Raw genomic sequence first — 125,554 nt, 5'->3', positions numbered from 1 at the left:
GTTTGAAGGGCAGGCAAACTGGCCTCGCTGCGTAAGACAGCACCAGGAAAACATGAAGGAATAAAACCCACAGGTGTCAGCTCACCCCTTATCTCCTAATACTCAGGGTCCACCCTTGTTATTTCAGTACTTGCGAAGCCCAGGTCCTGAGTGGTCTTGTAACAGTAGTTTAGGAAAATACTTCTGCTACAGAAGTAACTGCAGGGCTGTCAGTCTGATCACATCCCCAGAAGACCAGCTACCCAGCTTGGTTTCTAATCCCAGCCTCAGAAAAGTGCCATCCTAACAGCCAGCCAAAGAGTTATCCAAGGAATGCTCCAGGGGCAGGTCTGAGAGAGGAAAACTACAACGTAAATGCTACTTGGAAAGAGCTTTTCTAAAAAATAAATTATGGATATTGTTTGCTAGCATGATAAAGAATGCATCATCTCAGCCACCATCATGTCTCTTTTCAAGACGTTCCAGGATTTTGTCCAGAGGTGCTTCTCTTTTTAGAAGCTTGTGTTATGAATATTCCATCTCCATTTGGACAAAGACAAACCTAAAATGATTTTATTCAAATCTTTTTTTTTGTCTTAGATTGACAGGCTTCCTCTGTGCATTTTTTTTTCCCACAGATCCAAGCCAGTGGTGAATAATTTAGGTTCAATTTTGCAGGAAACTTCCTACGCATGGCTACACCCACAGCCCTATATGGAGCAGCATATGCAGAGATTTGGAACTGAAAATTCACTTTACACACTTCAAAATCATTTGCATGTTTTTCCTGCTGCCACAAGAGGCCAGTGATTCTATAATTTCTAGTCTCCAGTGTTTCACCAACACCGTACTGACATGGCTCCACAGGCACATATGTTAGACACCATCTGGAGGCTAAAAATCATAACTACAGACTGGTTTCCTGAACATCCTGAAACCTGTCAGATAGGAGCTGTGCACAACTTAATAGTAACTTGAGATCAAGACTCAACCATCTCTTCACTCATCGTTTGTGAATGCACCATTCACGAGGTATCTCTGGCTACAGAAGCAGGGAGGAACAGCCCACGCACCTGCAGTAATGGCAGAATGTGGAAATCTCCATCTTGCCAAAGCTGTTATATTTTCGCATTTTCAGAAATGCTCAGCATCCAGCATTTCCCACTGTCACTTACGGACAGCCTAAGAATCCCACTCCCATCCAACAGTAAACATGGAGCTGGTTTATCTGCTAGCCCTGATAAAGCTCAGGATATTAAACAAGATGTCATGTCACACTGCAAAAAGGTCAGTTTAAAAATATTTTTGCAATCTCTGTTTTCCGTATTCTCTCATCTCTAAACTATTGGACTTAAGCAAGATACAGTGACGGGTTTGCTACAGGAACCCAAAACGGTCCTAAGAGAGAGCTAATCATCCTCTGAAACCACTGCGGAGAAAGTCTGTGTGATCACAATGAGAAGCATTAAATTTTTATCAGCAGGAGTTCAGGCTGAATAAAGCAGGCTTCCCAAATGCATGGCGATAAAACATTTACACTACACCACTGTGTTTTCTTCCACAATCAGAAAAGCATTTAGAGGAGATGTGGTATTAGAATATTCAGCACTGCTACATGATGTGGAAGCTCTGTGAGAGTCTTCAACTTATTCTGACCCCTTCTTCTCTTACAGGAAAGAAATAAATACCAACACAACCAGAAGTTGGCAAAACTTTTGGGCTATGAGGAGGCATCAGATACAGGCAAAGTGAAGGAAAGGAAATGTGTCTGAATATACCCCATCTTTCTGTTGCTTCCTACTTCTCCACAAAGCACAGAGTGCTATATAAAGAGTCAGGAACACTAACCCAGCTCCCAGGATCTGCACAGCACTGACTGCCAGCACAGGAGCAGCGCTCATCAGCCGTGCTCATCACAACACCACCACCGGCATTCATCACCCACAGCAAGCTCTCCCCATGAAATGAAGAAAGATGTGGTCCTCAAGGAACCAAGAGTAGATAACTTTTTAAGGATGTTTCTAAATTATCAAGAAAATAAAAATAAAAGAACTGACATTTTGAATCCACCCTACATAAGCATGTTATCCGTCATGTTGTTGTGACCTGAGATCTCCAGCACGTTGTTTGACTCTTGAAATTCAATTAATAAAAGCTCGCTAAGGCCACATTCCAACAAAGGATTTAAGTGCATGACTGTTTCCTTTGGTTTCAAAGAGAACGTTCAGCCTTTTAGCCGTCCACATCTGTTTAATGAGCAGGAAGTCAGGCTGGAGTGCTGTTTATGTGCTCCATGGCTACATAACAATAACTATCTCAGAGACATTGAAAGTCACACAAATTGCAAACCAATTTAATATATCCGATCTTGATACAGCACAAAATCGTTGTATTTTAAGGCATCTGTCTGGAGCTTGATTGCTTGAATGATTGGGGTTTTACTGGAATTTTCTGCACACGTTTTTAATGTTGAGGTTCCAGGCACAGTAGTGGTTACGTGTTCACTAAGGTCTCCTTCACTGTTACCACACTGTTCACAGTTAAATACAACTTTGGTGGAAAAAAAAGGCAGAAAAACTTAAGATTTCATGCTCAAAACCTTTTTTACATCAGGAAAAAGATGATTTTGTTGATGAGGATAAGAAGATGAACTGGGCTCTCCCTAGACCAGAATCCTACTAACCTTACCATGGGTAACCATTTAGGTCTATGCAAAGGGAAAGTCAAAAAGCTGTAAAATATCTTCTGGATCAAAGCAGCTATGGATCACACTTTGTACAGAGGCAAATGGGGCCTGAATCCTTCGTGTCAGCAATTACCTCCCTGCACCGTTGCATGACTGAGAAAAAAAACATATTAATATTTTCTTTCTCCTTGTTTCACGGTTTCAGGAGGGTCATCACACACATATATCAGGAACTCCAAGCTGGACTGTAGTCTTAGACAAAATATATAGCACAACAGATCTGCCTTGGTACAACTTGTTCCGGGAAGCAGATGTACCTTGTGATATTAATTTATTCTAACAGTATTGGAAGGGAAGATTTGGAGAGAGATATTGGTTTGTATAGCAGGTACTGACTGATATTTAAAACCTTTGGCATTACCATATGTGCCTGGAAATAATTGCCAGTGTTATTAGTTGCTGTCATTAATGACAGCATGCAAATGACTATCTAATCTGCATATGCAATTACATAATTAGATGCCATATGTAAGAGCATATGTTATTTATAGGTGCAGAATCAGAGGCAAAATTTAAGCCCAGTCCTCATAATGTATTGTCTCATGAATCAGATCCTCTTGAAAATAGGTAGAGATCTTCATTACTGAGTGCCCCATCTTAGGTCAAAAGAAAAAAAAATCACAATTAATATTTCATATTATTGATTTTCCACTGTGATGCCCTGAATCGGTAATGTCGGCATCTAACCTGCTGACAGGAAGCTATAGCTGCTGTCCACAAAACGCCTGTCAACTTTAGAGGCTTGTTATGAACAAAACAAGCCAGGAAAAAAAATCCAGTCCTGCTGGAGACCCATCCACCCTGCTCAATGAAGGCTTGATCTATTCTTATGAACAGTTGACCTAGATTCTCTGCCTGAATGAGAGCATTTCCCAGCACTGAGGCTGCTCAGAGAGTCAGAAATTCATGTACCACTTATCATGAGAGAGGAAAAAAATAAAAAGGATATCATCTTAAGGGAAAGCAGCCGCACCAGTTAGTCATAAAAGAGCTTTATCCACATCCGCACAAAGCACTACCCAACATGCTTCTGCTCTCATTTTGGAGTCTGGAAAGGACCACAGCCTTATTTCAGCACATGCAGCAGGCTAGGCAGCCGCCAGCTCCTCAGAGAGGCTGGGATGTGCCAAAGCCATAGAGGACAGGACTGCACAGGCCAGCTTGCTGTTCCTGAGCCACCCGGCAGCTTTCCTGGGCTGGCAGCTCGAGGACTGCTGGTTCATGCTGTGCCAAGAGGAAATAACCCAGCGAGATCTGCTGAGCCCAACACTGCCAGGTCCTGATGGGATCCAGCTGCGCACGCAGCACACCTCCATCACCCCCTGGAAGCCAGGGAGGCCTTGATAAGACAAAGCTCTGTCATACCTACACAGTCCATGGGACAGGTTTCCACCTCCCAGTTCTCCAAGCAGGGAAGCAGGTCGTGTGGCACTCAGTAATGTGATAATGGTGGCATGTGGCTCAGAGGGACAGAAAGGGTGGGCAATCACAGAGTAAGGACCTTAGGAGTCCTTTTCTTCCTGCTTCTGCCCCTCCTCTCACTGAGATTGCAATAACCTTTCATAGTAACCAGTAATACCCACAAGACTGGTGTTCAGGGGACCCAAAGAGTGTCTGTTGCCACAAGAGCTGGCAGCTCGATGCCAGCCCTCAATGGCTGTGGTCACTGATGCTGAGCTGCCCACAGGGAGCAGCACCCCTGGCTAGGGTGAGAAGGAGCCAGCAGCAGACACAGTGCAGGCCTCTCGCAGCCCCACAGGGTCCAGCTCCCATCCCGGGGCCTTGCTGCCGTGCTGGCCATGGGGACAAGGGCTGCAGCATGGACCGAGTCCCCAGGCTAGGAGCTGGGCAGCCAAAGAACATCTCTGATACCAAAATGTTTCCATCTGGCTCTGCCTCATGGATGGAGATATAAAGCTATCTTCAAATACATAGTGCCCTCTGACCACAGACATGTTCTGCCTGTTCTCCAGCTGTGAACATCCTGGGCTGTGTCTGCAGAAGAGGATTTCTGCTCATATGGACCCTCAATGACTATAGCACACAGCACCCCACTGCTCTCGGAGCCAGGCACAATACCTACCTATAGCCCATGGCCAAGGAAAGCGACTGCTCTGGGCCATCCTGTCAGCAATCATCCCCCCTTCCCCTCTTTCCTAAAGCCTCCAGAGGGGCCACCAGATGAGAATATAACATCTAATTAACCACCTCTCAAATCAGATCTGGTTCAACAATTGCAAATATCACATCAGGCAATTGGGTTTTCCTCACCATCTTATCTTTTGCATGTGGTTAGCATGCAAAGTAGGTCAGTATTATTCCTACTGAAACACTCGCTATGGGTGTTATTTTTAGAAAGCCATGTGATCGTCTGACTTTTATTTATGAGAGCACAGAAAGATCCACTGTATATTTTCCTGCCTGTCTTGTTTGGGGTGGTTTGTTTTTTCAGTTCTTTGGGTTTGTTGCTGAGATCTTTGGCCTCTTTTTAAAAGACAGAGTCAGACTAAATCAAGAGACCAGGCAGTTCACATGCCTTAGTGGTCTATGAACACAGCGCACACAGCAGTGAGCAAAGCTAACCAGACAAGTGCACCGAGGGGCTATGAAAAGGCAAGGCAGTGGTGCAGGCAACAAGAGGTGAGGATATGGAGCAGAAAAGATGCCAGGGGACTTCAGGAAGTGAGGAATCAGGCAGAGTGAAAGATGACAAAAAACATCGTGCTTAGATCTTTGCAACACCTGCAAGGATAGGCTCAAGATCTCAGCAGCCTGCATAAAGTCAGCAGGAGATCCAAGCTTAACAACAGAAAACTCGTCCAGAGGTACAGATTTATTTTCCATGACATCTTCTCATCTTCTTGCTGCAAGTGAAACAATTCAAGGCAACAAAACCCTACAGCAGTTTTGCATTCAGGAGGTGAGCAGTCACAACACCAACCAATACCCACAGGACAACCACAATGATGTGGGAGGGATCAACCACGAGGGATCAGCCCTCAGAAGATCCCCATCCTGTGTTATATGGCCAGTGCCTAACAGGGACCCTCTGTGTCTGGTCTCCACCTGGTTTTCACCTGGCCTGTTGGGGAATCTAGAGCCTTCATCCAGCGTGTGAGCTAACTCACAATTCACATCCTGGGGACACGAATCATTTCACTAACCTCATGTGGCCAGTGTGAAGAAGTCTGCATCATTACTGATAATCTAGTCTGCTTTTATAGCCAGCAAAAAGGTAGAGATTAGCCTGATAGCTAACGAGACTGAGCTCCTCAAGCTCCTTGTCAAGCCATTTAGTTCTTGGGAGATCCCACTAAAATGTGCTTTCTTAATGATAGTTCATAACTTCTAACTGCATTTTGAGATAAAGTAGCCCTGTTGTATTCTATTTCAGAAATGCCATAATGATTTTAATACTTAGCATTCTTATTCTAAGTCAAATGCCCAGCAGAAAGTCTCTTGTGTCAACCTACTTACTGCTTTACCAACTGAACTTGCAGTCCCGTATTAATTGGCATTGCTTCTGTCATGCTCTCTAGCTTTATTAGTTGGCATTGGTTTTATCACACTCTAATTCTTTATTAATCAAGTGTGTATCATCTGCCTTACTATATTTGAGATCAAGCACCAAATTACCTCAGTGTCCTGTTAATGCTTTTAAAAATAATTCTCCAGCTCTGCAGAATTTTCAAGTTTCTCAAGATATTTAAAAAATCTGGCTCATCTACTGAGAAACTCAGCTAGTCTTCCGAAAATTGTTGATGTCATCTATTAGTTATTGGTAATTTAAAGCATCTGGTTTTAGCAGGTGTTATTTAGCATATCCTGAATTACTGTTAGATGGAGAGGACTTCAGTGTACTATTATGTCGTTGTGTTCTCTGGCCTTTTCCCTCATTAGGAAATAGAAACTTTTATTGAAAACTTTTTTTTTTTTTTCTCCAATATTGAAATATCCATTGACAATTTCCATCTGGTAATGGTATCCAGATTTTTTATCAGTTCTCAAAGCCTTTGCCTGTCTAATATACTTTGAACATTACCCTTGTAGCTCCTAATTCTATGGACCAAACACTTCTTTGGAGGTCATTTGGTTTTCCTTACTGACTTTCTGCAGTTATAGCAATTGGTTCTTATTCATTACTATCACCTTTTTTCCCATGTTTCGTGTGTAAGAATTTGCCTTTATTTTATTTTTTATAACTTCTCTCCACTTAGCTTGACTGGACTTAAATTAGCACAACCCTCTCTGTACTTTGTTGCTTTTTGATCGTAAACTAAAATATTCTTAGTCAGCTCTCACTTTTCATGCTTATTTATTCTTTAAGGTCTTCCTGCCACCTGAACCACCTCATGCTTATTTTCATCATTATGAAAACTGCTAATTAAAACATCAAGACTATACAGTGCTGTCCGCTGTTCTTTGTTCACATGTAGTTTGTTTATGTGTAACCATAATAAGCACCTGCATCTAAGCAACCACCCATTCTTCAGCCATCAATGCCTCCTCATCAGCTTGAAGCCTGTGTAATACGGAACATGTTATGACACATTTTCAGCTAGGAAATTCCTGTTTTAGAACTCCCCAGGCCACTTCAGCAGAAGCAGTGGAGTGCGGACACGTCACTTCAGGGGCAGATGCAGCAGGTACCAGTCACTGTGCTTCTTGCATTATATCTTAGACCATTCATCCATAAACATTCAAAACTGCTTCTTTCTTCCTTGGAAAGAAGAGTGATGCTGATTTTAACCTGTCTTTCTCAGTCCTCCTTAATATTACCTCCAGTGACTTCTGCATTCACATCAAGCAAATCTGCCCACCAGACTGCAAGAGTACAGCTAGCTCTAATGAACAACTCGAGCTCTTCCTCATCCTTTCCTGTTTGTGAACCAGACTCCCTGAATAAGCATACAGATAATGCAGTTATGTTTTCTTTCAGGGTCCTCAGTTCATTTTGTCTTCCTCTCACTGAATTTTGCTGTAAAGTTCTAATTTGTTCCTTCTTTCCATTCTTCCTTTGATTAGTAACACAAGAGGAATCAAGCACTCCTGATATTTTTCACTATAAGATTCCAGAAATCAACATGAAATGTTTGCCCACTTCCCCCCGGACAGCAGAATCAGTCCTCTCTCTGTATTGTCAAGAAGACTGGGACTTTGAAGAATTATGTTGTATTTGGAATGAAAATGAGGGGAGCCAGGTAGCTATTTCTATTACCAGGATGTTTCCAACAGTGGGTTCAAACTTAAAGCTCTGAATTTCCCCAGCTTCTCTAAGTGAGGAATCATCATGCAGCAACCAGTCTGCACACACGCCTACAAAGCAGAAATCAAATGGTGAACATAACCAACAGAGCACTGCAAGCCCCACAGTTAGACACATCCACCAACATGCTGTGTACACTTAAATTTGGAAAAACTGATTTCTTCTGTCCTTATTAATTCATCTCAAGCTCTGAAGCTTGCATCACAGCCAGCCTGCCTCCCTGAGCTAACTGCTGGTACCGTCTAGGTGTCTACCCCCAGAAGAAACAACTCCAGAAGAAACAAGGTAGGCAGAGACAAAGATGACTGGAGCAGATCTAACTCAACTTCCAAGCTACAAATAACATTTCTTTCTCAAGCAGAGACCAAGCTGTCACAGAGTGTTAGGTATGCGCTGTAGCTAAAGCTACACAATCTGCATTCTCCACGCAGGGCAGGCAACTGTAGGTTTTCCTGCAAAGACAAGTGGTTCAAATGAATGAGGAAATGTAGGCTTCTGGCTAGGCCATCCTAAACACAGCACAGCTTGGGAACTCAGCTCTGTGTTCCAGGGGTGAGAGGGAATCATATGCAGGGATGCTAAGGGGTGTTTTAAGAACGTGGGACATACCCTGCAAACTTGCTGGAATGGCCTGGGTGACACAAGCTGGCAGGATGGGCTAGTCGTGCACTGCAGAAGCAGCTCCAGACACTGCTATGCCACATGATTCTAACATTGCTCCCAGAAAAAAACAGTGTTTTGGGATAAAAATCATAAAAATGTCTTATTTTACCCCAGACTTACCATCCTTTTTCCCTACACCCTCACACAGACTTGTACATGGGTCACTTCCACTACCTATCACCTGCAACACATCATATGTGATGTGGAGCCAGCAGCGGGCTGAATTGCTGAGCAGGACAGGAATCTGCTCAGAACTGCCTTCTGCATTGGACATTTCTGAAGTCTGGGCAGTAGGTCCTGTCTCCTCTTCCTGCAGCTGATTTTGACAAAATTTGTCAGAACTTTCATACTTTAGAGATTTTAACCCATCTGTCCAACCTGCCTGATACTGGCCAAAACACTGGAGGAAACAATCAGTTGGGGAGCTCAGATCTTTTTTCTTAAAGCCTTATGTTTATCTGACTTAGCCAGAGCAACTGTGCTATCCAGGGAATAACCTTACAGGAGACAAACATGAGTTGCTTTGAATTTTCTGTAACTGTACTCTTTTGGGATCAATTCACACAAAAATAAAACATACTTTATCAGTCACTGACACATTCATTTTCCATCTTAATGTTAAAACCAGCAGATTAATCCTGCCTTGAAAAAGAACTGAAGGCAACAATAAGTCACTGCATTCATTAATCACAAAAACTGCTTTGCAGTTATTTCAGTTCCACCCTCCTGTAATTACGCAGTTAGTTATTGGTGCCAGATTCCCATTTATCACAAGAACCTTTCATAACAACAACAAACAATAGCTTCTTCTTAATCAGGTTTACCATGAAAGGAAGAACTCATGTCACAAAGGAAGGGCCACATAATTGTTCCTCACTACCTCAAGGTACGTGGGACTTTCACAAGCCCCTTAGAGATGCCAGTAATACACAATACCCAGGAAAGTTATGAACATCACAGGGAAAACTGTCTGAGCCTTGTAACAGAAGAAGTGCTAATGAGTGCAGGACAATAGGCACAGTCAGGCAAACAGAAAGCAGAAGCAGAAATGTAATGTGAGCTGTGTTATCAGCTGTCCTGTAACTAGAGAGCTGGGCCACTTCTGCTCAGCCATCCACCAGCACCACGCACTGTGTCACCGAAGTTCACGTAGGTGCCTCAGAGGCTGTAGCTACTGCAGCGGTGAGAAACACAACTCTTTTCTTCCTGCCTATCAAAAAGCATGAATCCTCTTCTAAGCCAAAGTATTGTTCCCTCACTGCTGCATTTCCTACAGGCAACATGCATGGGTCATCCCAGTGCAAAAGTACTGGGAGAGTAGATTTAGGGTCACACCAGACTAGCAAAGGACAGCCCTGAATTCCCTCATTCTTTAAGCATCCTTTCTTTGCTTTTTCACAAGCACAAAATGAAGACTTCATGTCTTTCTCAGGGACGGTAATGTTTTATTTAAGATGCCCTGCTAACACCATGAATTTTACATGACAGCAGCTCCATCCCACAACATCCTCCATCCTCTCCACGTTAGTCAGCAGGGCTCTGATCCTGCAGCCACGAGACGTGGCATCTCCCACGGGGAGCCCTGGCACGGGGCTGGGTCATGTTGTTCACCAGCACATCCCTTCTCCTCACCAACCACCTCTGAAATTCAGCCCAAACTGAAGTGTTGCATTAGAGACCTTCAAGGGAGACAGATCTGCTGCATCAGCTCCCCCTGCCAATGCTTCCCACAGAAATCCCCCTTGCAGGCTGTTCTGGGGTGCACGGGTGGGAGCAGGCCTAGCGCAGCACCCTAACCACTGTGGGGCCTCTGGTGGTCACAGACAAAGGGCAATGCTAAAGGCACAGATACCTAAGCAAACCAAGACAGACAGCAGATCAGACACACACCTTCCTACAATTTTGAATCTAGTGCAGGACTCTGATCACATCTGTGGAGATATGTCTGGTAATAAGTGCTCAGGGAGGTAAGCTTTTACGGTAAGCCAACCATATTCATGGTTGAATACATGTGAAACGTGTGAAAGAACTTCACGGTGAGGGTGACGGAGCACTGGGACAGGCTGCTCAGGGAGATTGTGGAGTCTCCTCTGGAGATATTCAAGGCCCATCTGGACGCCTACCTGGGCAGCCTGCTCCAGGGAACCTGCTTTGGCAGGGGGGTTGGACCCGATGATCTCTTGAGGTCCCTTCCAACCCCTACAATTCTGTGATTCTGTGATATTCGACTCTCAGTTAGCCATGGAAGATTAACTGGGTTTGGGATTAACTGGACACTTCCCCCCCAGATCTACCACGGCTACAGCACAGTGCCATGGCATACATGACACAAAGTACCCGAGCCTCAGGGCCACGTCCCACTGGGGGACCAGCAGCCTAAAGCTGTCCCTGCGCAGCACAGAAACCAGCAGGCTCTTTATGAGCCTTTTAAAGGTAGAAGATCAAATTCTGCTCTTTCCTCTAGAAAATATAAAGCCTATACCAACCAGGATTCGGTTTTATCCAGGCTACCCACCCCACATTGTCTTTGATGGCTGAAAGCTGCCGGTTTCTAAGTGAACCAGCCAATACCACTACGCTAAAACAAGAACATGCTGTGTAGCCTGCAAAAACCTTCCCAAGTGCCAGGCAGCTGGTGTGCTGACACCACTGCCTGTGTGCTGAGTAATGGTGTCTCGCTGTTTCTTTGTGCTCCCTTATCTCTCTCCTTCCATCTGTTGTTCCTCGTCTTCCACTCGGATTGTTTGTTGTTCAGAGCAGGGCTTTCTCCTAGCACCCACCACCTAGGAGTTAATCTGTGCCAGGGCACCACAAAACCAGTCTGATTAACTCACCTAAATAAGTAATTAGTGAATTGGAATTGATGTTCAGGAATGTGTATATGAATGGATTAAGCACGGTGCACCTGGATGAAAAGCGTGACTCAGAAGTGTTACTAACGTTATTCTTTTTCATGTCCATAAACCTGAGAAATGGGAGAAATGTGGGAGGGGGTAGAAAAAGACAAAAAGGCAAAGAGACAGCAGGCTGGCAGGCAAGCATCTCTCAGATACAAATGCACTAAATGACTGGAACACAGACCAGATGCCGAGAAGAGCTGAGCATTTTGCAACTCCTACTCATATTCTCATTTCTTCTTTTATAGCTCTTAACTTTGCATGCTTCTCCATTTTCTTTTTGCTTCATCTCTCGCACACATAGCCCAAGACTTGGATCTTATCTTCGTGTATCCAAGCGACTTACTATCATATCATGTGCACACACAGCTACACCCACAGGTCAAGGCATCTTTTTTGCTGCCTCCTGTACATGATGATAGTGCAACTACTCTGGTCACCAGGACAACAGTCACAGCCTGTCAGACTGATAAGAAGTTGGTCGGCTGGGCTCATACTCTGAAGGAAAGCATGGAGGAAATAAATGTAATACGCAGCAATGAACTGCAAATGGCATTTGGTTTTCCCCTTAGGAAGCTGGAATGAGGACAAATGTGATGGCAACAAGGAAAGAAGAGGGCCTAAAGAGAAGAGACTCATTTAACTTTTAAAGCCCCACAGTTAATGGGAAATGGGAAGTATTAAATTAAGGCACAAGATTGGAGCTAACTCTTGGGGCTTATCTCAGCCTTCCCATGCAAAGGGAGTGGCTTTGAGCCCACAGAGTCCCAAATTTCCTCAAGTGACCAAAGCTACTGTCATCCCAACGGGCTCAGAGGTTGTCTCTGCTAGACACCAAGGTAATGGGTAACAAAAGGAAATAAACACTACATTCTAGGCACTCTCTGTTGATAGAGCTGCCTCTCACTATCAGCAGCCAGGATGGCTAAAGGACTCTAGTACCTTATGCCAACACTCAGCACTCAGCTGGCTGGACCTGAATTCCCTGCAGGACCAGAAAGCTACCTTTTTCCACAAAACAGCCCCACCAAATACAGTTGAATCAAGAATCAGGGCCTGTCACCCTAGAAAACTGTTTTGCAAAGCTGACATTTGGTTGATATGGAGGTCAAGCTATGGATCCATACTTTCCAGTGCTGTCAAAATTCAGGGAAATATAGAATTGGTGTCTCTAATGTTTAGTCGTACAGCTTCAAGACTCACAGTCTGATCACTGCACCATCACAGGAACAGATACAAAAGACAGTCAGAAAAGAAAACTACTTGTAAATGGAAGCCAAATCCATTTTATCAGGCCATCTGTAGCCTATGGGGTGGGTTGAGGGGATATGTCTTAGGCAAAATACATCAAAGTGGTAAAGCCTAGTCAGAACAAGAAAGGATTGTGCAAATCCAGCTGAAGTTGGAGAACTCTGATAAGACCTTTCCTTGTAAAACTGATAAGAAGTGATGTCTTTGAGGGGTACTCATGGACACAGCAGGGCTTCTGCTGAAGCAAGGCTTGCATCAGCGATGTTCAAAATAAAGTCTGGAAATGCAGGTCACACTGGGCAAGATCTAATCTAAACGGGAAGAGGACAGCAACACAAATAGCCTCGTGCTGTATGACACGGGATCAGGCAGCCACACCAGGCAGCACTAAAGGGGCAGGTGATGGTTAAAGGTCTCCTCCCCACCTCTGCTCCCAACCCCTTCCTAGACACAGACAAAAAATTTCAGTCTCTTTATTCTGTCTCCCAGCTGTGATTCAGCAGTGAATTCTCTTTTTAGGGAGGCGCTGCAGCCTTCAGCCACCCTCTCTATCCTCTAGCCTGCACTTTAGAGCAGGGAACTGCAAAGTCAGCTGTACAACTCTCTCTGCTTGGCTGGAGCAGAGAGATACACAACAGCCTAACATATTCAAGGCCTTTCTGAGCACAACAAAGCAGTGCCAAGAAACAGAGAAAAATGTCATCAAGGCCACATCGCTGCGTTTCTTGCATTTGTCCTGCATCCCAGACAAAACAGGCAGGCACAATGCACAGAGACAAAGAGGCTTTTCTCAGCAAGCAGTGCAGCGTGCGCTCCCGGGTCACACAAGCCGGCTGTGTGTCTGCCCAGTCCCCTTTCCCCTGTTTTGACTGTAGCTGCATCCTTTCTGTGTCAAGATGTGGACACTTAATGCGTTCTCACCTTTGCCCTCAGCTCCAAGCTGTTTCTGCTTAGCTAATGCTTTTCTTGGCAGGCTCAGCTAGGCAAGTCAGAGTTCAGTTTGCACCCTGATCAGCTGAAACACAGATGACTGGCTCTGGGAAATGCTGCGGAGATAGGGCCAAAACGAACCGGAGCCGCTTACATGTAGCTGCAAATTGCTCCGTGTTGGTTCTCAGCCAGCGAGATTCTGGGCAATGACCAGGTGGCCAGGCGCAGCCAAAGGACAAACGAAAATAAACAGCAAAGGAGTTTCTTCCAGGGACATGTTACGAAGAGATTTTCAAAGCAGGATTTAACACAATCCTGTTGTTTGTCCTTAATGCCTTAGCATGGACTGTGGACGATGGCAGAGCCACTGAAAAGCTTTAGATGGTTAACATAAGTGGGAAATGGGGAGGATATGAGGCACGGGATAAGAGGTAAGACAAGTAGGGCTTTTCACAGGTCTGGCACAGCTCTCATGTACAACTGATGCATGCCAAGCTTTCCAAAGTGGTCAGAATGAGTAGTTGAAGCTTAGCTGGTCCTGAGTAAAGACTTAAGAATTTGACTTCATTTCGTCCAATATTTTTGCTTATTTCTTGACAAGCTGCCACCCGTCAGCAATCCGTTAAAGAGACTGCTGTGGGAAACCCATGACTAATAACTCTCCTTTGATTCACTCATTTTTGTTAGCGGGTTTTGGGGGAAGAATGCCCATGTATGTACAGAGAATTTCCTCCACAATCCTGTTTTCCAAAGACCTCTCAGCAGCGCTGTATAGGTTAGAATCACTGTGGCAAACACAGCACTGCAGATCCGGATCACAACGAGCAAATCTGGCACAACCTGCAGTAAGCCACAGAGCTGCCTTCTTAAGACCTTTGCTAGGAAAAGAGAGAACGTTACTGAGCAGTTTACTCTGCAGCAGGGGATAAGGAGGTTCGGGCTGACTCTCAAGCAATCGAGCTAGCAGATTGTGACTTGGCAGCCCAGCGCTGCTTTGCCCCTTTCCCTGCTGCTCCAGGAATTGAGCAAACTGTGAGCGATCTGTCTGCACACGTCATAGCATATGGCTCCCCGTGCACCAGAATTAGCACCCTGCCGGACAAGCTGCACGGGCCAAATCGTTCACCCTCTCCTGCCCACCTGAACATCTTCCAGGGGGCAGAATGCGGTGGGACTGTCTGCAGGGAAAGCCATCCGAATCTTGCATCTGCAAGGGAAGATATTTAAAGCTTCGTCTGTATGAATCAGCTGCTCACTGCAGGCCTCTGTGGGAGCAGCACTGGCACTGAGATTCAAAATGAGTTATCTATAAAGCAAGAAGTTTTATCAAATGCATACGACTAAACATGATCCAGAGTGTGCTGACTCTCACAGAGGCTTGCCCTTGCAGCAGATAGGCTGAGCTATCAATAGTCCTTGTCACAGCACTCCTCGTCTCAGTGCACCAGAAAAACAAAACAAACAAAAAAAAAGAGTGAAAAAAAAAAAACAAGCAGGAAAAATAAGGGCCTTCTTTAGCCACAGCAGGTGCTAATAGTCAAAAGAACCAGTGAACCAGTTACATAAAAGGTAAAAATAACCTTTTATAAATATACGTCTCCAGATACAGCAGTTATATCTACATGGCATAATCCAGGATAAGTGAACAAATTGACTGCCAGGAAGGACTACCCAGAAGTACAGTCTTTGAGTTAAGCGGGTCTATCATCCACTGGTATTAACTGGTGCATCTCTGTGGGCTTGAATGAGCGCACAAACATTTACATGGCCCCTTAGAGATCCCACCTGCACCCACACACCCTCCCTAACTTAATCCAGAGTGGAGAAATATTCTGAACTGGGTATTCATCCATCACCCAGTCATCCATTAATCTGCCCACTGTGCAAACAATCAGATATGAGAGGAGCTGTGTATTTATTACACATTTCTGAATAAGTCATGCCCAATATCTACGACAAACAATACATTAAGCCCTAAAGAATCCTTTGAAAGCCTTTTGCCTGCTGGAGACAACAATGAAAAAGTAACGTGATAGAAAGGGAACAGTAAATCATTCATGAGAATGATTAAAAACAAACTCTGGGTGAGGTGCAGCCAAACAACCCTGGAAACAGCTCGAGTGTTCTTCCTGAGTACCTCAGCATTTACAGAGGGCAGCATGGGTACGAGCAACCCCAACAAGTCCCACTTTGTGGCCCGTGCAGGGAAGATGTACAAGATACAAAATCCAGGGAGATCTGCACGACTGCAAGTTGCTATTAATTCACACCCCCCATGACTCCATCAGGCACCGATGCAGAATAACTACCGTGCCTGAAATTGCTAATGCAAAAAGGGCTGAACTGGCACGTCAAGGGCACTAGTGAGAGAAGAACAAATTAGACTCCCTGGGGCTGAATAATGTTACACACTGGTGATCTCTCTAATATGCACACGATCATTTTGGAATCCTTAAATCAGCCCCTGAAAGAGTTACTGCACCACAGCCTTCACAAACACTGCCTAATCTGAGCTGGTGATACTCTGCTTTCCCAGATGAGTGTGGACAGAGATACTAGTCACAAATCATGTTATTACAATTTATTTTAGATCCCTTCAAAAAGGCCTGTTTCAGGGAATGCTTTTGAAGTTTGTTTCCTACAACCATTTCAGGTAAGAAGCTCCGGAATGATCAATATGGATAAGATTTGTTTTCTAAAGAAACATAGAATAACATCCTACAGCTTCAAGACACAATTCGGCCTCCATTATGCGTTTGAACATTCATTGACCTAACTGTGTGTGTCAAGAGCTTTCAAAAACTGACTTGGAGAAACAATTCAAGGCAGTAATATTCCTGTAAGAAACTTCTGCCTTTAGCGTGTCCCCTGGGTCATTCTCAGAAAGAAACATCTACATAAGGTCAATAAAACCATTGATGTGGATTCACATTCAAGGGCATTTTCAGCCTGGTTTCTTAAATAAGGAAGATGTAAGTGACTGCGTTCTGTGCCTGTGTTAGCAGGCGTGCACACACCTGCCTGTCTCTTCAGTCCCATCCACTCATTCCTGAACCCACCGGGCACTTCCAGCCACGCTGACACCCAGGTATGTGAGGCATGGGGAGCTGGGTACAGTGAGGCATCGTCGGTGCTTCAAGTCAGCTTTAATCAGCCGTCACAGAACCCAGATGGGCCGATGCCAGCCTTAATTCACTCCACCACTCTTGGAAACCGTGTGTGTTATCAGCTATATTCATATTGTTACTGGTTTGAGTAATAGCCTTAGCACACACAACACTTGGCATGGGCAAACCATAGAACTAAGTTGCTGCTTCTGTTTTCTTCTTTCGAGTACCACTCCTTTTTTTTTTTTTTTTTCCAGTTTGGCAAATAATTTACATTAGTAATATAAATATTTGAGCTGCAAACCACCAGAGCATTCAAAGACTTTGGCACTGCATCGTAGCCATGTCTTATTTGCTTCATTACAAAAGGTAATCCCTGTATTTTTATTAAGCAGCTGCACCAGCTGTACTCAAGCTCAAGGCAAAACATATCAAACAAGCAGCAAATTCTAAATTACAGCCTACAAATTCAGCATTATCCGCCTAAAAGCCTGCAGTGCCCTGCAAAACACCTTTGATGTTGCAATACAGACAAGTCTGCAAGGGATATAAAATCAGACTTTGGAGACAAAACTTTTTCTGTTATCTCTCTAGCTGTCTGTTTCTAAATGCATGACTCTGCCCTCCTAGCCAAACAGCTCCTTTGAAGGTTTAGTTCTGGAGAACACAAAGATTCATCTTTGCCTTTAAAGCAGACCTTTCTTTGCTTTCAGCACGAGCATCAGGGATATCTTCTCCTCTACCAGATCTGCCAGGAAAAGCATGAACATAATCACTAGCTGTTCCTCAGCACTGCCTCCAAACTCCAACTCTCCCAGCAACGTGCTCGTATTATTTTAAAGCAGACGCTCCTCCGTGTCTGAATGAGCAGAACAGAACAGCAAAGAAAGATGTCATTTGTAGTGCAGACCCCTAAAAACTAGCTCTGCAGCCACATTTCTGCACATAAGGGAAAGGATTAATAGCATCTAAGATCTCTAAAGTGTCCCCAGACTGGGAAGAGTTTCTAGAGATACAGTCTCAAAATCAGAGACAAAAAACACACTCCTCTTGGGAAAAATGGAAAGCCAATAGGTAACTCTAAGCACTCGTTACTCTTTTTCTACTACTTAAGAGTCAACATCTGCTGGGAAATCAATACTGATAATCACAGCACTGGCTGCCAGACCCTCAGAGACCAAAGGAAAAGGGTGGGAGAGGATCTATATGTGGAGGTGATGGCAAAGCACACGACAGCTGAGGAGGACCCGAGCAATTTGTTTAATGAAATGGAAATAAAAGTGTAAATGACTAAAATGCTACTGGGAGAGAGATTTAACTTCACTCACAAACACACAGATTTTGTTGTCTGAGACCTGACTATGACAAGCAGCGTGGAAATGTAAATGCAGTGGCTGCTAATGAGCATAACGAACAGGCAGGCAGCTCTGACAGCAGGTTCTCAGCTGGAAGCTATATTCCTCAAGGACTCCTTATCTTCCACATCCACTGCTTTCAGCAACCATATAAATGTTGCTGGCAGATTTGTCAACCACAAGCATGCAGCTGCTGGATAATGCTAGTATTTGCCAGGTGGGCCTGTAGCCAAAGCTGCTACCTGGACAAAGCAGGGATACTTGGCTTCTCTGACTCCTATCACTGACATTTCCACCGATTGCTGAGACACAGGGATAAAAGACGGCTCTCCTGGTCAGGGCATCCCTCTTTCACAGACTCCCAAACCGTGCTGAATTCACCTCCTAATTGAACTTCTACCCCGTTTGCACTCCCCATTCATTTCTGTGAGTTTGCCTTTGTTTATTTGCCTCTTTAAACACAGCCTGGTTTTATTTGCTCAAAAGGATACCTTATTTTGTCCTGTCCTCCAAAGAACTACTCTGTAAAATTCCCAACAGACTCCTCCCCCAGACAAAGAACCAGCCAAGCGCAATGCCGAAGGTAAAGGTACACAACTGAAAAATCAGGAATGGTAAAAATAGCAAGCAAAGCAAAGCACGCATACATGTTAACAAAAAAAAAAAAAAAAAAAAAAAAAGAGGAATAACACGGTGAAAATCTATGTTATCCTAGCCAACACAGACAGCAAGACCACTCTGATAGCCATTGGGTACACATAGCCCGAAAGCTCAAACATCCACTTTTCTAATGCATTGCTGAAGGCATGCGCTGCTTAAAATCCAGAGACGCGTGCTTAACAACATGGGGGAGCTGCCAGTCCCCAGGCACCGTATTATTGCTCGTGGGTTTTGTTAGAAAATTCATACTTGCACAGAGAGCGCCAGTGAGGAGTACCCAGTGGTCAGGAGTCCACAACCACCCCGTGACAGCCCTTAGCCCTTCTCTCAGCACACACAAATGGGTATTGCCCATCTCTTCAGGAAGCTTGCTAGTTTTCCAGATGCATCAGTAGGTCTAAGAAAAGATCCATTAGGACTGTTATTTAGGAAAGGGCATTCCAGCAAACTAACATCCAGAGGGAGTCAGGATATTCTCTGCCTGATTTAGATTTAGATTGAGATTGAGATTTAGAAACACTGGGATACCAAAAAAAAAAAAAAAAAAAAAAAAAAAAAAAGTCCATTTCCCTTAACATTTACAGCTCTCAAGCACTAGTTTATATTCTGCAGAGAAAGCTGGCTGCTGAGGCGCCTCCCTTACACACACAGCTACACGCTGCAAGAGAAAGAGGGAGGGCAGGAGAGAGCTTCATGGTGTCTGCTGAAATAATAACAACAGATTTGGGGCAGAGCCTGCCTCGTGCTGCCAGCTGAACACCGAGCCCTTCTAGTGCACTCAGGCCCAAACACGAGCTGGGATATTTTAGCACTTCTGCATAGATATAGAAGCCATAAAAATAACTGCTGGAAAATAATGGCTATATGTGCATCTTGCTCTCATCTTTTTTTTTTTTTTTCTTCTCTGTTTACTAATTCCTGATCTACTAATGCGAATAGCTAATCGTAACGTTACAGAGCATGGAAAGGAAGGCATTTTATGAAGCAAGTCTGCACAAAAGAAGAAGAGCGTGCTTGCTGCAGGGCAGCAATTATTGCAGAGCTTCTGAGCAGCAAGAACAGAACAAACCTCTGCCCTTGCCACTGATCAGGGTCCAATTCTGCTCAAAAGCAGGAATGACTGCTGAACAGTAAGGTCACAGCTATTCAATGTATTTATCTTCCAAATACCGATCCTGAAGGAATTTGGACTTGTGATTCCACAGAGGTTGCATATTCAAATCTGGCATGTAAATAATTAAACATTCTCTGCACATTTCCAAGACAGGCAGAAGAAAGGGTATTGCTATTCAGGGTTCAGCACAATGTACATGATCTGGGCCTTCCATCTTCTGAAATTCCTAGAGATACAGCAGAAGCACGTCTGAGTGGCTTCCACGTATCAGCCTTTTCACTGCTAGAAACCAGCCACGTTTGAAGGCAGCCTCATCGCCCTGACGGGCTGCAATTCAGTGCCTCCCAGGGCCCTGCTGCAGGAGCACGAGGAGCCCAGAGACACGGGGCACAGCAGAACCTGCAGCAGAGGCAGCACCGTGTGCCCGGGCACCCTGCAGCAGCAAAAGCTGCAAAGATGGCACAACGAGGAATCACCTCCTCAGCTGCTAGGGGTTCCTGCCCACCCTGGAAAAAATATCGGCTCTGAACCAGCCACTGGAAGAGAACGTACACAGCTTACAGCAGAGAAAAAATATTTTTCAAGAGCAAGGTTACCAGCTGAGTATTGAAAGGGGGTAATGTTTACAGCCAACCTCATCACAATGACAAACTAGCTGAAGAACAAACTGCAGAACAATGCACGGTTGTCTGTGTGAAAATATAAACACTTGTGATTAAATGACAATTTCTGAAGATTTACATTTTAAATATAGACATATTAATTCTTGAATGTTGGTTTTGCTGCCTTATCACAGACATTAACTCTTTGGTATTTTTTAATAAAAACTAAGGCAACATAGAAAGAACTTGAATAGCCCAAGGCTGAACTGAACCATAATAAAGCATTCCTGTGATACGGAAACACACCATAAGATCCACTGCCGAAAACTTCCTGTTCTCAAACATTAGGCCACTTCCAAAACCTGACTTACTCATGCCATTTAAAATGTCTTTACAAGGGAGGATTATATATAAAAACTGCTTCGTTTACATCTGTGAAATGCAAAGCACACAGGTGGTTGTATCTTGAAGGTCACAAAAGCAATGCGAACTATGAACTTCAGGATTCAAGAAACCATGAGATTTTACAGTGGGAGGAGGATATTTTGTCCTGTCCAAGCCACCAGATACTAAAATGAACAAACCATAAATATTATGATTCAGTAAAAGTATCTGGGATTCAACATCAACTATCAATTAATTTTTCCGGTGAGAAAAACAGCAACTAGGGACTAAAGAGATGATAATCCACAAGTTTAGTCTATTTTGTATAATGTGAGAAAATACCTTCTGACTTCGTCTGTATGGGACTTGTTGTTTGAAGAAGGAAGACTATCTAAAAAGGTTACTCAATGTCAATTTATATACTATAAAATTAAAAAAAAAAAAAATCCTTCTCTATACTACTAATCATAAATCTTCAGAGTTACTCATTATGTCAAATAGCACCAAATCCAGGGGCTCGTTTCCCTTTTGCTGTTCAATAAAGTGGTGTTGGCAGTGGTATGCTTTAACACTTGTAATTTATTAACCTCAGAGGTGTTGTAGCATGAAACTAAAGCCGCAGAAAGGAGGCATTTAGCAAATTATACATGCTGCATATTTTTACAGCAAAGGAGTTCCTGCTGTGCTTTGCTTGCCTCCCACTTTTTTATGATTATTTTCTCTCCCTCATGATAACTTCCAAGCATCACATACTTTGGGGAGACACTTCCTTATTTTGTGCTTACACTCTTTCTCATGTTTAAAAAAGTGTTGCTGTGTATTTATCAATCACAGAATCAGAGAACGGTGTGGGTTGAAAGGGACCTTAAAGATCACCCAGTTCCAACCCCCTGCCATGGGCCGGGATGCCACCCACTAGATCAAGTTGCACAGGGCCTTGAAGGAGGCAAAGAGGCGTTTAAAACATCCTGTTTTTTTTTAACTTTTTCAAATGCTGATAGTGAAGCCTAAAACAGACTTAGCATAATGTTTTACAAGATGATATCCTGGCTGCAAAGACTTGTTATTCCATGGGCTGAAAGGAAACATACAACTAGGACCACGATGTAGAGTGTCTTGTTAGAAAACATTGATGGATATGCACATTTATTTCTTCCAGGTCTGTTGCTCCGCTGCTCTAGCTGAAAGGATAAGTTTTTTATTATTGTGTGTCCATAACAATAGCCCAGCTTTTCTTTTGCGATTTCTAGGAAAATCTCATTTATCAGTCACGTTACTATTTAAATGCCGTATTTTTGCATATCAGACCAAAAATGTTCAAGGCATACTTAAGGCTCTATATGAGGGGTTTCCTCTGACCATGCCAACATGTTATCAAGTCAGATGGGAAAATTATGTTTCAAAACTAACTTAGGGAGAAATTTAGAGTAAGTGACAGTATATAATGTCACTACTCATTTTTATCTTTGTTACCTCTTTCTCCCTATACACCCACGTAGCCATCAAGAGGCTTCCCAACATTGTTCACCAAGCCAGTGACAGGAACTGGAGTCTTCTTGTTCTGCCTGGCAGCACTGAAAGAGGCAAGAGCATTGATTGATCGCTTGGTAGGTAAAGTTTAAAAAAGCTCTTTGCCAACATCATTTATGTTCTGAAACACCCAAAATATGCAATCCTGTCATACTGGAGGGCTGAAGATGGAGGTCGTGGAGGGAATAGAGCACCAAAAAGGACCCATGTTCCTGATTTTAAAACATATAAATCCAAAGTTGCTTTATCTAGGGTGCCGATTACGCTAAGGAGGGCTGGCAACGTTTTATATTGAGAGCTGAAGCTAGGTGCATGCAGGATTTGAAGTATCCTTTGTAAGAGCCAAAGGTAGCCCCGGCACTCGGAGGTATGCAAAGCTGAGTCGCTGTGACAGGGACAACAAATAGGCCTTTTCCTGCACACGAAAGCAGGCCATGCAGGAAAAAAACACAACGCATTCAGCATTTTAATTGTTTAGAAGCGTTTGTAACACCAATTAGCTGCCGCGATGCCAAGCTGCACCCCCCCCAAATTGTCATTCCTCCAGCATTGCAGGTCGCGCTTCCCAACAAACCACGGCCTGCCCAGAGCACCCTGCCACGAGGGCCGGGGCCTTTTTGTGTGGAAACAGAGCCGGCAGAAGGACCAGGGCCCTTCCATGGGGGTCTGTGTGTTTTTGGGGGTGTTTTTGGGGGTGCTTGTGGGGGACACGCTGAAGGGGAAGGGGCCGCGGGAGGCGCGCAGCCCCCGCCTCAGCCCGCCGCCCCTCAGGGCAGTCTCGCGAGAGCCGCCCCGCGTAGACGCGATGTCCTTTGGGGCACTGGCGGGGGGGAGGGCGGGGGGAGGGCAGCAAAGCGAGGGGCGGTTTGATTGACGGCGAGACGAACCAGTGAGAAAAGGGCACGGCGAGCCAAGAGCCAATAGTTTCTCCCCGGAGCGAGCGGCGAGCCAATGGGAGGGCCGGGGGGGCGGGGCGCGCCGCTGGCTGATTGATCCCAGCTTTGGCGTTGTTCAGTCAGAGCGAGAACATTCTAGAGGTGAGTACGGGGCAGCCATTGCCGGGGTCCCGTCAGCCGCCCCCTCCTGCCTGAGCTGCGCGCCGCCGGCCGCCGCAGCTCCCTTCCCTCTTCTCCCCCCTCCTCCTTCTCCTCTTCCTCCTCCTCCCCCCCTCTCCTCACAGGTGCCGCCGCTAACGATGCCCCTGGTTGTGTCTTGCCCGCAGATCGCCCGGCACTGCTGCCCCTGCTGAGCACGCCCGCCTCAGGACGCCCGGACCCGGAGGCTGCGGAGTCCGCCTCCGCCTCCTCCTCCTCCGGCTGGATATAAGCGCCCCCACGGCCTCGTTCTCCTCGCACAATCGGCTTCGTCGCAGCCCGGGGCGAGCAGCGTTGGGTTTATGTCTTTATTGGACGAAAACGGTGAGCGCTGGGGGGCGAGGAGGAGCCGGGGAGGGCGGCTGGAAGGGACGGGGTCGGTGCGGGGCTGGGGGCGCCGCGGTGTTGACGGGGCGGGGGGGCGGATTTATTTAACAAAACACCCAGGATCTTCCTAAAAATGAAGATATAGATACTTTAAACAACGATTTATCACCCTTTATATTCTTTATTCGCTATTTTTTTAATTTTGGGCGCGGATTATTCCTTTGATTGTGCCCCCCCTCCGGCTCCCCGCGCCATGCGACGAGACAAAATGGCGGCGGCTGGGCCGCGCCTCCCCGTGCTGGGGGGGTTGGGGCTGGGAGGGGGGGGGGGCTCGTTTTGGGGGGGCTGTGCCGCAGTCACAGCCCCACGGAGGGGGCGGGGGGCACCCGATCGGCAAGGGTAAGCCCCGAGGAAGGGGAGGGAGGCTTTGGGGGCGGCCGGGGAGCTTCCCCCCTTGGTAGGGAGCGCATGCGTGGCTGGAGGTGACACCCACACCTCCCCCCGCGGTTTTCTCCGGGGCTGACTCAGTGCTTAATTGCTGCATTTATGAGTCATCGCAGGCCTGAGCGGGGCGGGGAAACGGGGCTTTGAAGCTGGGAGGCTGTCTGCCTTCCCGCTTCTTGGGCTCTGCACAATAAATCCGGGGGGTGTGTGCTTGGGATGAGGTGGCTTAGAGACCAGGAGAGGGAGCTTTAGTCTACAGCAGACAGACAAAAGCTGTAATATGGAAGGAGGGGAAACCACGCATTCTAAAAAGCTCATGCTCGGTCACCAAGATACCGGCTTCCTCAGTGCCGCTGCAAGCACGCGGTCGGATCACATGGTGGCTCTTTTTTAGACATCCTGGGGAAGGAAGCCTCGTGCTTCGAACAAAATCCGCGGTGCAGTTTTTGCTGAAGGGTAAAACTGCATCGGGGCTAATGTAGAATACATGGCATATGCAAAGCACGCTTCTCGTGAAAGGATTTGTAAACCTGATCAGAGGGACTCGGACTGTGTGGAATCGATAGGCACGCTCTTACACATTAAATACTGAGGAGGCTATTTTCATGTGTCAACACATCTGCCATTAACGATAACGTGATGACGTGTCAGAATAACCATGCTGTAGTCAGGGCTGCCTGTCTAGTCAACTTAACCAGTTGTGGTTTACGTAATGTTAGATCTGATTATAGGGACACGTGTTAATTTAAATATGTAAATACTGCTTAAGGCAACTTTAATAATAGGATTCATCCTCCTTCCCCTTCCTCCTCCCCCTTCCCCCAAGAAAAAAAAACAACTGGAAAAGCTGCTGCACTGCTCTGTACCTCTGCATTGCTAGGCTTTCTACAGTGAAGCAACTTATGTCAGACTTTATCAGGCTTATTATTAAGTCAAAACTCAACAGAAGCTGCTATGAGAATCCATAAGTGAGAGGGAGAATTACCTAATTTTCAACTCTTTTCTACTCCGATCCAAAAAACTGGTAAGCCACGTAAAAACTATATTGGGCTAGAGATTGCTGCTGCTTCATCTTACTGACATTTCTCAACGTTCTGACGGGCTTCAGTTTATGTAATAGGCTCATGCTATGATGTGAAATCTGAAACCGTTCCAGATTTTTCTCCCACTTCTCTCTCCCCTGCAGCCTGAAACACACCACGTGACCCTCTCAGAGCAAGAGCCATTGGTCTTCCTAAATTGAGCAGTGTTCTTTCCCTTCCTTATTGATCACGGCACTCCTTCAGGAGTTAATTGTGCAGACAGTATTCTTAAGCTGTTCAGTGGTTCGGGGGTTGTAAGGAGAGGGTGGAAGGCTGTGTGGTGTAGGTGAGACAAAGTTCCTCGGCAGTACAATTCAAGGCTATTGTCTTATGTTTCACAAGTTCATGAAAGCCACAGCATAACGAGCTCTACTTCCACTTCCCAGAAACAGAGTCCCAGATACAGCTTTATAGTAAGATTTCATTGGTGTACATAAAGATAAATTTCACTTTTTTTTTTCTGTTTATTAACACTTGCAGAGCTGTTGCGCAGCCACTGGTACCTGTATTGGGGAAACATAGCATACAAGCAAGAACCTTACAGCCTCAGTGGCGAAAATTTTTTCATGTCAGAGACCGAGAACTCTTGCAGTCGTTTATGTCATCCCGTCTTCTCCAGACAGAAGATACCAAAAAACTGCAATCAAAGATCTCTTCATCTTATTGATAAAGCTACTAATAAGGCAAAATGTCTGTCAACGTCAACCGCAGTGTTTCAGATCAGTTCTATCGCTACAAAATGCCCCGTCTGATTGCCAAGGTAACTTACTAACCATTGGTGGTGAGTAGGTAGGGTGTAGGGTTAGTTGCTCTTCATGTAGCAGAACGGAGACAATGACACCGAGCTTAGCCAATGGTAGGGAGGGGGTGACTGCATTTTTCTGTCCAGAGTAAGTGCGCATTAACTCGTCTTAAGAAGACACTTCAAAGCAGAACGTAGATGTAGTTAAATTAGAAGTATACATGGGGTTGGGCTGTTGTGGTCATTTGAACTTAAAAGACTTTTTTTTTTTTAGGTTGAGGGCAAAGGAAATGGAATAAAGACGGTTATAGTCAACATGGTTGACGTTGCAAAGGCGCTTAATCGGCCTCCAACGTGTAAGTAGTCTGCAGTGACACAGCGTTTTTTTTTTTTTTTTTCAAGGCTTTCACTTTCGTTTGAAGTGATAAATAGGTAATAAAGTACTAATATTCTTTCAAGATTTTTAAGAAAAAGTGATTACGGAAGAAGTAATGATCAGGAAGGAGCAGTGGCTCCTAGAGTAGATATACTGACAGTTCAATCAACAACAAATACCCAAGGACTCCATTGATTATTATGATTTTTTTTTTTTTGCAGATCCTACCAAATTTTTTGGTTGTGAGCTGGGAGCACAGACCCAGTTTGATGTTAAGAATGACCGTTACATTGTCAATGGATCTCATGAGGCGAATAAGCTGCAAGACATGTTGGATGGATTCATTAAAAAATTTGTTCTCTGTCCTGAGTGTGAGAATCCTGAAACTGATCTGGTGAGTGCTCTCTGTATTAACAGTACAGAAACACTGCATTGATGTTTGTGAAGGTGGTGCAATGTTAAAAGCTGATTCACATACCAATTGAGAGAAATCCAGTGACTTCTCTTTGTTAGTTTAGTTAATTTCTAATTCTAATATCTAGTGAAATTAAGAAATCTAAAACCCTCTCCAGATTTTAGATTTACGGTCCTGAGCTAAATTGCTATGTTTAAACTCAGCTTTGTTAGGGCTGATTAAAGGCATGTAAATCTCTGGATTAATGGTATGGAGATGATAAAGTAAATAGCAGGTCTAGTCTTTAATGTATATCTGTTCTCTAAGTAGTATTTTAACTGGAGCTTGTTCTCTCTTACAGCATGTCAATCCTAAGAAACAAACTATAGGTAACTCTTGCAAAGCCTGTGGCTATCGAGGCATGCTTGACACAAACCATAAACTCTGCACGTTCATTCTCAAAAACCCACCTGGTAAGTGTGTTCCTGTGTTTGTGGGGAGGGCGTGTGGTAAAGGGAACCTTTTTGGTGTCAGTGCTGTTAAGTAAAAAGAGCAAACGATTGGTGTCTAACAACTGTAAAACTGCTCTGGTGTACTGCTAGAGTACGTTTGTGGGTTGGGATGAAGTATATCAGCAGGTGCTCACTGCAGGTTTCCATTTAAGACCACACGAAGTGGAAGGCTGGTGTAGTTAATGTGAACTGTAATGGAGTTGTTTTTGCAAGCAACACTCTGTGGTAAGCATTTGGTTGCCTGCTGCAATTTAAGCTTGCTAAATTAGAAAAGTCTAACCTATTCCGGGGATCTCTGCTTCGTGAGGTCACTTGTTATATGGACTTGAACAGCCTTACACCAGGATGAGAAACAAGACTTCCACTAGAACCATGGCTTTAAGAGCTGTGTAGATTATCTTGTGAGCGCACCTGGAGACAGGCACTGTGCATCACCTGCTGTGAATAAAAGAATCTGATTCAGTTTACCTGGGAATTAGCAGAGGTGCTGTTGCAGGGTATCTATGAAATCGAGAAAGCTAATACGCTAACGTTCACTTTCAGAAAGTGGCGACACTAGTACAGGGAAGAAAGAAAAGGAGAAGAAGAATAGAAAAGGCAAGGACAAAGAGAATGGTTCTGTGTCCAGCAATGAGACACCTCCACCCCCACCACCAGAGGAGATTACTCCTCCACAGGTTGTGGTAAGTAGAAGGGAATATGGGCAGATGAGGGTGTATGGTGTCAACATCACCAAAGTGGTACTACAATAAGCCAACTGCTGCAATGGAATTATCCCTGCACATCTGTTACAGTAGCTTTACCAACTTTTCAGTATATGTGCTCCTTGCTGAGTGACAGCTGCATACTTTTTACTCCTCACAAGATTTGGATTGTATCTAAATGACAGTAGGAGAGAGTAGTGAGGCATGGCACAGTAACTACAGATGTCTACAAATGCACACCTAGTCTCCTTTTAGTCTCCTCTATCAATCCTTTCTCCGTCTCTGACTAGCTGATCACTGTGTAACATTTTCCTTCTATAGAGAAGAGTCAGAACTACTCCTAAGAATGATCTCAGAACTGTATCTAGAGAAAACTCAACTGATTAATAAGTTTGTGGTAACACTGTGAATCTGTTTTGTTTCTAGGAGGAGGAAGATGATGATGATTGGGGTGAAGACACAACAGAAGAAGCCCAGAGGCGTAGAATGGATGAAATCAGTGACCATGCAAAGAACCTCACACTTAGTGAAGACCTGGAAAGAACAGTGGAGGAGAGAGTCAACATACTGTTTGATTTTGTGAAGGTGAACATTTATTTATTTACTGTTCAGCTGTAGTTGTGTAGAATGCTAATAAGGAGATGAAAGGCAAGCTGCTTTTACACACACGCAGTGGAGTTTTAGGGCTTAAACTCGTACAAAAGTAGTGGTTCGACCATTGGTCAGGAAGCGGAGTTCATTCGAGTGGTAATGCAAGCTCCAGTGGCTTTAAAACATGTATTTGTTCTATCTTCTAGAAAAAGAAGGAAGAAGGTGTCATTGATTCTTCTGACAAAGACATTGTAGCAGAAGCAGAGAGACTGGATGTGAAGGCCATGGGCCCTCTAGTTCTCACTGAAGTCCTTTTCGACGAAAAAATTCGTGAACAGATAAGGAAATATAGACGTCACTTCCTTCGTGTAAGCAACTTCTTATTCTGCACTCAGTGTAACAACTTGCGTGTTTGGGATAACTACTGGAGTCAGTTCTGGATTGCTTTACTAGGGGAGGGATGGCTTTATTGCAGTTCTTAAACCAGTACTTCCCAGCTTGGGAAAAGTGCTGGGAGGAATAATAAGAGCTGTTGTAGATTTTGCTGCCTCATTGAGCTGTAAGCAGAAGCAGCAACTCATTCTAGAGAAGAAGGCTAACTTATCTGCTCTTGCTTTTTTCTTTTCTCTCCTCACAATTGTAGTTCTGCCACAATAACAAGAAAGCTCAGAGGTACCTCCTCCATGGCTTTGAGTGTGTGGTAGCCATGCATCAGTCTCAGCTTATTTCTAAGATACCACATATTTTGAAGGAAATGTATGATGCAGATCTTCTGGAAGAAGAAGTCATCCTTGGCTGGGCAGAAAAGGTGAGTGGTGGTACATAATGTGCCATGTATGTTTTGCACCTGCTTCTGCCATTCTGGTCAAGTCTTTTGGGCAGATGTCTTCAAACAGTCACCTACTTTAGCATGATTATCTGGGAGAAATGTCTTTTAAAAAATGGCTTGTTCAAGGTAGCGGGGTGAGGTTAGGATTGGTGCATTTCAGTATGATCTGATACAGATTGGGCTTAAATACTAAAGGGATTTGTATACTTGGTCTTTCAGGCCTCAAAGAAATATGTCTCAAAGGAGCTTGCCAAAGAAATCCGTGTCAAAGCAGAACCATTTATTAAATGGCTAAAGGAAGCTGAAGAAGAATCTTCCGGTAATGAAGAAGAGGATGAAGATGAAAACATAGAGGTAGGAAAGGCTCGCCTCCTGTAATTCTGGAATTACACTGCTCTGTGTAGTTCAGGGCACTTTGTTTTAGTACACTGCAAAATAGCTCACTTAAAGTATTGCTCTGCATGTTGGCAAGTATGAAACCTTGAGTTTTAGAAGAGCCTGGGGGGAGGTGTTAGAAAAGCTGATTAAGGAAGAAATGGCTGTTTTTCTTACAGTTTAGACCTAGGTTGAATTTGGTAGCTATATGCAGTAGCTATATGCATGCAGGCTTGTTCCTCTCTATTGCTTGCTCCTGGTTGAAACCCTGCTGCTTAAAGACATGAACATGCACCTCTAGTTGCTGAAGACAGGTGTGTTTGGGAGGACTCACTAGGAATTCCTGACAGACAAGGGCAACAAAGGATGTTAGCAACTCCTGATATTAAAGACAAAGTATTCCCTAGCACCCCCTGCCATTAAGTGCTAACAGGTAAATCTCTTGTCTTCGCAGGTGGTGTACTCTACAACTGCCAGTGTCCCTAAAGTTGAAACTGTGAAGCCTGCAAACAGTAAAGATGATGACATTGATATTGATGCCATTTAAAGTGATGCAACATAGCTTCCAGCATAATCAAACTTCTCTGCGTTTTCTGCCAGAAGTGTGACTTGTATGTGCGCAAGCTGAAATGGCGGCTTAACATCCTGCTACTCTTTGTACTCTAAAATGTATCTTTTTACTGTGACTGGTCTTGTGTAACTAAGCCTAATACCAAGGAGTCAGCACGTCGGTGAACGGCTCTAGTTTGCAAATGGCATGTTCTATTTTGTTTTTCTAACTTGTGTTGGACACATACTTGGAGCACATTTATACAGTTGTGGAAATAAAGGATTTGGTTTTGGTCAATCTTCACTCAGGGCTCCAAGCTTTGTTTCTTTTCCAAGTAAGTATACAACTTGGTGCGACTTACATCATGGAATCAACCCTGCAATGGGGCTAGGTGTGACAGCTCTGCCTTGGACTGAAAAAGTCAAGTTTGAGAGAAAGTTACTTAAACACATGCTTGGCACAGGTGCTTGTTTACTATGTGAATAATTCATTAAATGGGTTTCAGTAGTTTGACAAGTTACATCACTGCCATTGCTCACTGAACTAGTGCACTGCCTGAATACCTAGCACCCTCCTGAAGTGATTTGAGGATGAGGAAAGGAAGAAGGTGAGATCAGTTTCCTTGAACATGGGAAGCTGCAATGTTGACCTGCATAGCACTGGGCATGACCTTTGCAATTCTAAAAGAACTGCCTAACAATTAGCATTTAGGGATAGGCTAACTTATGTACTTTTAAGTAAGGAAACAACTGACTGAGCAGAATCTTTTGACCTGTAAGAAGCATAGGCCAAGGTATGCCTGTTAAACACAGATAAACAGCTCACAGAGCCTGAATGTTTCTTGTAGCTAGGTCTTGGTGTGCCTTGACAGTGTGATTTTTGTCATCCACAACTCTGTTCTGGAAAGCGGAATCTCAACTTATTTTTTCCCTTGGTGAGATTTACTGCTGTGGCATTCCAAGGCTCCAGAACACTGAGCTGCTTTTCCTACTAGCTTTAGCAGAGTTGGGGATCAGATGAAGAAAAAGGTGTTTGCTGGCTACAACAGGCACAAGAGCTTCAAGGTTTCCTCTCTAGGGCTGTCAATACTGTTGTATTGCATGGAATCTGGGAACCAAATTATATTTTAGTGCTAGCATATCTGGCAAACCATGTTACAAGACAGGATGAAGGTTCAGTAGATGTTCTTCCTTTAGACAGCGATTTTATTGCAATTGTACAAAATGTGACTTAATTTAAATGTTTTAAATTTAAAAGGAAACTTGTTCTTTGTGTTTAAACAGGGCTTGTATTTCAAAAATATTGTTAATTCTGGCTGGATTCAAAGGGGTGTAGTAAATGGGATCAGTATCAGGCACGTTTCCATTTACTAGAGTTCTCCAGGGCTCCATTCTAGGGCCAGTTCTCTGTTTTCATAAATGATGCTAAGACAGGGAGGCCTGCTAGAGAGATCTTGACAAATAAAGAGGGCTGGGCCAGGGGGTTCCCTCACGAGGGGAGCGGAGGGGCAGGCGCTGAGCTCTGCTCTCTGGGGACAGCGATAGGACCCGAGGGAATGGCGTGGAGCTGGGACAGGGGAGGGTCAGGCTGGGGGTTAGGGACAGGGTCTGCACCCAGGGGTGTCTGGAGTTGGACTTGATGACTGGATATTCTGTGATCTATTCTATGATACTTTGCAGTGGAGTTTCAGCCATGGTCTTCATGCTAGCTTGTGTCAATAGACTTAATGGGCCTAAATAATGCTCAGAAAGTGAAATTCACAATTACCTGCCAGTCAGGTTGGTGAAAGGGACACAGGACTTTTTTTATTTTGTTTTGTTTTGTTTTCTGAAGGTTCCCCTTCTAGTCACTTAAATGTCCCAATGGGAGGTGGGTGCTTGTACACTGGCAAATTCCCTGGGCAAAGGTTTGAGTATTCTTTGCCTTTCTGAGCAGGATTTCTGCTTGTGAAGGAAATGAGAAGCCTTGTGCATTCCTAGGGCCACTTGTCATCCCTAGTGCTGAGAAATGTTGAGGTCCCTTAATTGAGACCACCCATGAGTTCTCTGCAGGACGGGCAGTGCCATCTCGGAGTTCATCAAGCCTGATTCCTAGTGAGCATAAGTCAGTGCTGTTTCCCAAAAATAATCTCTCATTCCACGCTGATGATTTGCAGATCAGGGTCAGCTCCCCACGTAGAACATGACTGGGAGACGTTTGAGGCACGGCTGCTGTGGGGTTGGGTGTTATCAGCCGTGACACCCTGAAGTCTCAGGGTGGTGGTAGTTTCGTTTTGGAACGGATTTGATCTAATTGCAGGCTGCCACCGAAGGGGATTATCTGTTTTTTCCACCCCAGACTCAGTGACCAGCAAGCTAGACCTGTTCCCTTCAGCGGGGAAATTGGGAAATACTTTTCTGCGGGATTAGCAAATTGATGAAATCAGAGCAAAGCTACATGAGGTAGGCTCGGTGCCAACAGGGTGGGAGCGTACAGTGGATGAATGCTCTTTCTGTAGTAGCCCCCAGGGCAGTCAGATTAAGTGTTCACTAAAGCTGTACCCTCACACTCAGATGTGTGGTTCTACAAACGATGCCCCCTTCACTAGCAGAGGGCAAAACTGCTGCACTTCACACCCTATCCTCACAAACGTATCGATGTTTCCATCTCAGAGGGTTCACTGGGGATTCCACCAGCTAATAAACACGGGGGTTCAGTTTGTTAGCATTCCTTTAGGGAAGGAAAAAGTCTGACTTGGGAGGTTCCTGAATTTATTGCTGCTGCTATCTGATTACAAGCAACAAGTACAAATTCAAAATGCAGCTTGGGATTTAGATGCAATCTTCTCGAAACTTCAAAGAAACTCCCAGTACCTGGAAAGGAAACTGTAGGTGTTGGGTGACCTCCCTCGCTCTGTACCATAGTGAACGCGCTGATTTCACAGGTGGAAGGTGTAGCAGCAGGTCCATTAGCTTGGCTTTACAAACCTACATTCTCCTCCAGGAGCCTGCGATCTGGAGCTTTAGCGCACCTCAACAGCCTTCAGCAGCAGCCAGCACAACGGGAGCAGCTTGGGCTCACTTGGGGCAGCACAAACAGATGAGAGGAGCTCAGAGGGTGTGAAATCCTGATGGTTGTGTGTGTAAGAAGTCAAATTGCCTGCTTTTACTTTTAGCAGCTAGAGTTTAACATTTTTCATTAGAGGTCAGAGCCTCGCTCAGCCAGCTACGGCAGACGTATGCCAGGATGCTCTTTGCTCCCAAGATTTTGTAGCTAAAGGCTTGTAGCAAAGCAGTGGCTAAAGATAAGGGAGAAGTGATTTGGAGTGGTTGCGGTGGCATAATAACCCGCTCAGTGCTTTTATTCACCCTTGCTGTGGTAGAGGCTGTCCCAGCCAGCACAGCCACAGTGCAAAGCTTCCAGAGGTCGTTTACAGACAGGGTGCAGCTCTCAGGAGGCATTAAAAAAGCATGCATAAGACTATCCTATATTTTCATGCACAAGACTATCCTTCCTCCCTGCTCAGAACTTCCTTGTTCTTTGGGCTGAGATGCTCACTAGGAGATCCTAATCTCCGCCGATGTCTCCAGCCTAGCTGATATGTTGCTGTCCCGATACGCCCTGAGTTAAGCTGATTTATGTCCTATGGGGTAACGCTTAGCACATGGGAGTGTTCCAGTTGTGCAAGTTCACCCTGATGTTTGAAAAGCAGAGGTATTAGAGGAAAGTAGTGGATGTGGTGATCTGCAACAGAGCTGTCTTCTCATCTGATAGCTGCCATGCAGCAATAATCACAGCAACCCTGCGTTCCCAGGGAATGGAAGTGGCAAGGACACAAAGAACAGAAGCAGCAGACCCACCAATTAGTTTGCCGAAGTGTGGCAGCTCTTTTTTTCTCAAACACTACTCAGAAAGAGCCTTGGAGGCTTGTTGCTGAGCGTTGACTCCTCAGCACTCAGTAACACCACAGAGCCACGAAGCTGTAGAACAGACAACCCAGAAGGCAAGGCAATAAAAAGCAGCTTGAAAACATTGCTCTTTAAAGCCTTACCTGTGAAACTCTGATCGTGTGCTTCACTTTCAGCTTAGGTTTCATAAATTTGGTGGTGTCATTGGGATTGATTACTTATGGCAGGCTGATTGTGTTTGAAGACACATTTTGAAGACACTCACTTTATTCCATGGAGGTGCCGGACTCTGCTGGCCTGGAGCTGGTGAGGAGCAGTTGGAACAGAGTTGTCTGGTCACACAGCAGACCGAATTCTCCTTAAGGTGGCAGAGAAGTGTAAAATGGCAAGCTTCTGCAACTCCTTCTTGTTTTTCAGAAGAAAAAAGACGTCTTGGGTTAGGAACTCAAGAAAGAGAGGGTTGTCATTGCTAGTAAACAGGGAGCCATTCCTTCTGACGTCAGGGAAAAACATTTCATGTTAAACCGTCTTTCTGGACACCAGTCTGTCTGCTTGCACATGTTTCAGAACTGCTGTTAATTAAAGAGCTAAGTCTCCTTAGCCATTTGGCCTCGGCAAAAAGCCACCTGCTAGGTTTCTGTAAACAGGATGCCAGCAGCTTCCAGTGACGGCCCCACGGGTCCGCACAGAGGGAGCAGCGAGGTGCGGGGCTGGCACAGGCACACGCACAGGGGTCCAGCACTGCCACAGCTCTGCCAGCAAGGATGCTCGGCCCCAAGGTTACTTCAGTGCACGGTATCAGGGCTGGCCCTGAACACCAGCAGCCGAGCACCAGCGAGGTGAAGGGAGAGGCTGCAGAGCCTGTTCCTGCTCTCAGGGCCCCGGCGTTTTCTCAGGTTGCAGCAGGAGAGTGCTGTTTTTCCCACTTCTAATCTTATCTCTTCACCCTGATGTTAGATGCATTTTGTGCACGGTATTTTCTTTCTCAAGAGGGGAAGAGATGATGCAAAGGAGAGCTCTGGTTTGAGGCTGGGGTCTGGGCGCATAAGCAGCACGTTGCAAATGAGGGAAGCAGCAGCACCGGGAGCTCCTTGGTGGGAGGTCTGTGTGGGTGTTTGCATTATTCTCTCTGAATTTTTGCTTGATACTGATTTTCATATCGATCTGCTACTAATAAAACCCAGCTAACAGCATTGACGTCAATGGAGTTAGCCTGGATTTGTATCTGTGTCATTAAGGAAGACATCCGGCATCTTTAGGGGAAATGTGAAGAAACGTGTATATTATCCCATTCCTGCACTGACGGGGAACTGTTAGGTAAAGAATCACTCTTAGGGACAAAATTGCAGGTGTATAAACTGTCAACAGAATTGAACCACACAGAAAAAAAAAAAAAAAAAGATTAAGTAAAGAGGCCAAGGCTTTTTCACTTGATCTCTGCTGCTGGGAAAGCTGGATTTAAGGGTTTTCTGCCTCCTGCCTCAGCCTGCCTGTGTCGGTATTCTGCACCACAAGCAGGTGAGCTCGGTGGTCCCAGCTGGAAATGCCTTGGCTCAGAGTGGCCACAGTTGGTGGGCCAGCACGTGAGGGGTTGAAATGGGAAGCAGGAGCATGGCTGCAGTCACAAGAAAATACCACTCTGTGGGGGAAAGTCACAGGATTTTAAATAATCTCTTTTAGATTCTTTTTTATCACCTGATGCCTAATCCAGGAGTTTGCATTCTCCGCGTTTTCTCCAGTATCAGGATGGGTACATCTTCTTTTCCATTTATTGTGGTGAAAGACTTACATGTAAGATCCACAATACAGAGGGAATGGTTTTAAAAGTTGTTGACTTTCAGTGCACTTTTGACAAAATCAGAAGGATCAGTTTAAACAAGGCAAATGCTGTTCACTCTGAGGCTGGACGTGCATCCACTTGAGCTGCTGCCAGGAATCCAGGAATGCACCTCTTCCAGAGGAGTGGAGTCCCTGCCTGGGTGGAGCTGCACAGATAAAGGGAAAGGAAACCTTTCTGCAGCAAAAGCAGGCTGGATCCTACCTAATAGATGTCACAGAGGACCAACACCTTCATACTGCAGCCAAGAGGAGTAGCCAAAAGTTGATTATTAAGTAGCATGTCTTGCTGAATTCAAGACACCAGAAATAAATATATATATATAAATAAATAAATAAAAGATAAAAAGTAGTAATATGTAAGCAGAACTAATCTTCTGTGCAGTTCTCAAGCTGATTAAAAATAAACGGGATGAGGGGGGGATGAGTCCACCTACTCAGCTCCTGGTCAGTCCTGATGCCAGAAGAGAGCAGCAGTCCCTATGGCTTTGGCAAAACAAATGCCATATAAAGAGAAAGGTGCCTACAAAGCCTCCGAAGGCTCTGGAGCTAAACAGCTGGCCTTTCCCCAATAAATGCTCTTGGCAAACATCCTCACTTGCATGGACCTGGAGGTGCCTCCAGTTGTACATGAGGGTGAAGCAGTGCTGGAGGGGTCAGGAGCAGAGGAGGCTCAGGGGCAGCACCATGGACACAGCCAGCTCCATCCTGGTGCAGTGTGGTGGAGGAATGAACGGTGACCTCCCATTCTGTAACGCAAACAGGCTTGTCCTGGGCGAGGGGGTGGTTTTATCTGAATCACCGAGGGGGAACGGATTGTTCCTGGTGGGAGGAGATGTGTGAGAGCAGGTACCTGTCTGTTGTGCGAGCCTTTTCTGGGGGCGTTTGGTGATGCTCGCTGGGGAGCTGCGGTGCTTCGTGAGCGCAAGGCATTAACGACTGCAGGGTCTTTGTTAACGTAGTCTTTTATGATATTGTCGCCTCCTTTGTTCCTTTTTTCTTTTTTTTTTTTTAAGTGCTGGGGGGGTTGGGAGTGGAAGCTAGAAGCCGTGGTATCATTAACAGCAGAAAACCTGTTCTTCAGGAAAGCCTGCAGCTGTGTGCTGGCTGGGGAAGGAGTGGCTGCGCTCATGACACAACCTGCCGTGCACATAGCTGCCCGGGAGGGTAATGCGGGATGGCAGTCGCCTTTCTCTGACCTCCCTTCCTTATCAGGGCACACCGGCCTTCAGCCTGGGATCAAAGCGGCCAGCTGCCGATCGGGGCCTGGCTCAGTGACCTGCGAGGAGCTGCTCTTCTTGGAGCACAGTGCTCACACTGCAGGGACGGCTCCCTGTGGCCTGCTCTGCTGTTTCCCACCCCACAGGACTTGCTTTGCTGTTGGAGAAAAAAGTCTCTGTCTTGGTCCAGAGATGGGCAGTGGCAGGGATTTTGGTGTCTGTCAGTGGGATGCCCATAGCTAGATGAGATTTCATGTTATGGAGGTCCATGCCTTGGGGAGGTACCTGGCCATCAGAGAAACCTTTAGTCCTGGGAGTTTTCCATGACCTGCTTTCCCTCCCTAAATGCTGACCATACCAGAGACCCACTTCCCATTAACATCCCCCAGGCTTGAACCCGGTGTGGGATCTCAGCCAGTACCAAAGCCATCCACTCAAACCCACAAACACACATGACCCAGCACTGCCTCATCTCCTCTGACGTGCTGTGGGAAGCAGACCATGGTGGGCGGTGGAAAGGGAACCAGAAAAGGGTCTGACCCCACTGCCACCCGTCTGACCCCACTGCCACCCGTGTCCCCGAACCCCAGCAGCGGCACAAGGAAGCCCCGCGGCCGCCAGGGGGTGCCCGTGCCCCGGAGCCGCCGCCCCAAGCCCCCCCGGTAACCAGCGGCAACGGCGAGAGAAAAGCAAAATACATTAAAAATTAAAAAAATAAAAAATCATTCTTCCATTCCTTCACAATTTTCTCACCCCTGAATATTTTCTGGCTCCAGAGCTACCGGGATCGGTTGCCTCCCTCCCAGCCCCCACCATGCTCGTTTCCCTTTCATACCCTTTTTTAACCATCTGAGCAATAATTGCAAATTCTCTGCTAGATGGGGAAGGGGCTCCTGGCACCCGCTGGCAGCCTGCATGGGGAAGCAGGGTCACACCTGCAGCACGTCCCCAAGGGGTTTGGGGAGCCCGGGGATGGGGTGACACGGGTGCTGTGTCACCACCACCCCAAAATGCCTCATGGGGGGAAAGCTTCAGGGAGTGGGGAGCTGCTTGTTCTGGCAGGCGGTGGTTGGAGAGAGGGGTGGTGGAAATCAGCCTGTCCTGTCAGATGTGTCATGAAACCGCTCAAGGGATTCAGCTGCCTCTGCAGCACACGCAGCCTGTACATCAGGAGGTGTTTTCCTTCTGGAAGGTATAAAGCGCTGAGTGCTCCGCCTGGGAAGAACTGCTCGCTGAGCTCCAGCCTGTGTGCTGCAGGCAGCCTGGATGATCTTAAAACCCTGCTCCGTGTATTATCAGTTCACGTGCTCTGAGGGTAAAATGCTGCCCTTTCTGTGGGAGGACACTTTCAGGCTGTGCACAGCTGGCTTGTTCTTGGCAGGACACCATCACGTACCCACAGGGCTGAGTGGCTGCTGTGCTGTGGGTGCCCCAGCTCCCAAATCTTTTTCCAGGTGGCACAGAGAGGGAAGGAGCAGCTGCACCAGCAGCACTTGCTTGGATGCTTCCCCACACAGCTCTCCAGTGGAGGCAAGGGAGCCCCAATGAAACATTCGGGCACCTCGTTGCTATGGGTGAGAACAGAGAAGCATCCTCAGCCTGTCCCCAAAATGGGCTCAGATAAGCAGGAATCAGTCACCGTTGCTAGCTGGGCAAGGGGAGGGATTGTTCTGCACTGTGCTGGTGTGGCCTTGCTGGGTGCAGTTTTGGGCACTACAACAGCAGGACAGAACTATTAAAGAGTGCTTAAAGGTGGGCTAGAGAGATGGTGAAGGGCCTGGAGGGGAGGATGTACGAGGAGCAGCTGAGGCCCCTTGGTTGTTCAGCCCCAAGCAGAGCAGGCTGAGGGGAGGCCTCATGGCGGCCTGCAGCTCCCTCACGAGGGGAGCGGAGGGGCAGGCGCTGAGCTCTGCTCTCTGGGGACAGCGACAGGACCCGAGGGGATGGCATGGAGCTGGGACAGGAGCTGGGGCAGGCGAGGGACAGGCTGGGGGTTACGGACAGGTTCTGCACCCAGAGGGTGGTCGGGCACTGGGACAGGCTCCCCAGGGTGGTGGTCACAGCACTGAGCCTGACAGAGCTCAAACAGTGTTTGGACACTGCTCTCAGACACGTGGGCTGGTTTTTGGGCAGTGCTGTGTGGAGTCAGGAGTTGGACTCAATGGCCCTTGTGGGTCCCTTCCAACTCAGGACATCCTGTGACTCAGTGACCAGCAGCCCCAGGAGACACAGACAAGGGGCTCGCTCCTGCCTCATCAGCGTGTGAGGAGCCCCCGGCCGCACCGCGGTGCCATGCGAGGCACAGGGCGAGGCTGGTGCCCTGCTGCTGCTGCTGCTGCTGGAGCCCCCACACACGGCCAGCAGGGACACGGGCGGCCAGGGAAGAGGGACAACCTTCAGGAGGCAGCTGGCGGTGTCTTTGTGGGGCTCTGAGAAACAGGAGAATAATCCTTCTTCATGATAAATGAGGACGGCAGGGTGGTTTGGGTTTTGTTTTGTTTTGTTTTGTTAAAATATATTTTTTCTTTCTTCTTTTTCTCATATCTCTCTATCTTATTTGAAAACATGCATAGCCTGCATTTCCTGGGAGGGCTTTTGGGTGACTGTCAGCCCACTGAATTTATGGCTCTGCAGGTGTCAGAGAAGCAAAACCTGATCGTCTGAATCTGATTCAGGGAATTTTAATGTATCTGAGTATCGCTGGATACCTGTGGGACCCGCTGTGTGGGAAGAGGCTGTTTTGCCCCCAGTTTCCCAGCCTTGCTCTCTGGCAGAGGTGGCTGCTCCCTGGACGCTGTGCTCCTCGGGGCCACCATCTCAGCAGCTTTACCACACCCCTGCTCCTTTGCCTCTTGCTGCCCAAGAAACTCAATGCTTAAATTTGAAGGGAAAACAAACAAACACACAAAAATGCTAAAGCAGAGACCAGTTGGACACCAAAGTCGAGAGCTGGGTCTCTAGATCCCTATTTTCTTGTTTCTCTCTGAAACATTAAACCCACGTGGGGACATCAACACCCCCTTTGTCTCGGTTCTCTCTGCTGCATGGGCTTTCTCCTCCCTCTCCCTCTGGGGGTGGCTGCTGCTGAAGATGGCGTGTTTCCCCCTGCCCACTCTGCCCCCACCTCCCCAGGCTTTGATCACAGCAGCTGTGGAAGCCAGACTTTGAAAACGCAGTGATTTCACAGACGTGTTGATTAGGAAATGAAATTCCAAGAAGCAAATGACAACCCAGCTGTACTGCCAGGGTCTGTGAGACTGGAGCTCCCCACCAGGAAATGTATTTTCATATTTTTTGACACATCCAGGGTGTTGTATTATTAATAAAAAATGCAGACAGAACTTCTTAAGAGAAAATGACTTCCAAAGAAATTGCTTTTTTTTCTTCTCCCCTGTGAATCTGTAGTCGTCCTAGAAGACAGCTCAGCCCTTTCTCTCTTCTGCAGAACAAAAATGCAGCATATGAACAAAAATGAAATGTACATTTATCCCAGAGCAGGGAGCATCTCTTGGGCGAGCAGAAAGACTCCAGTGATTTCTCTCCCCTAGCAGGTTGTTAATCAAGGTTTCCAATTTCATCGGAAAATGGATTTAATGGAGGACAGAAAGAGGGCTGGGGACCTTCGTGGTTAACTCTAAAGAAAAATAACCCCAGCCTTGCTATCCTACAAGGACCAGATTATGTCTAGTCCATCCACCTGGGGGAAAAAGGAGTATTTGATGTGGCTGCCCCCCATCAGCTGTAATGCCACAAGAGGACTCTGAGACTTTCTGATTCCAAACCCTCCAAACCCAGCTCTGAAAAACATTCTTTTGTTTTCCTCCCATCTGTATTAACAGCATTGTGCATTTCTGAGTGCCCCTGATGCTATTTGGAGTATATCAACCCAAGGGAGGGGTGTTTTGTGGCTGATCCTTCTCATTTTTGTTCTTGTGAAAGCAGTAATTGCCTTCGGTGGGGGATGAGCATGGGCAATGTTGCACTCCAGACCTAGGACAAGTGAGACGCCGAACCCACCCTGCTGAACCCACCCATCCGAGCAACAAGCCAGGCAAGGAGGCTTTGCAGTCGTGCTGTGAACGGGGTGTGGCGGGGCACATATCACAGCCAGAGAGGCTAAAGCATATAAAACGAGGGGTGATGCTGGGCCAGGCTTGAAGGATTTCATCCTACTCTTCTCTAGACATCATTCAGAGAGATCCAAGCAGGCTGGGTCTGACCTCCAAACACAGCAGAGGACGACTTTGTTCCCGTGGGCCTCCTTCCCCACCAGCACAGAATGGGTGAAGCTATTTCTCTCCACTGGTTGCCCCCCTGCTCTTGGTATTGCTTGAAAATCATTCCACAAATGAAAGTCAGGGCTCAGCCCTTACAGCTGGAGCTTGTTCTGCATGAGGTGCCCTGCTGGGAAGGGATTTTTCACAAAGAGCTGCAGAAAGCCCATTTCGTGATCCCTGGTGCCCATGCTGTGGCAGCCACCCCCCCAAAATGTGGGCAGCTGGTCCCTCTGCAGCATTAGAAGTGGGGCAGAAGTGACCTGGTCCCTGCAGAGAGTGGGTGACACCACCAGCACCCCAGGTTCAGCTTAGCTTTTATGTGTGGGGCTCCTAAACCCTCTCTACAGTGAATGCTCCAACCCACGTACACCTGGGAGACTTTGACCCACAGGAGCAGGCGTTACTGAGTTTTCCAGGGGCTGTACCCTTCCCTCCTCCCATTACCACCACCTTAGTCACCAGCCAGCGAGGAGGCGAAGGCACGTGCATGTTTCAGTGCGCGTATCGTTTTTAATGCGGGTATTTTTAGCTTGTTTTTGCGGCCGGTAGAGGATTCCACAGGAAATCCTGCAGCCAGGGGATCATGAAAAGCTCAGGTTCCCGATTGTGTTACATACATTAACAGCGATGTGATCTATATGTTTTTTATAAAAGGCAGCTATAAATACTTCCTCCAGCTGCACCGATATCCCCTCGTCCCTCTTCCCTCCACGACACCTGTTGACACTCGTGTACCAAATTAAGATTTGCTTCTCCAAGGGGAAGGGACACGCTGGCTCCAGCCCCGCGGCGAGGCGAGCCGTGCTGCAGCAGCACCTGGGCTGTGAGGAGAGGCTTCTCTCATCTCCTCGCTGGCCCTGGGGTGCTGCCCAGGATGCACAGGGTTGGAAAAGGCACTGCTGGGAAGCTGCCTGGGGTTACAACCTCCAAACTCCATCCCCAAACCCTCCGCATCACCCATGCCCAGCAAGAGCAGAGGGAGCGCTGTGGGGCCCCTGTGTTGACATTTTGCCTTTCACAAGTTAGGTGGTGAAAATCTCCCTGCCAAATGCACCGTAAGACAGAGAGCCTGGTGCAGGCGGATTATTTTAGAGATGCGTTCAGCTCAAAGTTAAAGGAATTAGCAGTTTGGCCCTTTGCTTGGCAGCTCGGAAACACGGGGCCTTCTGCGCCTGGAGGAGGTCTTGGCTGAGGGATCGGGCTTAAAGTGGGGGAAGGAAAAGCAGCATTCGCTTCCTCCTTTCTGTTCCTACTGTCGCCCCTGTCAGGACTCCCGGCAGCCCTTTCAGCTGCAGCGTGCTCCAGAAATGCATGCAGGTTTGTGTAAGACTGGCACCTTGCTGACTCACGCGCCGTGTCGCAGCACGCCGCTCCCCGCAGCCCTTGTGCAAGCTCCCCAGGGCGGCGGGTGGCTGCGGGAAACCCTCTCTGCTTCGTGGGGTGAAGCTGCTGGAAGGACACAGGCCACGTCTGGGCGGCTCTGTTCCAGTGCTGTGCATGGCTGTGGCTTGGTTTGGTTTTTCACCCTGCCCATATTTCAATGTGCACGCCACAAATGGAGCGTGGATGTCGCGGTCCCCCAGGGGAGAGGCAGATCTGGGCAGAGACTGGGCATCGGTGAGTCTATGGGGAATGTCTGCTCCCTTGGGGGCTTGGGCCCGTCCTGCATTGTGCTAGCATCTCACAAAGAAACCAGAGGCACTGAGCAGCACGATTCAGCCTCAGGTGCTGCCTTGTGGCTTCGGGGCCGGATCATCGGCTGGGACAAGTCAGCATAGCTGCACCGAAGGCAGCGAGGATGAGCAGGTATTTTCCTGGTGTCTTGCCAGTCCTTGACTCCTGTCCAGAGCTCCACACCTACCCCAGCCTGCCTCCTGGTGCAAAAGTGCTCGGTTTGAGTCATCCGGAGGATCCACAGCCTGGCTCATTAGCTGTAATGAAAAACGAAGTTAATAAAACTCTTCTCATTTGTGCCCGCCAAGGATCCGTCTCCCGGCGTTTAGCTGCTCTGCGGCGGAGTGACAACATATTGGGGCTGACTCTCAGCTCCAGGACTCCGCATTTAGACTAGTGTAAAATCACAGTAACACAGGCATCAGACTCATTATTTATGATGCAGTTTTAAATTATACAGTTTTGCCCCCTCAGTCCGTAGCTAGAAATCACCACTTCCCACATGCGGCATATGCAAAGTTTTATTTTTAAAAGCGTACTTCCATCTTTTGAAAGAGTAAAGGCAGAGCACAAAAAAAAAAAAAAAAAAAAAAAAAAAAAAAAAAAAAAAAAGAATTAATACGACCTGTTATTAAGTTATGAAACACTTACAAGCCCACAAAACCACTCAGCTCCCTTAGGAAAGAAGCGAATTGCGGGGCCGTGCGGCAAGAGGCGCAGGTGCCAGCACCCACCTGCAGGTAGCCAGGAGCGTCTGGCCGTGGAGTCAGCACAGGGACGTCAGGAGAAGCTCAGGAGGAGGCAGCCAACTGTTTGCTGGGACCAACGAGGCAGAACGACCCACACGAGGTGTTCTTGCAGCCACAGCAGCACGGTCACAAGGAATGAAGCTGAGCGAGCACGCCCTGGCCTTTGGGGAGAGCTGTGGGATGAAGGGAGAAAGAGAAGCGGGTGTCCAAGGACAGAGGAGGAAGGTCTGGGATGTGGGTGGGAGGGACGAGGAGGAGGAATTCGGGGTAAGGAGGTGGGTGGGAGGAAGAGGTGGGCCTCAGAGGGTGTAGGACAGAAGGAGGGCACCTTGTCCTCGTTTGGAAGCGTCTCCTGCAACAGCCAAACAAGCTCTTCCCATTTGCACTTCCCTGCCATCAGCTGAAGCCTGCTGGTCCTGAATCCTGCATTGGTCTGCAACCCAAGAATCTTGCATTGGGCTCCGGCCCCATCACCACGCTCAGTCTGTTCCCCTGCAGCCCAGGAGTGCCCCCACAGACGTGCAAACAGCCTTGAGGAGGCTGAGGTTACCGAGTCAGCCGCTCCGGAGTTAGGAAACGCGGGCGGAAGGCTGCCTCTGCACGTTCCTCATTTCGTTATTTCCCCAAGGCTCCCCACCCAGGCTCCCTGCCACGCTCCAAATGGATGGCTCCCACCTGCGGAGCCACAGCTAAGCAAAAATCCTGCTCGGAGAGAGACCTGAAGTAGCCCCGTGTGAGCCCTAAAGCAGTTTAACTGCTGAGCTCGGGGTAAATCAGCCCACTCCAGTGCACTAACGCGTGCACATTGCTCCTGGTAGAGGCACCAGCTCCGGCATATCCCAATGCACAGCTCCATGACTCTCCAAGCTGCCCAGAGTGCTGGCTCTGCCCTGCATTTACAGCTGGTTGCACAAACTTCCCCTGGGCTTCAGTGCCCCAGAGCTGCACAGGCACTGCTGGGCTGAGCCTGGCTGCGGCTGGGGGAGGCAGCACAGCCAGGAACAGGAATAAAGTGAGATTTGGGTCAAAAAGTGTCCCTGCGCCCCGGGGTCAGGCGGCAGTCCCCTGCGCACCCCCTCTCCCCTGTTCCCTGGCCTCACCAACTCCCGCAGCAAAGCAAAGGGGATTCCTCTGGAAATGCAGTGGGATCTGTAATTAAAGCCTGGATCCTTATGCGCGAGCACAGCGAGGCCACATGCCGGCTGATTTACTTTGTAGCTTGAAGAGTGCTCCTTTCATGTAGGAGGGTTGTTGTTGGTTTGGTGGTTTTTGTTTTTTTTTTTTTACCATGCACAAGCAACATAAATAGGACTTCATCTTTTATGTATTTCCTTGTGCCTTGCAGACCCAGAGCTCCTCTACATCACTCTCTGTTTTGATAGATGCACTTACTAGAAAAAGATGTAAGGATATTTTCATTGCAGTGCATCATATTCACATGCATAAAATATTAAGAGCAGTAGAGCTGAGCCCAAAAACAATGCGGTACTTTAGAAAATAGTATTAGTCTTTTCCTCAGGTATTAGAGAAGGTGATAAATCCTCCTCCGTTATGCATTACAGCCTCCACGGGTCCCCAAGGGGTGTGTGTGTCACACGGGTAGCAGGAGGGTCTGTTGTAAAGGCAACAAGAAGGTTATATATGCACACAGAGAGGGATATAAATATATTTGTGTGTGCACAGGTTCTTGCATGGTGTTTGTCAGCAGTGCTGCTCTCTGCAGAGCACAGCACGCATTGCCATGGAGGATGTGGGAACCTGGAGGACACATGGGGCTACAGGACACGGCGGTGTATGGCGCACACACACAGCAAATGTATGGAAAGAGCACGTTTTCTCTGCCTTGGAATAAATATTTTGAAGTTTATTTTAAGCTCCCTTCTTCTCTACCGAAGGGCTTACAGCCCAGGCCCTCGAATGTCCTCCAAGTGTCCCCTCTCCTCTCACTGCGGTTGGACTTGGGCCCCAGGTGAGCTCAGGCTTGGTCTCAGGTGGTTGCAGCTGATGCCTCGGTCCTTCAGCAGCATCCCCTGGGGCCAAGCGCCCTGGCAGGTCATCTGAAGGTTGCTGAGGCAGTCAGTACTAGAAAATAAGAACTCAAAGGTAAAACGTCAAGGATCATACCCAATGCAAAACCTCTCGGTTCACTCTTCCTTATAAGAGAACTTACTAAAAAAGGAAAATCCTCCCAGGATTAGTGTCTGGGTGTTTTTCCATCCACCAGCTCTTTCCCCGTTCCCCAGGCCCGTGTGCTTTTCCAGCCTGTCAGATCTTCCCTCATGTCCCGCAGGTTCCTTCCCTCCCTGCTCCCCCCCAGCCGGTCCCTGTGCCACTGAAGCCGCTGCAGCGAGCACCACGCGGGGCAGGCGATGCCCATCGCCCGCCTCCTTGGGGCTGGAACCCTTCCACCTGCTATTGTAGAGGCACAAAAGTGCTTTCAGCGGGAGTTGGTTGAAAAATCAGAACAAACATTTGCTGAATCTTCAAAAATCTGCAAGTCCTTTTCACCCCGCTGGCTTCCAGAGAGAGGAAGCTCTCCTTTGTTCAGAAAGTCTTACAAAAGGCTTATATGAAAAATTACGGGTGGCTCTTCTTCGTGGGTGTTTTCTTCCTCTCTTCTTCCTTTTTTTCCACCTTGTTCCCCAAAAAAAAGAAAGGTAACTATAAAAGGTTTCTAAAGCATTAAAAGTCATACCCCTGAATTTCTCACCAACATTACTTCCCTTTCCAAAAGCAGCTTGAAAAATGTAAAACTCTTATGAAAGTTTTTAGCAAAATTTAAAAGGACGACTCCTTGACATCCAGGTGGCTCGAGCTCCAGTAGGCACAGAGGAAAGTCAAACCAGAACCAACTGAAAATACAAAAACTCGTTTATAGGCAGAGAATGTTAGTGGGAAAAAACATTAAGGGTGTTAATAGTCGTATTAACGCCACGTGCAGCATCTCCTATAAACGGGTAGGGGAATGTTGCTGTTGGCAGTCTTGGGCAATGCTGGGAAGTATTTATGGGCTCAAGGGGATCCTGTACTTGTAAGGGTAAGTCCTGTCGGCAAGACTTATTGCTTTGTTGTAGAGAGAGAAGGTAGGTGGCAAAGGGGACATAAAGGCACCCCCGTGACAGCCCTCATGGGGTGCAGGGAGGCTGCAGCACCTCGGGGCTCCCCAACCCTGCCCCCAGCAGCCTGTGGCTGCTCCTGCGGGAGAGGGGTTTTTGTGAATGCTGAAAGGAGACTTTGGTCAAGAAAGTCCCAGGGGAAGCAGCAGGCTAAAGCAGGGCAGGGCAAAGGTGGAGGGAAGGAAAGCAATGAATGGTAATTAACACAATATGTTTGTGAGCGCGTTTGCCCGTAAATCATGTGATTCTGCAGAAAGAAAACCGATACAAGATACACAGAAAATGAGAAAAGTCTTCGGCTCTACGCCGCAGGCTGAATTTTCTCCACAGAGGATACCTGCAGCATGCACAGACTTCACTGCCAGAAGGAACGAGTCATTTATTAGGTTTATATAGCGCCGGGCACTTGGAGCAAGTCATACAGAGCCATGTGATTCATGCAAACCGCAGAGCTAATCCTGAGACAGTGTCATCAGTGAAGAAAAGCTAAGCTGCGACTGGCACTCCTGGCCAGGAACAAGCAGGGTCTCTGCCCTGGCTGTCTGGGGATGATGTCCCAGGGCTCCAAGCCCAGAGCTCACCAGGCTCACGGCAGCGGCGGCAGCAAGGAATGCAGCCATCGTCAGCGCCGTCCGACACGAGAACACAGGGCTTGAGTTGATTATTTGTGTTTGTTTCAACCAGGACAGTCCTAATTTTCAATTGCTGGTTTTTATTTCAGTAATCGGAAAGCACTCCTAATTCATTTTGCTCTTTTCTTCTGTGCATCTTGAAAACAGCGCTGTGCTCAGACGATAAAACATCCTCTTGCTCTCCAAAAGTGTTTTTATGTTCTTGTGTGATGTGAATTCTAATCAGGCCTGTGGCAACAGCATTAATCTGATATTTTTCCAATTCCATTTGAAGCTGTTGACCCCCTATCAGATATTTTCAAATCAGCAGCTCATCTTTTCCTATGAAACAAGCCCAAATATAATATGTATTTCTCACCTCCTTGGTGCTCTGAAACTAAAAAAAAAAAAAAAAAGAAAGCTAAAAAAAAAAAAAGTGATGAGGTTGCTACACATCTAGTGTAACAGCAGGGCTGCTTCATGGTTTCCTGGGTTGCTGTCAGCATTTGACGAGAAGGGAAGGCAAAAGGTGGTTTAGTATTGTAAGAGCAAAGGTGCTGTGAAACTCCATGCTGGGGACCATCCGAAAAATCCACCTGTGCTTTGCAGCCCCTACAAATCCTTCCTTAAAACTCATTCATGCATTAAAAAAAGACGTTTTGTAGTCTTGGTGCTACATCATGATAGAGAAACTCAAGATAAACAGGCAAAGTAAATCTTCCTGTGATTTTGTAAAGGTTGTTCACGGCTGTAACATTAATTCATTGTTCAGGAAACCTTCCCTTCGGTGGAATATATCATGTGCCTGCCTTTGTCAGGCGATTGCTGAGGATGTATCCCCAACACGTCAACGCAGTGCTGCAGCTGTGTGCGGTCACCGGTAACTTTCTGGACACTGGGGAAGTTCCAAAGGAAAGTAAATGTTGTGGAAGTTCATGAAGAAGATAGATAGATAGAAAGATGTAAGTATTTATAGGCCTGTCTCCCTGACACGAGTCCCAGCAGCACAATGGAGTGACTCACATGGATCCCGATTAACAAAGAGGGAAATATAATTAATGCCAATCAACAGGGTTTTATGGGAAGGGACCCTTTCAAACTGACTTGTTATCTTTTACTGAGCAGATTGCAAGATTGAGTGATAAAGTTAACGAAGCTGATGGAAAAACAAAACTTTGACTTCTTTAAGGCCCCCGACTTGTGGCAGCAGAAGGATGGGAACGCCGTGTGGCACGTCCCCAACACCCAGCTGATCGCCTTACACCACTGCCGTGCTGCTCCTGGAGGGGCTCTTGGGGCACCTCAGGTGGCAGACCCTGCTCCCTGCTCAGCTCAGCATCCTCCCCAGATGGGTTTTGCACCCTGTGTCCTTGCACCCCTTCCCTTTGCTCATCCCCTGCCATCAGCTGGCTTTCCTTTGAGTTATTTTCACCTCCAGCCCTTCCCCACCCCAGCACGACTGGTGCATTGAGTGAACATCCAAGGTGGCAATTTTTATGAAAGCATTTTTTTATTGGCAGAAAAATGCCATATGGTGCGGTAACCTGGCACAGCTGAGTCTTGGTCTGCACCAATTCACATTTTTATCAAAGTTCTTGATCTGCACCGATTCACCAGTTTATCAAAGAGCATAAAGGAACAGAAAGGATCACTGATAAGCCTTGCAGATGACGACAAGAAATGGGAATTAAAAGATGCGTCACTGTGGCAAAGTAAAACAGTTTGAAAAACTGTGTTCAGGTGAGTGATACACGCTTGAGTATGACCAAAGTTTAACACCCCGCTTGTAGGAAAAATAAAGCACACTTTGAAGGCAGGAGGCTCCATGTGTGTGGAGGGGAAGGGTCAGAGATACTGAAAGGGTGTGTGAGTCACGGCCAAACACACGCTTCCAGAGTTCAGTTACTGTATCCAAAAGGGCTAAATGGGTTCTTTGACTGGGGCATCAGCAAAATAAGTTATATCACGTCTGTATTTGGGCTTCGTGTTATTACAGCTGGAATACCATGTTCATGTCTGGTATCCACAGCACAGACGGACTGATAAGGTGGAGATGAATCAGAGAAAGCATTAATGCAAACCCTTACAAAACTGAACAGGGTGAATTTTGTTGACAGACCCCAGGGTTTAAATCTCTTCAGTCTCAAAGAAATGGCTATGGGGCGAGCCCAGTCCTGGTGGGGAGTGAAAGTCTGGTCATCCAAGAGACAAATGTAGGAGAGATCCAGTAGCTGGAAGCTGCTGTTAGGTATATTCCTAGCAGAAGCAAACGTTTCTAAAGGTGAGGGTGTACAATGACAGGAACAGCTTTCCCAGATTGCTCATGGCTTCCTTGCCCCTGGCAATATGCAAATGAAGATGAAAGTTTTGTTGGTTTTTTTTTGTTTGTTTTTTTCCCTGAAAGATAAGATCTAAATCAAATGCAAGTTATTTCAGGGAAATCCAGAGAGCTACTTCAGGGCTTGGTTCTGCCAAAGCTTTGTGGATAGCTCGAGCAGGAACCTGAGCCTTCATCCGGGGCACCTTCAGAGACCACTGTGCTCAGCCTGAGCTCCTACCTCAGTGCACACTGTGGCATACGCAGTCAGGACTTACAAGTGGGTGTGCATGTGCACTTTGTGCAGACACACTCAGAGGCCTCTGGAGAAGTGTGTAGTCAACAGGGATGGCAGCTGAGAGGCTCCTGGACCATTCATTTGCCTGAAGGTGCGTGTGGTTATCACAAGTGCGAGATGCTGGTTGGATGCCCGATGCTCTGGGCTGGAGATGGAGAAGGAAGCTGTGCCTAACATCTTCTTGGCAAGTCTCTCCTGGCAAAAACAGCTCTTGGGGCTTATGGTGGGCCCTAGGAAATTCAGCTGAGCTGCGTACTTTCCATTAGCCTGTCGCCAATTTTAGATGTTCCTTTTCGAACAAGCGTGGGCAATACCATTTTTAGATAACCTGTGCCCAGAAAGCCTGGAATTTATCTCACTGCTACCAAACAATTGCTTCCCACTAACTCTCAGGCACACCAATTATTAATTTGCACTTGAAAACATTACGTGTACTAGAGTCATCTATTCTTTTCCCATCATTGTGAATGGAGGCTTTGATTCAGGACTAACCACACAGGAAACGGTGTAGGAGGAACAGTAACACGCCTGACTCAGATCGCAAGGCATCCGAAAGGATTTGTGTTTGAGATGCAGCTCTGTTGGGGTCATGCACTAGTAGGAATAGAAGAGGGTTGTTATAAAACACCTATTCTAGCTTCACAGAGTCAAGTTCAGAGCATGACTGCCAACTGACTCCTTGTCCTGGTGTTTCCTTTATAACCCGCAAGGCATCAGGTTTATGGAAAGCTAAGGAGATTTTTTTTATTCTCTCACGTTTCCCAACACTGACCTTGTGCCAACCTGCCAGAACAGGCAGGCATTGAGTCAAACGGTGGTGGAAATAGTGCAGCTCATGCACTTGAGAGCGATCCCATCGTGCAAGTTCACATCTCAGGTACCGTGCTGTATGGCTCTGCAGGCAAAGCTTGGCCTGGCAGGTAAGGAATTACATGGAGCTCGCTATCCAGGAACCACCACTGCTTGCTTCTATTTCCTCATATTCACAGCCCGGTGCCTGAGCTCTCTGATATCTGAGGAACACAGAGCAATTTTGCTGCTCCCACTGTTCTGCTGTCCCCAGGGACTCGGTCTTCCCCTGTATGGAAAGGCAAGCTTCGAAGTCAAAACCGCAAGGGTCTAAGGAAGACATCAATACACAAAACCTCATCCCACCTTTCAGCTCTCTTTATCTGCTGGTGTAACAGTGTGGACGTGAAGGTGAGGAGGCAAATCTTTTCTCTTTCCATTGTTTTCTCTGCTGTCAAAAACACATTTCACCCTGGCCTTGCAGTGGGTTGCAGTTGGGCCTCATTATAATTGAGTGTGGACTATCGACTGAGGTTGTAGACAGTAATCAGTGCTTTTCTGTCAATAGCTTTGTCACCACCATTTTCAAAATCACACATTTCTCCTCCCTATTATAAAACACTGTTAAGATTGTTCTTTGGAAGTTACAATTTTGAAAACGCATACAAACAATGCTTTTAGCTTTAAAGGCAACTCTGATAATGAAGCAGTCCTGAAAATCATCCACTACATGGAATAATCTTAGAATTTCTAAGAAACAAACAAACAAACAAACAAGGCGTCAGAATAAGAATGCATAATACTGGCTACATTCCTGTGGCTTTTAAAATGTGTTTTTAAAGGCTTGAAGAAACACCAAAAAGTCACATCAGGTTAATAATTGTCGGTCTAAACTGGTATTTTTGTATAACTGAAAATGATTTAACATTTCGGCAGATTCCCAGGTGGTGTATACTGTCACAGCCGCAGTGCAGGACAAGGCAGCTCTAACAATTACATTAGCTGATTTTCTACTTGCCTCCACCAGCTGATGTCTTTCAGTCCCCAGCCTCTAAAGTGAGGTGAGGGGAATATAAATATCTCAGTCAGTTCTGCATATGCAGTCCCTTTTCCAGAATTAACACTGAAAAAAAAACACCACAACACACATTTGAATACATTAAAATAAATCCTTGCATTTTGTCCACCAGTTGTAACCAGTTCCATCATTTTTGCTCTGATCACAGTGTTAAAGTTAGGATCTACTATGTACATGCAGTGTAATACTAAGAGATTCTTCGTGACTAGCCGCAACTTTTAATGTTCAGAAGAAAAAAAAAAATCCAAATGCTTTCACATAATGATGTTGTTTTGTATCATATTGTTTTCCTTTGTTTTCCATGTGTGGCGATAGCCAAAAAAGTGACATAAAATGGCACCTTAACTAGCCAAGCTGCTTCCTGTGTGTCTTTGAGTCATATTCTCCAACTTTACTGACAAAAACAAGTTTTTACAACTGTTAGCATGACAGAGTCACTACAGCTTAAAGCAAAAGTCGCAGCCTATTCTGGGTAATATATAATATACAAGCATTGTCATCGAAGTCCCACTTACGAAACCACTGTCACTATCACAAGCACAAGAACCAAAAAAAACAATTTAATTGTTAGATCTCTTTATGAGCTTTCTGAATGCTTAGATAGGAAAAAAAAATAAATCACTTTTTTGATTTGTGAATATTTATGGGCAACAAAGACATAGGAATGCAATCATTTTATTTATTTTTTTTTACCATGGCCAAATTTCTAAGAAAATTAATACACTTTGAAATGAACTCATCTTCCTAAACATGAGAGGCAGAATATAGCAACAATGAAATAAAAACTCAAGTAGCTGTTTGTCATTTGTCATTTCCTGTTCAGGTTTTGCTACATGGGACAACCAACACTAATCAATGTGGCCATTTATCGGCCATAAAACAGCAAAATGAGCTGCTGCTATTTTTGTGGTCTCAAGCATTTTCTTCAAAACTTCTTACTTCAAAATCACTTTGCCAGTCGGAAAATGACCCTGGTAGAAACAAACATTCCTTCCCCCACAGCCTCTCTTCCCTCACCACCCTTTCCACAGCCCCTTTTTATTTGGACAGCGAGCGAAAAAAGTGGGGTCTACCAAATGCAACAGCAGAACTCCTATTGCATCCACGGGTCTAGGACTTTCACCTAACTCTCCATAATTACACAGCATAAAATCTGATCTGTGTTCATGGAATGGCAACACAAGTAGATTTAGCACCATACTTTAATGTCTCCTCGTTTATGTTTGTATGCACAAACAGCTCCAGTGATTTCAGCTCGCACTCTGAAAACTGCTCTCAGGCTTTGCTGCTTGCAGTTCAGCATTCCCAGCCTAGCTGCAGCTCCCAAAAACGCAGGATGAGAGCATTCATCTGGTTAACAAACAAAGTAAATCTCTGTCTATTTTTACCTTTTTCTGCCTCTGCCATAAGTCAATTACCATTTTTTTTTCATAAACAAATTCTAGAGAACACATTCTACTGGCAACCGAAAAGAAAGCGATGAAGAAGCAGCCCTGTGGCAAACACGGAGAGTCAGGAGATCTGGATACTTTTCCTGGCTTTGCTTCAGGCTTTGTGACTGACCTTGGCACACCAGATAGAGGCAACTCCCTCGCTGTTCCCAGCGCAAAGGGTCCTGCCTGCTGCGGAAGGAGAGCGGCTCCACCACGGATGTGTACAAGCTGAGCATGTACGCACGCAGACGTATAGATGTGCATATATACGAACACAGATCATTTGCACAAGAGGTGAGTATTCTTCAAATTACCCCAAATTCCTGTCACTGACACAGAGCAAGGAGTTAACTTAGCTTGGGAGCAAGCAAGGAAGATACGACCCTGTGTAAATCCTGAGTTTCTCCTTCTGCAGGTGAGGTGGTGTGGAGTTGTCTGGTCCTGGTGATAGAGTAACAGGCATGCAACTTATTTATCAGCTAGTGTTCAAGGGCTATATTTCCTTGCTAGTGTCTCTAAAAGTGAGGAAAATATTACCTACATCGTAGGATGGATTTCAAGGCCAAGCTGGTAAATATTTATAAGAGGCATAAAGTTTGTCAGATAAACTATGCTTTAGAAAGACAAAATGTTATCGCTACACTGCCAGATCTCCAGAGACGCCAAGTTTCTACAAATCCCACCCAATCCAGCATTTTTTCTGCAGTTTTTTCTGCCTTTTCTCCAGAAAAAAAAATAAAAATGTTGTTTCTAAACCAGCTATACACTGAATACACACAAGTTACTTCCTTTTCTCACTTTTTTATTCATAATTGTACCTACTCATAACATGCTTTCTTCCTTGTAAACTTGGAAATGACTGTGCAGAGTAACTGCTGGGCAGATGAAGCACGTTTAGATAGCACAGGCTTCCACCCTCCTCCAGCCAACGAACCCTTAAGCCCTCAGCACGTCCCTGGAGCCTGCCTGCACCAGGTTAGATCCCCGAACACCAGCCACAAGCCTTCCCCGCGCGTGAGCTCCCGTCTTTATCACACTTGTGCACACCCTCTTTGGGGCCGGCGGCGATCAACAACAAGGATAGGCTTTGTCAGTTGGAGGCTCAAGGACCAAATCTTGGCCATGCTGTTTGCTCTGAGCACCATGATAGAGCTTCCAGAGGGAGAGCGGTCCTCATGGGCTCGCTCCTCATGGAGGTGTTGTGCTCCTTCGTGCCGCACACCTCTTCCTCGGGCACTGCCTCTCCTCCTGCCCTGCTCCTCACAGGATCACAGCGTGGCTGAGGTTGGAAGGGACCTCTGGAGGTCACCCAGTCCAACACCCGTGCCGAGCAGGATCACACTGCACAGGATGGCATCCAGGTGGGTTGTGAACATCTCCAGAGAAGGAGACTCACACAGGAGAGAGACACAACCTCTGGGCACCCTGTGCCAGCGCTCTGTCAGCAATCAGGACAGAAGTGCCCCTCATGTGTCTGATGACCAGATGAGGGGCAATGGGCTGAAGTTGTGCCAGGGGAGGTTTAGGTTGGATGTTAGGAAGAACTTCTGAAAGGGTTGTGAGGCAGTGGAATGGGCTGCCCAGGGAAGTGGTGGAGTCACCATCCCTGGAGGTCTTTAAAAGACGTTTAGATGTAGAGCTGAGTGATATGGTTTAGCAGAGGACTGGTTAGCATTAGGTCAGAGGTTGGACTGGGTGATCTTGGAGGTCTCTTCCAACCTAGATGATTCTGTGATTCTGTGATACTGAGCCAGGACATCCTGCTTGTTCCCGCTGCCTCTCCTATGGCTGGACCCAACCGCAGCGAGGCAGACCCCATCCTTTTAACACCCCCCTCAGGTGTTTTTACACATTTACGAGGTCTCCCCTCAGCGCTCCCCCCCACCCCGCACCCCAAGGGGCCGGGCCGGGATGGCACCGGCTGCCCGGGGAGGGGCAGCCCCCGTCCCCTCACAGCAGCACCGCCCCGCTCCCCGCCGCCTGAGGTGTGGCAGAGCCGGGTCCGCCATGGCCCCCGCTCCGCCCCGCCGCCCTTAGCAACACGCCGCCGGCGCCGGCCTCCCCGTGGCGGCCGGGCTCGGGGCGGGCCCTTCCGGTTCATGTCGGAGCTGGGCTCGGCGCGGAGGAAGCCGGGCGGCCATCTTGGCTCGGCGGGGAGCAGGCAGGCAGAGGCGGGCAGGGAGGGAGGGAGGCAGGAGGGTGCCCACCGCCCTGCCGCGGGGCGCCGGCCTTCTCGGGGGCTTGCGGGCTGGGCCGGCATGCGAGCGGCGGCCGAGCGGTGAAGAGGGGCAACGGGGGAGACGGGACGGAGGAGGAGGAGGAGAAGGGGAGCCCCCCGGCTCGCTCGGGAGCCCCCCGAGAGCAGCCGCCGCCTCGCCTCGTTCTGCCCGTGCCGGCCCCATGAGGCGCCGCCGCTGAGCCCCGCGGAGCCCGGCCCGGCCGTCGGATGAGCCCGGGGCCGGCGGAGGAGGGGATCCCGGGGGGGATCTAGCTCGGCCGCCGCCACGCCGCCCCCCGGGGCTTCATGCTGGCTGCCCGCGACCCCCGGCTCCCAGAAGGAGAAGAAGGAGGAGAAGGAGAAGCCCGGCCCGGCCCCAGTGCGTGTGTGCGGCCCCGGCAGCGCTGCCGCCCGAGCCCAGGAAAATGTCCACTCGCACCCCGCTGCCCACGGTGAACGAGCGCGACACCGAGAACGTGAGTGCCCGGGGACACCCCCCCGGCCGGCCCCGCTTCACGGGGGGGAAAAGGGGGGAGCCGGGGGCAGCCCCATGGGGCTGGGGGACCCTCCCAGGGAGCCTCGCCTGCAGGGCTCGGTGTGGGGATGACGCCTCGTCACCTGCCCGGCTGGCGTTGGAAGGTGCCTTCTAGCGAAATCGGCTCCCTCATTAAGCATCCCACCCTACCCCCCCCCCTTTTTTTTTTTAATTCATTTTTCTAGACAAAGATAAGGTGCAGGAATCACCGTTTGTTTACCAGGCTAAGGCTGTATTAGCGATCGCACAGGTCGCATGCTAAAAAAGGGAGGTGGGGGGGGGGGGGATAGTTGTACCGCATGAGCAGACAGCCAAAAATGAGGCTCGGTGGGAGCCTCCCTTTCTGCACACAGAGCCGTGCGGCTCCTGTGCTGAAACTCCCTCGATCCAGCACACCCCATCCAACCATTTATCCTTTTATTGCTGGGGGAAAATGTAATTGCCTATGCAGAAGGGAGGTGTCAGTCCCCATGGTCGAAAACGAGTCGATGGGTGAACTTGGTGTTTAGCTTTCTACAAAGGCTGTCTGATGGTTTTTTTTTACAAGTCAGATGCTTAACTGGACTGGGGGGGGGATTTTTGTGAGGTCTCGGGTATGTTTTTGTCTGACATTAAAAGTGTGAACGTTGGTTAGAGATCAGGAAAAACTGTTGGATTGCTCAGACCATAAATAGTCCAAGGAAAGTGATGGTAGCCCCATTGTTTAAAACAAGACCAGACAAAGCGTTGGAAAACATGCTGCATGGAACAATTACTGCATTACGAGGGATTTGGATTTTATTGACATAATAGGCACCTCTAACTTCTGTGATCTTTATTTGTTTTAGCACTAGATTCAACCTGCAGGCTAAGGGCTGCATTGAACAAAAAGCCAGCTAAGCGTATTTGGTTGTAAAATCTCAATGAGCTTCCTGCCTTGTGGAAGAAAATAATTAAAGTACTATGTGGCTCTTCCTATGCCATGGGGAGAGGTGATGCAGCATACTTCAGAAAATACTTTACAGAGTTTATTCAGATAATTATTTTAGTCTAGAAGCAAGCCTGGCTGAGGTTTTCAGGCTCCACGTAAATACATGGAGGCCACCCAGTAAATCACTTTAAAAACTGTTCAGCTCGGGTTCTCCAGCGTAGTTAACTCTGACTCCAGTACAGGTAACGCGGTGGTAGGAAGGCTTAGCGTGTGCTTGAGGAAATACGCGGCTCACGAGCTGTGTGTTCTCCCACTTGAAGTTAGGTTTTACATATCCTCCACTTAAGGCACCTTGTTCGCACTTCAGAATATTGGTCTAGCACTTCTCTTTGGTAATCTCCATAATTTAACATGCAGGGATTTTCTTGCTTGCAGATGGATAGCCTTAGGTTTTGATTAAGGTGTATCTTTCAACTGCAGTAATTTGGGCTGGTGGCCACAGGAATACCTGTAGGTATTGCTATTGACAGAGAGTGATTAATCTGAGTAATTGCCAGATCTGTTGAATCGATGCCACAGTACAGTGCTGTATCCCTCAGAAAGCAGGCTCTTATGTTTTGACCATCAGGCTCACATGTTTTGACAAATTCATCAAAATGTATCCTGTCCTGCCTTGTTTACATTGAAATCCACCTTCAGTCTGCCTGGATTGCTGGTACAGCTGGAAATGGATACAAAATTACCCCGGGTCTGTTTTTTCTTTTTAAATACAAAATGTAACACTCTTGATGCTTCCAGTAATTGTTCTTCCACCCCAAAGCTTGATGTGCTCTTTTGGCAGGTAAATTGAGCCCTTGATATTCTCTCACTTGAGAAGTTCCTTAATGCTCCTAGGGCTCTTTGAAGCTCAGGTGGGAAGAGGCTTAAGAAGTGCCAAAGCATTCAGCCAGCCTTTGGGCTGTGGTCAGGGAGCCCCTGAACGCCTTCTCGCTGTTGGGAAGGTTACAGCTGCTGACGAAGCCTTGGCTGGTGTTGAATCTGATTCAAGTGTACTGATCATAGTTTATCCATGCCTATACTTGCAGTTCTGAAAATGAAGTTAGCCTCCAGAATGATGGTGAACATAAATTATCATTGCCTATGCTTGCACTTAACCACGTTCAGCAGTTGGCAGTTCCTGTGAAGTAGTCATGGTCTAATTGTCAGTACTTTTATTTATTTTTTTTTTCTTTTAAAGCCATGTATGCCACTTCTTATCGAGACGCTTCATGCATACGCTGCTGAAGTGGAAATACTGTCACAGTGACTTTCCCCCAAAGCCACTAGCAGCTATCAAGCCATTAGTGCCTCTGAGATTAAAGAATTTGGCTACGAGTCACCTGGTTTTGAGAGGAAAGGCATCCCAGATGATCTGTGATCATCGGAACTTCACACTTGGACAGTTGGAAGCTGGCTGTTTGCCTGCAAACGAGCTGGCTCCTCACCACAAAGGTGGAACAACTCCTCGCTGGTGTTGTCGCTTACAGCAGTGGCTGCTTAGGGGACAGCCGCAAAGGAGAGGGTCAGATCTTCTCTGTCATCTGCAGAGTGACATCGGGCATGTAGGAGAAGCAACAGAAGCAGCGGAGACCTCCTTTGTCCAAAACCAGGAGTGAAGGTAGATACAGAAGAAGGACCTTTAGGTGACAGAAGAGTGAGTAAACCTGTTTCACTAGTGATGAGGAAAAGAGGAGATGGATGGAAGAGGAAGGAGTGTGGAAACACAATGGAAATGAAGATAGATGGTGGAGAACAAAAGATAATAGGAGGCATGGAGGAACACACACGGCAGGATGGAGGACAACCAGTGACAAAGAAATAGGAGCAGAAGGAACGAGGTTTGGGACTGTAGGACAAATATTCATTAAAGAAAAAATCCAGGAGTGGCAAGGCGATAGAGAACTGTAGGTAGAAGGAAGGAAAGACAAGTGGTATGGAGGTTGGTTTGGTTTTTTATTTTTTAACAGCATTAAATAAAAAAGAAAAAATGTAGGCTAAAGAGTTTAATTTTAATTTGTGTTCATTGCACAGCTGTTTTTCTGGGGGGAAAAGGTAACTGCTTTGAATGTTAGTTCTAGACCAATCTGAATTGAAAATGCAAGTAATTTGAGTAAAAGCGAGACTGAAATACACTCTTATCTCCGTGACTGTGCCTAATGTGAAAAATTTGCTATTGAAGGATGCCAGTGTGATGGCAACTGTGCTTGTACAAGCCTATACAAAAAGATTCTGTGCGCTGAAAGTATCTCATTTATTTTTTTTATTTAAAAAAAATAGTAAAGATTAGATTCAAAAATTTACTTTTAAGATACTGCGAAGGTTAGCATTACCTCCTGATTTATTACCAATTAGATATGAAATGCATTAGAGCATTTGCAAACAGTACACAAGCTTGCATTATTCTATATATTATTTATCAGACTTCTCCTGTTACAAATAGATCTGTAATCAGAATGTTTTCTTCCGTAAGTGATTTTTTTTTTTTGTAAGGGGGGTGAGGAAGTGTGCCTGTGGCCAAGAGTTGTGGTAGACTTTGTTCTACAGAGCCAGCTACCTTGTCTCTTATTTTTTACCAGTTATAAAAGTTCTGTTTTGAATTAAATTAAGTGAAGGTGGCAAAATAACTAGGAATAAAATATGTTTTAGGAATTAATCTGGGATGTGTTTTTTTCCCTATTTTTATTATTTATATTTTATTTTTATTGTTTTCAGAGAGCAGGAAATGGTTTTGGTGGCTTTCTTAGTGCCTGCGATACCTGATAGGCTCAGTGCTGCAGTGGTTGTACTCAAAAAAATACCTGATCAGGTGGTGTGATACTGCATTTCACTGACTGCTAGCGTTTTCACGTCTTGAAGGGGGGATGGTTTGTTCTTCAGCTCTGCTAAACAATCTGTGCTCTATCGTTTAATCATTCAGTTTCACTGTCAGCTTGACCAGGGTAAGGCTGCTGCAGGAATCAGCCTTGGCTGCCTCTTCCCACCTGTGGTTTGTGTTGGCAGTAATTATCATGTAGCTGTACAACAGGTCTGGTCAGCTCCGTGATCTGCCTAAAACTAATCCTCCAAAAAAAAAGTGGTTTTATCCCCATTCTGTGTGGCTGCAAATGCTGACACAAAGGAGAAGATGGGATTTACCAGTTCAGGTGGGAAAGGCTGGAAACACTTATTTGGGTTTTGTTTGCTTTAAGCCAGTCGTAGTACAGCACCTAAAGGCTAAGATAACTTAGAGTAGGGGGTTTAAAAAGAGTTGACTGAGTGGTGCACCTTTCTCAAATTGCCTTTCTGGGAACTAACTTTTTTTTTTTTTTTAATGTTATTTCAGTAGCTAAGAAAACTAAGCTATGGAACCTTACCCCAGAAGGAGCTCAGACTTTGTGTTCCTATGTTTTATCAAATGTGACTCACACGGTGACCTTAGAAGCACAACAGAACACAACTACAGAAATTACTGAACGAAAATAAACAAGAGGAAATATGGTTTTCAGTACACTAAACTTGGTAGACTTCTTTCTAGGCTTTCTTACCAAATCACTTAATATCCTCACCTGCCCAATTCTCTGTTTTAATTCTAGCTGAGAAACGCTCCTGTTGATGTAAGCAGACAGCTCCCATTAACTGCACATCTCAGGTGACTTCAGCCTAAGGAATTTTAAGAGCAGAGGCATTTGTCTTTCTAGATCTCCATTTCATCTGATACAGAAGTAGCATGTGTCTGCAACTTCCTCTTCTCAGTCAAGTAATGCTGCCTTGTGGATGTCAGCCAGATCAAAAACGGAGGTCACCTCTTTTTTTTTTTTTTGGCTTGTGGCCTGTCCAGGTCGGCTCCCCTTAATGCAGAGATCACCTGCCCCTAAAAATATTCAGAGTGGGCATGGCATGTAGGTGCCTACTGCTGATAAAAGGTAGACCTGTGATAACTCTGCAGTGAGCCTCCCAGATTCAGCCCTTAGGTATGTAAGTTCTTGGCCTGTACAGCAGCAGCTTGTTGAGCTCTCTGTGTGTGTGTATACATATAAACAAAAATTAACTTTCAAATAAAATTTGTTCCTGCAGGGATAAAGCCTAAACAAAGTTTTCTATCTGCGAGCTCAATGTGGTCTTTGAAAACCAACCATGAGGTTTTTTTTTTGTTTAGCATGTAATTACTGACAATGATGATTCTGGAAACAACTTAGTTGGCAGTATTGTTGATGAAGGATAGAGTATGGTTGGCTCTTCAGCTATTATTCCCCCGGCTGATGTCAATAAATATCCGTTTTAATCAGCAGTAAAGAAACTTTGGCTTGAAAGATATGGTAAATGTCAGATCTTGATAATGTGAAGCAACAAAAGAGCTTTTAGAAAGCTTTTCAAACCAGCCCCAGACTTATCTTTTTGACTGTATAAGCAGGATTTCTTCACTGTTGTGTGGTTCAGCACTAATCACAGAATTGCAAATTCCCTCTTTCATACGCTGCATAGAGTATGAACCCAGCAATATCGAATGCATCAACGCAGCGCGTGGCAGGGAGAGCTGCAAAGGACTCCGCGCATCTGCGATGGGAGCGTCTTGCCTTTTCCACCAGCCCTGTCCCTGCCTGATCTGTAGGGTCAGCTCTGTCTCAGCCCTTCACGCAGGTTTTGGGACCATGCAAGTTGAATGTGAGCCTCTTGTTCGTGGCATTCCCTTTCTAAAGCAACAGTCCCTGCTGCCAGCCTCCATCAGGCTGCCCCGTGCAGGGAGGTGGGTTGCTGTGCTTGGCTGGGTTTGTAGCTGCCTGGTCCTGACACATTTCTCCCTTTTTTTCCCTCTTTCTTTCCTTTCTCCCTTCCCCCCACGCAGGGAATTGGGCATGTGTGCCAAGAGGTATGGTCTGTGCGTGCTAAAGATGGTATTTACTCTCCAGGTTCTCCCTTTAAGCTGCTTGTTTGACAAATATGACCCAATTAAAGCGGCCGCTCGTTTTCATGAAGTGTCATACCAGTTAAATAAACGAGTACAACGGGCTGAGAACTGGGCAGTGAATCCTTCCCCTTCTGACAATGGAAGCATCCAAATTAGCGTTTTCTCCCCTTTACCAGCTCTAATGCATTCACAGAAGGTCTGTTTATCTCTCTTGCTGAGTTCTGACCCTCTCAATTGTTCCACTTGATCCCAGCAACCGTAATGGTTATCACTTCAGTGAATAAATCTGCCTTTGTGGACTGGTAACTGGAGTGCCACCTCGGGTAGTATTTTCCTTTGTAAGACAGCATTTAAAATTTCATGAGATGGAAGCCATGACTGTGCCTCCTTAAGATTGATTATGTAGCCAGCCAGTTTGAAAGCTGTCTTTTAATGATATGTGCTGGAACCAAAGAATTGGTTACACAAACATAAGCAGACAAAATCCACCTCCCCTGGTGTCCTGCCTCATGCTCTGGGCTAGGGCAGGAGGGAAGTAAAAACCAGGATAAGCACAAAATATCCTTGCCTGGTATCTTTCTACTACATTATTTTCCTGTATTTCCTATCTTTTATAATAATTTAAAATAAATCACGATTTAAGGATTCCCTGAGCAGTGATTTGCATTTAGACAATTGTGGCAAAACGTCTGCTGTGAACCCTCTCAGTGGTTACTAGAAATTCAAGTCTTTGTTTTGACTTTCCAGTAGAATTCCTTCGTAAGCAGTTGCAGGATGCCTTACTGTGCTTATTCATGGCTATATCTGCACAATAAGACACTCCCTCTGTGAATATTTTTAGGGCTAACCTCTTTTCTCTTACACCGAGTAGTACTCAGCAGTCTGTGTGTTCTTAAATATTTTAGTGATGAATGCAAAGTAAAATACTGTCCATTATTAGGATGGGCTGTGGTGAAATTAGTCTTCAAATATTTAATTTAAAATATATTGGTGTTTTAAAAACCTGTGATTTATGTCCTGATTTGTTGTACTATAAATGAGTGCTATGAAAGGTGTGGGGGGTGAGAAATTCCCATGTATTTATATGTTGTGCCCAAGTTCAGGTAATGAAGAGATTTTTCTCAGTGTTTCAAATGTTCACCATGTCCTGGAGTGTTTAGATTATTCACACTGGAAGGGACAGGCTTTAAAAATATATTTTTTTTTTCTTAATGTAAGTAAAAATGCTGAATCTGATGAGCCTGTCATGGTTCTTGCTAGTCTGACAGCTCCCCAGGAAATTCTGTGATATAATTTCATAGCGTTTCATACAAATGTGGTAACAGCTAAGGTAATGAACGTTCCTACAGATTTTTGTAAGATTAATTTTTCATAGTTCAATGGGTTGATCAGAAGGTAATTTTCCCTATTGTGTACTGCTTTAAAAATATTGATGCTGCTTGTCTTCCCTGGTTTAGAAAGAACGCTTCCTATTTACTATCAATAAACATGGATTTCTGCATGTCTCGGCCATTCTAATTTCTTAATGTTTTTCAGCTCTTCCCATGGATATCAGAGGGTCTCTTCCAGGTGTTTTCTCAGCTGTTGGCACCACCTTAAATATTAGAAGAACTTTGACACTAGTCATCCCCTGTCCTGTGTTTCTAACGCTCTGGATGTTAAGAAACCTCTAAACATGCAGTTACTGGATAAAGCTAACACCTGCCAAAGAGATCTCGGTTACCAGCACCTTCATACCTCATTTGCTTTTTACTTTCTTTTCTTTTCTTTTTCTTTCTCTTCATGCTAATCATTATCTGGCTATGAAAGGATGTCGGCTCATCATTGGGGGAAGGCTTTTGCGACAAGGTGGGTTTTGTGTTGTGTTCCAAATATAGTTGGTCTTGGGCTCAGCCCCTCCCTCGCAGTAAGGTCTCTCACGAGCGGAGATGTTTTACTTCATTTCCGAGTCCTTCGGGGTTGAGTAATACCAGGGTGGGGTTGGGGTGGGGGGGCTGGGGAAGAATGCATGTTTCTGAGAGAGGTTATTTCATTGGCTTGAAGTTTTCTAGTTGTTTTTTTTAGAGGACCCTCCTACTATGTGCAAAAAAAAAAAGTCTTTGAAGTCTTTAAAAGATTTTAAAATTGAACTTGATGCATACCAGGATGCTGAAGAACATGCTGTCTTGCTGTGAATGGAATTCAGAAGACTTTTCTTAATAAAAAAAAAAAGGAAAAAAGGCACTGGCTAGCCCAGGGCCACACAATGTACGCAGTCTCCTTGCTTCAGTTCCCATCTGCAGCATAGCAGTCTCCCCTGCATTGACTATTGCGTGAAGAGAGGTATTTTGGGAATCCCCCAGGCATGGTGTCACAAGTGTTATGCTTACAATGAATGCACATCCAAAGAGATGCTGCTCATCTACCACAACGCATAGAAATGTATTAAAAAAAAAAAAAAAAGGAAAAAAAAAAAGCTTGTTTTAAATATTAGGCTTTTAAAGTAAAACCGGTTTCTCGTTGAAGGCTTTAGCCCTACAAATGTGGACCAGGGAAAAAAGTATGAGGCTGAGCAGAATCTAGGCGTTGGTGGGTTGAGGGAGGCAAAATCTGCAGCGCTGAGGGTCTGCTTAGGAAAAGACAAATGGCCCGCATCTCGATGAAGGAAGAGGGCAGAGGATGCTCTTGCTATTTCTTTAGGGCGAGGTAGGAACTGTTAATCTGTGGTGGCAGTTTTGCTGCCTCAAAGTAGCTGCTGAGGAAGCTTCCCTGGGAAGTAGCCAAGTACAGCCAAATGCTGTACAAGCCAGTGCCTGACTTGAACATTTCCTGGACCATCTATATTTGTACTTTTTGCCTACACCATTTAAGTTTTCTTCCCATCTACCTGCCATGGCTTCTCAAAAATGATTTGGGTGGGAGCAGCACTTTTTGCTGGGTTTTGAGTTTATGCCTTTTAGTACCGTATGCTACCAAGCCCTCTTCTTCCTTCATTTTCATAAGTTAAAAATAAATAAATAAGAATCCATGTTGAAACTTGGAGGTTGTTTTCTGCAGTTTTTAGGAAGTTTGTCTGCTGTTCAACATAATGATTCCATATTTGACAGAGGAAGGACTTGCTGATGGATTTACTTAACGTGAAGTGAAATAAAAGTCCAAATTAGAAATTCCTGTAAATGGACAGATTTCTACAGAGCTGAACGCAGCTATGAGCAAGTCAGTTGGAGAGAACTGAACTGCTTAGGAACACACAGCTTGATATTCAAGAAACACAGCTGAAAAAGGTCATATTCTTGAAAAGAAATAATCAGAGTTGGGGTGGAAATGCAAACCTCCATACAAGGAGATTGTGTTAAATTTATCAACACTAGTCCAAATAAGCTCACAGCTGTTAATTCTTCCCTTTAAGTGCAAAGCTAGAAAGCATGAAGAAAATGATAGGACACAAGAATTCATTCCTCTACAGAGGACAGTGAAGCTCCCAAGATGTGTTCATTGGCGTGTTTTGCTACATACAACAGAGTATGTTAGTATGGGAATATGTTAATGTAGGAAGATTCTGGGATGTCTTTTACCACGTGTGTTGTTTATGCAGGGTAGAACATGAACAAGATCAGGTCTGAACAGTCTCTGCACAGATTCCTTGGTTGGGAATACGTCGTACCCACTGCCTGTGTCTGAACTGCACCACGAGGTAGCTCAGGTCTGACGGTTGTTAGTTCAAGCACAAGGCAGCAGATAATGTTTTCTGGTTTCTGTGTGGTTTAAAAGCTGCCTTCTCGTTGAGTCCACATGCTGGGGAGCTTAAGCTAGGAAGTAGTAAGCCCCGCATGGAGGTAGGCTGGCTCTTGCTAAAGTGTGTGTGCCTGTACCGCGTGCCCAGGTGTGGAAGGGCTCTAACCTGAGCAGTTCTGCTGTACAGGACATCACACGGCATGGTTACTGGGGGTAGCAATGGAAGAAGACGTTCACATCTAGCATCAGCAGGTGCTGCTTTTTTTTCTAGCTGGTCTGAATAATGTGACTCTTGAAGGTACCAAAGGAGCTGACAGAGAAGTTGTCTGTCGCAGGGTTTGGTAGAAGTCTCAGTTTGGGGAAGCACAGAGGGTTGGCACTGATTTACCACCGCACGTAGGGATGAAGAGGATGGGCTGAGCGACTAGCACCAGCCTGGCATTAATGGCATGCAGAACAGTGACGTTGTTGGTACAGGATTTCACTGGCTTCAGTAGTGCCTTCAGCTGGGCAGTTGGTCTTGTCGATCCTCTCCTTGAGAATGCTCGCTTGGTAGGCACTTACCCAGTTGTCGTAGGTCTCGAGATAGTGTTGAAACCAAGGAACTGTTACCAAGCGCTTGCATTTCTCCTGGATCTTGTTATGGATGCGCTTTCTGTTTCTGTGCCTTTTATCAGTGGTTGGGAAGAATTGTGTACTGCTGCTCGAAAAACTAGGGTAGAGATTGCTAGAATATTAAATAGGGCAGCATGGCAGATCACAGGAGCATATCATCAGCTCTGCGTGTCAGGAAGCTCTGTGTTTCACTACAGCCCGATGTACCAGCGTTCCTGGTTTCTCACGTGCGTGAAAATTGTGCTAAGGGACTGGGAAGCAATAACTCTTTTTAAGAGTCGGGGTTAGTTTGGGGTGATCAGATACAGATGCCCTTCAGCAGAGCGTTGAACAGAAGATGTAATCTGCGTTTAATCCTCTTGCGACTGCTGTCGGCATGGCTTGTCCAAGTTCTGGCACAAAACCTACAGAAAGATGTTGGAAAAATTGGAGATGGTACTTAAAAAAAAAAAAAAAAAAATACAAGAAGTGTTTCCTAGTCGTTAATTATTCTTACAGCAGTCTGTTTAGGGAGTTCAGTGTGTATATATATATATGCATATATAAATATATATATCTTATTAAAGTGAAGGGGTCTTGTGACCAGAGTAATTAAGTGCTATATTAGAAGTAGAAATCTGGTAACAATGTAATAATGAGGCCATAAAGACAAGCTAAAGCCAGATTGATACTAAAACATTATACGCACCACAGTTTTTGTTCTGTTTTTTAATAGTAACTATTGAAACAATTTTCCAGGAGTTGCCGTAGCCTTCTTATCCATAGTATTTCTTAAATGAAATGAATGTCTTTTTAAAAATAATTTGATCACAGCTGTTGCACTCAAATTAACAAACCAAGGAACTTAAGATGCCAGAGTGTATGGTCACAAGGTTACATCAGGTTATTAAATATTGCGAACTTGCCAAGTGTCATGCAAGCGTGTATTTTTTTCACTTGTGTCTGTACCATGGTTGTTGGCTCCTCAGTTCTGATCTGGCATCCCTTTGTAGTGATTTGTCAGACTGGGTGCTGCTGTGTGCCATGGTTCTGGCTGTTGGGTTTCAGCAAGAGCAGTAGTAGGAGAGCTGCAACTGGCACAAAAAAGAGTTGGAAGGATAGGTAACTGGATGGGGCCCTTTGGGGCTGAAATAAGCACCACGGGAAGCATTAGAAAGAACAGAAGGGAGTGCGGGACACATGGAGGTAACATTGTGCTGCTGAGTATGATACAGGCCTCATGGACAGGGAGAGAGCTATTGCAGTGTTGGGGAAATAAAAGGAAAGGCTCCGGTACAATGCAGGAAGTGTACGTAGTCATATAGAAAATGTAGGGTTTGCTTAAGAAACAGGACAGCGTGCTTAGACAACTCAAGAGGAAAAATCACCTCTAAATGCTGTTATTGAACATTCTTGTCTTGTAGGCTAATGTATCTGCTCTATTTTTTCTTGAATTCCCATAGTAGAAAAGACATGGAACAAAACATACTTGGTTCTGCCAGTGGGTAACAAGACAGCTATCTCCAATACAAGCTCAATATAATCTCACCCTGGGTTATGTGGTTAAAGGCCCTCTTCTCTAAAGGCGATGCTTTACAGAAAAGTTGAAGCCACCTATAATATATTGCAGTTAAATAGGTCACTGGGCACATTGATTGGTATTCTTGTTGCATATTGATGTAACAGATACCTAATAATGATGTTTTTCCAAATAAGGGGGTATTTGATACTAAGGCACTGAAACAAATAGCATCTTAACTAGCCCTCTAAATACTTAGGACTATTTTGAAGGAACCTTGAAGTTTTGTCTTCTAAACTGAGCTGTGTTCTTGGGTAGAGTTCAGACAGAAAATAGGGCTGCTTTGGCATTTGGGTTGTAGCAAAGGTTTAACTGAGGCTAATGCTTTAACTTCTTGATGAATGCTGTTGCTTCAGAGAACTGTATAATCAACGAAAAGAACGAGCAGAGAGAGCTGGAAAACTTAACATTTCAAGAGGGAAGAATTAAACAGCAATATCTTCTGCTTTTTGTCCTGAACCTCCTCTGCGTGTCTTCAGGCAGGCAGCACGATGCGGGAATTCTGGGATGGCAGTAAATTTAGCATGTCATCCCTGTGTAGCGAACACTTGCTCCACATTTGCAGGCTACTGAGCATTTCTGAGTAGTGCTTTAATTAGTGAACGTGGCGCGGAGACCTCAAGCACGAGCTGAGAGTTAAGGGACACGAGGGGCACCTGCTCTTTCGGAAACAGGCTCCCACCCAGGCAACAAAAAGGGACTTTGCTGTTACCCCAGCCATGTGATCTGATGAATAAATAAAGAATATTATGGATATCTACCCAATCTTTTTACAATTAATAGCTGTTCAGAGAAACTAAGTGGAAGGAACTTGCCAGTTTCCAGGCAGCATCTCAGGTCTCCCTAACTGATGCTCAACCTGTTAATATCCGAGGTTCCTTTAGGCTGGGTGAGATTTCTTCCCTTGTTCTCAGGCTGTCTTGAGTATTTTCAGTCATTAAGTTTTGTAGGAAAGAGAATCCCAGCAGAAGAGAGAAAAAAACACCTCTCAGAGAGGAATTTTATTTTATCAGCAGTACTGAAGTGTCCAATAAGGATGAACCTTCTGCTGTCTGCTTGTGGCAAAGCTTTGTTCGTGTCTCCTTGCACAAAGCTTTCCTACTCTAGTTGGGCAAGGTAACTCAAACAGGAGATAACATCAAACACCTCGGTGTTCCCTGACTCTGATTCTGCATTCCGTGTATGCTAAAAATGCTTCCCTGTTCCTGCAGCTCAGATGAAATTGCACTTGCTCTTCCCCATTAATAAATAGCATTAAGAAGTGAGAGCCTCCCTGTCCACCTTACAGCAGTTCAGTGAGAAGCTGAAGTTTGAGCTGGATCCTTTGAAGGGTTTTTCAAAGGAGTAGTTAAGCTATTTGCATGCTGTATGCTGCTCATTGTTGATGTCTTTTTCTTTATTCCTCAGCCTTATCTGTGTATGTTTGTATTGCAGCACACGTCCCACGGAGATGGACGGCAGGAAGTTTCCTCTCGAACTGGGCGGTCCGGAGCTCGTTGCAGGAATTCTATAGCTTCCTGCGCCGATGAGCAGCCGCACATTGGAAATTACAGACTCCTCAAAACGATTGGAAAGGGGAATTTTGCAAAAGTAAAGCTGGCAAGGCACATCCTTACAGGCAGAGAGGTAAAGTGGTGTGAGTGTAAACAACAGTGAATTGCAGTGGGTTTGCATATTCTCTCAGAATGGTCTCGTCCAAGTCTGAACATTTAGCACTTCTTACTGGTCCTACTGTCACTGAGGCAGGAAAAAAAAATCTAAAAAGAAAATCCAGTTTTCCATTTCTGATGACCCCAAAACAGCTCCTCTTGAAAATGGTCTCAGATTTGTGTTTTTGACAAGTCCCTGCATTTCTGAATTGTGTTCAAGTTTGCTACCAGAATTCTCCGCTAAATCCTCCATTCCTGAAAAAGGGCTAAATATATTAAATAAGCTAAGTATATTAAATAAGCAATATAATAAACTAAATATATTAAATAAGCAATTAAATAAGCTTGCTGGAAAGATTGTTTCTTGGTGTTGATACACTGCAGGGCTGTATTGGAGGTGAAATTAGGAATGGCAATTAATACACCTTCTTGATTATTCTTGATCTAAGCAGCCTACCCACAGTATTTCCTGGACAGAGCCACACACCTCCCAGTTCTGCTGGTGTCTGCAGTGCTGGGCTGCCTTGGGAAGACATCCCAGTTTGTTTGGGGCTGGTTTGTGGGTCTGCTGCTCAGTTGTGTGGTAAAGACAAGCTTTCTCTTGTATCTCTTCATAGTGTCTAACTCAGCCCTATAATTAGTTTCTGCATGCTGTTGTAATGTAATTAATAACTTGTACCTAATGATGGTTCTGATTTGGTGAGCCATATTGCTGTTTGCTTGTTAGAGCAAGGTGTAGCTTGGTGCTGTTGTTATTAATAGCAACACTACATACTGAAAAAGAGGGAGAAACTTCTTGTTGACCTATTCTTGACAAGCGTGTCTAATTAATTAAACGTTTGTTGATATCAGCAAAAATCTTTAAAGAAAGCTAAGTAGTTGACTACAGCACTTTAACCCTGGAAAAAGAAATTCCCCTAAAGTGGAATCCATAGGAGGAACTGAGGAGGTATCATTTTGCAGGAGTTGCTGAGAGGGATTTTTGATTTGATTTTGTTAAGCTGTCAGTTCTGGTGATCAGCAATTGTTTTTTGCTGTTAAAGGTAGTGCTCTTTTCTAGATAGAGTTTACAGTTAACTGCTTTCCACTTAAATTTCCTTTTTTAATGATACTTAACACAGGAAATGCATGGTTAGTATTTCTTTGCTGTTTTTATAGGTATGGGTGTAAGAGAGAATCATGTGGCCTGTTTGGGGCTTTGCAAAAAAATTATTATGGTTTCTTTTCTTTGTGCAAAACTGTGTGTTGGCCTCTGTCTTGTTATTGTTTGAAATTCCAACAAATCAAGTTATGGTGTAAAATCTTTGACAAAACTTGGAAAGATTTAGATACGAAGTTTCCGTAATTCTCATGGGATAGATGTCATTCAATCAATTAAGAGCATAAAAACTTCCAAGGATCTGGCCATTGGTCCAGGTTTCCTTTGGAGGAAACAAACTATTTTTACAGGAGTATCTTGAAGATATTTTAAACAATATTTCTAGGAGAGATGTGCAAAAGTTTCTCCTACTAGCTGAACTGTTGATAGTTTTCATATTTTGGATGTGTGTGACCAGAATTCTTCACAACATGCTGGATAACTATTTCCCTGGTGTCATTAATTTATTCTTGCCCTTACAGAAATATTAATCTGATCCATCTTTGGATTGCGCTCACATTTTTTCATAGCTGGCACACTGATGTTTGATTTGGTTGTGATCATCACCAGCACCTTGTACTTTGCTGAATCTCACTTTCTTTGCTGGTTTTCATCTCCAAGGTTGTTTGTATCACTTTTCCATTGTATGTGACAGTGCCTCTTAATAATTAAGGTTGTTGAAAGAGTTATGGTCTGACTTCCCATGTCAAGGCCACTGATACAGATATTAAACAAGATCGGTCACAAGTCTGATCCTTGAAAAACTCTCACTCATTTATTTCCAACCTGGTATCTCTTTACCCAGTTGTGGTTTTTGTTAATTAATTGATCTGGGCACATTTCAGCTTATCTAGTTCAATAATTTGTGTCCTCCTAAATGAGCTTTTACGATAGTCAAGATAACCATACCTGGTGTGTTTCCATCAAGCGCAATTAACAGTAGGAGAGTATGTTGCATTTAACCCTCTCTCTTTCCCTGTTTTTTCCCTGCAAGCTTTGAGCTCAAGAATTTCATGAGAAATGGCTTAGCTACAAGGCTTGTAGGTGCCCTATTTACTTCTCCCTTAAAAATAAATTATCAGATATTTTCTAACCTATGCTGCCATTTTGCACTTGATAATGTTAGAAATCTTTGCAGCAGGAATGCCTTTTTTTTTTTTTTAAGCCACTCTTAATTCTGGGATAATTCTCTCTGTCTGGCCTCAGACAGCACTCATCTTCCTGAATTTGTGACTTCCTGCCTTATACACTCATTCCTGCTAGCTATCCTGTCTTTGTTCCTGTTCCTTTTTCCACCTTATATATGGAAACCTAAAATAAAATATTTATTTTCAGAAGTCACATGTGAATAAGCTTTCCTCTCTACAGTATCCTTGCTGTTTTTTAACCCTGCTTATCTTATCATATTATCTGTGCATCTGTTCCTGATATCCTTTTAAGAGTCCAGTTCCATTTCACTTTATGACAATTCCTTTTTTTCGTATCTCCGCCCTGATTAACTTCTAACTCATGCATCAGATCAGCACTTCTCCGTCGCTTCTTGGGGGAAGGGTATGTTTGTTCAAGCATTCCTCTAGGGGAGTTACTCATCTCCTTACCTCTGGAGTCCTTCCCTACAAATTTTCCTTTTGCTTGAGATAACAGCTTTTTGTTTCCAACTGGAGTAAATTCCTGGATTTTTTTTTCCATTCCCATCTTCAGAATATCTGCAGAAGGAGAGCCTGCCCTCAAATTACAGGGAGGGAGAAATGTGCAGCCCTTTGGGGGGGCTGAGCAGAACATCAGCCTAACGTGGGGGGGGGTTGAATTGTCTGGCCAAGGAGTCAATGTCCTGTTCACAGCAGAGGTACAGAGGGAGGGTTGGCTTCCCTGCTTCAGAGCTGGGGTCTGGAAATACACTCCTTTGAGATCCTTTGTCAAGGAGGGTATTATTTGTAGTCTGTCTGCCCTTTTAAAATCAAGAATCTTCATTGTAAATCTGCTTTTGTTAATTCTTTGACTTTAAGCCATGTCTTTTCTGTTGTAACTTATCTGGGGTTATTTCCTCTGACAAATTTTCCATACTTGCCAAAATTAATCTAAAAGATAAAACTACCTTTTGCTGTTTCCAAGGTGGTTGGAATTGCAGCCAAAAACATATGGACGCCTCTGTGCAGCGAAGGCAGTATTGAGTTAATTGCCAGGAGGTGAAAGTTTTCTGCTAAGACAAAATTCTTCCAGGACCCAAGCCTGACTCCAAGGAATCCATTGTCATCTTTTCTTTTCTTTTTTTTTTTTTTTTTGTCTTCCCTTGGAAAAACAGTGAAATTTAAGAGGGAGAAAATAATCTGAATGGTAGCAGTTTGGTCGATTTGCTCAGTGTCTCAGCTTTTTTTGACCACTTTAACTAACGTAGGAGGAATTTTTCAAGTCACATTATCATCAATGGCGAAAGCAAAGTCAGTTTTAATTCTGCTAATAATCTCTCGCAGAATATTATGGCTCCTGCAACAATGTAATGGTGTAGGTGGACTTTCATTCCTCCAACATTGGCCGCTGCACACAATGCTTGAAATCGTTCCAAATTTGCTTTGTGTAAAGAGAGCAAAGTCTCTGCTTTAGAAGGCAATTTGATGCTTCACTAACTGTGCTGAGTAAAACAGGATTTTCTTTCTCAAGCTCATCGGGAATATTCTTGAGGGCAGCCTCCCTTTGTTTGTGGTTTGGAGGCCTTATCAAGGGGCCTGAAATTGTCCCGTTCTGGTGAGCAGTTCGAGCTCTCCAAGTCCGTGTTAACACATTGGACTACCCAGTGTTCAAGTGGATAGGAGTTCTCTGAATTCACCCTGCCTTTAAGGCTATAATTAGTGGACTGACCAGTCCTGTGTATCTACCTTTCAGAAAATTGAGGTGTGTTCCTTCCCTGTATCTCCAGGGCTGAATTTGTTTGCCAGTGTCAGGGAGCTCTCGGTTCATCCGGCACTGACGCACAGAGCGAGAGGTGAGGAGTGTCTCTGAAACCAAGTGCCCTGAGACTCTGGGGGTTGAAACAAGCTTAAACCTTACAAAGGCTGATGAGAATAGTAGAGCTTGGAACACAAATACAACTTTTGAGTGACGTGCACTTCAGCAAACAGCCATGTTCCACAGCATAGTGGTGTCTTGGGACACTAGATGCCTATCAAATACTATCATCTGCTGTTGGAAAAGGCAGTGGGCTACATCGAGGCTGAATCTGAGAAACTGCAGAAAGTAAATAACTGGTAACCTGCATAAGAACAGTTCAGCAGGCATAAAGGTAGAGATAAAAATCTTTCTTGGTTTCGTGTACAGCTGCTAATATAAAAATACCTGTTGCTTAATGTGTATGTCTTTTGTTTGTATTTTTGAAGGGATTTCTCAAGATTTTGTAATGGAATTTTGCCTTGGGAAATAGTCATCTGTAATTTCAGTAACATACCTTAGGACAAAATATTCTCTAAAGCAAAAATATTCTTAAATAGTTTCTTGGTAATATTTTACCATATCTTGAATCTAGAGGGCTGAAACTGAATCTTGAATTTCAGTTTCAGAAGAAAAAAAACAACAGCACATATATATATATATCTGTCATGTAAATCTGTGACACACCCAGGCACTGAACACTGTTCATTTCTTGCCCTTTCTGTCATGAGGGCCCATCCATGTGTTTTGCACTTGAACATAGGGAAATAAACTTGTTTTGGTGTAAAATTTTTTATATTACGTATGTTACCAAGCCCACAATAATGAAATGACAAAGATGGCACAAAGCGATGCAGCAAAATGGGAGCTGTGGCATAGGAAGGAGCAGTGTCTGCTCTTTGAGCCAAAAATTCAAGGGGCATTGAGAGCCCTTTCTTTGTACCAGTGAAGTATGATAATCAGCGGAGTTGCAGCATCTTGCCTTTTTGAGAGGCACCATCTCCTTGGCTTCTGCAGAGTTTCTTCTGGTATGTTTAGCCTCTAATTTAGAAAGGAAAAATACCAATTGGCAAGTAATTCTAGAAAGATTCCTTCTTCCTGTTTTAACTCAGCCTGTATCCAAATTACACTGCACTGGGGCTCATCTCTGCCTATTCATTGTCTCAAATCTTCAGGCTCTGACTAGTTACCATGGTACTGAATTTCTTTTGATTATTTTGTGAAATTTTCATTCTGTTCCTTAGCATTTCTGTGATTTACCAAGAAGGTGAGAATCAGGAAAGGAACAAACTTGACAAATTGTTGCAGTACAACCAATGGATTTTTGATGACACAAAAGTGATATTTCCTTTCATACCCATCAGGAAGCAAACTGATATAAATATTCAGTGAATTTCCAAAGGTGAACTTAGTTCTTGCAAAAATTTATGTTGCATTACTTTCAATTTGCTCTGAAGTCCTTGCTTTTAGAAGCATCTTCATAAACTGCCAGTGTGCAGTTAGTACTGTGTAATCTGAAGTGTAATTATACTGTGTAAATATCATCTGTAGGCACCCCGCTCTGTCTGGTATTGGAATTTCCACTGTAATATGTGATGATTTTATTGTGAAGCAAGACTAAGTGAGCTTCCCTTGTCTTAATTGTCTCAAAATGCCATTTTTTTCCACTCTCCTTTGTAATTTGTTGAAATAGAAATAAATTATACTTTAATCATTAATTCCAAATGCTTTCAGCTTAAAACCGAATACAGGTACATAATTTTCTGAAGAACCTTGAGTGTATTTGTGTAATTCTTATGCTTTCCATATGTTACTGGATTTGTCCATTTTGTTGTAATGCTACAGTTATTCATATGGAAAATACTGATTATGAATTCTTTCTTTAGGTTGCCATAAAAATAATTGACAAAACACAGCTGAATCCAACTAGTCTACAAAAGGTAGGTTTTTCCATTTAATTTTTCAACTGGTATTATAACTCGTTTCCTTTTACCACCTCCTCCCATTGAGGTGAATGCCTATGCTGTAGAATCTGAAACACTGCACAACTTTCACACATCTGACTACTGTATTTAATAATTGCATTTTTACCAGATATTTTTGCCGACTTTGCAGTTGTTCAAGATGCACGTACTGTTTTATAGATGAGCTCATACAGAGCTGTAAAGAGAAGACAGTGGTGTTAGCGGCTTCCTTTCCCACAAACGTAGTGTAACTGTAGCGAGGATGTTCGTGGTTTGGTGTCATGCCTCCGTGTCTCCTTCATATTGGTCATTTTGTTGAGGTTTAAAACAGAAAGCGTATGTTCTGTCCTCTTAAGCTGGCCTTGAAAACATTGCCTCTGGACTGAAGGCCAAGCAGTGTCTATGGCTTTCACATAATTTTCAGCAGAAATGGTGTTACAGTTTTATGGAAGAACTTGAAGCACGGCTATTCTGGTTTCTTCCTTCTAGTCTCAAATGTTTTATGTGCCGTTACAGTTGTATCGCCTTATCTATTTTAGTAAGTAGTGATAAATCCTACTCTTTCATCAGGCAAGCCAATCTGCTTTGGAGTGCCTGCAGGAAGTACATTTAAATGTCACTTTTACCTAGGACTTTTCTAACTCTGTCCTTTTAAGTGCTGCAGTCAGTCTTCTTATTTACTTTCAAGTACTTTGATTTAAAAAAAAAAATAATAAAGCTCCTTGCAATATTTCTGTTTGAACGAGAAAATACCCAGAACTTAACTGCAAACAATATTAAATTGCATAACCAGAGTAAACTGGAGAACATACACATTCGGGTTTTATGCAAATACTAAAAAGATTGCGTGAATAGATGGTTTTATCAAAATTAATGGTGCAAAAGTAAATTGGAAAAATACACAGGTCCTTGCATTGTATGGTTTGGTTGAGAGGCAAAGAACAGCCTACAGAAGAAAGCCACCATCATTTTAGCAAGAAGCAACATCATTGCCTTCTACTGCCCCTGTAGGCTACATAAAAGTAGATAATACGGTTGCAGTTTTCTCAGATTTTTTCAGTTTAATTCTTGACATTATTATTAATTTCTGGCTAAGCGGAGAAGAAATGAAATGCAAATGAGGTCATATGATGATTTACATACAGTGGGTTTGTGCAGCAGATCTGTGCAAATTGGAGTACCTAAAAAGTTATATTAACTTCGGGGTGCATTTGGGTGCATAACTTCTGGGAGCTGTGGTGGTAAGGGGAGGGGTCACTGAGCATGGAAGAAAATGGTCAGAGAAAAATAGAGAAGATGTGTTTTGAGAGGGAAAAAAAAAAATCTTACTCCTTCAAATAGTGTTATCTGGAGACTGTGTCTTAATGCTGCTAGCTTGAGCTAATAGTCAGGTACAAAGCCAACCTTTCACCAGTCGGCACTGGCTGGAAGTATGCTTGTTGACCCTTTGGTTCCTGGTTTCAGCCTCTTTGGTCTCACCTCATCTCTCATCTCCACTCTCATCTCCCTCTCAGTTGTCGTTTCATTTTTATTTACAGTTAATAAAATTAGATTGTAAGGTGTGATTTCTAAGTCAGTGTTTTCTACCATTAGGTTCTTTAAATGGGAGTCTGGAAGAATAGGACAAAGTAGTGGGGTAGAAATCCAATCAGAGTTGGGGAGGGATTGCTAACATGTTCACTTCTCTAAGCTCACTGGCTATATAAGCACTTAAAAAGGTTTTGCAAGATATCTCAGTGTTCTCAATTCAGAAGTGGAAAGTCATTTTCTTAATTTTAAGCACCTGTTTATAGTAAACAGTACATACACAATGCATTACTTATCGATTTTGCTTCATCAGGGCTTTTTTTTGAAAGAGCTCACCCGCTTCCCCCCAGTGCTCTTAGCACTGCTGTAGTCTCAGCACATTTGAAGCAAGCTGCACGCATGACCTGTGGAGTCAGGGCAAGCTGAGATGAAGTGCTTCTCATCAGGGCTTCTGCAGGGAGTGATGAAATATGCGAGGTATGGTGGGGAGGGAAGGGCAGTGCCGAGAAGAGGGTGTGGTGTAGAGTGTCTGCATACCCTACTCATCCTCAGGTGGCGAAACAAGTGGTGATTAAGGTTTCTGATCCTGATTTCTGTCTCGTGTCTTCCACGCCGATACTCCAGCTGCCAGAGGGGAGATACCCTTGCTAAGGGGTGCCGCGCTCTCTGGAGCAGTACTGTGCCGTGAGCTGCGGGTGGCTGCAGCTTTGATGGATGTTTTCAGAGTGCGGTTCTTCAGAGGGGCCCTGTGCTGCTGGGGAAGTCAGTGGTAGCCACATGCAGCTACTCTAGTTTTAGGAGCTTGTTACAGCTCTGCTGCTTTCGCTTAGCAAAGAGGAAACTAAGTGTTACTTTCCTGCCTTAAAAGAAAAGAGAATTCTCAGGGCTTTTTTCCCATGCTAGTGTTAGTCATAATCATTATTCTCCCAAAATGCACTTTTTACCCAATCACAGTGAGTATCGGTCTCGCTCGAAATGAGTGTTGATGCTACAGTAGCTCACTTCCTTCTAGACAAAAAAAAAATTGTTTGTTTTTTTTTCTTTTGAATCAGCAATGCCATTATACGCAAGATTTTTTTTTTCCTAAGCCCATGTAATAGCACTAAATAACTTCTCATTTTCCTTTTTTAGAACTTGGCTCCTCAGCCAGATTTTTTTGTTCATTATGTGCAGATGTTTTGCCACTTGTTTGGACCTTTTTGTGAAATCTTTTTAGAGTTCTTAGCTACAAATCTGAATATGAACCATGTTCTTCCTGACTTCTGATCAATCTGTTTTTAAAAAGTGCAAAGAAGGTATGAAAATTTAAAAGACACAGACTTTTTTTGTTTATAGCACATATTTTGTGTGTTTTCAAGTTGTGTGTTACTTGGTACAAACTTGCATTGTGTAAAGGCTTCCTGACTGAGGCTGCTAACTATATATAGGGCCTGTTTCGGTGAGCAGTTATCAGGAGGAGCCTAATACACAGTTAAAGCTTGAACTGGCTTGGGAGAACATCTTGTGAAAAGCCTCCCTGCTTTGAGGGGAAGGAGGCCAGGAAATGTGCTCTGCATCTGACTAGCGTACTGACTTGCTTTTTAGCAAACTTTTCTTCAGTGTTTTTTGAAATCCTTTGTTACTGAAACTCTTGCAATAGCTAATGCAGGAACACTTTGTAATCTGTCTTTCAGCTTATTCAAAGGGTTGGCTTGAAAGCTGGTTCTCTATTTCCCCAATCCATGTTGTTTTAGATGTATCAGCATAATAAAGTTCAAGTAAAATTGGTTCAAGATTATTCCTCAGTATGTGTCTGTGTTTCCATTGCTACTTTTCTTTTTGCTCTGTTTGTCCACTGGCAGTATTAAATTCTTTCCCTGTATCTAACACGACTTACAGTCAAAGGACGAGACCACAACAAAGCTGAGAGACGTTTGTTTGGCAGACTTAGGATGTTTGTCTTTCCCTAGAAACATTTGCAGAGCTCCTGTTGACGGAAAATGAGCTATTCAACAAGTTGGGAGTAGTTTTCAATCTCTGTATTAGGAATTAAACTGATAAGCACTGTTTACAGTTGATAGTCTGCCTCTATGGTCACATTATGACAAGTTCCTGAAACCTAGAGAATTATTTTCTGAGTAGAGAACCTTATGTTGCGTGTTATGATGTTACACGTTCATCTGCGTTCCTGTGTCAGAAAACCTCAGATGTGTGGGCTTTTGCCAGACCTTGCTATCTACAATGAACTGTGCTGGGGGCTTTAAAAAGTATGGCAATAATTAATGCTTCATTTATTGGAGGTCGATGCAAATAGCGTTTTGGGGGAATTAAATGTAGAAAACCTTTCAGTGTAATATGTGAAAGTTGTATCATGTTTTACGTTCTATTCCTCTATCAGAAATAGAATATAATACAATGCTAGACATTTGCAGATGTCCCTGCTGAAGTTGCTGTCTGTGTCAAAATGCCAAATATAACATTTAAACTGTCTACAGAACACAATCTGAAGTGCATTTATATAACTAAAATTATGATAAAACATTTGGTGGAGTTTGTATCCTATTCTCAAGTATTTCTATTTTGAACTTCCCCTAAGACAAAAATAACTATTTTTAAAGAGCTTGTTTCTAGTCAGCAACTGCAAATAGCTCATATGGAGACACCACTTTTTGATGGGCTTCATCTGGGTTAGTAAGGCAGAGTAGTCCTGTGGAACAATGATATATTTACAACAGCACAAAATGTGATATGAGCCTGCCTTTATCACATTAGCCCATCAAACTGCACACTGCAGCGGAGGAAGTAGCTGGCTCCAGCCAAGTCAGCGTTCTCTATAAAAAGATTAGATTAATGAGTGTATTTGTTTACATGATGATACCATGAATTTTGGCCTCATCTTTATTGTCTTATTCTGTATTGCCTTCATTTGTTTGTTCTTGTTTGGTGGGACTAATTATGATTTTGGTTATTGCTGATACTGCCATTTGTAATCCCCTGAACATACCTTGGTAGGTAGGTGAGGTGGTGATAAATGGGCTGACAGCTGAACAACAGGCAAGGGCTGCATCTGTGCAGCACTGGGGTTGCACTTGATCAGTCTGACCCAACAGACCTTGATCTGGGGGTCAGAAGGGAGTCCAGAGGAAATTGACAGTCAGTCATGAGCAAATTCTGCAAGCTGTCTTTAAAACAGGCTGACTGGAGGCTTTTAGTTATACAGGCTGCAATAAAAAATATGAAGTATTCAGAGTATATTTATTACAGGCTATTCCATCTGAACTGGAAGAAAAAAAAAGAAAAAAATAGATTCAACTGCATTTAAATGTCTTGTGTTTAGAGAGCTGTGGTTAAGGGCTCTACCTCATTGAACTACATATGAAAAAAGCTCCAGAAACAATGTAATAAAATAAAAAAGGCAATTTACTTATCTTAGGGGGGAAAAGAAAACATGCCCACAGCTTGTGAAACTGTCTTCCATGGCCAAAAATTTAATTGATCAATCAGTCTTGATTGCGTTTAGACAGTTTATCATCTAGAAAAGTGTCAGGCTTAGATCTAGATAATGAATATACCGTAATTAAAACTATTTAAAAACTGTTTAGTTTTATTCTGTGTTCAGGTACTGTGCCTTTCACAGCTGTGGCTATGGCATAGGGGAGAAAGCCTTTGAGGCATTTTAATGAGTTGTTATCCAAATGGTAGCCTCACAGAAGCTCTGGAAAGCAAAGAACTGTTGGAAATGGTCTCCATATTATGATTTTATATTTTTCTGCAGCTTGTTTTATTAAAAGGCAGAAAGGTGGAATGGTTCTGTTTTGTTGGCTTTGTTTCTCTTTTGTTTCCCATGTTTTACTTTTTTTTTATTTTGAGTAACTACACCTTCAGTTTTTCAGAGTCATTATTAATAAATGTAGCCATTAAATGTCCTCACTTTGTGTGAAATCTGACCTAAGGAGAATCTTAACAGCACCTTTTGCTTTCCTACTGTTAATAACAGTGCTGTTATCTCTTACTTTACAAAATCCCTTTCTTTTTTCCCTTGTCTGCTCTCCTGTGGAGCCGTGTACTTTCTTTCTGCTTCAGTCTCTTTACATTATGTTCAGTACGACCTGTTACGTTACTGGTATTCCTGTAGATGTTGGTGTTAGGTTTATAATAAAACCGCTTGATTACTCCCTCGTTTGGAAGCATGCTGTTAGAAAATAATCAAGGCTTAAGAATGTCAGCCATCTGGAGGCTTAGGCTCTCATGGGGGGAAGCTATAGAGGGAGAACAGTCACACACTATATAGCTCAGAAGTGCTACCTCAGAAGTTCCTTTTTTTTGGTAAAGAGTGGCTGTAGGAAGATAAGGGAACCTGAACACAACAGTATTTGCACTTCAAGGTGTTTAAGTAGAAGTATACAGGCCTGTTGTGTAGGAAGGTGGATGGTGAAGAGGGTGGCTGATCCCTTTGAGATTGTACCCTCAAGCAGTGGTGTGTCTGCTGGGGATTGTTTGCTCAGGAAAAGGCTGTGTTTTGCCCCGTTAATTTTGGCTAATGTTCAGTGTACTGCATCAGCAGTCTTGGAGGTTAGGTGTCTGGCAATGAAAGTTGTTGAAGCTGTGGTGAAAAATCCAGAGCTAGATGTTTTTGTGCCTCAGTCGTCTCGAAGGAATGATTCTGAAGGCCCAAGAAGTAATCTTGCCTGACCATCTGTGCTTAAAACTTGTTTGTTGCTGGTTTAGTTGAATGACACATTTTTTGTGCGATATAAGCAGCTGATTTTTCACCTCTCGGTTCCTGTCACGTAGGAGAGGATTTTGGTGGTGTCCTGTGGAAGGCTAGGCTCTGACGCAGCGCTGAGGAGCCCATACCACTAACACAGCACAGTGGTCTTCAAACAATGCTCTGGAGGGGGGTTCATAAAACTTTGAACCCAGGATTTTCTATGAAGATGTGAAAGAGTATATGAGATGTGATGTACAGTGGCCATCAAGAAGCTGCTTGGGCTCATAGTGGTCTTTTGGCCCCAAAAGTGTGAGAACCACAGAGCTGAGAACACTTGTCTCCTGAGCTATCTGCAGCACGTCTGTGGGTGTTGGCAGGGTTTTGAGGGGAGGCTTAAAAGAAGCAAGCACTTAACTGTTCTCTCCAATAAGTTGTGTTATGAACTTCCTTGAAACACTAATAAAGTTTGCCCTTTATGTTTAAAATTAAGCAAGTACATCAAAATGATCAGGCTTTACAAAGAAAGAGTATTACCTATTATTTTTGTTAACTTATTTCATGTTTTATGTTTATTTCAGCTCTTTAGAGAAGTAAGAATAATGAAGATCTTAAATCATCCAAATATAGGTACCTTTTTATTTCTTGTTATATTCAAATCCGGTGAAATGTTGCCTCTTTTTTCCACCATTAAAAATGTTATATGATAATTGTAAAATAATCTTAAAATAGGGGGGTAATTTACTGTAAAATAGCAGTAAGAAATTCCTTGTTATAGCAGTGTGTTTAAAAACAACAACAACAAAAATTTGGGCCCTCTCCACAAAATAGTTATTTCATAGCCGATTGCTCAAAAGGAGCAGAGTTATCATAATGCTGATTTTTTTTATTGGATTCAGGCTCTCATTAAAAGAATTTTGTATCAAAACAAGAAATGGTCAAGAAATTGATCTGGATTGTGAAGTTTAAACAATGTACTATTGTTAGGGTACTGTCAGTGAACTGACTGATAACTTATTTGTTGCCATGTATGCCAGTACAGTGTGTAAAAATGGCCATTACTGACACTCAAATTTATGGAAATTTTGTTTAATCTAGTTGCTTTTCCCATATAATCACATCAAATGATTGTATTTTATGAGTTGAGAAAATATGCTATTGTATTTTCCATTTAGGACAGAAAAAGCTAGTTTAGAGTAATAATCTAGTACTGTCAAGAATCAAGAAAATTGTGGGTTTTTTTTCCTAACAGAATTCCTGATAGAGTTAATACTTCTGCAACTAGCTAACTGATTAATAAGTTGCTTTCTCTTCCAGTGAAGTTATTTGAAGTCATTGAAACTGAAAAAACTCTCTATTTAATAATGGAATATGCGAGTGGGGGTAAGTACCTCTCTGCTGTGATAACAAATGTAAATAAATTGCCAAGTGGCAGAAAGCACTTTTTTTTTTTCCCTTGAAGTTTTACCTTCCTGTTTATCAAATATTAATGTTGTGGTAGGGTAAATTTTTTAAGCAACGTCTTTAATATTCTCAAGTTACTCATTCAGGCTCCTTAATTATAACTTGTAAAACTTCATTCCAAACTTACTGCAATTTAGTAACATTTGTTTTGCTTTTACAACTTAAATTTTAACTGGAATCTTTGTTCAGCCTTTGATTGGTTCTGTCTATAATAATAAATGTCAACCTTCCAAAATTTTTTGTATTAAGCTCCCTAGGACTGATGTCTTGTCTTATATAAGACGCTTGGTTAAAAAAAATAAAATAAAAAGAGAAACACTTTTATATTTTTAACTGTTGCTTTCAAAAGCATGAGTACTGAAACTTCTGTTTTTTTAAAGTTGATGACATTTGACATACCATAATCACAGACCTTCTACTGTCAAGAGTTATTAGGCTTAGCCTTATGTCCATTTCAGGAGGGAGGTTGTGGAGGAACTTTAACATTTATTCCTGATTGCAGAGGAGGAAGAAAAAAAGACTGCATCATGCAGTGTCAGATAGTTTCACCAGAGCTAGAATTAAGATATTGGAGATTAAGTTACTCCTTGCTGGCTAAAACCTAATAGCCCACTGTTTGTCAGTGTGACTCTTCAGCATCAGCATCTGGGAATCGCCAATAGTTGAGGATTTTCTTCAGTTGTGGGAGGGAAATACAGAGTTTTTTTCTCAGTTGATAGTTTCAGCATTGAATTCTAACTCTGTTAGATTGTGTGAAGTTAATTCTTAAATCAGATAAAGATCCTCTAACAGCCTCAGTTGTCTTCTAGCAGGTCCCTAAATGCTCCACCAAGCTTTGTCTAACCAGAACCAAGGCTGGTAAAATGCTGCTAGGATATTGGCTAGTGCATGTTTGTGAAGGCGTCTCCGTGCAGTTTGTTGGTGCTAGACTTAAAAGTGAAGTCTTGTTGCCATCTAGTGATTGGCCTCCACAAGGTGGAAGGGCCAACAGCGCTCTAAAGATCTTAGAATAATGGAGAAATGCGTGCAGGTCTGGAGGGCTGTGAGCAGCGCCCTGTGCATGTGCAGTGTTGTGCAAGACAGGCATGGCCAGTGACCTGAGTGACAGGGATTGTTTTCCTTATTTCCTCCTTGAGATACAAGTCACACGTGAACTGTATAAATTCTATGGTTGGAGGATGAGAGACTGTATTCCTACAACTGCAACATTTGCATAAGTTGCCTATATTTCTTTCTCTGGTATCATTTTCCCCTGAATTATAAAGGCGTGTTCAGCTTTGCTCCTTCAGATCTTCTCAAGAAACAGCTGTGAAATACACCTGAGAGAATTTTCTGACTTGGGTATTAAATATGCTACAGAGGAGAGCAAGACTGTTTTGTAGAAAATCCTGACACTCTCTCAGATAGCTCAGTTGTTGATTTTCCTGCTGTAAGACTCTTACGTTTTTTTTATTATTATTTGAAAGCAAACAAAAAACAAAACATCAAAAAAACACAGCTCTTTAGTACTACTTTATTCTCCTTTAGATGTCTGAACCATACACCGTAGGGCTTGTTCAGAAGTGGTGTTTCTCTGCGTGTCTTACCTATCTGATGCTTGTGGGATGGATTATCTCAGTGTCCTACTGGCCTCATTATTGAGAACTTCATTGCAGATACCTCTTCCAAGCCTAGGTTAGAACTAAGATTTCTGTGTTGGTTAGAACTCTTGTATACACATGTGCAAAGAAAAATTCTGGTGCTAATATAACGGTATTACAGATATCATCAGATGCTTTCATGTATGAGGCTTATTTTCATGGTGCAAAAGATACCCTTATGAGAAAGTCTGTGAAGGGGTATAGGTCATCTTTATTTACAAAACAGAAGTACTACTGCTCCGTTTTTGTCCTAAATAATTGGAAGGAAATGTTTCTGTCTATATGTTTCTTTCATTAAGCCTTATTGTTTTCTTGTGCAAGAGAGAACGTTGTAGTAAATTGTTTGTATTCACATCATTTACGCCTTGTTCTCTTGAGCTAACCTGTAATGTTAAACCTAAGATTAACCTGAAGCATAATCATCCAGTAAAGTTGCTGTGGGTAACTGCTAGAGAGGAATCTCTATATCCTGACACTGGCATTAACCTGTCTCATTATTGACTTGTAGGGGAGGTGTTTGACTATCTGGTTGCACATGGAAGAATGAAGGAAAAGGAGGCTAGAGCTAAATTTAGACAGGTATGTATAACATCCCTATACATCAGCTTCCTGCCCCCCCACACCCATTTTTAGTGGTGAAATGGGTAAAACAGCTGTCCTATGTGTTTGACTCAGCATGGTGTGTGGACTTGTAGCACTGAGTAAGAAGAAACTTGGTTCCAGTAGTGCTTTGAAGGGGTTAGTAGTCCAGTCAGCAGTGCTAGCTTCCTTAGTGTTTGTGCCAGGGTGTCCAGGAGTGCCAGAACACAATGACTGCTTGATTTGGACATGGATTCTGTTCCAAAATTTATTTCCTCTGGGTTGATTTCACATATTCTACGTTCAGCTTGTCTGTAACCTTTTGGAAGTTGTTCAAGTGTAACGTGCTACAAACCAGGTCAGCAGCAAACACGGGCAGTGCCTGGTAGAGGCACCCGTTTACAACCATGCACTTGCACAAAGAGATGCAATTTAACAGCTGTTCTAAAAAATAATAATTTAAAAAAAAATAATCTAGGTTTTCTTGTTTTCTTTATGATGGATAAACTGGACTTGCAAAAATGTTGGAATGTCATTGATCTGTAAAAAGCACTTCTATGCTACAGTCAAAGCAGCACATAATTTGCATAACTACGTATGCACATAATTTGGCATCACTAGTTAAAAATCCAAGTCTCTGCTCTTGCAGCATTTGAAGTTTCATTTGCAGATCTATTTGGTCTGATATACTTCGGTTTCTGCTCGTGTGCTGAAACTTGTGAATGCTTATGTTATTCCTGTTCCATTGGATAATTTAAATATTTTTTCTCACAACATTAAAATTATGCTTCTGTTTAATGACACTTCAAAATAATGAATATGGGCAAGAGGGTTTGCTTTAACTATATGTGGGGGTTTTCAAATTGTGGCAATGACATGGCAGTTTCACTGCTGGAGGGAAAAGCTATGGTAGTTTCACATCTTAAAGTGCAGCCATACAAAAATAGAAGTAATTTGATATTAAATATGAACCTTCCAGGAAATTAATTACTTTCACAAAATGCCATATAAAGAAAACTTTTACAATTCTCTGGAGTGGATAGTGTGACCAAAACAAATAATATGGGAACTAGGAAGCTGTCATAACTTGTGGTAGTAAGATTTGCAATATAATAATAAACTCAAAAATAGCAGTTAAAATAAGGAGAAAAATAGAAACTCATTTAATCCAAAATAAGGATGCAACAAACTCATTTCTATAAAAACCTTGTTTCTTTTTCTCTCATCATTTTAAATCTTGTACATATGTTCTTTAATCTTTTGCAAAAATAATCATGAAAATAAAAACAAAAAACAAGCCCCCAGAAAAAGCAGCTGCAGACTTTATATTCCCAGAAGGAGTGATTTGTGTGTACTAGAGTAATATACAGCTTCAGAGTAAGGAACATTTTTTTCTTGTTTAATAAAATCTTATGTCTCTTTATATCTTATGTTCTGTCAACTCTAGAGTGCTTTCCTTTGTGATTAAGAATTTCTTACGTGCTTCTGTGCTGTGTGTTGGAATAGATGTGATCAATTGTGCTGGGTTTTAAAGCAGTCATTTCCACTTTAGCTGTCTTTTTCTAAATCCCAGACCATAACCTTTCTTTTTGTAATGTCACCTGGAATACTTAAGAATAGTTTGAGAGGATTTGCTGCTCTCTCTCCCGCGAATGTTGAAAAGTACCACTGGTATGGTTCTTTGCTCTCTGTGCTACCTTTCTTTTATTAGGAGCTGCATGGAAAAAGATCTTGTAGTAATTCCACTGCACGTTTGTTCAACAATTGCCTTTTTTGTCTAAGGATTCAACTTGCCTTTACGTGAAAACTTGTGGAAACATGTCAGGCTTATTTTACAAGTACACTTAGCACTTCATTTTATGGAATAATATGTGTAGTACAGGATATATGTAGCTTTAAAATAAATAACCTTTTTCAAAAACAAACACGAAGGAAAAGAATTTAAAAGATAGTTAACTGCTAACCTGGGTGTTTGACCCATCAAATGTTTTACTACAGATTCCCTGCTTTATTTCTGTACTTCAGTAGGATAAATGCTGTTCATAAAGATATATAGACGGCTGCTCTTCAATCTACTGAAATATGTTTTAAGTTTCTTTTTATAAGTCTGGTTTCCTTTCAGAAACCTGGAGGAATTAGCTACCTATCCTTCATGAATAGCTGACTTGCTGGTTACTAAATTTATCCAATTTTAGAGGATCTTGATCTCAAAGATAGGAGGTTCTTGACAGCATCAAAAGCATGAGAGTCTGGGTTATTACTAGGATTCTCTTTTTTTCCCAAGGAGAGAAGCTATAGTGTAAGCTCATCATAGTTTGCTAGAGAAATGCGCATGCGTGTGGGACAGAAGTCAGAAAACTTTGATCAGAGCTTGACATTTATTCAACACCAGGACTCTGAGGGACAGATCAAACCTAGATCTTACTAGGTTTATGGGTCATGAAACTATTCACTTTGCTGTAGTCTCACAATAGCTTCGTGTAGCTTTTAGCTATTGCTGGAGGGATAACACTGTGTAGAACTTTTATCTGATTCAATGCAGCTGTTCTTATGTTAGACTAGGACATAATAGGGATTTTTTTAAAAAAAAATCACTAGCTAGTTTAACAGGCAGGGGCCTTTTTAAGCTGCAGAAAGAGTTGTGCTGTGCTATTGAGCTTAGTACTTACAATAGGTTATATTATTATATTTTCAGATCCTGTTTCTTCCTTCAGTAGATGTGATTTCTGCATAAAACATCTGTGTTTTATCTGAGGAGGCATTTTAGCATCTCCCTCTCTATCAGGCAATGATGAATTTGCTATTTCTCCCATCTTCATTTATTTAAAAATATATATATAATTTTTTGTCCATTCTGTTATGCAGATTCAGGGCTTTTAGCAGGGGAAAAAAGCCCTGTAAAAGACAGTGATCAAATTATTCCAGTCATGCTTGACAAGGGACACTAAAAATACAGCCATGCTCTGCAGTTCTCCATTTCAGTCTTCTTTTGTGCAGCCGTGTATGAGAAATTCAAATCCAGAATGTTTTGCATTCTTAATGTCACCTAGCTTTTCTTCCCCTAGAAGACTTCCACGCAGTTCTGGTTCAATCTTAGCATCCTTACTCCGTACAGAAGCCTGCCCATCTGGATGAGAGTGAATGCAAAAATAGGGAGCCAAGTCTCAGGGGGGTGAAGGGGAGCTCTCCCACCAACAAAAATTGAAAATGAACATGTATTATTTCCCTCTCCTCCTTTACTGCTGCAGATTAGATCTGGATTCCTTCAGTCTTCTCAATTCTTTCCTGTAGAAGCAGATTGTAGAATTTTTAATATTGGTAGGTATTAGGACAAGTCTCAAATTTATATTTTAAAAAATCCACAAAATAAATCTTACTGTTGTATGTTCCAGTTAAGAAGATAAATGCTCATTGTAGCACTGTGGAAGGGACCTGGAGAGGTCATTTTTCTCTTCTTTTCTTGTTTTGTTCTATCAGCTAATCCTTAGGAAGAATAGTTTGTCTACTTAGAGGTAACTTGTTCTATCTTGTTCTTAAAATCCTGTGATTATACAAATTTTTGAAATCCCTCCAAAAGAAAGTCTTTAAATGCTCCTATTGTTACAGGTAGAAGTCTTCTGTGTCTTCCCCTGTTCTCCCCACCTGCCCAAGTGTCAGCAAATTTCTCACACTCACATAGGTTGGAGTGAGGGGCTGTCAACAGAAGTAGTGATGGAAGGTGGAAGGCAAGGAACTCAATTCAGTGAAGCCATGCTTTATGCTGTTTTTTTTTTTTCATTCAGTTTTGACTGCTGTTAATCTTTCTTACACATATTGCATTATTTCCCTTCGTTTCTGCAGTCTCTGTGCTATCCTTTTGCAATGCAGAGTAGTTCAGAAGCATCCCCAGGGAAAACAACTGATTGATAATCTGCTAGACTTTCTCCTCTTAGTTAGTCAAAGTAAAAGCAGTTCAGAAGCGAGCAGCTAGTGCCGTGTCTCTGCAGTCCTGAATAAAGCATGAGGTCTTTGTCATGCTGTCAGCCTTGGAAGCACCTGGGAAAGCAGGCTGGTGGCTGGAGCTGAGTAATTTCAGCAGGGAGGAAAGGAAGGAAAACCACGAGGATGGTACAAGTGGTGGCATGGGAGAACTTCGGCAATTTCAGTAACTGTAAAAAGCTGAGCTGGGAGTCTGAAAGAGGGAGTCAGTGCATAAAGGAACAAGTGGAAGCAGAATGAAACTGTAGCGAATAAAAATATTTCAACTTGTCATTGAATACTTGGCTCCTAAGGTGGCACTTTGTGCATATGCATGATTCAATATTGCAGGGGCACAAAGATTAAGATAATGTTGGTTGATTAAGTTTTAAATGCAAAATGACTGGTAGGTCAGTTCTTTGACCTACCAGGAACCTTGCCTTCACTTATTCTAAATACAGAAAAAGAAGCATTACTTCCTACAGGGACAGGAGGATTCCTGTGCTAAGCTGCAATACTGAGTTACTTTTTGTGACGTTAATGACATCCCATCCTTCTGGACTAGAAATGTTAATCTTGAACAAAGAATAGAAGCATATCTAAGTGTAGTTATCACAGTAAATTATTGTTCTGTGCAGTTCCACTTACTTTTAAGAAGTCGTAACATCTGCCTCAGTTCTGACCACGTGTGCATGACAATAAAATGTATTCAACAGCATTTGTGATCGTACAGCAATATGACCTTACCCGGCTTTTCTATACGTGCAAACTTCCCTGGTGATGCTCATAACTCTAGAGCAATACACTAGGACAACTGCATAAGCAGCTTATATAGCTTGCTATATAAAGCAGAAAAAAAAAAAAGATAGTTGGAAATTATGATGGAAGAAATTATTCTGTTACACGTGAGAGACATGGAAGTTTTTTCCATTGTGATTGCTACTCTTGTGCAGTATACAAATACAATACAGCATATGCACTGTAGACCTCCTGTCAGATGCATAGACGTGTCTCACCACAGTGAAATTTCAACAAAGAAGCTTTTCCCCCAGTAATTTCTTCTGTAGCCTTTTCTCTTTTTCATGCCATGCTGTGGCATAAAAAATCACCTTTGCATAAGGACTGGAAAACATCAGTCTCGATGGAAAGCTTTTATAGCTGTATACAGTATTGGAATGGAAATACTTCAGTAACCTTTCTGAAAGTCATTGCTTCTACTGGTCTATAATTAGCCACGCTGGAGAGAGCAAAATGCTCTTTCAAATGTAGCAGAAACCAAGTAGATTGAATAACAAGCACCTAAGTTATGTAGCAGCTTTCTCCCAAATGTGCTGGTCACTGTAGTAGTTTGTAGCTCTGAACTGATAAGTACCTGTCAGCTTTAGTAATAAATGTTGAACTTCTTAATTAAAACTTTGTTTCTTTGAGATGTCACTTATATAATTGGGCTTGTTTTCTATCCAGATAGTATCTGCAGTGCAGTATTGCCATCAAAAGCATATTGTTCATAGAGATCTCAAGGTGAGTAGGGAAAAGTGTGTGATGTGTGTGTCTCTGTCAATCAGTTTATGTACTTGTGGGTGGGATCTTTACTGTATTTGTAAAATGTAGCATATATTAAGCTATTTGGGGGGATTTTTTTCTTGTATTATAGCAAGTTTTGATGAATGTTTAAGGTATAGAACCATTTAAAATAAAAGGAAAAGGATTTGTAAGGCTTCTCAATATTGAAATGTAATGATTTCTGAAAGATAGTCTTTTACCCTCAGATCAGATTTAAATCTGATGCAGCTCAGTATTAGCTGAGGGTTTTTTTGTTGTTGTTCTGTTTTGGTTTTTTAAGTACTTTGATAGAGGTGTGTCAAGTTTTGGTCTTGAAAAGAATAAGTTATCAGTTGTGATCAGAAAACTGTGCCAAGTTGCGAAGAAGCCATATTACAAAGTGGTATATCCCTTCTTTAAACTGTGCCTTTTATATTAATAATGTTGCCACACATCTTGTTCAAAACAAAAAAAAAAAAAGTGAGAAACGTTTAAAGGTTGTGTGTATTACCGAACTTATGAAGGAATGTCATGTAAAGTATGGATAGTGAGTGTTCTTGTTTTTAGCTTAATAGATGAAAAATGTAAGTTACAGCATCTCAAGATGAATTTCTGTGGAGAAAATGGATGGTAATAACACAGTTTTCAGTTATCATAACAGCTACAATAGACTAAAGCCATTGTACAGACATTTTTTAAAACAGAATATACGAATGACAGACATACCAAAATACCTTGCAAGGAAGAGAATTTTCATAGATGTTTCAGCTTTTTGCATCCTAAGAATGACTAAAAAATGGTGGTAGCTTTTTAAGTAAAGTGTTTTAAATTCATTTTACAAACCATTCTTTCTCTTCCAGGCTGAAAATCTATTGCTAGATGCAGATATGAACATTAAAATAGCTGACTTTGGTTTTAGCAATGAGTTTACAGTTGGAAATAAACTGGACACCTTTTGTGGCAGCCCACCATATGCTGCTCCAGAACTTTTTCAAGGGAAGAAATATGATGGACCCGAAGTAGATGTCTGGAGTTTAGGTGTTATTCTTTATACCCTTGTGAGTGGATCTCTTCCTTTTGATGGACAGAACTTAAAGGTGAGTCTGTGTAGAAAATGCTGGCCCTCAGGGGGCCTGTTTACCTCATGGTTTAGTTATGTGCTGCTTACAACTTACTCTCTCTACTTCTTACTCTTTTACCAAGGAACTTAGAGAAAGAGTACTAAGGGGAAAATACAGGATTCCTTTCTACATGTCCACAGACTGTGAAAACCTCCTCAAACGTTTCCTGGTGCTAAACCCAACGAAAAGAGGCACTCTAGAGGTAATGGCACAAATAAACTGCCTCAGTGAGCTAGTCATTATGTTTTGCAAACTTGATTTTTTGAGCTGATCAATAAGTTGTTATTGTCATGTTGTTCATGAATAGTTTATTTGGAGTGGGTTCCAAGGGGACTGAGTAAATGGCACGACTTTTGTTTTTTAAGGTTTCATTTGCAGGGATTGCAAAGCACCTAACCCCACAGTTACTTCCAAAATGAATGAGACATTACACAGCGTACATCATGCAATTTTTCATGATAGCTAGTTTTTGGATTCCTGCATTAATGGGTGATCTACCAGGACTTAACATAAGTGATCTGGAAGTATTCAGTACTAGGCTATGCTGTAGATGCTTTCTGTTTGCATTTTGTACTGTCATGGAGAAGAAAGGTGAAAATAATGCAGGCTTCCGTATGCTTCCATAGTTTGGTATGAACCTACTAGCTAGACTTGTCAGAGATGTAGCACAGCTTCTGGTCTGTGTTGTTGGGCTTTTCATGTTTCAGCTTTGTGCAGCTGATTGGAAAGTAACTTGCCTTGATGTGCATGGTTCTTTCTCCTCACTGGAGCAAAGCAAAACTAGAGTAGGCACTGGGACCTATTCTGAAAAAGACAAATGAGAAAAAGCATTGCTGTTGATAGATGGGGGAGTTCTTTTTTCCACAATTTGCTTTGCTAATAAGTATATTATAATAACTTTTTTTTTCTTTATAGCAAATTATGAAGGACAGGTGGATCAATGCAGGGCATGAGGAGGATGAGCTCAAACCTTTTGTTGAACCAGAACTAGACATCTCGGACCAGAAAAGAATAGGTAATTGAGGATTTTTCAGAATTATTATTTTTATTTTTTTTCCACCACTCTGTATTTGTTTCCCATTTGGGAGAAGTAAATAATCTTTTAATATTGATGTTTCATCAAGATTTTGTTCTCATGCTTAACAGTTTCATTCTTTACATGTTCCATTCTTTCTCTTGAACTTAAACACTCAGACAGTGTAAGCATCAAAGTGTTTGTTACTTACAGAGTATGTATTTGTTTTTAGATATTATGGTAGGAATGGGATATTCTCAAGAAGAAATTCAAGAATCCCTTAGTAAAATGAAGTATGATGAAATCACAGCTACGTACTTACTGCTAGGAAGGAAATCATCGGAGGTACGTATTGCTCTTCCAAATGCAAAGAAACAAAGGAATCAGTGTCCATAGCAAAATCAGAAGCAAAATTTAAGTCAGTAACTATAGGCATAACGTTCCTGTAATGTACACAAGTCCAGTACAGTTGAAGTTACATTATTCTCATCATCAGTGTCAACTGAACTGTCCAAATCATGTTGTGTGTGTTCTCAGCATGATCCTATTCAGTAAACACTTGTCTTTAGGCTCCCAAGAACTGTTCTGCTTGGGCAGCAGGTATTCCTCTTAAGGATTGTATGACAGTTACTATATTCTCTAGGAGCTCAAGTGTGAATGTGCCAGTTACAAATATTTTAAGAGAACTGAAGAATAGGACTGATCACCCTAAAAACATTCTTGCATTGTAGACTACTTTTCCACTTGATGCTGAGAGGACTAGGCATCAGTAAATTGTTCTTGGTTCCTCTGCTGGAGGAGGTGGTGTGGTATCTTGATACTGAGTGTATTCTCTCTTCATGTTAAAATCTTACAGAACTGAGGAGAGAGGATGGGAAGTATAAAGATAGATTTTCTGTATCTGACTGTCCTTTCAGTAACTTCAAATTCTGCTGAGCTTCACATAAAGCTTCACATAAGACTGTTACAAATAATTTAAGAGAAGTTGGAGTTAGCATAGTGAGGCACTGATGCCTGGGCTCCTATGCAACGTCTCTCAATCACAAAATTTCTTACATAGTAGAGGCATGTTGGTGGATGTTTAATCTGTTTTGTCTGAACTCCTCGTTTTAATATTTGTATTGTAGTTGGATGCAAGTGATTCAAGCTCCAGCAGCAATCTTTCACTTGCCAAAGTTAGGCCAAGTAGTGATCTAAATAATAGCACTGGACAATCTCCTCATCACAAAGTTCAGAGAAGCATATCTTCTAGCCAGAAGCAGCGGCGGTACAGCGATCACGGTGAGCAATTCTCATTTATGGTGTTGTGGCATATGGTGACTGCTGGTCATGTTTGGTTTCTGAAATTGTCTCCATCCCCCAAAGGTAAGGAGAAGGATGACAGTGTAGTTTACAGCACGGTGATTAAATAATTTATTGAGTAAGTAATATTTTTTAAAATCAGTTTTGTTAGAAAGCCTTCCAAAATAGCTTCTAGAGGAATGCTGAGTACGTCAACTTAATTTTCTTGTTTTGCCTTGTGTCTTCCCTTGCATTCCTGACCATCCTGGGCATCTTGTTACACAAATTGAAGAGAATCTTGCAACAGCCTTTTTAATGAAAAGCACAGCACTCCTCCCCCATAGGCTTGTATGCCTGGTCAGCTTTTGTTTTCTGTTGACGCTAGTAGGTCAGCTTGCATCTAAAACTTGTAGAAATGCCAGTTTGCCAATATTTCTTGTTTCCTGTTTCCTGAGGATAGCATCATTTGATTGTCCTGCAAAAAATAAATTTCTAAAGATCTGTGACTCAGACAAACTTAGAACCCTTCTGCTTTGTGAGTGTGCAAGACTGTGCTTAGGGTTTTCTAAATATCTTAAACATCTTCCTGCCTAGACACTACCTCATAGAAAGAGTCTCCATTTGGTCTACTCGTAAATAGCCATAGGGCATTCAGAGGTTGCTTTTCCTGGGGAGTCCCTTAGGATGACAGTTACTGTGTTTTGTGATCCTGTCTTTCATTTTTACATACATGTAATGTATGTGTGTGTACACACACGTGCATGTTCTTGATTAGCTGTTATAGAAAATACTAACTAGAGAGTTAATGCATCTTGATGTATCCTCCTCTGAGGAAATGCAATTGGGAAAACAGAAGAAAACAAAATCCTGACATCCACACAGGCTTTTTTTCCTAGTGTCTAGGAACCTATTTATGCAAATGGGAGTTTGGGGATGTTGAGTGTACCAGAACAGTTTTCTGCGCCTCCCAGTTGCTCCTGGCATGCCTGGGGAGGTTTGTGGCAAACTGAAGCCATTTCTGGGCTGTTCTAAGAACACAGCATGCAGGCTGTTTGTACTGCTGGTAGTACGGGGTTGCATCTCCAGGTACATGTCTCAAAAATCCATTTTTATCAGATACTATCTTGTGTGTGCCAGGTTTGTGCTAGCGAAGGGTCATCAGATTTGAATGAGTCAATTACTTGTTAAGTGTCTTTAAGATGATTATTCAGTGTTTTGTTTTTTTTTTTTTCTACCAAGCTAAAACAGTATCAATATTCAAACACCAAAAGACTCCATGAAATTCTTAATTCTTCCATCGAAATCAAATAATATCTTCACCTAATAAATTTAAAGAGTTTTCTGTTATGAAAACTGCCTTTAGCAAACTGAAGTGTTGCATATCTTTGAACTATAATACAAGGGAAGGCCCTAGCAGAGGTAACTAGAATTTCAAATATGTCAGATCTGAATTTAAAAAAAAAAAAAAAAAAAGTGTGGGGGGAGGGGGGAAAAGCTTGTTTCAGGTTCCCTTTCAAAGAGCAAAGGCAAACATGAAGACACGAATGTTTGATTTTTTTTTTCGCAATATTTTACTGTCTTCTAAAATGTGCATATTTTAATAATTTCAAGAACAATGACCTTTTTTCAACTTTGATTTCCAGTGTTCATTATTTTGATCCTTACGTGTGTGAATAAATTTCCCTAATAGGGAAAAATATCAACTAGACTTGAGAAGAAAAATCCGTTTTCTGTTTCTTTTGTTTGCATTTTAAGCTGGACCATCCATCCCCCCAGTAGTGGCATATCCCAAAAGAAGCCAGACTAGCACTACAGACAGTGACCTCAAAGAGGAAGGAATTCAGTCAAGAAAATCTAGCAGTAGTGCTGTTGCTGGAAGAGGAATTGCACCAGCTAGCCCAATGCTTGGAAATGCCAGCAATCCAAATAAGGCTGATATTCCTGAACGTAAGAAAAGTTCGGCTGTTCCTAGTGTAAGTAGAAGCACTTACTTATCAAAACCATTAAACACTTATTTTGAAGGGGGGGAAGTGCTAAACCTGCAATTTATCAGTGGTGTTGGCTTTACTCTTCATCTAATGTAAACGTAGGTGTCTCATACTCTTCATAGTCTTGCCTTTTTCTTCCCTCATCAGTCAGCTACACAAGTTATCTGTTAAAAGTTATCTGTTAATATTCCTGAAGTAATTAGTAAGTATTAGTAATTAGCGCTAGCAGCTGTTAGTGAGCAGTAATAGTTTACTTATTAAAATAAAAACAAAAGCATACAAAAAAAAAAAGAAATTTAAGCAGGCTGTCTCCTGAAACTTAGTATGTATTGCAGTATTTTTGATATCCCCAATTACTCTTTTGTGGCCTTTTGTACAGAAGAATGAAGTCCCTGTTTGTATTATCTTGTTTCATATGTTTAAGGAGCCAGTTCATCTTTATTCTCAAACAGGCTGTTCCGAGTCAAAGTTACGTATACTGAGATTTTCAAATAGATGTCTCTCTAAAAACTTCAAAGGGTGTCTTTCAACCTTTGCTTAAAAGCACAGTGTCTGACTTCGTCCTTATGGGCTTTCCTCCATCACCAAACAACAATAAAAACCACCCTAAGATGCATAACTAATGAATTTACAGGGTCAGATAGTAGGTGGAAGGGAAAAATCTGGAAAATCCTTGTTTGGCTTTAACTTGTGTACTTTGTGGTGCCTCTCCACACAGCAAAATTGGAAACGTGTTTTCATATAATAATGGCTTGAGTTCTGTAACATTTAGTTTCTAAAACTTTGAGATTTTGTATTGGAAGTTTTCCTTCTTTTCAGAAGTAACTTCCCAGTCCTTTATTCAATTCACTAAGGAGTGATTTTTTAAGCTGCTATCCCACAAAGCTGTTTTATTTGGTCATATACTCAGCATCAATCATTAGTTACAACAAAGGAAAACAGAACTTTGTGAGCTCGGAGATTTTTTGACAGTATGAAGTGATAGAAATGAAATAAGATTTTCTTGTTTTCCTTCGTTTTGGCTACATATTGTCAATTGGATCAGTGGCTGAAAGTGACTTGGCTGGAGGATCTCAGTCAGAGATTCCTTAGGAAGATGTGCCTTCTACTGCATCAGCTCTTTATAAATGTGAACCAGAGCTCATGATTTGGGTGGATCCTCTTCTGATTTTTCTGGTCCCCTGCCCTTCCTGGTTTTTGATCAGTCTAGAAACCGTTCAGATTGTTTCTTCTTCCATGGCAGTTCTTGGCTATCAAGTCCCAAAATTGTAGGACTGTCAAACTGGACCTCACTCAGTATTATCTGATGTCTTAGTCAAGAGCTTTGCCTCACAGTTGTGATATGTTTTACATTTAGCATCTTAAATATTTTGATCTGCTCTGTTACAGCACTCCCAAATCCTGGGAATTTATTCCAGTTGTTTTATTTCCAACTTAATACTACTGTAATGGAAGCAAAATTTGAGCTCACAGTAATAGGATACTTAGGTCTTCTTTTTGCAACTCTGATCTTGTACAAGCAGTACTACAAACTGAACAAAACTGAACATGTAACCAGACTATTGATGTCACTTGGTGGTTAAAATTGTCCCTATTTTCAGCTCTTCATGTCACTATGCAAACACCTTTTTACTTTTTTTTTCTTTCCCCCTCCTCTGTTAGGGATTAGTCTTTTCCTTTTTGGCTGTTGGGGATGGAGGGGAGCACTGATTTTTTTACACAATTTCTAAAACTGATTAGAGAGCTCTGTTTGTAATAATATTAGTATGAATCTAGAAGGAAGAAGGATGTTAGAGGTACCACATTGTCCTGATGTAGGAAACAAAAGTATTCCAAGGTGGAGAGAACAGGTGTTCTTACCAGGCGTTTATGTCCAAAAATCAGTAATATGATCAGAAAATCACTGAAGAGACAGCAAAATACCATGTTTAAAAGTAATTATTACTTTGACAGATACTGCAAAAGTAGTGGAACTGGTCTGCACTAGAGACTCATGTTCTCTTTTGAGTTGTTAGGACCTTCAGCCAGCTGCGTGCTACTCATTTAACAACAAAGCTTACAGGCATGCACTTAAGGATAAGAATTATGCTTGTAGAGCTGATAACTAAGTCTGGTATTGGAGTTTGAGACTCCAAGATGTACTTTGGAAGTTGAAAGAGCATGTGAACTCTTGCAAACTAAATAGTTCTGCAAGCTGAACAAATGTGTGTGAGACAGCTTCAGGTTTACTTGGCAAATAACAAGTTAGTAATGAAGTCCTGCTACAGAAGAGGCATAGTTAGCAGCAACTAATAATTGCTTGTTTATCACTCTCAGCTTCAGGTTTTTCATCAGTGCTTGTAATAAGTTTGTCCCAGAACCCTTAGCGTAGAAAACTAGAGAGAAAGAATGGATGGCATGTTTGGAAAATGATTTAGGCCAAAAGCCATAGTAGTGCTCTTAAGTAAGTAGATTGATTCCTTGTTTTAAGTCAGAAGCTGACTCTGAAAATTTTTCATCAGTCCTCATCTTGCTGTCTCCTAATGTGAAAATCGCCCGTCTAAACAGTAAGCATAAAACTTACTCTAGGAAGAGAGGAGGACTTTGTACCACAAATTCATCCTTTATGCTGTGATGGGACTTTGTGTATGTGCGCAGAAGCCTTAAAATGCACCTTTGCACTGTCATCACCTCCTGAAAAGAAGGCACCCAATGCCACGAGGATGAACTTAGCTCAATTCTGTCTTGTCATTCCATCAGTGTGTGTGATGCTGTTGACACCAGTTTCAGGCGTCCTGTTCTGTGCACCTGTGCGAGTTAGTCATGTCCAGAGATCAGTAATCTACAGACTGGCTGAACATAAAAAAAAAAATTAAAAAAAAAATAAAAAAAAAATGTCACAGCTGAAGAGCTGCCTAAATCAAATCATAAAAGGTCGTACACTAAAAAGTGTAAAGGCTCCTATACCAAGACTGTATTGTTGCTAAAACTGAAATTTGAAAGCTCGAAATGCTTAGATCTCCTATCACAACCTCTGAAATCTGAGCCAGACAACAAAAATTATCCTGATACTTCTGTCTTAGAACACAGGCAAAGACTAGAAAAAGAGCTGGGTAAGTGCTCAGTTCTGCTAATCTAAAATATTCTTCATGCTCTTAGTACTTTTTAATGCCAGGAGACTGCGCAGTTCACTTTTTCATTTCTGTTTGTACATTCGTGCAAAGACATTTAAGAAGTTGTCTGTCTTTTAAATAGACAAGATGACTTCATTCCTAAATCCGCAACTCAGGAATTGTGCTACTTGAGACTCACTGACTGTATAGCCAATATTTTGCCTTAAGGCAGCAAAAGCTGTGTGTATTGAAGGCACAGGAGGAGCTTTTGCTTGTTGTTAAGAATATTCCAGTTAACAGTTTTATTTCAGGTTTGGAAACAAAAAAAGGTTTGGCTACTCTCCTGTGCTTGAACTACCTTTTCCCTTTTTTTTATCCTTCCTTCCACAATGCTGTAATGTAACCAGTTTGTGACATGTTTTCTTAATGCTATTTTAAAAGTCCATTGAATTTTCCTTGCCTATCATAGCAGTAATTCTTCAAAGAACTCCAAAAGGTTAGTTGAGCATGAAGTCCCCTGCCTGACTCTTAGTGGCCATCCTTACTCAATATGTGCTTATCCAGGTGCTGACCAGTCGTTCCCTTAAGCTAGCCTCCAAGATGTTCCCCAGCAGTGATGTTTAAAGTTAATATCCTATTTTGCTTCCTGCTTTGCCCCGTGATCCTTTTCTTTAAAGAAAATTTCTAAAGGTTTTTTCTACTTTCCAACCATATGCAGTTTATTGTGTTTTGTTCTTGGGGTGGGGAAAAAATAGACGGCTTGCCAGCTTTTACTTCCTCTACAACCTGGGGGTGCATGTTTATCTGGACCACCATACTTTTCCTACAATAATTGCATCTAACATTTTATAATTCTGTTATCTGTGAATTACCTAGCTTCTCAGTCGTTCCTGGAAAATTGACCGCCAACTTGGGCATATCTCCACCCTCTTTCTCTGTAAAGACAGAGGCAAAGTAATTCTATTTCTTTTCTCCCCTATAAAATAAGGTCTGTAGCTTAAATTCCCCTGGTTCTCTTGTCCTCAATGTCTTATGCTCGTATTTACATGTATATTTTTACAATGTCTTATTAAAATTCTCTGCAATTTGTCTCTTTTAATTTGACTTACTCTTCCCTGTTTTTCAAAACTTGTCAAGTGTTCTATAGTATTTTAATATTTAAAAGTCTGTGTTTGCTTTCCCACTGAATTTTACCATATCTGTTTCTTAAGCCTTCACTTTTGCTATCTTGTTTAAGGGTATGATCATAACTTAAAGGGAAATTCCACAATCTACAAGTGGTAACGTATTTCAAAAATAGGCTATAAAGAAATAGACTCTCCAGATGTGGATGAATGATATACATGCTGAGAATTTGTAATTCAGAACATTGGTAATTAAAAACTTTAAGCTATACTGATTTTGAGCCATCAACATGAAATACAAGAGCAACTTGATTTTTTTTTTTATTGCATTATTCTTTAAAAATACTGGAAGGTGTTCGTATATTAACTAGTTACTGAGTGATTGCAAGTTGTATAACTCTGTAGAAGTAGCATGAAGTAAAACAGCCTTAAATTATATGTAGTATTAACACTAGAAAAGCCTTTTTGCAGGGAGTAACAAGCCTATGTTTTTTAATTGTAGAATAATACTGCCCCTGGAGCAATGACACGGCGCAACACATATGTTTGTAGTGAAAGAACCACTGCTGATAGGCATTCAGTGATACAAAATGGCAAGGAGAACAGGTATATGAAATGTCTTCCTATGGTGTACGTCCCTTGTCTTCACATTTCCAAAATATTGTAATGCCTAATTTAAAAATCAATAATATTCTAGAGTAATTCCTAAAGGTGAGTACAGATCTTTGGTTATGGATCACCTGTGAGTATGTTTTTTCCTATGCTTAACTCATGCAGTCTTTATACACAGAATGAAGATCCTAATGCTTGGTTAAATACATTTTGTATTTGTACAGCCATCATCTGAAGTGAGTGGTTAACTCCTGTGGTCAAACAACATAAGCTTGCAGAAGAGGTTTATTTAGTGTCAAGCTACAAAGTGTATCTCTGCTGGGCCATTCTGTTTTTACATTTCACTCCAAACTTTGCTTGCAGTTGTGATTATTTGGAATTTATTTTTTCCCCCTGTAAAGTCGCAAGGAAAAAGTCAATTTTCTTAAGCAAAGATGAAACGGTGATAGGCCATTATCTTGAACTGATAATGTTCAGTAGTGATATTCTTGAAGTCTAAGTGCTTCCTAGTATTTACAGAACTCATATTGAGAAGGAAAACATTGATGTCTCCATGTTCTGAGTGGAAACGGAGAGGAACAATGTGTTTACTGTTACTTCATTGAAAACCTGACTAGAGCATGTAGTGAAATTGGAGTCATCTAACTCCAGTGTTAGCACCACAGCCACCACTGGTGCCATCCTTTCCTGTGTACCAAGGACTGAGGGGAGCTGCAAAAAGTAGATATTGCAGCTCATAGAAATTAGCTGTAGAGTAACGCTTGTGGAGAATACCACTGAATTTGCTGGGTGGCAGAACTGCTTTAAGTTACAGCCAACTGTTCTTCACAGAATTTTTGCTGGTGTCAAAAGCTGGTTACAATTGAGTAGTTGACTGTTGCCAGGAGAGCACTAAGATAGCTAGTACTTAACAAAAATGCTTAAGCTTGGAGGAATGTACGCCTTCTCCACTACTCCCCAGAGTTTTCCCTGCCCCTTCATAATATTATGTTATATAATAAAGCATGGGAAGAAAATACTTTTTTTCTTCTAGCTTCTTTTGAATTTGGTGAAAGATTTGCAATTTTTTGCACATATTTTTTCCCTTTTTTTCCAAAAGCATATTAGGAAGAGTGATGAAGTTGTGATGTTGAATGGAAAGTTTGTCCCTTGTTTGACCTCTGGAGCCTAGGGTAAAGAACATGATTTTGACCCTCTCTCTTCCTCCTAGTTTTGAAGAGTGCCAAAAGTCTTAGCTGGCCAGCTGGGCCCACAGTCAACTGTCTTGTGAAGTACAGCACAGCTATTTGGTACTGTCTCTTAGTGTGTCTGTCTCAGACTTCATTGGTTAGTCCTTGTTAATGTTACCAAGTTTGTTTAGATTGAAGTTCACCATCCTTTATTTCATTTGAAATGTTAATAGCTTTTTTTCTTTCCCAACGCATTTTGAAAATTAATCTTTTTGTCCAGTATAGTTTTGATCAGATTTGATTACTTGATTTCTTGGTTTGTTAACAACATTTTTGTTCACCAACTAATATCTTTGCAATATCTTGACCATTTTTATTATATTTCTTCTAAGTTATTATTTACTAGGAATGGTTGAGAATCAGGTATGGTCTTAATTTAGGAATAATGTCATACTGCTAAGGAGTTGTCTTGTGGAGTTGTTTTTTTTCCCCAGCCTTGACTTTCTCAGCAAACTTCTGCCTCTCTAGTTTGTCATATAATGGTTTGAAGTTCAGAGTTTACATTGTGTACTTGGCAAATGTGTTCTATTTTAGTTCTATAATTGGTTATCCTTATGTAACTTACCTTTTATTGTCAATACGATAAATGGTATCAAAACATCATTTGCTCATCTTGCAAACTCTACCTCTGTTTGGATCACTTAAAATGTCTGAGCATTTACATTTTGGCTATCAGGAAAAAAAAGAAAATACAACTTTTATCCCATGTTATTGCTTACTACTTTCTTGACTCTTTATAGTGTGTTAAAGAAGATAAGTGGAGACTGTATTGCTAATTGCTTTAGAGTTGGAGACTTCTCATTGTCTGAAATGCTTCAATGTTAAACTGCATGTTCATTTCGGCACAGTTTCAGAGTTCTTGTAGAGGTTTGCAGAATTAAAGCTAAATGTATTTTGTTGCTGTAACTGGGCGAAGGCTTGACTGATCACATGAAATGCAGACCTTTAATGCAGGTTAAGCAAACATGGCTATTGATGGGACTGGCTCTTCAGAATGAATTCTGCCTTTCTTCAGGTGTGTTTTTGTAATATCAATATTTTTCTCTCAACTTGGTAAAAAGTAACTTTAGAAACTTGTAATGTTTTTTTCTCTGTGAAGCAAGATCTGAAGTAGATTCTAGGCTTGTTAAAAGGTCTTGTTAAAATTACTTTCTGTGCTTTTGAAATGTCTGTTGGTAGCAAATGTTAAAGGCAAGAGTAATTACTTTAAATCGTTTGTTGCAGATTGGATTTTTGATTTTCTGTAGCTAGATGCTGACAGTGACCCAATTAAAACTTGGGAGACCTGCTTTAAAAAGGCAAGATGCACAGATTTAGTCTCCAGTCTTTCTGTAGAAAAAGTAATAAAATGTTCTGTTTTTAGTTTAGACACTGAATTCAGAGAAGGTGCTGGTTTTGGAGGTATGGAAACTTTCAAGAATTGGTAGTCAGTTAGTGGAGCTGATGATCAAGAAAGCAATCTTGAAGACCCCATGCCAGACTAATAGAAAAGGGTTTTTAATTTCACATCCCATCTTCAACACATTGTGTGGCCGACACAGGTATTCTGCTGGAGATGACTCTTGGCTCTCCTCCAAAGCCTAAGCATTAATTAATGCACTTGGGGACTCATTAAATGCTCTTCATAATGATAGGCAATTGCTTTAAATCATTTGTAACACAAATGATTTACAACAGCCTCAAATTTTAATAAGCCTTAGTGTTAATTGATGAATTTAGCTTCCTGTTTCTACGATCCCAGGCTGGTAATCCAAGGAAGTTGATCTCCAGCAAAGCTTCAGAGAAGGAACTTTCATGATTTAGTATGTGCTCTGGTACGTTATTGATACCTTGAGTTACCACATCTTTGGAGGTAGATGACTAAAGGTATCTAAGGCGAGGTAAAACTTGGGTTTAATGTGTTGTAAAACTAGATTCTTTCTCCTTTGTCCTTTGCAACAGACTGGTAGGAAAGGAACTATAATTGTGAAATGCTTGAGTGGCTAGTGACCAGATATTTGAGGATTACTTTGGGGTATTGCTTTTGGGATGAATGTCCATTTCCTTGGAATTTTGTAATACCTTGGTACAATGTAAAAGCTGGACTGTTTTGCAAACCTGGTTTTAGCAGTGATTGTAGCTGGCATCTTGCTGGATTCAGCAGTGCAAAGAGATGCAGGCATGACTCAGATGAAGTTCTTGTGTTCTAACTTCTTCAGGATCTGCAAGAAGGAGCACATTTTGTTAACTGTTTTAGCAAGGAGTTCTGATGTCTGGATTCTGAGGTATTTTCTACTTAGCAATTTGAGAACTAGGTCCAAGAAATGGGTCAGCTGATACAGCTGGACTAGCATTCTCCTCTCCAAATTACCAGAATGCAACAACAGGACTTGAATTTCAGAGTGTGTAGCTGTGAAGTAACTTGTAAGTGAACGTGCAGTGTCATGAAATGCGCTGACAATTACTGATTTCTTAACCTCAAACAACATTTTGAAGTTATAACTGACTTACTCTTACAGCAAACTTAAGACGTATGATATGATGTAGCCCTTTGTGTGATACCTCATGTGGCCTCTCAGGTTTCTCTCATCCCCTTTATTACTAGATAATGTGAAGGCTGCAAAGAGTGCTTTGGCGCAAAGTAAGAAAAACATTGAATGTTTCTATTTTAGCATGTTATAAGGCTGACAGATCACTGGCCAGCACTGTAGACCTTCCTTCAAATCCTGAATGTTAACTTGAGGAATTCAGGGTTCATAGCCAACCAATGAGATGCTCTTCAACAGTCATACCTTCTCCTTCAGAGAACAAGAGCTACTCATTTCTTTATACGTGCAGGTTGATTAATAGTAGCTTTTTTGTTTGGACATCTCTGGATTTGTTAAATGTCATGATACTGTTCTTGATTGTGCCCATGAAGTGTCTGAGCTGTTAGTTGTAGATCAAGATGTGAATACTTGTCCGACTTGCATTGATTTCTCTAAACATGGATACTTTCTGGAAACAGATTATTTCACTGCAGTAATAGAGCTATCTTTGGTCAATTTTGGAAAATGCACTCGGTGGTTTTTTTTAATGCATTTCTTTAATGTTGAGACCAATACAAATTACATTAGTAATAAAATATACTTGTGCATGAGCTCAGAGCAGTGGGTTGTTCAGGTTCTGTACACTTGCCCAGCTAAGGAGGGTGGCACTGCTAACTAATGCAATTGATACGAGAATTATCACTTCACAGATGTCAAGTGCTATGTATAGTAAGGATGCTTTCTGAGAGGAGCTTAGGGTAGTTACTGCTGTGTACATGTAAGATGGCCAGTAGAGTTCATGTTCTTTCACAAACTGGTTAATAGAAGGAAAAGTTTGCTTTTTTTTCTATGCAGTAGTTTGTTGTTGGTCCATCACGCTCTTCTTTCTGCCTCTGCCTGAACCCAAACCCCCTCACAGCCTGACAGAAATGTTCGCTTACGCAGCTAGCCCTGCTTCAGTTTGTACTACATCCTTCTCCAGTGTTCGGCTGCGACATCAGAAGTCGATGTCCATGTCAGCCTCTGTGCACACGAAGATGATGTTGCCTCCAATAGACAATGGCGCAGATAACTTCAGGCCTATGTAAGAACCTGAAATCGTTGTGAAACTAACTTATACCCACTGCTTCTTAACTTTGTGCTGTGGAATTTTAGTCCTAGAGTGTTCTAGTATATATTGCCCACAAGATGTGTGTTTCCTCATTTCTAGTCTCGTTTACATTTGTCTTGTGGTGTGTCAGGCTGTCTGTGACATAATCCTGCAATAATGAACGTTATTTTTTTTAGCGTTAGGAGTATTGGACATGCCCTATTGACAAAGTTTGTTGGGAGACTGTAATCTGTGTATTCTGAAGGACTTCACTACTTGGAACCGTTCGCATGTAGACAATTTTCTGTAGGATATTTTCAAATTAGCAAGTTTTTCAAAGATGGATAGATTGTGGAGGGAGAGGTACTAAAGTTATCCATTGCTTCTCTTTCCTGGAAGGAAACTTGGCTCATCTATTCTTTTATCAGTCTTCTCAGTGAAACACTGTATGCCTAGTTTATCTGGTCTTTTCCAGGATACTTGTGTTGCATTTTTCTGCCTATGTAGGTTTCTGTTTCGACAGCCTTTTAATCCTAACTTACGAATTTTGATTCCATACAGTGCTGTAATAGTGTTGATATTTCCAACCCTGGCCTATAAAAAAGTGTCTGCTTATGCTTTACTGTAGAACTTAGTGTTTTGTGTTTCCTGCAAAACGGCCGTGCTTCCGTAAAGAAGTTCTAGCGTTGTCTTTTTGTTTTCTGCTCTAGCACTATTCCCGATCAAAGAACTCCTGTTGCTTCAACTCACAGCATAAGCAGTGCAACCACACCTGATCGTATTCGTTTCCCCAGAGGAACGGCTAGTCGGAGCACTTTCCACGGCCAGCTCAGGGAGCGTCGCACTGCTACCTACAACGGACCCCCGGCCTCCCCCAGTCTGTCCCACGAGGCGACGCCGCTCTCTCAGACTCGAACCAGGGGTTCCACTAATCTCTTTAGCAAACTAACTTCGAAACTAACAAGAAGGTAAGTGATTTCAAGCAGTAATGCTATCCAGAAACTTCTCTTTTTGTCAGATAGTAGAAATTACCAAGTAGCTCATTAGGTTGTTTTGGCCACGTTCCCTGGTCAACAGCCTAGCTATGTATCTGCAACTTAAAATGCACCTGCCTATGTGGGTTTTTTTTTTTCAGTTCTTTTTAGTTACAGAAAGCCATTTGGTTTTATACCACTTGATTCAATTGCTAAAAACTGAGACGGCTTGGTCTGTGCTGATTATGCTGGGCTCATAATCCTCACGTCTGGGGTACAAATGTTGCAGAGCTGAAATACTGCAGCTCAGTTCAAAAGCTGCTCACTCTGTCTGTATAGTCTTTCAGCAGAATGTATAAACTAGGATCCCAGTCTTGATAATTAATGTGTTAGAAGCTCTGGCTGTTTCTCCCAGTCTCAAGGTTATTGATGTTTCCTCACAGGTAGAAATATCAGAGGTGAAAGGATGGGGGCAAGAGATAACAACTTCTTTTGGCAGCAGTACTAGCGTAGGTCACTATAAAGTAATGGCAGTACTACAGTTTCCATCTAGGCAGCAGTCTGGTCAGGCCTCGAAAGGTTTAATCCTATTTTGACATTTAGTTCATGTGCAGGTTCTGGTTTTGGTGTGAAGATGTGTTGGGCTAGCCAAGGCTTGGCTTAAGCAGCTGCTTATTCCTGACAGTTTTTATTCTAATTGGATTCTTGGTTTCACATATGTATGATTTCATTAGCTCCCACAAGCACTAAAATAGTCGGGGTGAGACCACAAGCTGGGAAAAAACACCTATTTTCCTTACATATTTATAACCTGCGGGATTCATATATCACATGCTTGAGACCACTCAGATATCCACAATTTGTGTTTGCAGAAGTTTCTTATCTTTTGTTTTAAGATAATCTCCATATTTTTATACCCTCCTCACCATGTGAAACTTTTGAAATACATCATTCTGATCCTGGTATGCTTGCATTTATTTTAGGCTTATCATATTGGCATCAAGCCATTTCCCTCCTGTACATTCTGTGACTGTACATTACCTCCCCCCAGCATCCTCTTCCTAGTCTCCCATTTCTACAAAATTATGTTAAGCCAAACTTCCAATTTTTCACAACCGGCTGATTTCAATTTAGGGAATTAATTTATAAAAAAAAAAAAAAAAAAAAAGGCAAGGGGAAGTTCTAGTTCTGTGAAAAAGGGCAGCCTAGCCCTTTGGTAAATGTTTTATGCTACTCAGCATTCTCAGCAAGCACTTTTCTGGGAAATAATGCACTGTAGGAAGTTGCTTTTTTTTTTTTTTTCTCTTTAGAGATAAAAGATTAAATTCATTTTTTTCCATAAAGCCTTATGCTTTTTGTCAAGTCTTAATCAAATGCATCCTTTTGGCACGTCTTTCCCTCTATACTTTTGTTTGTAATACCCTTACTTAATTTTCCATCTGACATTCCAAATGTGGACACTCAAACTGTGAACATGCAAGCTTTTTACTTGTGCTGCTGGAACACAGTATTTGTCATTCAGAGTGACGCACTCGTTTAGACAGCAGTCAAACTTCTATCATTACCTCTGATTTTCAACTTCTGCAGTGCAGTGTGGTTTGCTTTAAAAAGTTTTTCCCCCAGTACTGTAGCAGTAGTTTAAATTCCATCTGGACTTGATTAAATAACATGCAATTATAACACAATAGCACTGCCACAGATGGTTAAGTTTGCATTTGGAGGACCTCTTGCAGTTGGTGCTCTGTTATAGTAGGTACAAAGTACTTGGGAAATGGACAGTCCCATCAAAGTATACACAGTTACATTTCTTATCTTAAATTAAAGAAAATGTTATTTGATTCTAGTTTCCTCTATGGGTGATCAGAAACATTCTGCTTATTAACTACGTATGTTCTGGTGTAGGCAACAGTTACAGCTTCTCTCACTGAATTAGCTAAATATTTAAGGCAGTTTTTAGCACAACATGGATGACAGTGTTAGGAAGGAAGGAAGAAATCTAACTTTGAAGGTACTCAAGGCCCAATAATAGTTGGAGTTATTGATTTTACTTTCTATTTGAATTATGTGAGGAAAATCCAAACACGTTTTTCTGTAACTTTGCACATTTTCAGTTTTAAGGTATTTTGAAACCAGTACGTATGTTAACATATAATAACTACTGGTGATGTATTTCCTAGAAAAAAAAAAAGTTTGGAAGTATTCATGCTAAAAAAAAAAAAGTTCAGAGTCTTTAGACCTTAAATTATGTGCCTAATCTTAGAATGTATTGAAGTGTAATTTCAGTGTGCATTTAAATGAGGTCTTTTTGCATGCTTCACTCTAAATGGATTTTTCAATTTATTTTGTACAAAACTTTTTGTTAATTATTATTTTGGCTTAATTTCTTTTAGAAACATGTCATTCAGGTTTATCAAAAGGTAGGATTTATTTATATTTAAAAAAAAAGCGGCTCCTGCAATTAACAACAGATTTGGCTTTCTAGCCTTGGTTTTCTGAAAACTAAACTTTCTGCTGAGAACTAAATACTTTCTTTCTTGAGAGGAAAGCATAGAATAAATCCATTAACTTGTGATGATTTCTAAGAATCTGTGGCACCTGTATAACAAGATGCTAAGCATGCCTTGTGAATTCTTCTTTCTTTGATAGAGTTGGTAGTACCAAAGTAATTCTGTTCTTCGTACTAATACACTTAGCATGCTTATGTTTGAAAAATAAGGTGTTTGATAACAATGATGAAAATATAAACAAAACATAATGTTACAAGCAAATGAAGGTAAGTAATGCTAAACTTATGTTCTCTGTTTTATGGTATTAAAAAAAGTCATTGTGAAGCTTTGTCTGTAGTTGATATAGTAGGAAGCAAACTGAACATGGCTGTGAATCTAACACAGCATGGCTGTGAATTGTTTTGTATGGAAGATTGAAGATCAAATAACTATTTTAAAATGGGATGCGTTTGCTGAAGTGAATTGCAGCTGAAGTGCAAGTAGAGCACTTCAGTTACAAGCAAAGTATAATGTCTATACTAATGTATTAACAAAAGGAAAAAGCTGAGAAGTATAATTCACATTTCAATCCCAAAGGATTGAATTTAGCCTTACAATTTGGGAATGTTATGTCTTTTTAATCTATTATGAAGCATTAAAGTTGGTTGCACAATTTTGATCTGCGTGTAGATTTTGCAGCAGAATCTTCATTATTTATCAGCAATATTCATTTATGTTGAATCATTCCTTGGAGCTCCTTAAAGGATGATGCTTCCAATTTCCAAATATTGATCAAAAATAGGTAATCAGTGCCAAAAAAAAAAAAAGTAATCTGTTTATCTTTCAAACTGTAAGGCTTTGTGCTACTAATTTGAAATTAGTCAGACCATTTCAAGGAAATATTTAGTATTAGGGAGACCTGAGGTATGTTAATAGCTGCTTAAATTTGGGTTTATTCAGTTCGTAGTCTGAAGGTACTCCCCCTGACTAAACAAGAAAATTTCATTTCACTTTATAATTACCAGGGCACTCCCAAACATGCCAATGTTTAGAACTGATGTTGGTTGGGTTGGCTGCACTGTCACAACTAGCTCGAGAAAAGGAACATGCATGAACTGACAGCTAAGGGAAGGAAAGATCCAACAGAGTATAGAGATGAAACTGAGCAGAGGCAATAGTTCTAACCCATCATGCATAAAGAGCTACAGGGCACATACCACTTGGTAAAAGGGAGCTTTTGTCTCTGTAGTTGCATTCATTTTAAAACAAAGTATTGTGATCTGTGTAACCGCCACAACTGGATGCGTGTAAGTTTGTTATTCTGCTGCTCTGAAGAAAAATGAAAAATGCTAAAATGAAAAATGTTCAGATCTGAACTAGAATGCTATTCTTCAACTTTGGGATTTAAAAAATAACAGTAACCTCTAATTATTTTTTAAAAACTCTTTAGTTGGCCAGGAATTTTAGACTATAGTGGAAATACATTCAATGGAAGCTGCAGCAGCTGTCTTTTGAATGAGAGATTTGCAGAGTCTTACACCACCTACGCAGAACCAGGCTGTGCTTTTTAAATTCTGTTTTACATATGCATTGTATCCCTCTGCACCTGATGCTGTATGCAGGTACAAAAATAAATTGAAAATGTTATTTGTTAGCAGTTTTGTCCTATTTCATGTGCTATGAATCTTACCTAAACTCACTGTCTTTAATACTGCAAGAACTACTGTAACCCACGTGTACAGTACTGCAGCATCATTCCTGAGGAGCTGGATAAAAGTAGATATCTAGTCATTCCTTTTTAAACAACGTAGTTCTACTAGTGTAGAACTGGTACACAGAGCTACTATATACATTTGTATATATACATACATGTTTGTATATATATATAGATTTGTATACATGTGTGTATATATACATATATAAAATCTTGTACTATGCACTGTGCTTGCCAATACGCATATTGTGGAAAGCTAACTTTTTTCTGACAGCAAAAAGTCACTTTCTGTGTTCTAGATTTTACTGCAGCATCTTTTGTCCATTTCCGTAAATTAATGTTATTTTAGTCTTGCCCTCTTTGCTGTTTTTCTATATCATTTTAGACAGTTCTCTTTTGTGTTTAGTGGGATTTTTAACAAAGAGCATACAAAGATGTAAAGAACAGAAAACACAGTATAATAAAACTCAGGACAGACATGCAGAAACATTCTTATTTTTGAAAGCCTTTCAGAAACTGTAGCAAAAATAAAAGAGTGTTATAGGCATTGCCTGACAAATAAGGATGTAACTTTTCTATATATTTGTTCCATTCTCAAGACTAAGGAGCATCTTGGTCCGTAAAATTAATTTATGTAACAATAAAAGCAAAACCAGAAAACTTGGAATGTAATACAGCAACTTGCGGTTTCTACAGAAGTGACAACTGTGGTAGCAGTGAGGAGCCCTAAGGGCTGCATCTGAGCTGCAGACCCACCAAAACAATGCTGGCAGCACAGGAAGTTAATGTTCCCAAGGCATGAGTGCTGTGCTGTAACCATTTCCTTGGTGAAGGAAGAAGCATTTACAGAGACGGGCACCCCTCTCTGGCTGGTGTTTCGTATTTGACAGTGAGTGTCACCGCTTACAAGTTCCTGGTGCTAAATGAGTGGAACCCTGATGCACGGAAAAACTTAATAAAGTAAGATTTTTCAAAAAGGTTCCCATGAAGTAGTGTTATTATTTAAAGGTGGCATGATCAGGTGGAAATGATCTTTCTTTAATTCAGACTACAGTGTTTCAGAACCTGAACCATTCAACCTAAAAAGGTCCGAGAACATCCTCAAACTTTACTGGACAGGTGCTGGTAACAGTAAGGCCATTCCTCGTTGGGAATTCTGGTTTTCATCCCATTTTCTACAACCTTTGGCAAGTTTAAAATCAAAATAAATTGAAGTAAAATGAGCTGCAAATGTTTGCAGCTCTTAAAGATATTGCCTACACTTTGTAGGAACACAATGTCACTTTAAAGTCCAAGTACTCTTAATTTCTCTGTCGAGCAGTCTTCTCACTTGTTAGCTTTCCGTAGTAAAAAGAGCCTCTCTTTCCAGCATCTGGAAGGTGTGGTGGATTTGTTCAGTTGGTACAAATAATAGTTCTCTCCCCACCAACCTTCTCCTAATTCAGTCTTACAAAATTGTTGTAGAAGATGAGTTCATGGATCGTGTGTGCAGACCTAATCAATCTTTTTTGTACATTCTCTGGTATCCACCATAGCGGAGTATCACATGATCTTAATATCCATATGTAAATGATCATCAGTGCTATTGATATTTTAAACTGTTAACATGGGTTTCGGAAATCAGATAGAAGTATCGGCTGCAATCAAGTAATAAGGACGCTGGGAGGGCTGCAGCCTTTGAGTCGGTCATCCTGCTGTGTTACTGGGGGGAACTGGAAGTTTCCCCCTTTAAGAAGGTTGAATTTTAACGTTTGAATATAAAAATATGATGAAATGGCTACCAATAAATCACATTTTGAAGTGCTAGATTTATTTGAGGACTTGCCAGCTGTTTTCTTCTCACTGTCTTCCTTATGTATCCCTTTGGCTTGTTACAGCTTTTTATGAGTCAATGGAAAACGTTTCCTAGCAGAGGAACCAGCATCTTCCCATGTGCTGTGCAGTACCTCACAGAATAGGGATGTTCTGGTGATGAACAACACGATGAGTGACCTAGCATTTTTTTAAAACCTATATTTATATTGCAGTATGGATTTTGAACTCCATATCCTGCACAGCAAGTGCTGTCACTGCATTCTGCAGTGCGCTCCTGCAGTCTGTTTCATTGCATCAAGACTGTACTCTTTCCACTCTTTTCCACTGATCTTAAAGGCCTGTTTCCTCACCACAACCCCTTAAAAGGAAGAAAATGAGGAAACTGTAACACCTCACACAACCTAATATAAATCTCATGTGCATGAAAAAATAAGCTTGCTGTCCTACATTCTTGTCCCTAGACACCTGATAGCCAAAGTGTTTTAATATATTTACTTTACTGGGTGAAGCCCTGTACTAACTTGGAGTAGCATGGATTAAGAGTTTTATAAAGATGGCTTCCCTACAAACAGAATTAACACTGAGATGTAGAGACATGGTACTGCAATAATAGGAACGTAGAGGAAGATGATGATTTTCCCTGTAATTCTCCTTGATACTGGTATGTTAGTGATCAGCAACATAGCTTTAAGTAGTACAAAAAGAAAGCTTAGGCTTTCTTTTGGATGTAGAAGATGCATCAGCATGGGAATTAATAGCTATCACAGCATAAGAAATCTCAGATTTACCTCCAAACTTCTATTAAAATGTATATGCATGTTCTTTTTTAAATGGTTTGGTATTGTTTGAACATCTAATGTTTTGGTATTTGGTGTGTGTGCAAGCACCATAATTTTTTTTTAATAAATAGCTTAATGATTAGGAGATGTTTATCGTTTAGCAGGTACTTATTAAATGATAAAGTAATTTTAATATATTGTGATTTTAGTTTAATGTTTTATACTTTTAGGTATTCAGCTTTATTTGATGAGTTCTACCACGTAAAGCATACAATGTGAAAAGTAGCTAGGGGTCTTTTTAAAAACTGTAGTTAATAGGCTTTGTTTCACTTCGGCAAGATGCTCTGTTCTGAATTTGTTCTAATCTAGTAAGTTCATTACATCTTTGTTGCTTTGTATTTTAACACAACTTTGGTGTGATTATGGTGTCTTTGAGCAACTATTCAGATATTGTATATTGTAGTGTAAGATTTGTCTTCTCTTTCCCACTTCCTTTTGCTTCTGCATTCTTTTCAATGAGGCTCCCGACTGAATATGAGAGGAACGGGAGATTTGAGGGCTCAAGGTGAGGGTAAAATTTTTGTTTAAAATGTTACTTAGGTGAGTTTGAACCTTTCTCCCCTTGATTATGTGGCATAGTGGCTTCAGGCAGCAGCTTTCGTTTTGTTTAAGGCTTTGAAACTAAACAAAGAAGCATTTTTGTCTGCAGAACAGCTATTAAAGCATTGACTGGCTTGTTTCTAAACTTTCATCTTCCATGTTGCCTTTTCCCTTGTGTGTTTTTGCATTTTAGTATTTATAATTTGCTGTTGTCTTGTAGATCTGTAGGTAAATGGTGTCTAGTGAGACTCCAGATGTGTGGGATAACCGCTGAAGGACATTAAAATATATTTTTCATCTCCAAAATCACAAATGGCTAAGCTATTTTTCATGTTAAACTCTTCCTCAAATCTTCATATCAAAAAATACTAGAAATCAACAGATTTGCGTTCATTCTACCAACTGTTTTCAAGTAGAAAAGGCTTTCCAAAATAAAATGAGCATTGAATAAAAGTTGGTGTTCCTCCCCCTACCCCTTTTGACAGTTCTTGCAGCTTTATTAAATTAAAACCTTAAAACAGAATACTCTTTAATTTGCTTGCTGATGTTTGTAACATCTGGCAAACCACATAGCTGGATTTGACAGCATAATCCTATGATTCTCATAGTTACTGGAAGTCTTTCTAATAGAATGTGAAATTATGAAATGTGTTATCTTTGTGATAGATTTATTTTGTTTTGACTTTGCTATTGCTTTTTATGTAACTTTTTCATAGTTGTCTGCTTAATGCTGGGAGAAGGAAGGGATCATGTAACCAAAAATTCATTGCCAAATATTTTAAGAAAGAGCTTGACTTATTGTAAACTGAACTTTGAAGTTCAACATGAGGCCTAAACTGCATGGTTTAGGGTCAATTAGGTTGTGTGTTTTCAGAAAATATTAAAGCATCATTGTCAGTATATTAAAATCTCTTGCCCTGGGAACAAGTAAATTTGAAGAGATGACTGACAGCATGTAGACATTCCTAAAGTAAATCTGTCATTTTTTTATCCTAAAGGTCCAAATGTAGCTCCTTACTCTTTAGCTGCACAACCACTGATTTTAATGAAAGTAGAAGAATCATTATGAACTAGAAATTTCTGGAACGTTTCTTTTTCATTGTCCTGAATAACCTTATTTCTCCTTACCAAGGGAAAAGCTTTAAAAAAAATAAAAAAAATTAAAAAGCCTAAAAAAAAAAAGGCAGACCTGGGAAATGCAGCCTCAATATTTTGTACTTTCTTAAAACTGCAGCCATAATAGGAAAATAGGAACCCTTTTACCTAGGTTCTTTGCTAACAATGTGAAGATGTTTAATAGTGACTTCCAACTTTCCCTCCTGCATTTCAGCCTCCAAGGTGCTTAGTTCCGTAGATCTAGCAGTGAAACACTTCATCACTTTAATACCAATAACTGTAGGTAAACAAATGAGTGACCAACTTAAAGGCAGACTATTTCCACCCTGTTGAAAGTAACCCCAATATCCTACAATATGGTGGGTCTTCAGTGAACCCCTCAAATCTGTGAAAGTAGTGATTTCAGAGTAAAACCCATCTAGCCCAGAGCTGGGCGGCACGCGTTGGGCCTGGGTGAGCAGGCGGGTGACCCAGCGCAGGGCCCCGAGCTCCATTTTCCTGCTGGTTGCCTCCGCTGAGGCACACCATGGCCCTTCCAGCCCTTGGTCCCCACCCTGCTGCCCAGGAGGAGATGCTGAGGAGCAGCTGGTCACCGTTGTGTTTGTGTGGGTGCTTCCCATGGCCCAGCGCTCCCATGACACGGGCTGGGCGCCATTTTGTCACAATATTTTGTCACACATCACCAAGCAGCGTTTGATGTTCCAGAAACTTCTAGCACCAAGCCGATGCTGGGTGCCCCGGGCCACATGGCCCAAGAACAGGGCTTTGAGCAGCACCCAGCTTAAAACTGAATCATAGCTGGTGTGTGTAGTTTTACCACACTAAGGTAACTTACCTCATGCTCCCGACTCCAGTGACTTCCAGTTGTTTCACAAGTTGAACCTTACCTTTGTTTCAGCCCCAAACGCTAACGCTTTATCTTCACTGTGTGTTTGTGTAGCTGTGGGGAACACGGGGCGCTGCTCACAGCCCCTAGACACTGCTTTTGTACAAGTAGTGTGTGCTGAGTGTGAGTTCGCTTCACTAACACGCAGCTCGGGGGAAGTCTCTTGCCCTGCTGACTAAAAACTTGCTGTCTTTCAGCCGCAATGTAGCTGTGGATCAGAAGGATGAAAACAAGGAAGCCAAGCCTCGCTCGCTGCGTTTTACGTGGAGCATGAAAACCACCAGCTCCATGGATCCCAATGACATGATGAGGGAAATCCGGAAGGTCCTGGATGCCAATAATTGTGACTATGAACAAAGAGAGCGTTTCTTGCTTTTCTGCGTCCATGGAGATGGGCACGCGGAAAACCTTGTACAGTGGGAGATGGAGGTGTGTAAACTGCCAAGACTGTCCCTGAATGGAGTTCGCTTTAAGCGGATATCGGGAACATCCATAGCTTTTAAAAACATTGCTTCCAAAATTGCCAATGAGTTAAAGCTGTAACAAGAAAAATAGTTAAGTTGTAAATTAGTTAGAAAGTGTTTTTGAGAATTCCAATGGAAATGTATAGAATAACATTTAGGCAATAACTTCTGCATCCTTCTGAATAGTGATATTAAAAAAAAAGCTGCTGAGCTGGGAGGGAGAGTTGGACTTTTTTATAAGTGCACTACAGCATTAAAGTTGCCTACTATGTAAAATATTACCCCTTCTGCTTTATTTCCATTGCTCCTAAGTCTTTGACAACAAATTGAAACACAGAATATATTCATTTAAATATGCCTCCTGTTTGTGTGGACGTGTGAATGTACAGTATGTGTGTATAATATATAAAGTATTATATGTAAACAATTCATTTACAACATCGAGCTGTACCAGTACCTCTTTTTGGGCTAATTTTGGTGCTAAAAATTGAAATGGCCAAGGAGGAAACACTTGAGTTAATATTTAAAATAACTGAAGAGATAACCAGTAAACGCAGGTTTACAGTTCACTGCTGTGTTAAGGAAAAAAAAAAAGTGTGTGAAGGGTTTGGATTTACGGTTGTGAACATTATTAGTCCTGTTTTCTAAGTAGAGCTCATGAGATTATTAAAAGTTCACTTTTACTGAGTAAGTCTTGCATTATATTTTGCCCACCTATTTATTATTTAAGTCTGAATCAAAATTTTAAAATGTAGTTGATTTGTGCATTAAAATTTGGGTAAATGCTTCCATTCTTCTGCTTCTGCTAAACTACTAAAATTGTATCTTTGTCCTTTTGGTTTATGAGTATTGATTGCAGCTAAGAGCATTTCTCCGTTGCTCCACAGTTCCTCTACAGAACAATGCAGTGCGCTAAACATTGACTAGTGACTTTTTCTTTCAGACCAAGTTCTCCACGTTAGACTAGGTCAGGCTGATACAAAGCACAAAAGGACTCTCAAACAGCAACCATGTTTTGATGCAAGTCACCACGTCCGAGTCAGTGCCGTTCTGAGGTATTGCTGCAGGTGTGGCAGTACGTTGCTTTCTGGGTGTCTGCAGTATTGAAACCCAAAAGTGGGAATCTAATTTTGCTACTGATCTCCTCCATTGTAACATCCAGCGTACTAAACTACAGCCATAGGCAGCAGCAGTTGAAACTTTTCCTTGCAGCTCTCTTCCAGCGTGCTTCCACTTGGCTCTGGTTGTATTGCTTTTGATGGCTTTATGCCAGCTGTGTCTCTAGATTCTGCTGAGGAGTCCGTTGTCACTTTTGTGACATACAGAGTGGAAACCTACCCCGATGAACTCTGATGGCCAACTAGCTTCCTGTAGGACATGAAGCGACCATCAGATGGTCCCCGCTTCTTAACCATCACTGTGGTGAGCTGGATTTGATTTTTGCAGACTAGAATCAAGAGATTTCTTCAGGCTTTGTTTCCTAGTGATACTCAATTTCTTTCATGAAGGACTTCTGTAGATAATATCCCGCATTATCTACTTGACTTTTTGTATTGATGTTTTATGGCTATATTTCAGTGAGGCACTTAAGCATGTACTTCACATGTGCTTTAAACTGGAGCCGAAATTTGCATTTTAAATTTGCAGTGAGCTAATAGTTATTCATAGTACACAGTTCAGATTTGACACGAGGTGAAAATGCAAACCCCTTAATATTTTGCAAGTTAGTTCTTGTGACCTGTAGTCTGTGAAGGCAGCAGACTTCCCCCCTCTTTCCCTAAGCATTGATATTGATTATGCTAGTTTAAAGGGTAATCATAGTTGTTAAATGTAGTAAATATTCCTGAATTTGCATTTTATTCTCTGTATATTCTGTATCCTGCCATGGCTTTAGAACTCCAGGTGTTCAGTTGGAGTTCAGTTGGCTTTCAGTGCTCTGCCCGTGCCTGTGCTGCTCGGTATGGTTTTTGCCATGAAAACTCCATTTTGTAATAGCAATAAGACATTTCAGGGCAGTCATTGTACTTTCTCAGGTGAAGAGTCACCTATCCTTTCACTTCCTACGTTTTAAGCACTCCTCCAAATGTATTTTTTTCACCTGGCAGTGCACTTTGTTGTCTGAACTGAAAAGTATTCTGATAAATGATGTAAATCTGTATTTGATGGAAGTTCCAAAAGGTTTCATATTAAATGTTTTCTGAAATGCTCCATTCCTACTTCACCTGTTAAGTATGTAATTGTTTCTAAAAAGTGCACCAGTATCATACTTTGGATATTTGAAGTTTGTACTTAAGTATTTTTCTTAAGGTGTTTTCAAAAGGTTCTTTCAGAGTAAATCTGTATTTAAGGTATTAAAAAAAAAAAGACTTAATATGATCAGAAACAGTTTTCAACAGATTCCTTCCCAAATACCTTGTAAAATTACCAAGTTGCAAGAACATACCCTTGTTTCTTTGTCAAACTGCACGCTTACTGTTCAAGCCTCTAGGAGTTGCCCAGAAAGGAAACTGCTTCCTTCAGATCTGCAGACTTCTTCAAATCTTCAACTTCTTCCAAGAACGTAGGCCTTTTGTTTATTCATCTGCTTTGAGTAGCACTGTAGGTCTATGAGTGCTGCTGATGATACAGCTTTGCAGCACTACAGCTGTTTTCTCGCTGCATAAGAGATGAGCTTTAAAATTAATCAGAGGCCAGCATGTGGTAAGGATGTAGCAGTGGGTCTAGGCATTTTAAGATGCATGTCTAGCAGCCAAAAGGTGTTTTTTTGTAGTAACATGACTGGTGTCCTTGAATGTGTAGTCCGAATGTAGTGTTGGGATGAGGGGAGGGCTTATAATGGGCTTGTGAATGAAGTTTTGCGTGGCTGAAACCCATGTCCTCTGATTCTGAAGATGTCTCTTGGTTAATGGGTAGAGAAAAATGTCTGCAGAGTTATGGGAGAGGCTGACTGTTTTAAATGGAAGGGTTTTTTATAGATACGTACGTGGTAAAAATGAACACTGAAGAGGAATAAATAGGTTCAGATAACCTTTTCCTCATATAAATTCTATCTATACTTGGGCTTTTTAAAATGCCTTGGTTTATTTTACTTGTCGTGGAATAAACATAAGACAAGGTTTAAGGTCTTGGACCATGTTGAAAAATGGGGAGAGGTGGTTCAAAGGAACAGCTAGTGCTGCTGATCTAAGTGCTCTGCACACTGCTTTTATTCAAGCTACAGCACTTGGTCCAATCTTTGTAGATTGAAAGGTTTTACTACAGATTTGGGCAAGGTTCATATTTTTTTCTCTTGCATTGTGGTGCAGTTTTGAGATGAAATACAGGAAGATACTGGATCAGAGATTTTTAAATTATAATATTTTCTGTCAACATAATCTAGATTTAAAAATAAAATAAAATTCAGACCTAAAATTAAGATTCACATCTTTGTTAAAGAAATAAAGCCAGAAGTTCAGTCCTTCCAGTCGTATGGGAAGATTGCAGCAGATCTGGAGTTTGAATACAGATTTCCCCACTTCAGTTATAAGCCCAAATGTACGGGGACCTATTGGGATAACATGCAGAGGCTTTACTCATCTTTCCCACAGCTGCTGTGTCATACAATGTATTATGTATTGCAATTTAGTTAGGACTACAGCCGACCTGGAGAACCCTTTTCTCTGTTAAAGACAGCGAGAGAAGCAGCGCATACATGGCTTTGGGTCAAGACCCACTTGCTCTGGCTGGTTTAGGTTCAAGTGCTCTCTCGATACCTGGCTGGGTATGGGCAGAGGCTGCCAGCGAGCTACCATAGTGGTCTCTGTGTTTCAAAGGTGGTTGAGGGTTTCTTGCAGTGCACTCTCTTGACCAGCTATCCAACACCAGGTCTTTTCTTAGTAACCTGAAGAGTTAAATATTTAGAGTATCTTGACAGTAGACGATATTTTCTACTATTTAGGGGGTTCTTACTGATGTAAAATTGTTCTCTAATTCACATTGCAGATGTTTAGGAAGCATTTAAACAGTTTTGGAAGGCTGATCCCACTGTACATTAATATTTAAGCATGTAGATTTGCAATTTCCTGTGTTTCTGTCAGCATGATCTCTTTGTGGGCTTTCATAGAAGGGCCCTGGTGCTTTCCTATCAAGATGAGTTCACGTTATTAGAAATCACTAATACTGCCAACTGAACCCCCAACCTGAAGTTCTGATACCGTGTGGTTGTGACAATTCCGTGCTTGACCAGAAATTTTCCCTTCATAGTAAGTTGTTTCGTTGACTTCACCACTGACCATTGCTTTGAAGGCTCTGTTGCTTCAAAGAACAGACTGTTAGCCAGCAGGAAGGTGTGTAAGTTGTGGACGAAAGCTCAAACTAATGTAATAAGAATTATTTAAAAGTTACACTGCTACATACCAAAGGCCCATCAGTGTCCAGTGGTACAGCAGCAGTAAATGCTTACGGAAGGGAAGACAGAAGACATACAGCAGTCCTGTGCGTGCACTCCTTGCTACCACGTAAACTCACTCAAATAACTCTGGTTTTCATGTTCCTGTTTCTTCTGGTCTGCCCTTAATATACCACCAGGTACTGCCTCCAAGCAAAAGGGCTAGATAAAATTAGCAAAACCAGGAAGAAATGGTCTTTTCTGAAGCTGAAACAGTCTTGCATTTGAAGCAAAAAAAACTTGAAAGGCTCCTAACCCCTCTTTTTCAGCCTTCTAAACTTTGCTATGAACAGTGGGCTTTTCATTCCAGCAATAACTGCAAACAGAAATGTGTCAATACTGACTGACGCCTGTAAGTATTTGTGTACAGAAGCTATTTTCAGGGTATTAATTGCCAGCTGTGAGTTCGTGATCACCTGCAAGTGCCATTAACACCCTGTAGCGGATGTGACTTAGCAGGTAAGATCGTTACAGCTGGAGAAAACAAAACTGCTTTTGCTTGTCTTTTTGCTTACATGTGTTGGGTGCTCAGAACTGCGTGATCAGAGACTCGGCCGTGAGATTCGTGTGAGGTGCCCGTGGTTGTGGTTGCTGTGGGAACCACGGCGCTGAATTTCGAGGCACGGAAACGCCGCCGTTCTCAGCCGCCGCTTTAACACCAGTCTGCGTTGTTTAATATCGATTATGAAATTCAGGGCATAAAAACAAAGTGTTCGTGCACTTCGTGTTTCCTTGTAGTCGCTGATGGGATCACACTGGATGTATTAGGTGAATAAAATCAGCTCTTCGACTCTCATTACGAAAATAATTCTTTGTAAACAAAAGGGGACGCAAACTGAGAATGCAAACCTCTACCGCTGGTGTAATCCCAGGCTTTTCCACCCCCTGCTCTGCTGCTCGCCCAGGGGCCCTGCTGGGCAGCCCGAGCCCCCAGCCCCGTGCCAGGGCCGCAGGAGGGAGGCTGCAGTGCCGGCAGCGGCCGCAGGGTGCCCCTCCAGGGCCGGGGCTCGCCAGGAGCATCCCCAGGGCTGGCCGGCTCCGCAGGGCACCGGCACAGCAAAACCCCGGTCGCTTTTCTCCGTTTCCCCCAAAAGCCACCCTGCTGAGCGGGGCAGATGTAGTGCCCAGCAGCTAAACGCCCTTCCAGCTTTTGGGAGTCCTCGGTTTCCTGTTGGGAAATGTAATTAATGAATCACAGAATCACAGAATTTCTAGGTTGGAAGAGACCTCAAGATCATCGAGTCCAACCTCTGACCTAACACTAACAGTCCCCACTAAAAGAAGAGCTGCTCTGCTCTTCATCCTTTGGTAATCGCTCGCATCGAGGCTGGAAGTTGCAGCCAGGCCTTTCTAAAATAACCCGGGATGGCTTGCCATTTATACTGCGCTGTGTTAAGTAACTCCGTAAAGCCTTACGCCTGGCATTTTCCATGCCTGGAGTCTGTTTTAATCTTCAAACAAATCTTGTCACTCGTGCTTTGAGCAAGCAAGAAATGAAACTTCCTTATTTGCTCAGGAGTTTTTCATATTCCATATTTTGCTGAGGCTTTTGCTTTTATTGTAGCCGAAGTTTGCAGTCGGGGGATTAGCAGTGACTGGTGCTAACATTTATGGCCCTGGTGTTTGCATTCCGGGAGTGGAAGCGTAGAAACTGCTGCTTGCAGCTGATCTGAGCCTTCATGTTCTTTCTGCAAAAAGGACTCCTTGCTGCAGACAGAGCCAGGAGGAGCACCGAGCCCTTGTGTGAGCCTCACGAGGCTGCTCTGAACTGGATTCACAGCATCAGTGAGCAGAGCACTTTGGGCACAGGGACACGGGAGGAGCGATGAGCTGAGCTTTGCTCTCAGCAAGTTCTGCTCCTTGTCACCGAGAGACGTGGCAGCTGCCACCAGGAGCAAATGTTTGGTCAAATACGTGTACTTCATTGGTTTTACACAACTGACCCCTTTGTCACTGACATCTGAAATTTGTTGCTGCCTCCTCTTCTTTGGGAGAGATGAGCATTGGCTGAACCCTCCTGGCTGAATGCTTCTTCTAATTAAAGTCTAGATTCGAGTAACAGTCAGTTTTTGAGGTTTCCTCTGCTGTCAGAGCTGTGTGAATCTCTCCAGACAGGGTAAGTGCTGTTCTAGCTGGGGAAAGAGTACAAGTGCTCCAGGGCCCACTTGAGTGTCTCAACACAAGTCTGTGGTACAGAGCTTGGCAAAGGGAAGGCGTCTCCTCAGTGTTAATCCTTCCACCTGGAGGGTGGCTGAGCTCAAGAAAGCACAAGACCGTAATGAATTGCTGAATTCAGAGCAGTGCCTGGGATGAAGAGGAGGGGGAGTCATCCTGTCTAGATGCTTTTTGCCCCTCAGCGCTTTCCAGACTTTCCCTTAGGGAAGAGAACACTGCACCACCAAATGCTTCCATTTTTCACCTGTGTGGCCCTTTGGATCTGCACAGGACAGACATTGCAATTGCAAGCAGCTTTCACAAGTTGTGAAGGGAAAGAGAGCAGGCACTGGTGGTGGAAGAGGAGCTCCCTGAGCTGGGGGTCATATGGATTCTCAGGCCCAGCCACAAACCTCCCCGCACTGTCTCAGAGTGGTGCAAACAGCCCTGGGGGTAAAACTGTGGCTTACAGGGACTGCACAGAAAGGCCCCTTCCTCCTCTGAGCTCTCAGGTCTCACAGGGCTTGTGGAGACCTCTATTCAGATCCTTTTGATGAACCCAGCCAAAGCCAGCTTGCAGGTCCACGTCACAAGGAGGACAAATCCAGCAGATGGGTACATGTGCTCACACAGTGCATGGTTGCATAAAGCCTGTTTCTCCAGGATACTGGGCAATAAAAGCCCACGATGGTTCACAGCAGAGACCAGATCCCACAGCTGAGGCAGCTCTCCTTAAAAGGTCTCTTTTCAGGTCAGAGCCGTACCCGGGGTGAATTCTGGTAGAATAGGGATGGATTCAGCTGAGCACAAGAGAGCTGAGGTCTCATTTGTGTACCTAATGATGCTGGTAACTTAAAATATTTACAGCAAAGGCAAACATAAAATTGGGAAGGATGAGAACTAACATGTAGGGGGAAACACATTGTTTATACCATCTACTACCTGCAGCCAGCATCTCTCATTAGCTTACTGTTACTTTTATCCTCCCCTTCTGCCCTATGACAACATGTGAGAACAACAAATATTTCAGTCTTACCCTTGTATGTCACCTGGATGATGCCATTTTCCAGTTTTCTGTATGTCTTGGAAGCGGCAACATTCAGCATTTGGACCGCAAGGCTGAGTTTCATTGATTTAACAGCTGAGTTAGGGGAAGGGAGGGGATGAAAACAAGTCCTAAATTTGGAATGAGCCAAACATAGACATGTTGCTAATGGCAAACCAAAAACTTGGAAGTCAAGCTCTGGATCAGCATGAAAATTGGTGGTTTGCTGACTCTACCTGTTGCACTCATGGCTGTAACTTGCCCTTTTCTCTTTACTAACTGCTCAGACACATGTCCTGGCTGGGGGTGCGTGGGTCTTACCGGCAGTCACCTCTCATGCAATGTTGTCTGGTGGCAGAGAAATTGAGATTTGTACTGAGAAATTCACTGGTGATACGGCAACCCTGTGAGTAGGGCTTTGCAGAGGATGAAGACAAATGAAACCAAATTCTGACTTCAAAAAGGGGCCTGATTCTCAACCCCCCCACAGATGGTGCAGGGTGGTGTGCTGGGGCTCTCCTTTCTTGTGCCACCACTGCTCGACCTTTGCAGCCTGGAGACAGAAAAAGGTAATTTCTTGCCCTTACCAAGTCTAGGCTGCACTGACCTGCTCCAACAGCTGCAGAAGCCCCACAGGCCGAGAGGTGGGAGACCTCGATTCAGCGTGACAGTAGCTGCCCCCAGAATGCAGTAACCCTTCTGCT

General features: G+C 42.8%; 2 protein-coding genes and 1 non-coding gene across 14 annotated transcripts; all 3 read left to right on the top strand.

Annotated features, from left to right (window-relative positions):
* The first annotated feature begins 23,380 nt into the window (after positions 1–23,380).
* EIF5 (eukaryotic translation initiation factor 5) lies at positions 23,381–30,807 on the top strand. Of its 2 annotated transcripts, XM_068682672.1 has the most exons (12): positions 23,381–23,521; positions 23,707–23,902; positions 25,912–26,191; positions 26,448–26,529; positions 26,771–26,943; positions 27,305–27,416; positions 27,999–28,138; positions 28,586–28,744; positions 28,957–29,118; positions 29,394–29,558; positions 29,799–29,933; positions 30,409–30,807. In XM_068682672.1, exons 3-12 carry the CDS (start codon positions 26,120–26,122, stop codon positions 30,499–30,501), a joined length of 1,293 nt encoding a protein of 430 aa, XP_068538773.1. In that variant the 5' UTR covers positions 23,381–23,521; positions 23,707–23,902; positions 25,912–26,119; the 3' UTR covers positions 30,502–30,807. The 2 variants fall into 2 exon arrangements, with proteins under 2 accessions (XP_068538773.1, XP_068538774.1); XM_068682673.1 differs by lacking the exons at positions 23,381–23,521; positions 23,707–23,902 and adding an exon at positions 25,187–25,373.
* Positions 27,666–27,789, top strand: LOC137858190 (small nucleolar RNA SNORA28). Its single transcript, XR_011097560.1, has one exon. It is a non-coding gene; the product is annotated as a small nucleolar RNA SNORA28 (small nucleolar RNA).
* Positions 30,808–55,883: 25,076 nt separating the features above from the next.
* Positions 55,884–117,916, top strand: MARK3 (microtubule affinity regulating kinase 3). 11 transcript variants are annotated; one of them, XM_068682665.1, is made up of 21 exons: positions 55,885–56,483; positions 58,690–59,430; positions 64,186–64,224; positions 69,698–69,889; positions 75,859–75,912; positions 82,732–82,780; positions 83,468–83,533; positions 85,763–85,833; positions 91,255–91,311; positions 92,193–92,429; positions 92,536–92,655; positions 93,369–93,468; positions 93,701–93,813; positions 94,596–94,749; positions 96,505–96,722; positions 101,456–101,559; positions 106,221–106,385; positions 107,102–107,359; positions 109,756–109,782; positions 114,680–114,724; positions 116,959–117,916. In XM_068682665.1, the coding sequence occupies exons 2-21, from the start codon at positions 59,425–59,427 to the stop codon at positions 117,302–117,304; spliced, it is 2,421 nt and encodes an 806-aa protein (XP_068538766.1). In that variant the 5' UTR covers positions 55,885–56,483; positions 58,690–59,424; the 3' UTR covers positions 117,305–117,916. The 11 variants fall into 11 exon arrangements, with proteins under 11 accessions (XP_068538761.1, XP_068538762.1, XP_068538766.1 ...); XM_068682660.1 differs by lacking the exon at positions 58,690–59,430 and having other exon boundaries at positions 55,884–56,483; XM_068682666.1 differs by lacking the exon at positions 58,690–59,430 and having other exon boundaries at positions 55,886–56,483; positions 106,284–106,385.
* The last annotated feature ends 7,638 nt before the right edge of the window (positions 117,917–125,554 follow it).

Source organism: Anas acuta, chromosome 5, assembly GCF_963932015.1.
Source record: "Anas acuta chromosome 5, bAnaAcu1.1, whole genome shotgun sequence".
Lineage (NCBI taxonomy): Eukaryota > Metazoa > Chordata > Aves > Anseriformes > Anatidae > Anas > Anas acuta.
Note: the sequence above shows the minus strand (reverse complement) of the source record. Positions and strands in the feature narration are given on the sequence as shown.

Excerpts from the sequence above, each read along its gene's own strand:
- EIF5 (XM_068682672.1), top strand. The coding sequence starts at position 26,120 with ATGTCTGTCAACGTCAACCGCAGTGTTTCAGATCAGTTCTATCGCTAC. Across the intron at positions 26,530-26,770 it reads GCTTAATCGGCCTCCAACGT|ATCCTACCAAATTTTTTGGT; the intron begins GTAAGTAGTCTG and ends TTTTTTTTGCAG. Across the intron at positions 26,944-27,304 it reads AGAATCCTGAAACTGATCTG|CATGTCAATCCTAAGAAACA; the intron begins GTGAGTGCTCTC and ends TCTCTCTTACAG.
- MARK3 (XM_068682660.1), top strand. The coding sequence starts at position 56,433 with ATGTCCACTCGCACCCCGCTGCCCACGGTGAACGAGCGCGACACCGAG. Across the intron at positions 91,312-92,192 it reads TTGTTCATAGAGATCTCAAG|GCTGAAAATCTATTGCTAGA; the intron begins GTGAGTAGGGAA and ends TTTCTCTTCCAG. Across the intron at positions 92,430-92,535 it reads TTGATGGACAGAACTTAAAG|GAACTTAGAGAAAGAGTACT; the intron begins GTGAGTCTGTGT and ends TCTTTTACCAAG.